The sequence below is a fragment of the Orussus abietinus genome, unplaced genomic scaffold (assembly GCF_000612105.2).
Source record: "Orussus abietinus isolate OABI.00-Male unplaced genomic scaffold, Oabi_2.0 scaffold312, whole genome shotgun sequence".
NCBI classification, from domain to species: Eukaryota; Metazoa; Arthropoda; class Insecta; order Hymenoptera; family Orussidae; genus Orussus; species Orussus abietinus.
Genome location: NW_019394471.1, coordinates 1 through 108,276, shown reverse-complemented (window position 1 = coordinate 108,276; position 108,276 = coordinate 1). Strand labels below are relative to the sequence as shown.

General features: G+C 37.3%; 12 protein-coding genes across 19 annotated transcripts; 5 read left to right on the top strand and 7 right to left on the bottom strand.

Annotated features, from left to right (window-relative positions):
- The first annotated feature begins 6,672 nt into the window (after positions 1-6,672).
- Positions 6,673-17,058, top strand: LOC105694727 (glutamate receptor-interacting protein 2). Of its 3 annotated transcripts, none has more exons than XM_012415654.1 (6): positions 6,673-6,992; positions 7,749-8,342; positions 13,106-13,626; positions 15,186-15,508; positions 15,626-15,838; positions 16,707-17,058. In XM_012415654.1, exons 2-6 carry the CDS (start codon positions 7,814-7,816, stop codon positions 17,023-17,025), a joined length of 1,905 nt encoding a protein of 634 aa, XP_012271077.1. In that variant the 5' UTR covers positions 6,673-6,992; positions 7,749-7,813; the 3' UTR covers positions 17,026-17,058. The 3 variants fall into 3 exon arrangements, with proteins under 3 accessions (XP_012271077.1, XP_012271079.1, XP_012271078.1); XM_012415656.1 differs by having other exon boundaries at positions 6,673-7,073; XM_012415655.1 differs by lacking the exon at positions 6,673-6,992 and adding an exon at positions 7,560-7,683.
- LOC105694729 (solute carrier family 35 member E1 homolog) lies at positions 17,028-19,639 on the bottom strand. The gene is made up of 3 exons (XM_012415658.2): positions 19,101-19,639; positions 18,706-18,914; positions 17,028-18,639 (listed from the first exon to the last, which is right to left on the bottom strand). The coding sequence occupies exons 1-3, from the start codon at positions 19,426-19,428 to the stop codon at positions 18,127-18,129; spliced, it is 1,050 nt and encodes a 349-aa protein (XP_012271081.1). The 5' UTR covers positions 19,429-19,639; the 3' UTR covers positions 17,028-18,126.
- A 2,407-nt stretch (positions 19,640-22,046) lies between these two features.
- On the bottom strand, positions 22,047-23,339 carry LOC105694658 (28S ribosomal protein S22, mitochondrial). Its single transcript, XM_012415530.1, has 3 exons — positions 23,194-23,339; positions 22,619-23,091; positions 22,047-22,549 (listed from the first exon to the last, which is right to left on the bottom strand). Exons 1-3 carry the CDS (start codon positions 23,330-23,332, stop codon positions 22,085-22,087), a joined length of 1,077 nt encoding a protein of 358 aa, XP_012270953.1. The 5' UTR covers positions 23,333-23,339; the 3' UTR covers positions 22,047-22,084.
- Positions 23,340-24,835: 1,496 nt separating this feature from the next.
- LOC105694649 (uncharacterized protein YJR142W) lies at positions 24,836-30,475 on the top strand. The gene is made up of 5 exons (XM_023432478.1): positions 24,836-24,964; positions 26,360-26,457; positions 26,619-26,823; positions 27,507-27,986; positions 28,074-30,475. The coding sequence occupies exons 1-5, from the start codon at positions 24,889-24,891 to the stop codon at positions 28,187-28,189; spliced, it is 975 nt and encodes a 324-aa protein (XP_023288246.1). The 5' UTR covers positions 24,836-24,888; the 3' UTR covers positions 28,190-30,475.
- Positions 30,476-31,773: 1,298 nt separating this feature from the next.
- Positions 31,774-34,484, top strand: LOC105694745 (RNA 3'-terminal phosphate cyclase). 2 transcript variants are annotated; one of them, XM_012415688.1, is made up of 7 exons: positions 31,774-32,049; positions 32,288-32,405; positions 32,769-33,090; positions 33,457-33,598; positions 33,685-33,824; positions 33,937-34,090; positions 34,214-34,484. In XM_012415688.1, exons 1-7 carry the CDS (start codon positions 32,008-32,010, stop codon positions 34,430-34,432), a joined length of 1,137 nt encoding a protein of 378 aa, XP_012271111.1. In that variant the 5' UTR covers positions 31,774-32,007; the 3' UTR covers positions 34,433-34,484. The 2 variants fall into 2 exon arrangements, with proteins under 2 accessions (XP_012271111.1, XP_023288248.1); XM_023432480.1 differs by having other exon boundaries at positions 32,284-32,405.
- A 131-nt stretch (positions 34,485-34,615) lies between these two features.
- Positions 34,616-37,628, bottom strand: LOC105694744 (GDP-Man:Man(3)GlcNAc(2)-PP-Dol alpha-1,2-mannosyltransferase). 2 transcript variants are annotated; one of them, XM_012415685.2, is made up of 9 exons: positions 37,578-37,628; positions 37,286-37,426; positions 36,863-37,093; positions 36,532-36,764; positions 36,126-36,343; positions 35,775-36,059; positions 35,411-35,670; positions 35,168-35,302; positions 34,985-35,072 (listed from the first exon to the last, which is right to left on the bottom strand). In XM_012415685.2, exons 2-9 carry the CDS (start codon positions 37,306-37,308, stop codon positions 34,985-34,987), a joined length of 1,473 nt encoding a protein of 490 aa, XP_012271108.1. In that variant the 5' UTR covers positions 37,309-37,426; positions 37,578-37,628. The 2 variants fall into 2 exon arrangements, with proteins under 2 accessions (XP_012271110.1, XP_012271108.1); XM_012415687.2 differs by lacking the exon at positions 37,578-37,628 and having other exon boundaries at positions 34,616-35,072; positions 37,286-37,576.
- Positions 37,629-45,713: 8,085 nt separating this feature from the next.
- Positions 45,714-50,114, top strand: LOC105694725 (protein RCC2 homolog). Its single transcript, XM_012415650.2, has 4 exons — positions 45,714-46,078; positions 46,475-46,715; positions 47,316-48,163; positions 48,496-50,114. The coding sequence occupies exons 1-4, from the start codon at positions 45,872-45,874 to the stop codon at positions 48,664-48,666; spliced, it is 1,467 nt and encodes a 488-aa protein (XP_012271073.1). The 5' UTR covers positions 45,714-45,871; the 3' UTR covers positions 48,667-50,114.
- A 23-nt stretch (positions 50,115-50,137) lies between these two features.
- LOC105694726 lies at positions 50,138-53,038 on the bottom strand. 3 transcript variants are annotated; one of them, XM_012415652.2, is made up of 6 exons: positions 52,986-53,038; positions 51,431-51,588; positions 51,097-51,353; positions 50,845-51,031; positions 50,410-50,765; positions 50,138-50,349 (listed from the first exon to the last, which is right to left on the bottom strand). In XM_012415652.2, exons 1-6 carry the CDS (start codon positions 52,990-52,992, stop codon positions 50,142-50,144), a joined length of 1,173 nt encoding a protein of 390 aa, XP_012271075.1. In that variant the 5' UTR covers positions 52,993-53,038; the 3' UTR covers positions 50,138-50,141. The 3 variants fall into 3 exon arrangements, with proteins under 3 accessions (XP_012271075.1, XP_012271076.1, XP_012271074.1); XM_012415653.2 differs by lacking the exon at positions 52,986-53,038 and adding an exon at positions 52,055-52,093 and having other exon boundaries at positions 51,431-51,560; XM_012415651.2 differs by lacking the exon at positions 52,986-53,038 and having other exon boundaries at positions 51,431-51,918.
- A 1,763-nt stretch (positions 53,039-54,801) lies between these two features.
- Positions 54,802-56,964, bottom strand: LOC105694709 (ras-related protein Rab-18-B). Of its 2 annotated transcripts, XM_012415629.2 has the most exons (5): positions 56,833-56,964; positions 56,488-56,708; positions 56,258-56,375; positions 55,676-55,993; positions 54,802-55,590 (listed from the first exon to the last, which is right to left on the bottom strand). In XM_012415629.2, exons 2-5 carry the CDS (start codon positions 56,553-56,555, stop codon positions 55,429-55,431), a joined length of 666 nt encoding a protein of 221 aa, XP_012271052.1. In that variant the 5' UTR covers positions 56,556-56,708; positions 56,833-56,964; the 3' UTR covers positions 54,802-55,428. The 2 variants fall into 2 exon arrangements, with proteins under 2 accessions (XP_012271052.1, XP_012271051.1); XM_012415628.2 differs by having other exon boundaries at positions 56,488-56,943.
- LOC105694708 lies at positions 56,959-66,072 on the top strand. The gene is made up of 11 exons (XM_012415627.2): positions 56,959-57,751; positions 59,465-59,569; positions 59,930-60,068; positions 60,988-61,155; positions 61,262-61,796; positions 62,099-62,656; positions 62,879-63,262; positions 63,356-63,544; positions 63,854-64,710; positions 64,815-65,258; positions 65,385-66,072. Exons 1-11 carry the CDS (start codon positions 57,738-57,740, stop codon positions 65,577-65,579), a joined length of 3,588 nt encoding a protein of 1,195 aa, XP_012271050.1. The 5' UTR covers positions 56,959-57,737; the 3' UTR covers positions 65,580-66,072.
- A 260-nt stretch (positions 66,073-66,332) lies between these two features.
- LOC105694648 (myosin-9-like) lies at positions 66,333-71,911 on the bottom strand. The gene is made up of 6 exons (XM_012415515.1): positions 71,766-71,911; positions 71,535-71,646; positions 70,897-71,051; positions 68,945-69,146; positions 68,648-68,730; positions 66,333-66,997 (listed from the first exon to the last, which is right to left on the bottom strand). Exons 1-6 carry the CDS (start codon positions 71,909-71,911, stop codon positions 66,754-66,756), a joined length of 942 nt encoding a protein of 313 aa, XP_012270938.1. The 3' UTR covers positions 66,333-66,753.
- Positions 71,912-80,702: 8,791 nt separating this feature from the next.
- LOC105694647 (cardioacceleratory peptide receptor) lies at positions 80,703-102,310 on the bottom strand (the record flags this gene model as incomplete). Its single annotated transcript, XM_023432479.1, has 6 exons — positions 80,703-80,898; positions 83,247-83,427; positions 87,079-87,334; positions 90,686-90,780; positions 93,484-93,681; positions 102,175-102,310. Coding segments are annotated over 6 exons (1,062 nt in total), but the record flags the coding sequence as incomplete, so codon positions are not given.
- Between the last annotated feature and the right edge of the window lie 5,966 nt (positions 102,311-108,276).

The window sequence follows — 108,276 nt, the reverse complement described above, 5'->3', positions numbered from 1 at the left end:
CTACACCAATAAATAATATTAAACTTGTATATTTAGATTTTTCAATTCCTTTTCCATTATCACTTTTCCTATTTTCAAATTCTTTTGAGAATATAGTATAACTTCGTCACTGAGGTTAAAATACACGGGCTTGGGAGGTCACGTGTACATATTCTACACCAATAAATAATATTAAACTTGTATATTTAGATTTTTCAATTCCTTTTCCAATATCACTTTCCCTATTTTCAAATTCTTTTGAGAATATAGTATAACTTCGTCACTGAGTTTAAAATACGCGGGCTTGGGAGGTCACGTGTACCGACGACTCACCCACACAGTTACACAGCCATTCTGCTTACAGAAAAACTGGGAGTGGGAGGTCCAATGCGAGGTCTACATATATACGGCCTAAGCTTCCAAGCGACTGACATCACAATATGGCGGACATGCGCAAAACACGCCAATGGATAATGGGTTATTAATTTTAAATATTCTTTCACCAAAAATATGTTTCGTTTTCCGTTATTCATCTTACGTCATAGTAATACAAAATATTCAGCGTTTAACGAGCTTCCAAAAATATGGCGCATCGGTAAATGATTTTAAACTCTGATAATAACAAAAATCGACTGGTCATTTTCGGTAAGAGACTTTGATAGTACATTATGGACAGAATTTACAAAGATTAAACGCGACAAATTTTGATCTGATGATTTTAGCGCTGCAAACATTTTAGATAGATGCAATATTAAAAGCCACGTTTCATAATATTTATATGCTAAAAGGTCCAAATCGGTGCGGCTGCAAATAACGTTCACATATACCGAGAAAAAAAGATTGGTGGTCTGAAATAAATAGATATCGTTGACATATATATTGTTGCCTCATATATAATTGCAAGAAACAATTATTTTTTTGAGAAGAAAAATTATATTGTTGATTTAAACGAATTTTATTTACTCTTCCTAACGTTTCTTTGGACGTATTAGTTCACAAGATTTTGGTGTGGTAATGTATATTTCTTTGAGTCAATCGACTTTTTTTCACAGGATAAAAAGGTATTATACTAGAACTGATTGAATTTTGTTCACGGCAGGGATTTTTAAATACTTTACGTACACCCGTCGATATATTAAGTTAATAATTTTTTGCTTGGTCTTGCATAAGGATAATTATGTTCCAGACGATAAAATCCATTTCAAAATTATATAAGAGCTTAAATAATAAAGAATCAGGCATCGATTTGATAAAAACAAAAATTCGATTTAAGTTTTGAGTGTTTGACGAATATTGTTAACGATCACACTTATATTTATCAGAATCGAGCCTAACGTTATATAATAATTTAAGGTAGGATTACGGGAGAAAGCTAAGAAACCGAAAACACGTATCTTAAATGATTGCCGAAAGCTGCAATTTGACAAAAGAATGTTCAAATTGCCTCATTGTGTGATGCGTTCGCTGTCCTTCAATCTTTCGATATTTATTATAAACGCGAGAGATTATTACCGCAATTTATTTAAATTCACAGTCATTTACAAGAAATTATCAGCAGACGTTCGGAAGGAAAACGTGTGCATTAAGGCGATATGAAATCATATCAGTCTATACACCAAAATGTCAAAATATTGATAAAACTTTTTTTCGAACTAGACAGCTTTTTCTTTAGAGTTTCTTCCAAACTCAGCATGTGATTATGGAGGCCTTAAGAAAGAACGTGATGCTCGTGAAATTTCATTATTAAAAAATAATCTTTTTTATNCGAAATGTTTTGTATATCTGGTAGAAAAATATTATGAAAACACATGGAGCTAATATTATATAAATATTATAGAGATAATATTCTAAAGTAAACGTTTTACATATATTTCAAATGTCTGCTAAATATTTACAAAATGTACGATATTCGTTAAATATATAGAAAATATAGGACAAATATTTTGTGCTACTAGGGTCCTTATACCTACCTTATACCTATTATAGGGAGGGAGGGAGGGGCCCATTTCATATACTTTAAGTGAATAAACGTCGTAGAAACGAAGGCGTTCTCGTGGATAAAAAATGACGAGCAGGATGTGTTCTCATAGGTTCCCTCGTGGCGCGAAGAGCGAAGGGGCAATTTCGAAATGGCGAGTCTATTTCCGGCGGCGCTCTCCCTCGCACCTTCTTCACCGCCGACGGAGATTCCCGCGCTTTAACGCTTCCTCTCTCGCTGTCTCGGAGAAATCTCGAGACGGTAAAGGGGAGAAGAGAAGCGAAGATGGTTCTAAAGAAAAACCCAGGGACCGAGAGCGAATTAAGGGCAAACGCGAGAGCGAGGGAGACGGCGCAGTCGGCAGTCGGTTCGGACCGTTCGGATCTCCGCTCTTTCCGTCTCTGACATTTGTCTCGATCCCGTAGCACGCCTCTCGGATCTTCTAATGACCGAGTTAATGGCCGTCGTTTTAACGTTCTTCGAACTTCCATAACGGCCGAGTCTGCGGTCGTTTTACTAAGATACATTTTCTACACTTCCTAGAGAGAAGCAGCGAAAAGCCTCGAAAACAACGTTGAAGCACCCCTTGTAGAACAAAATATTTGTCCTATATTTTCTATATATTTAACGAATATCGTACATTTTGTAAATATTTACCAGACATTTGAAATATTTACAAAACGTTTACTTAGGAATATTATCCCTATAATATTTATATAATATTAGCTCCATGTGTTTTCATAATATTTTCCTACCAGGTATACAAAACATTTCGTTTCATTTTAATACAAGTATTTTTTAAATATCTGCCGAATACATTATAAAAGTTTTAAAAATATTTAAAATCAAATTCGCACGTTTTGCACCCATAATGAAACAGCGGAACGAAAATATTAGAAAAATTTCTCGTGTTTTTTGATACCAAATGAAGTGTCCGATAATAGTCGTGAAGTAAAAAATGTATTTTTATTATGTTAATAAGTTAAAAAATATTTCTCTATATGTTTATAAATTATTGAAACTAAATATGTCATTGAGATTTTCAACAAATATTTCAAATATCTTCGAATGAAATCTGCAAGAAATCTTTAAAAATCTGTCGCTTGAGATATTTAGCAAAGATTACAAACAAATATTTAGGAATTGTTCTATGTTACTAGGGACCGAAATAAATGATCAGAATTCGAATGCAAAAGGTGGAAAAAAGGTAACGCAAAAACGAAACGATCATCGAAATCCTCTCGGTCATCCGTAACTCCACAACGACAATTACATTTTCACCGCATGAATGCGAATGTGTATGCTCCTCGCTTACAATGTACAATTCATTGACTTTTGTTGCTCCCGATACAACCACACGATTGCCCTTGATTCTCTCCCTCGCCGTTTATTCTCCAAGTATAATTCGTGTCCGTATTTAAGGTGAAGTGAAACAGGTCGAGGAACTTGATCCACGTCGATAAAGAAGATTTTTCTAAATGCCTCCCGTTCAAATGGGAGTTTCTCGATTACCAGAGTCTTCTAAATTGTCGTAAAATTGTCCTGACCCTTTCGTTTTTCATATCAGATTTCATATCAGCCTTCGATAATTGTATATTGATCGAAATATGAGAGCTCGACGTCATTTCGGTTCTGGTCTGGGCTAAGTTAAAAAATATTTTCCAAAAATCCAAATTTTGAATGTGTCAGTACAATTCTTAGATGATCAGGAGTGATGTGTCAAAGTTTCGGACAGTTTGCTGTAATACCCTTAAAAAAAGCGTTATATTCGAATTGACTGATTTGAAGAAGGTTTCACTTCACATTAAAGCAACCCAACGGAAGTGTTAACCTAACTCTACAACGACAATTACATTTTCACCGCATGAATGCGAATGTGTATGCTCCTCGCTTACAATGTACAATTCATTCACTCTTATTGCTCCCGATACAACCACACGATTGCCCTTGATTCTCTCCATCGCCGTTTATTCTCCAAATATAATTCGTGTCCGTATTTAAATCAACCCAACGGAAGTGCTAGCCCCTCAAGTGGCAAGTGTTCGTAAAAAAACGTGAACAAATGACTACCACGTTCCCTGACAGGAACCCCGCCCGAGGTCCTCTGCTGGGTCCACGACTCCGGTCTCCGCGGAACGTACCGAGGGCGAGGAAGAAGAAACCCCGAAAAAAGACAAATAAGCCCCCTCGAAAAGAGTACTCTTAAATGTGCCCGTCCGTCTGCGAGTTCCTTTCGTCGACTAGCGATGAGTAAAATCGGTCTTGGTCTTGCAAAAAATGTGAGACCAAGCCAACACCAAGGTTCGGCCGAGCAAAACCGAGCAAGACCAACACCAGGACTATCATAGTTTTGATTTTGATCGAGGATTTTCTCATGATTAAGGTGAAGAGAAACCCCCTTCAAATCAGTCAATTCGAATACAACACTTTTTTTTAAGGGTATTAGACCAAACTGTCCGAAACTTTGACACATCACTCCTGATCATCTAAGAATTGTCCTGACACATTCAAAATTTGGATTTTTCAAACAAATTTTTTAACTCAGTCCAGACCAGAACCAAAATGGCGTCGAGCCCTCATATTTCGATCAGTATACAATTATCGAAGGCTCTGATATGAGAAACGAAAGGGTCAGGACAATTTTACGACAATTTAGAACACTTTGATAGTCGATAAACTCACATTTGAACGGGATAAGGGCAAAAAAGTGTTGTACACGCTTCTATACTAAAACGATGGGAGTACGAGGTCTCGGAGTGAAAATTGAATTCACCTGGAAATCACAGGTGGCGCAGGGGGTCCCTCCGCAGTCAATTAGGGCCCCAGAAAGCATGAATCCAGAGGATTTCTGGAGTTTTATTTCGATTTCTTTATAATTATTGTACGAAAACGACAGGTGGAGTATGCCATTTGGTACAATATCCAATATAATTCGACACATCTGTCAATACAAAAACGAACGTCGGCAACGTAGGCATTTAGAAAAATCTTCTCTATCGACGTCGATCAAGTTCCTTGACGTGTTTCACTTCACCTTAAGAGATAGCGACTAGCAAATCGGTCTTGGTCTTGGTCATGCAATCAGTGCTAGTCCGACATCAATCCCAAAAATCGACCGAGAGAGACCAAGACGAGTATTTGAGATAATACGAAAGGCACTAAGAAATTTAATCGAGGTCGATAAATTAAAATACATCTATTTTGGTGGGAACATCATTTTGAATACTCAAGTCGTAACATAAGCTGACGCGACACGTTACCGACATTTATATTTATGTTGAAGTTTTTTACAGTCTACCTTGATAATTATACGAACCGAAGCGTTCCATATGTAATTTCAGGAAAGTAACGATGAAGAGATCTATGTAAAACTGTCGAAATCCTGTGAATTCATTATTCTAACGACTGTTTAGGACCAACGTCGCCATCTGTGACGTTTAGCTGCAACTAAATTTTTGCTCTAAAAACCCGCGTTAGCCTCGAGACAAGCCAGCATTCTCTTGCAATCGTTGGTGACAGTATTTTCCATATTTTCCCACCTGACTCTGTAATATTTAATTTCTACAGTGTTCTAAATTGTTCGATCTAGGTCCTAAAACTCTTCATTTTCGATTCTTAAGCCTCTAACAAGCGTAAAACATCGAAAACGTGCCCGGACCACGCCATGTTGATTCTAGTTCATGATAAATAAATACAATTTTGATGAAAAATTAAATTTCATGAGTTTCAGGACCTACTTTAGGCTCTCCATCTTCCTGTGGTAAAATTTGAAACGAATCGATACCCGCAATTCGGAGAATACTTTCCCCAACGATTTGACCTCTCAGATATATATAGGCTGACTCTTTCATATCACCTTAAGGGGATGTAAAAGTGGCATCCAAAAGCTCAATCGTTCATAAAACTTTTCTACGAACTGGGTGTCTCAAATCGTTTCATACTTTAAAACGTAAATTTGAAGACTAAGGTAGGTCCTGAAACTCGCGAAATTTCATTTCTTATAAACTATCTTTAAAATACCTATAAACAAATTTGAAAAGAATTGAAATTTCACGAGTTCAGGACCTTCTTTATAGCCTCCCAATTCACGTTGTAACGTTTCAAACTATACGGTAAGCCGAGTTGTGAGAAAAGTTTTACAAACAAAACCTCTTCGCCGCCACTTTCGCATCACCTTAAGACCAACATCGAAGTATTCACTCAAGATTTTCATTCTGGAAATCCGGGGGAAATGTTTGGAAATCACCAAAACATTGGCACAATTTCAAGACCGATCGTTGCTTATTCCCGAATTGTGGCGCATCATTTTCATCGATTTCGAAGTGAACAGTCCCTCGACCAAGACCAAGACCATCATAGTTTTGGTCTTGGTCCGCATCCGCTGGCCGCTACCATCGACCACGACCGAAGCTCGCGATTCCCGACTCGTTGGTTTTCTCTCGATCGTGCTCAATTAGAAACTGGACCGCGCACTCTTAACGAGAAGTGCAGACTTATTTGACACGCCGCTTTGACCGCAGGGCCGCGCCTGCGAGTCGAGGGTGTCCCGGGTGTCCCTGGTGTCCCGGGTGTCCCGCTGGCGTATAAATAGAGGCCCAAGTTTGCCGCGAACTGCGGCCCTACGGGCGGAGTTATTTTCGAGGCGCGCCTCGCCTTCCTCGCGCGGCGCACGCTCTGCCGCTTCTCGCTCAGTCCCGAGGAGTTTTGCCCCTCGGCCGGAGCGCGTTCCATGCCCGGAAAACGAAGCGCGATTAAACAAAGGTGGAGTGCGGCGGACCGCTCGCGGAAACGACCCGGCCCGGGCGCCGGCGACGGAATCGGAAGCCGACGGACCCTTTCGGTTTCTTCGGGTCTTGTCCCCTCTTCGACCTTAAGCGCATGCATGGATGTGACCTTTGTAGGAGTACGTGACTGCGGGGATGTAGCGGGGGGGTCGGGGCGAAGATATAGACTTCAAAGGTGCTCGATCCCAGGAGTGGAGGACGCGGAGTGGGAAGAGGCCGGTGACCCTCGCGGGTGGACGAAGCCATGAAGAGTGGGTACCTCCGTTGGCGAGGGTGGATTTCTTTGGAATGTTGGCAACGAAGCAGGCGCCACTAGACGGCGGGGGGCACCTGTAATAATCGGCTTTGGATTCGTTCTTCGAAGCTCCTAGACCTCGGACGCAAACAGCGGACCTTCGCGCGTATAGAAAATTAATCGGCACTTCGGGAGTAAATAATGAGAAAATCTTTATACGCGGAGAAACGTGACATTTCCCTCGTTGGATGATGAAGTTTAGTGGAGACGTTCGCCGGGACCTGTCGAAAATGCAACAACGATCGACGGGTCCTCGACACGGTGAAGTTAACCCTTTGCCATTCGCGTTGCCAGAGGTGATCGAGAGTCACCTCTCCAGGGCAAGGGGTTAATCTTTGTCCCCCAACCGTAAACGTTTACCCTTTCGCGAGACGTATTTTGCTCCATACCCTGCCGGAGAAGCAAGAATTTCTTGTACACCCGTCTCCCCGGACCCTCGTTTCGGGAATTTTATTCCTAAAATAAATTTATTCCATGTAGAAACAACTTAATGGTATACCATTAACTTATAAATCTAGGTAGGCGACATTACACAGTTGCGCAATATTTATATTAACGTATTACTGGAAAGAAAGAAACGGTAACGGTCTCTGTTATTTTCCTCGTGAAATCCGAAGCCGGGTCTCGTAAATCTCCCGTCGGAGAAGGTACGCGCCACTATATCCCCGAGAAAACTCGGAAACCATAGGAGACCGTTTTTCCTCTGTTCTAGCCAAGGAATGGGATCGGAGCGTGGCCTAGGTCCAGGTCCAGAACCTTCGAGACCAGTCGGCGAAGATGTTCAGTTCCCTGCGACTGGCGACTATGCGCTCGCACAAGAGTCGCGCCCGCCCCGGGAGCGTGGCCACTTCGGCGAGCTCGGACTCCACGGTCAGGTCGGACGACGCGTCCGGACAGCAGCAGCAGCTTCACCAACACAACTTCATCATCCTGGATGAGGTGGACGGCAGCGCGGCGTGTCCGCAAAGTGTATCCTCGAAGGTGGCCCAGGTCAGGGTCGAAAGGGAAGGTGGCAGCCTCGGGGTGACTCTGCGCGGGGGAGTCGCGAAGGCGCTGGTGGTCATCGGAGTCAAGGCGGACGGTCCGGCCGCCAGGGAGGGTCGGGTCAGACCCGGCGATAGACTTTTGGCGGTCGACGACACGGAACTCAGGGGTCTTACCCTGGCCGAAGCCCAGAGGGCTCTTAGGAGGACCTCCGACGCCCCGATCACGTCCTTGACCATTGAATACGACGTGGCGAACATGGAGGAGACGCGCGCCGCCACCTCGGGTCCGCTGTTGGTTCAGCTGGAGCGCGGCTTGTCGGGTACCCGTTCATGCCATCATTCGTTACCTTACGGTGAAGTGAAACCCCCTTCAAATCAGTCGATTCGAATACAACACTTTTTTTTAAGGGTGTTAGACCAAACTGTCCGAAACTTTGATACATCACTCCTGATCGTCTAAGAATTGTCCTGACACATTGAAAATTTGGATTTTTGGACAACATCTTTTTAACTTAGCCCACACCAGAACCAAAATGGCATCGAGCATATTTCGATCCATGTACAATTATCGAAGGCTCTGATATGAAAAACGAAAGGGTCAGGACAACTTTACGACAATTTAGAACACTCTGGTAATCGATAAACTCGCATTTGAACGAGATAAAGGTAATAATTTGAATTTTTGGACAACATTTTTTAACTTAGCCCACACCAGAACCAAAATGGCATCGAGCATATTTCGATCCATGTACAATTATCGAAGGCTCTGATATGAAAAACGAAAGGGTCAGGACAATTTTACGACAATTTAGAACACTCTGGTAATCGATAAACTCGCATTTAAACGAGATAAAGGTAAAAAAAGTGTTGTATGGGCTTCTATGCTAAAACGATGGGAATACGAGGTCTTGGCGTGAAAATTGAATTGACCTGGAAATCACAGATGGCGCAGGGTGTCCCTCTGCAGCCAATTAGGGCCCCAGAAAGCATGAATTCAGAGGATTTCTGGAGTTTTACTTCGATTTCGTGATGTTTATTGTACAAAAACGACAGGTGGGGTATGCCATTTGGTACAATATCCAATATAATTCGATACAGCTGTCAATATAAAAACGAACGTTGGCAACGTAGGCATTTAGAAAAATCTTCTTTATCGACGTTGATCAAGTTCCTCGACGTGTTTCACTTCATCTTAAGCCGAAGGAAAAATTTCCTTTCTACAAGATCGAAGAAGAAAAAAAAAAATTCATTCATTTAAGGTGACGTGAAAATGGCATCCAAGAGGTTTTGTTTATCAAATTCTTCGCCGAATTGGATTGGTCGAATTGTGTTAAACTTTGCAACGTGAATATGAAGACTATAAAGAAGGTCTTGATATTCATGAAATTTGAATTTTTTTTTTAGATTTGTTTATAGGTATTTTTTAGATTTTGTAGTAGAAATGAAATTTCATGGGCGTCAGGTTCTTTTTTATGGACTCCATATTCGCGTTGTAAAATTTGAAACGTTTCGGTACACCCAGTTCAGCGAAAAGTTCCATGAACGATCCCTCAAATGCTACTTTCACAGCCCCTTAAGGGGATGTGAAAACGACATCCGAGAGCTCAATTGTTCATAAAACTTTTCTACGAACTGGGTGTCTCAAATCGTTTCATACTTTAAAACGTGAATGTGAAGACCCTAAGGTAGGTCCTGAAACTCGTGAAGTTTCATTTTTTATAAACTATTTTTAAAATATCTATAATCAAATTTGAAAAGAATTGAAATTTCATGAGTTTCAGGACCTTCATTATAGTCTACCTATTCACGTTGTAAAGTTTCAAACTATTTGGTAAACCGAATTAGGAGAAATGTTTTATAAACAAAACCTCTTCGACGCCACTTTCACGTCACCTTAAGGTGATATGAAAGGGTCATTCAATATATATAAAAAAATATAAATATTGATAGAACTTTTCTGCAAACGGGTCACCGAATCATTTGAAAGTTCAGCACGTGATTTTTGAGGCCCTAAGGAAGAACGATATGCGATGTGCGTGAAATTTCATTTTCCCAAAAAGTATGTGTCCTTGGTTCTAGTCTAGGACGAATGAAAATTCTTTTTTTTTTTTTAAATTAAATTTCATGGGCATCGCCTTCTTCCTTAAAGCTTTCATGACAAGTGCTAAAGTTTCAAATTATTCGATGCACCCAGTTTGGAGAAAAGTTTTATAAATATTTTGACGTTTTGATATATTGAGGTAACCGAATTTTAATTCACACGAGCAAATTAGTTTGCTTCGGTTAACGAAAGTGTTTTGATTAAATCGTTTTGTCTATTTTAGCCCATTTTTAAGTCAATGAACTTAATATTTTAGTTAAATGTACCAAATTACTTTAATGTTTGGGGTAACCTACCACATTTAATTCGGTTGTCCGTATAATAACCATATTGCATGGTTTAATTCAGAAAAATTTCATTAATTCACCCAAATATTTTTTGCGTGTAGGCGAAATTAGTTACGTGTGGTAATCTCAATTGCTTTTTGCTCAAGAAATTTCATGACTCCAGTAAAACTGATTTTCTAAAAATCATCGGTGTTGCAGTCTAAACAATGGCAAGCTATTAAGTAGAAACGATTTTTCGAAAAGAATTTCATGTATAAAATTGCTCTCAAGTATTGAAAATATTAATGGAAATTCTGTTACATTTTGGATAGAATATTTTATTGAATTCAAACAATTTAATATTTGATACAAAAAATAATTAACGGCGAATAAATATTATTTGAAGTCGTTGCAAAACAGTACTCAATGGTAACTAACAGAGGTTTGAGAAAAAGCGTCAGATACACCGGTAATTTTATTAAGTTTTAGGTTATTACGAGAATATTATTCATTCTTTCAAAGTCATTCGCTCTTTGAAGTAAATTAACTTTTCGTTCCAACACGTTTATCAATAGAAAATGTAACGATAATCAGTCAAACAAACTTAGTGCAGCTGAGCTTAAGAAAATGGAGTATTGTTTGTAATTAGTCTTAATTACATTTGATCATACATTGTTGGGAATAGCCAGGAAAGATCTATCCGACACGTGAGTTTCAATTTTTCTAGAAACTACTTTTTACGCCCAGTTCAAAGATTAGTCAATTAAGGGATGAGTAGATTATGAAATACATTTCAATCAAAGTAAGTTTACAGAATGAAAAATAGAGGAGATATTTCCCTACAGGGCTGTCTTATTTAATGCTTTACGGAAACATTAACATAAAGAAAGTTTGAACATGTTTCAAAATGGCGGATTCATGAGGGCTGGAAATCTCTGATTCTTTTTCACGGAGTACACCGAGGGACATAAATGCTATTCGATCGTATATTGGCAGCACAACATCCGTAAAGAAAGGGATGTCATAATTCATCGTCAAATGTCATAAGATTATTATATGTTATATTTTGTTTACTACTCGTATGAAAAAATGTGACTTTAATTCATACGCGCATATACATTATCAGTCATTGTTTGCTAGTCGANATAAAATTGCGTGATTTTTTTTTATTAAATGTATGAAAAATTAACATTATTTTAAGGTAACTGAAATTATAACATTAATATAACATGGTACATAACATGTTACCTTACCGAGTGGGAAATAATAACAAACATCTAACTTCCATGTTACTTTTATGCTACATAATACGTTAGCCTCGAAAATGTAACATTTACCTAACAGTTATATAACAGTGTTCTGTAGGTACGTATTTGCATTGAAATCGTGTTCATCGTAAAACGGTCACCTCAGAATCCTAACCTCGTCGACGGGTCAATTTCCGGAGAGTGATATCCTGTTTCATAGTGCATCGGTCATAAATTCACCGGCTGACTCATTTCGTGAATACCTATTTTCTTTGTATCGTTGTTCTTGTTAGCAAATTTGACATGCTTCATAGAATATCGATTGGGAATTTTATACGATTTCCTCACCACTGACGTCAAAATTCAATATGGCGAACGTGGCATCAGTGGAACCTTAAACCGAATGTATGTAAACATTGATCGTCCGTAAATGGTTAAATTCTCTGTAAAACGTCTAATAAAATACCATATAAAGAAATATTTCCTGTACCTTTTCATTCTCTTGTAATGTCACCTCGATTACCCACTGAACACTGTTATGTAACTGTTAGGTAAATGTTACGTTTTCGAAGCTAACATGTTATGTAGCATAACAATAACAAGTAAGTTAGATGTTTGTGATTATTTCCCACTCAATAAAGTAACATGTTATGTAACATGTATTAATGTTATAAGTTCAGTTACCTTAAAATAATATTAATTTTTCAAACATTTAATAAAAAATAATGCAATATTATAAAAAAATATGCAATTTTTTATTTTGTATTATTTTGTGGCACTTCGCAATAGTTAGGTATTATATATTAAATCAGACTTTAAATGAAATTATGTGAATGATAAACTATCTGATTTTATGTAAACACTATGATTTAATTCGTCTAGCAAACAATTACTGATAATGCGTATGCGAGCACGAATTAAAATCACATTTCTTCATACGAGTAGTAAACAACATATGACATATAATAATCTTATGACATTTGACGATAAATTATGACAATGGCGATAACGATGATGCAGTAAAATGGATGACAGTTAGCACCAATGTAGTTCTCTTTTGTTACAAATATGTGCTGTATATACACAGTAATATCAGGACAGTAACACAATGTAAGATAAGAGTAACAAAGTTATGCTACATTTGTATGGATATGATAGTAACAAATGTTATGTAACCTGTTAATTCCATGTTACATAACTGTTAAGCCACTGAATTCTAACAAATGTCATGTAACTAGTTATCTCTATGTTACGTAACTGTTAGGTTAGTACATTGTAACAAACGTAATGTTATTTGTTAGTTTTAATTTACATAACTATTAGGTTTGGTGTTCAGTGAGTACAAGCAACACCTTCAAGACTCATTTCATGATTTTTTATGAGGCAAACTTAACGGAAATTTTGCATCGCTTAGTCTATCCGGATGCATGAATCGATGTATATACTTATTAACGCGTTAACATCTACAGGAGAACTCGGATTGACGGTGCGAGAAACCCCGAGCGGAGTTTACATCGAAAGTCTTCGTCCCGCAAGTACCGCGGATCGTTGCGGGGCCTTGCAACCAGGTGACCGACTCCTGGCAGTGGACGACACGGCGGTCCAGGACGCCATAGGAGCCGCAAAATTGCTCAGGAACACTTCGGAGAACTGCCGGATAGCAAAGCTGCAGATCTTGCCGAGACCCCCGAGCGCATCCACGAGAACGGTCAAAAGAAGGGCTCAACCGCAGGCTCAACAGAATTCCAACCAAACGTTGTACACGAAGGAGAGCCTCACCGTCATCCTGAGGCCCGATCACAGAGGGTTAGGCCTAGCTTTGAGACCGTCGGAGGACCGGATGAACTACGTCGTGGATTTGCTGGAGGCCGGCGGTCCCGCCGAGAGAAGCGGCGTTCTGCTTCCCGGCGACAAGGTGATTGCCGTCAACCGGAGAATACTTCGCGACCTGCAGCCTGCGGAGGTTGCCGCGATTTTGGACTCCTCCCAGGTATTGAAATGCCTAAGATTATTATTCAATATCGAATACCTTTGAGATGTCTATTAAAAATTCATCGTCCATCTAACCAGGACTGTTTCTGGTAAGGGTGCAAAAAGTGCCCCCGCATATAGACGGTCAAACCGAAGGGCGGCCGCAAACCGTTAATTATATGTCAAATTTTGGTTAATAAGAATAATAATCGAAACCTTTTGGCGATAAATAACCTTACGGATGAACAAAATTCAATCAGATTCATCTTATAAGTGATCGTTCTAACCCTACTCATGTAGAAGAATAAGCTATCTTTATATGTATTGATATAAAGGTAAACGCTGCATATGAAATTCTTAATTAAATAATATTAAATTAATAAGGGCGGAAATTTTGTTTTTGCACCTGAACTAATTCGGAAACGGCCTAACTTTTTATGTCCTGCGTCAGCTTTGATGAAGAATGGACATCAATGAGATTTCTCGATATTATCTTTTCGTGCACAACGGATGTTATTACTTTAGTTCCCAGTGAACACTGTTATATAACTGTTGGGTAAATGTTACGTTTTCGAAACTAACATGTTATGTAGCATAAAAGTAACATGGAAGTTAGATGTTAGTTATTATTTCCCACTCAGTAAGGTAAAATGTTATGCAACATGTTATATTAATGTTAGAATTTCAATTAATTTAAAATAATATTAATTTTTCATACATTTAATAAAAAAGATCATGCAATTTTATCCAAAATTATATAATTTTTTATTTTTAATTATTTTTTGGTACTTGACAATAGTTAGATATGAAATGACAAATCAGACTTTCAACGAAATTATGTAACGATAAAATATCTAATTTTACTTAAAGACAATTAGGATTTCATTCGACTAGCAAACAATGACTGATAATGTATATGCGCGTGTGAATTAAAGTCACATTTTTTCATACGAGTAGTAAACAAAATATGACATATATTAATCTTATGACATTTGACGATGAATTATGATAATGACGACGACGATGATGTAATAAAAGAAATGACAGCACCAATGTAGTTCTGTTTTGTTACAAATATGTGCTGCATATACACAGTAATATCAGGACAGTAACATAATGTAAGATGAGAGTAACAAAGTTATGCTACATTTATATGGATATGATAGTAACAAATATTATGTAACCTGTTAGCTCCATGTTACATAACTGTTAAGTTACTGAATTGTAACAAATGTCATGTAACTAGTAAGCTCTATGTTACGTAACTGTTAGGTTTGCTATTCAGTGGGTATGGATATAAAGGTAAATGCTGCATATGAAATTCTTAATTAAATAATATTAAATTAATAAGGGCGGCAATTTTGTTTTTGCACCTGAACTAATTCGGAAACGGCCCCACTTTTTATGTCCTGCGTCAGCTTTGACGAAGAATGGACATGAATGAGATTTCTCGATATTATCTTTTCGTGCACAACGGATGTTATTACTTTAGTTACTGCTTTACTTTTCAATGACTAAGTAGTTCGTACTACTTGAGTTACTCCTAGGAATAGAATAATAAGCATTGCTTTTCCACAGCAGGTAGAATTAGTGACGGAATACAAAGTGGGCGGTCCAGTTGTGCCCAGTTCGGGGGTATTCACGGTGCGAGTTGCGCGGCCTCTTGGAGGTCAGCCAGATTTGGGATTAACGGTGAACGAAGAGTTGGTGATCTCCGAAGTGCGACGCGGTTCCTTGTCGTACCGGACGGGGAGTTTGGCTCCTGGAGACAGACTTTTGGCCATCGATGGACAGAAACTGGATCCGGGCGATCTCAGGCAGGCTGCACAATTGTTGCACAGACCTGGAAGTTCGGTGGTTGCATTGACAGTAAGGAAACCGGACACCTCTTCGGATACAAGGTGAATCTAGATACTAAATTAAATCGTTTTAATCTATGGCTGTAACGTTAAAAATAAAGTTACGTTTACCGTTACAATAGAAGATACTTTCCGTCTAAAAGACGAATATTCTTGTAGAGAACCCAGCATAGGAAGCGACACCATACAGCCACAGTACCCTGCCGGCATTCTGCGTTCAGCTAGGGAGAGTCTTCCGAGTGTCGACAGCGCCGTAGACTCCTGGGGAGACATGGGCGAAGGCAATGGAACCGGTCCCGAAATCCTAAGGCTCTGGGATACGGCCTCTGTTGACAGCGGCCAGCCCGAATTACCTATACCTACGTATCCATGGTATGTATCGTTACATTTCTAATTGTTACAAGCTGGAACCCAACAGCAATATCCTCAGAAAAACCTGTTCTTAAGGTGAAGTGAAACCCCCTTCAAATCAGTCGATTCGAATACAACACTTTTTTTTAAGGGTATTAGACCAAACTGTCCGAAACTTTGACACATCACTCCTGATCATCTAAGAATTGTCCTGACACATTAAAAATGTGGATTTTTTGACAACATTTTTTAACTTAGCCCACACCAGAACCAAAATGGCGTCGAGCTCTCATATTTCCATCGATATACAATTATCGAAGGCTCTGATATGAGAAACGAAAGGGTCAGGACAATTTTACAACAAGTTAGAACATTCTGGTAATCGATAAACTCGCATTTGAACGAGATAAAGATAAAAAAAAGTGTTGTATGGGCTTCTATGCTAAAACGATGGGAATACGAGGTCTTGGCGTGAAGATTTAATTGACCTGGAAATCAGAGATGGCCCAGGGTGTCCCTCTGCAGTCAATTAGGGCCCCAGAAAGCATGAATTCAGAGGATTTCTGGAGTTTTACTTCGATTTCTTGATATTTATTGTACAAAAACGACAGGTGGAATATGCCATTTGGTACAATATCCAATATAATTCGACACAACTGCCAAAATAAAAACAAACGTCGGCAACGTAGGCATTTAGAAAAATCTTCTCTATCGACGTCGATCAAGTTCCTCGACGTGTTTCACTTCACCTTAACAGATATTGCTATCCAACGTATTTTCCAGAGGTGGAAGCTTTGTGAAAATATCTTTTTGTTTTATGAGTACATACAAGATTTGATTAGCGGTTTCTAAAGTCGATATTTACGGAGGTATAATTTCTACTTTTTAGTTCCCCCGGGCGTAGCGGATCCGATAGATCCCAACAAATTGTGCACGTCTCCTTGCACAAGGATCCAGTTTACGAAGACTTCGGTTTTTCCGTGTCCGATGGTTTGTACGAACGAGGAGTGTACATCAATCGTCTGAGGCCTGGTGGACCCTGTGACGGAGTATTACGGCCTTATGACAGAATTCTCAGAGTAAACGAGGCCAGTACAGAGGACTGCGACTGCTGCTTGGCGGTACCACTTATAGCGGCAGCAGGTCCCCGATTGGACCTGACCATAGTAAGACCACTCTCGCCTCAGAACATAACGAAAACTCTCTAAAGTCGCATACATACGTTATTTATTTATGCCGGCCGGTACATTCGAACAATCCCTATGCTGCTATTATATTTTTGTACGCATGCGTTTATTTATAAAAATAAATGTATTATAGATTGCTTCAGTTATGGAACGCCACACTCCACGCGCGGCACACATACAATACTTAAGCACTCCCTCACACACGCACACACACACGTCTGTACAAAGTGGAGTATTCTTTACTTTCTAGTAAAATGTGCCTTAATCGTAACATGTAAATTTAATTACTTCATTTCCCGTAATAATTACTTACGCATTCCCCCTCTGCATAAGAGAAACAATGACTTTTATGCGACAATTATTGCGATACAGAAAATTTTGCAATAGATGTTTACAGAACGTGTTGCAGGATGGAGAATAGCTATGAAATAGGGGCAGAATACTGCTTTCTGTCAACGTATTTTCTGAAGAACATAAACGCAAGATAGTGCTCATCTTACGAACACGTTCGACTAGCTCCGATCGATCCAGCAATCAGCAATTGTCGAATACTTCAAGAATAATTTCGTAATCATAAATGACACCTTACCAGCAGGTTTTGTCATAACCACAAATTGTATATAGGATAATGCTAACACGTTTCAGGATTGAAACTTATCCGACTGCGAATGTCGGTAACATTTCAGTTTCCAGATCGGTAAACATTAAGTCAATACCTTAAATGAGATTTCACATTTTTTAAATAATTGTCACTGGATACTAGACGACCTATAATTACACTCTGATGTTAAAGTAGCACCGTACAGGATCCTATTGCGTGTTAGAGGTGTCCAGTCTTCGATAGGTCTTACTTAAGCCATTGTAATAACATTGATACTTAAACAGAAATCACTCGTCATCGCAGTTTGTTCACCACAATGTATGATACTCGCCACCGTATCTTTGTGCCAAACCGATTATCAAAAAAACATTTCGTTCCCAATATGAGTCTTATCAATCAAAAGAAATTGAACGCCTTTACCTTTTCCAAAGGCACATAGCGTTTCTTGATCCTAATAACAAGTTTCGTGAATGAAACTCGTACTGGTTCTTCCTTGAAAGTAATTTACAACAAATTTGAGACTAGACAGCATACCATTGTGCCTTTTTACTGTTAGTCCAACCATTCACTTTATAGGAACTACCACCATTTTGGATATGCAACGCATTCGATGGAAGAAGAGGTTCTTGCAGCTTGACTTGTCGTTGATCATATTTAGCCTTATTATAAAACAATACACCCATAATGGCCATTGTCATTCCAAAAACATTCAATCCAGTCACTGGATTACCTAATATGAACAAAGTTACCGCAATAACAAATATTCGCTTACTTGCATTTGCTACGGCATAAGTAAGTGGCGTTACAATAGATAAAACGGAAAAGGCTACTATGTTCTGAATCCAATTGAGTACGCCATCTAGAACCAGCAATGCCACGACTTTGTGATTTAATCCCGTTGGACCATTAAGAACCGGATCATGTAATAAACTTCGCGCGTCATAAATCAACCAAATAGGCAAAAACATAATTAGGGCCAAACGTCCAAGGATGAACAGAAGCCTTAAGTGATGAACACCAGTTTCGTGAAGTACCTGCAACGATACAAGAAGTGAGTACAAAGGTTTACACATTATAATTATGGATACGATATTCGATACCTTCTTAGAATAAATATGTTGCAAGGAAAATCCCATAGTCGACACCAGAGCGCTGAGGAGTCCCGTCATATTAAAGCTAAGTTCAGTCAGGGTAGCAATGGCGACTCCACCGATGATGGGTACCAAGCTCATGTAGACTCTGTAGGTCTGCTTCTCCTTCAAGATCACTCTCGAAAGGATGACCGTGAAAAGAGGCATCGTAGCCTTCACTGGGACAGAGCCAAACCTTAGTTAACGCGCAGACTTCTCAAGGACCTAACAAGTAGAATCCGTATAACTAAGCCTTAAATAAAGCTGATACGAGTTTCGGGAGAAACTCAAAGAAGAACTCGAGAAACCTAAATCGAAGACTCAACGTGTTATCGTTAAAATACTGCCGATTATGAATCGCATACCGGTATGTGCATACGAGACAGGGACCTTCCATATGCTGACGTGGCTAAATACGTTGGACATAAATTTGCCAATGGCCAACGGCACTATCAACCGATAGTAATAGCCCCAGGTTATTTCGGACGTAGCCTTGCGAACGCCCCAGAGGTCGAAAAATGGTCCCGAATAAACGGTGATAGAGGTTAGTTGAACCATCGTAACTGTCATCGGGTACGGGAAGTCGGACAGCAACATCTTCCCGACCACGTTGCTGCTGCTCGATGTCAAATACCATAATATACACAGGAACAGTATCGTTAGCACTTCTCGATTAACCCGTCTATCTGCCATAATCGTACGAGTGGAAATACGACGTATCACTCGCGTCGGACGCGTTTGCTTTTCCGCACTACCAAACAATGCGTGCAATCACGCGATCTCGGTTAATGGCGCCTGAGTCGATTAGCCGCGATTAGTTGAGACCACGACCGCGGTTCGAACACATGCGCTTAAATCTCCGCAAATTTCACCTCCAGCTGTCGCTCGTTTCGTCCAACGTGGACTCGGCTTGCCGCCTCTGGTTCCCCTACCTTTCCTTCCTAGAGACTTATTCTATATTATAAAAATTACTAGAAAAATCAAAGTCGTCTTTATTCCCCAAAAAAATCGAAACTCGTAATTTACAATACGACACTTTCTTTTAAAAATACCACGTGAAGACCCGTGATATTCCTAAATAGTAATTTCGCTTCTTTGATTTACCAGAATGAAGATATCTTTGATATTGCTTTCAAAAGAGTAGAGAAATGCTTAGCGATTATTATGTAAATTGAGCGCGCTCAATATAAAAATAATGTAAATTAGCACATTGTAGAACATCGTCATCCGAAACATGTGGCATTGGTGTTGAAAATAGGATGTGAATAACCGGCAATAAAAACTTTTTAATGAAAAAACCGACTTCAAAAAGACACTATAAAGTAAAAAATGTACAAACTACTGTAGACCTCTAAGTATTTTTTCGCTTGGAAAGTTGTAGCCGGCACAAGAAAGAAACAAAGTGTATCGGTGTCTTCAATTTTATATTCCGTTACCTTTTATTTCTTTTTTCTTTTTGAGCCGACTTCAAATTTTCCAAGCAAAAAATACTTAGAAATCTACAGTAATTAGTAGACAAGTAGTCTGTAGATCATTATTTTACTTTCTAGTGAATTTTTTAAGTCGGTTTTTTATTAAAGTTTTTTTTTTTCATTTTCAATTGTTAACACCTTTCATAAAGGTTATAAAATTGCAACGATATAAGATAAACGGAAGTCAGTTATAAGAAAATATAACGCAATCACGGTGCGATTACTGTCAACCGTTGTCTATCTAGAAAAGTATTCCATTTACAATTTGCTACAATAGAATACTTAATTAATTATTTCAAATGCGGAAGACAATAAAGTATTAAATTAAACGTTTTTCGCATTTTTTAAAACCATTTACAGCTTAGTGAATGAATTTATTATGCAAATAGATACAGATATAGAATTCAACATAAGAAAAAGCACACATATACAAGTGCACCAGATTTAGACAGTATATAACAATGAGCTAAAAAGTGCGAAAGGTAGTCAATAGACTACTTAATTGTAGTAGAATGGTAATAAACTATTCAATTCATTGTTTATTACATTTTTCACCATTACTCAGTTATTTCAATATAATTATTCTCTCGTAAAAAATTCGAAATGGAATCCTTTCCTATTATAATTCAGCAATAATTAGTCTAATTAGTATTAAGTCTCTTTCTCTTTCTAAACGTTACAGAAAGTTCTTACTGCGCAAGTATATAACACTGTAGCATATGTTGTGGCTGCCCTGTTTCGTGAATACGAAAAAACTACAAAAAGAGTTCAGAAAAAAATGCACCAAATTAATATTCATTCAAAATGAATAAATTTCTCAGTGAAAAACAAGTTTCTGCATATGTTTTTTTAACATTCATCCTATAGCTTAAATTTCGTACATCAAGACCTCTATGCAGGTACAGCACACGAAGCAAGACATTTCGCCGTTGCCGTTTCGCCGCTGCTACGTATACAGGGTGTAACAGAACTCGTAGTCACGGTTTATACAGCGCTATCCTTCTTGACAAAGGAGTCGAAAAGTCCTGTATTATTTTTCCTACAGTGCTCAAATTTCCTGTAATACCTAACAATAAGTCAAGCACAGCCAATCAATCACGGCGGTAAGGCTGCTACGCCGCAGGCAGCCGAACGCAGTCCTACCGGCAAAGAATTCAGTTACCGGCGTCCTCTCCGCTGTGCCTTCCGTTCGGGAATGCAATTGATTAGCTCTGCTTGACTTAGTTATTACAGAAAATTTGTGCACTGTAGGGAAAAATAGTACAGGACTTTTAGACTACTTTTTTTTAACAAGGATAGCGCTGTATAAACCATGACTACCAGTTCTGTTACACCCTGTATGTGGTCTAAGATTGAGACGGGTCCGCGGTGACGTCAAGGGACCACCACTCCTTGTGGAGAAAATACGCGAATCGAGCAGTCCTCTGTGGTATAGAATCATTGAGTTGTGACAATGTATGATAAGAAAGCATTCATATCTATCATTATACATAAATGTACAAAATTACAGATGACTTTAAATGGATCTGAAAGTAAATATATTAATTGGTAGTAAAATATATCTTAAAAATGAAACATCTGAAAAAGAATATTGCATATTCTCACTAAATTTATATACGTTAAAAAATGTTAATTATGTAACACATACTTTACAATAACGAATAAAAACTTAAAAACCCTCGTCCACTTATAAATATATAAAATAGTTAAAAACAAAGAATTAAACAAATTAAAAAATGATAAAGTAAAACCACAATGAATAGAAACAAATTATATATGTTAATACACGACTGACAACCAGAGGTATCATTCCTTTTAACTTGAATGACTTGAACAGTGTTTCTTTTTATAGGAACCATTTATTTTCGTAAATACATCTACACTTTATTTTCAACCTGATTTTTTCTTACTTCCTGAAGAATTTTTTGTCTTTGGTTTTGAACTTCTTTAAATGTATTAATAGCTGCAACAAGTTTTCCTTGATTCGATGACACCAACTTTGTGTATTCTTCCAAATATTTTAAATCATTACCAGCATATTTTAATTTAGCAGTTTCCTCATTGGGATGAATTACATGATATAACTGAATTAACTTAACTGCATCCTGTATTCTCTCTGTAGTTATATTTTCAAGAAGTAATTCAGAGATTTTTTTGTTCCAGACTAGATAAAAGATCAAGGGTCCATAATGTCTTGTGGACCTTAAAAGGTCATAGTCCTTTTCATTGCTTATACGATCGTAAACTATAGTAGTGATCTTATGGTATTCAGGGTCATCTGGGTCAAGCTGCATGCAAGCTCGATCAAGGATAAACTCATAATCCTTACGAAGTAAAACAGGCTAAAATAAAGTAAGATAAATAAGTCATAATCAATTTTCCTTTAGCTTAGGGTAATTAGCATATAATACCTCCAAGTGTTCCTGTTGAAACATTTTTGGCATTCTAAATTCTTTTCCTTTTATAGGAAAGTACACTTGATTAACCCGACTTCGTTCATCCCATTTTGCATATCTTAAGGTACCGTCAGTTTCTCTGATCACAATTAGTCTATCAGAATTTTTTATTCCAAATGTAATATCTGTAAAAACATACTTTGCTGTATCATGTCCTTGCAATGCCACATCTTTACAAAGAATCTTATTAATTTCTTTTCTTTGTTTTACGACAGGAGGCATCTGTAACGAACGGGCTCCTCTACTTTCAGCATAAGCACGTGCTTCTGCTAGCTCATCATTTGTCATAAATTTAACATTAGGAGTTGTCAGTCTATCACCTAGTTTTCGATTTCGATAAACCTTCTCATGGTTTATTCCTGTCAACTCTTTAAGAAGTATTTGCACCTTTTCATTAAAAAATAAAGGGGCAGGATCAGCTTCAGTATCTATAACAAATATTTATTCTAAATCAAATTCAAACTCTTCAGAGTAAAAACATTAATTATACTGATATATAACCTATAAATATAAAACATTATAATACTTACGTGACTCAGAAGTACTAATATTATATTCTCGATATTTGGTGGTCAAATTATATCGCGGGTAACGTAAAACCGTATGTGAATTACGAGACAATACATTTTTCCCAAGAAATATCATAAACTGAGTTCCGGTACTTGCCATCTTGGCTTTTAACTTGTGGAACTGTAACATTAAACTAGAGAACCATAGAGATTTGTCTCGGACAAATCTGCGAGATCACAGTTTTGTGCTGCACCCATACGGATATTTAGTAACTAAATTCACTTTCTGCATTATCATCTAACATCAGTGAATCGAACATACATTTTAACGTAGATGCATAAAAACTGTTTTAATTTAACACATAAGGTGAAATGTAACACCAGAATTAAATAAAATTAATATATTTCAAGCCATTTGCAGATCGATCGTTCGAAATTTCCTCTGAACTAGGCATGAAATAACATCGTGCATACTCCCATTAGTTGAATTTTATATTTTATTATCCAATTCTTATTTATTATTTCATATTCCTTTATGTTCCACAATAGCCTTAATGCGTGCGATCAACATATCAGAATTTATGAAATCATTTTGGAAATGAACCCAAGATCCAATTCCACCATTTCGCTCAATAAGGGTGGTGGTTATTCTAACATGTTTTTAAACAAATATAGATTACCAGTGTATATTTATACGTCTTGTGTTAGTATCTCCTTTTCTGCGCATCGTGGCAGGGTTATAACTGGTTATAATAATTTCGTACGAGTGATCCTAAGCAGACGAACAAACCTGGGCGTCTATTACGCAAAGCAAATTGAGCGAAAATGTGAAAAATGAGTAGCTCGCGGTATTGCGGAACGTTTTTAGTGGTGAAAATGCGAGACCATTCATATGAATTGGCTCGACATAAATTTTTAAACGAAATGGTGAAGCATACAAGAAAAGATAGAAAAATAAACGCCGTGAACGCCATCTTCCACGGATTGTGACACCGAAATTCAAAACGGAAAACCTCTTGGGTGTTTTGATTTTTGGCAATAATCGTATTCGGAGACGTAATAATAACCTTATTAAAATAAAAAGGGAATTATATAATGCCTCAGACCCATTTTCGTTAGAAGAAAGAGAATTTACTAGGATGTACAGGTTAGTTTTTGTTATTGCGAGGTTATATTACATTATTAAACATTGAAAACTGTTAAATAATTCGTGCTTACATGACATGATAAGAAAATTATATTGTTGAACTTCTAATTATAGTACATGTAAATATGAATGTAACACATATTTAAGAAATATAGATAGACTCGAGTCCTCTTCTTTACTTTTAACGGCTTTCCATCTTCCCGCCTTTCCTATCTATAACCCAATACCTCTCAACAATTTTTGATTTACAAGGTATGTACCTTTATTTGCAATATTACTAGACCGAAAGTGCTAGCTGGTGCTAGCAGAGATGAGCTAGTGATCTCTTTCTTTTATATAGCTATATAGCGAATTCGTAATTCGGCGAATAAACCCACGTGAGATGAAAGTGCAATAAGTGAGCGCTCTCGTCAGAAATACGTAATAAACGCCCTATTTGCAAAACGTTGAATGCAGAAGATAATGCGCAGTACTGTTGCGCTGCAACTCTAAACGGACGAACCTTGCGCATCAATGCCGTGATTAGGTCAACAATTTTTCTTGTAATTGTCTGACGGCTACGAAACATCATGGCGTCCAAAGATACGGAACCGATGTCACGGTTACTGAAACTCGCTCGAAAATGCAATTGCTTTTATCTGTCAGGTAATGAAACTCGTTAGGGTAAGCTAATAATTCCTTTTTCCGATGGCTTCGAGCCATTCCATGTACCGTCATCGATAAAAATCTGCGTGTTCCCTTCTGTCTACCGGAATATTGATTTCGACTGTTGTTCGTGTCGCTTCGCTTTTCCAAACAGAAATAAAAAAGATTTCTTCTTGAAAGAATGCCTAATAAGTGATACATGAATCTTAGAGTGCCGTCGATTACGCATTTTTCCACTTATGCGCATAAACGGTTTCGTTTGCAAATTCGGAGCAATTTATATTCCATGTTTTTGGAGCTTATTTCACCGCCTATTCTGTTACGCTCAAAACAGACACCATTCAAGTTTAGCGCTTCTTTTGCGAGGTTATCCTGACGTTGACATGTGTACTTGTACACAATGATAAACAATTGTATTATCTTTTATCATTTAGTGGAATAACCAGGCTTATCAAGGCTTCTTCCTCTGGCAGTAGAAGTAGTATTCATTATGTCCGGTGTGTTCGTAATGTTGAAGCATACCAGGCGATTGGCCAAAATCCTAAAATAACATTCGATGTTCCTTTTATAATTTGTACCTGTTTTCTTGCGATCAAGGAAGTTGATTTTATTGACAAATAATGAAGTTTTCTTTAATGCTACATATGTATATATTATTATAACTAGGCTTAGATGTTTTAATTTTCGTTTGTATATCGTGTTCAGTGTTTAGAATAAATTATTATCATGTAGATTTATTTAATAATCAATATGGTTGTATTCAATTGAGCCACCTTTATTATTATATATACTGTTCTATTACCATCCATGAACAACTAAAACGAGTTTCAAGTCCCTTCTGTTATCTGTTATTGAACATTCTATTGCAATAATACTGGTTATCAAAAGCAAATAAGTAATAACGAGTATAAATATAGAATGCCTTCTAAAAGATTACAAAATGACGGCGTTGTTGAGATTGAGCTTATTAAATGTTATATTCCTAGAATAACGTTCAGATACATGACACGACTGATGACCAAAGAGACAAAAGGAAACCCAAACCTAATTGTATAGAAGTCTCGTGACTTTTGCATGATTTTGTTTCGATTTCATTTGAAGTTAAAAAGCAAGTCTTAAAATCTTTTAAAGTACAAATCACTCAATAAACAGGCAATCAACAAAAATGTCATTAATAATTGATAACTTATTAAGTGAGGTCATTAGACATTACTCATTTAATAGTCTTCTCGCTATTCTAATACACAGCTAGTAATTCGCGTTTATGCCGCAATATACATCGATTTGTTCACAGCAGGTATAATTTTTTTTATTCATATTCTGGATGTTCAATTTAGTTCATTTATACATATACAGTAGTTTAAATCGTTAACTACAATAAACTTTCATTTTCAGGTTTTCATTCTGGAGATTACAGAGCATTCGTAGTCGATGGACAACAAATTGGTCTTATAAGACCAGATGTTCTGAAAGAACTGTTAAATTATCCACAGGTAAGCCATCTTATCCATTATCTTAATGACTGTACATAATACATATGTTTATTTCAGTGTTACCGTATGGTAGATGATTCTTATATGTTAAATCTGGTATTCTACCTATATTATGAATTTTTGGCCATGTTTTGGTAGTTCAGAAATTATTTTACTTATAGGTTTTTCAAGTCCAACCAGAATATGTTCAACTGAACCCAGCTTTTAGGCATTATGCTGAAAGAAGTGCTAGGGTTGACGAAGTACTTAGGGAGTGGCGAGCTGGAGGGAAATTTATCACTCTACTAGGTTGGCGAGATGAATATTACGATGTTCGATCACAATTTAACACACCACCTCTATTTAAAATGGATCGGTCTGCAACATGTAAGTTATCATGATTATTACATATTTAGACTTTCTAATTTGATTGAATTCTGTGTTTGTATTGTCAGTAATAATAATTTATGTAAAAGAATTNAAAACAAAATACTTGATGTGCTAGTCACCACCACCACTTTGTTGTCTGTGAATTTGAAATTTACATTTATGGATTTACATAACTAAAAAGTGTATGCTTTGAAGCAATAATCTTAGTTTCATGAAAAGTAATAAATCTTTTTTAAATCGAATGATAAAATTATCCATGACACATGTCATCGCTTCTCCAATATCTTGATAGGCCATTGAAGTATTTATCCTTATGAGTATTTATTATATGGTTTGTCTGTTACTAATTAAAGAATTATTAAATACGTAAAATTTATATTAACATGTAATATTGATTCTGAATGAAATAAGTTTTAGTGATGTATTTCGTATTACGCACAACAATAGTGTTTAATTTGTTACAATATTTACAGTTTACTTACGAAGTTTTCTTCAGCCGTTTCTAATAACTGTTTCAGTTGTAACATGTGATAAAAATGTTAGAAGAAATATTAGACACCGGTTTCAGAATAATGTACATGTAATATTTCTTATTTAATAAGTTGAAAAATTGCATCATTGTATTCTAATTATAATGTATAATATTTATAAATTTGCTAAGGTAATTATTTTTTAATCAGGTTTATTTGGAATAAGAAAATATGGAGTGGATATAAATGGATATGTAATGGATCCTGTAAAAGGTCTATCGATCTGGTTACAAAAACGAAGCTCAAGTAAAGAGACATGGCCAGGATATTGGGATAATATGGTGAGCGGTGGATTGAGTGTGGGTTTTGGTATCCATGAAACAGGAATTAAAGAAGCTGGAGAAGAAGCCAGTATCCCCCAAAATCTTCTTGCAAAATTAAAAAGTGCAGGCTGTGTATCTTTATTTTTTGAGAGTGAAAAGGGTTTGTTCCCCAACACAGAATTCGTTTATGACCTTGAATTACCGCCAGAGTTTGTGCCCAGCAATAGTGATGGTGAAGTAGAAACGTTCGAATTACTTCCTGTGAAGGAATGTCTAGAAAGAGTGCTGTCTTCACATTTTAAGACCACATCTGTTCCAGTAGCTTTAGACTTTTTTATTAGACATGGTTACATAACGGCAGAAAATGGTAAGTTAGCATCAGTTAATGTTGTACCAATAATTACTTTTACATATTTTTAAAAAATATAACACGTGTTCTTGTACTTTGTTTCAGAGCCAAATTTTATTCAAATTGTGGAGTTACTGCATGTTCCATTGCAGACGATGTACAATCAGCCTCAAAGAAAATATAAAATAGCTGCCAATGGTGAAGCTACCGACGCTCTATAAAAAACTTAGTTTAAACCTAGGTACTAATTTCTAACGCGTTAAGGCTCCAAATCTGATAATATGAATATGCTCTTTTCCTACTCTGCCTACATTTTCAGGATCCAACGAGCATTTTTCCAGTTGATTTTATAAATAATGTACACTATTATATGAAGTATTTATTGTAGCAATAGATTACTTTGTAGATCGATTCACGGTTGAAAGCAGGTTTCTAACAGCCGACGATATAGGTTGAATTCTGAAATGTATTTGGAAACAAAATTTGTAATAGATCAATCGGAGATGCTGTTCATTATTTAGGACTTGATGCCTTAACGCGGCGTTCATCCAACGACCATAAACGTTGGGACGGAGAATGGACTTTCGTGTGATATCTACGGGAAAGTATAAAACTGAATGCAGTTCTTTAAAAGTATTTCTCCAAAGTAAGAGTATAACTATGTTTCCGATTGGGATTTAAATCTTGTTTTTTCCTACGTTACTCAAATCATAGTTACTGCTCAAGCTCTGACAAAATACAATCTGTTCTTTAATTCACATTATAATAATTTAGCGATGTACATACCCTTACGCGTTACTCCGTTTTAAAACGGGAATATCGATTAAGAACTGAATCGTACAAAAATCGTTGTTTTTATATTAGTTGCTGGACGTACAAGAAAATAATTTATTATGATGTGAATTAATCAATATATACATGTTGGAGGCCAAAGTATTAAGACTGCATTCCGAGTAGTAAGTTTAAATGGGGAAATTCTGTTTTAAGGAACGGCAAATGGAAATGCTCTTTCTTGGACTTGAAATTGCACTTTTTTACTAAGATCATGTAAGGTCGCGATAAACATAAGTCCATTCGCAATTATACACTACCGAATGACCTATAAGCTGTTTTGATATATTAGAAAATTAGCAGTTAAATCCTGAATGGGGTTTATTTGTTTGATAATGCAATTTTACTGTTAACAAAGAGGAATCGAACGTAGCATTTTTTTATTTACAATGAATAGCTTTCGTGAGAGGGAACAAAAGTATTTGTGTTATTTATCGTAGATTATATTAGATAGGTTTTTGAATTGAAAATGTGAAATCGAAGACAGAGGTTTTAATGAAAGTTGCAAGACGTTATGGAAATTGATAAATACGGAAAAGACGCATAAGTATTGATATTATGCAATTATGTTTTTCTTTCTGACAATAATGAAGGTACTGCCGAATGAATGGATTGAATGCCCCCCCCCCCATATCATTTTAAAGATATTTGAGAGTAACAGAGCTGGGCAGTATTTGAAATAAAACTGTGTCAAATATCAATTAACATACAATAATCAGATAAAAATTTGCTAATATTTAAGATTCTTATGTTTGGAGATAACAACAGAATCTATAAATATACAATTCATATATTCACAATAATTATTTGAAAAAGCTAAATTTAAATAATCCTTGGAAAATTTTGCTCAAAAATACGGTACAGTAGAATAATAACTAAAGGAACATGAAATATGGAAATCAATCAGTCAAAAAGTATATGACGTGTGATTTATTGTTTCCCCAACAAAAAGTAAGTAATGTCGATTCAGAGCACCATATAAGGTAGGAACTGACTGTAGTTAAATATTTCATTTTTCCATGACAGAACATTTTTAAAATCTACCTTATATTGTCCAAATATAAATATGATCCATGAAAAGTGTCCTATTCTTATTTCAAATAGTGTTTTGCACAGCTCTGATGGTAGAGTTCAGATTTTCAGTACCTTCTGGCTCACGATCTTCCCATTGAAGTGTAGGAACCAATTTAAAATGTTATTGCATTAATGTTTTTACTCTTAACTCTTTTTTCGCCATACCGATATGATAGAATGTGATGGTTAACGAGTTAAGAAAGCAAGCAAACAAAAATGCCTTCCCTTAAGAAATTGATATGCTCTTGCGTCATTATTCTTTTTCAGTATTCCGAAAATGACTTGAGATTTTTCTACCATCATTAAAAAGGGTAACAGATGCATTTATACTGCATGTGTTATCCAAAAATCAAGACTTTAGATGATATAAAGATATATCTGGCCGATTGACAAATCCATTGCAAAGTTGTATCTCAAGACCTCTGGATAGACTTCGGATAGTATTTAAGTACGACGCATTAGCTATTATCCTAGAGTAGATCATGTAACTTTAATACTTTTTTAACAAAACAAAATACTTGATGTGCTAGTCACCACCACCACTTTGTTGTCTGTGAATTTGAAATTTACATTTATGGATTTACATAACTAAAAAGTGTATGCTTTGANTAATTAGTATAATTATACAAAATGACGAGTCAATAATGTTTCCATAAATTAACTTAATGAATCTGTATAGGGCACTCAGAAATGTAAAAATATTTTTACATGACCAGCATTAAATATTCCAGAAGCGTAAAACTATGGAAGAGTATCTAAGATGCATTGAACCAGTTATTCTCTGATTAATCTTCCTACACTCGTGCTGATATTTTAATAAGGTAATTTATGGAAATAAACAAATTTCATTTGCTGTCGTAACAGGTATTCATAATTGAAATATTTCTCGTTATCGACAGTTACCAACAGAAATTTAATAGTTTACTTACTAAAAGCGATTGAATTATGTTTCAATATTCTACACGTAAACAAAATCATGATTTGCGTAGATTTGCAGGCGGTATAAAGTTTTTGTATATTTTAGTAAGATAGTGCACAAATATCTTGTACCGTAACCATGTTATTACTTCCAATTTCATTATTTCAAACGGAAGAAATTCCATGTGCAATAGAATAAAACATGTACTTCTCTTTTACATATAGGCATATATTGTACGTAAAATTTCTGTTCTAAAGTAATGATTGTGGCAAGATATGCAGGAAATTGTACATAAAATGAGCAATGAATTATAACTAATCTTAAATGGTTTTGGTTTTTAATATTGGTTTGCCTCGAACTCGCGTACAACGAAATAAACAAATGTTTTTGTAATTCAAGTGTTTCCTTATGTTTACAAGATGTAATGTAAAATGCAATTCAAGTGTTTCCTTATGTTTACAAGAATGTGAAACATTGACATTACGTTCATCGAGTCCTTAATTAGTATAGCCAGAAATAAATGAGTTGTTCAAATCCCGGGTATAAAGTTAATACAACTCTTGATTTAATTTACTAGGGTTAATGGCATGCAAATTTATCGTTTTAACAAACGATGTATTCATACGTATCAAGAAATAAAGATCAATTTACACGTGTCCTATTCGGCTCCAATTTCTACAGGGACGAACATGAATGCCTCCCATGGGGATATGGTACCGCCAATTTAAAAGGCGAATGTATCTATGTCCGACTCTGTACAAACCGGAGAAAGATCGTGTGTAAATGGACCTTGAGCAGTCTCCAATACCCTTTTAATCGTTTATTTTATTTTCATCTTTGAAACACTAGCAAAAGTCAGTCTCATGAGGAATAACGCCGCTTTCAGATTCTCGTATTTCTCAGTATTTCTTAGTAGGCTCTCATGGGGAGGTTATGTATGTGTACATATGTACATGCATATGTATACAGGTTCAAGCAGATTCCACGAATCCTGCATTGAGGCAAAGGCATGCACCAATCATGCTGACCTCTTCTTGCAGAATTAAACGTTGGGTAAAAGAGGTTGCTGACTTGGAAACGCTCCAATGTCGTTAAAACCAAGTTAAGAGAGTTTAGTGCACCGGCTTGTAATTGAAGTTATTGCGATCAGTTGCAATTCATTACGGCTTGACAATTACATTTATTAAAATCACAGGAATTAAATTTCGATCGATCATGTCAACTTTAGTGACTATTGATGGAAGCATGGGAGAGGGTGTAAGTCATCTTAAGAGAAAAATTAGAAATAATACGAAATTAGTATAAAATTGTATGTCACTTGGAGGTTCTATTACTTTTGACAAAAATATTACTGATTTCATTTTATTATGAAAGGGTATTAAATATACATTTTTTTAAATCTATGTGCATGGCGTTAAACTAAACTGTTTTAAAAGCGAACCAATTTATCTTTGAAAATATTTAAAGTGGTAATAAGGCTTTGTTTCATAGATAGGGTGGTCAAATTTTGAGAGTGGCATTGAGCTTGAGCGTTCTGTACGGAATACCTGTCGAGATAAACAATATTCGAGCTGACCGACCTAAACCTGGCTTGGCTGCTCAGCATCTCAAAGGTTGGTTAATTTTATTTCTTTTAATTGATAGACTGTTTGTTATATGACAAAAATGCTCAATTTGATCAAGTACGATTACTGATTTAAATGTGCTTAAAGTCCTCTGGTATCCGTAATGCATGATTTATAGAAATTAACAAAGTTGAAGTTCGAAATGGTTAAAAGATCGATTGATCTTAAATCATCAAAACCTGGGTTCGTTTACCAGAATTCTTTAAACATTTGTTCGGTTTTAGATTAATTTTTCACTGTCTTTTTTCCAACTAAACCAACAAACTGTGCATTTAATCGAAAGTAAAAGGCATAAATTTACTTATCAATTTAAGATACGATCGTTATTATATGTACTATTTTAATTTCTAGGGGTAGAACTCGTTAAACAGATGTGTAGCGCCCAAGTGTCAGGTGCATACATAGGCTCCACTAAGCTGGAATTTCGACCAGGACCTTTGCAAAATTTTCGGCGAGAGTTAATTGCGGATATCCAAACTGCTGGTTGTATTTGTTTATTGGCACAAGTAGCTATACCATGTGCCTTGTTTTCTCCTAGCACTGATCCAGTTACCCTTATTCTGAAGGGAGGCACAAACGTACCAATGGGACCACCGATAGAATATCTGACGGAAGTATTGAAACCAATACTTAACAAATTTGGTGCTGATTTTAATTTCACGGTGGTCAGAAGGTAACTATTTCCTTCCACTGATTAAGATATATTTTTAGTAAAAGACTTGTAGAGCTGAATGCGTATATCTGTGTTTCGTGGGCCTATGAAATAAATACCCTGCAATTTCATTTAAAGGTAATTCTATGCATCCGCTTATTTTCTGCATGTCGTTATTGCAAATCATGGTTTATTTTACAGAATTTTGTTAATATGTTTATCATAAATATTGGATTTGTGGATGTTATGTAGAATTCTTGATGTTTTATAGAAACATGTCCTGTTACATAACGACATTACCAGTTTCCTTTGAATTTTATGTTGCTTGTTTACTTTGATCCAAATGTGATACATATATGTCAATACTAAAATTATTAATCAATGGAGGGGATACTATCCAAAAGGAGGAGGAGAAGTGCACTTGTATATTAAACCTGTAAGAAGCTTAAACTCAGTAAATTTACTAGACCCTGGTGAGCCAGTTAATGTGTCTGGTTGGTCTTATGTTGCTGGATCAGTCAACATTGCTGTATGTATCATATATATTTACTCTTAAAAAACTATTTAAATATGACAGTAATACCTAATTTAGAGAAACAATGCGTTGCTTTTCAGGAAGCAAATAAAATGGCCTCTGATGCTAAACGAACTCTAATTGATGGGTTTGTTAAAAATAATATTCCAGTGCCATCAATTAATATTGAGTCGTATAGAGAAGACAGAAATATGGCTATTGGCAATGGATCTGGTATTAAGTAAGCTCTTTTTATTACAGAATAAATATCTTAAATAGATATTGTGTATATTGCAACAAGTAATTACAACATGCTCTTAGAATAATAATTTCTAACAATGAAGTATTTTTAGTATCGTTTGCAACACAAGTAATGACCATGTATTTGGTGGATCTGGTTTGGGTTCGGGTCGTCGAGAAGACATAGCACCAGGAATTATCGCAGCTACGCAAGTGTTAAATCCTATTCTGAAAGGTTCTTGCGTTGATGAACATTCTCAAGATCAAGTAAGATTAACGTGACAAAATGATCAGTTTTCATGTAAAATTCATTTATGTATATTCGACGTGTACAATAATTTAACTGTCATAAAACCTATAACACTAAAAACAATTGAAAACATTTTACAGATCATCATTTTCATGGCACTGGCGCAAGGAATCTCACGAGTACAAATTGGAGAAAAGAACCTCACTTGTCATACAGAAACAGCAATTCAAGTCGCAGAACTAATGTTAGGTAGCAGGGGACTTAAATTTTCTGTAACTAAAGGAGGAAATGAAGGAGAATTTGCTCCTTATATTTTAGAGTGTCATGGATGTGGATTAGTCAATAATTCTTTACTGTAAAGACTACATACATTGCTGTGGACTTTACATCAAAATGTACCCTTTTTCAAATTTGTACATCCTTTTACATTATGTATATCAATAGATATTGTTTCATACCAAGTTTGAAATGTTATGTACTATTTATATTACTTAAATATAAAACCGAAAATGTTACTCAGATTTTTTATTTATAAAACAGTATTTTATATTAGCTTTTATCTTATATATTGTGCTTACAGTTCATTATGTACATTAGATTTTTAACAATTTTCTCTTTCAAGAATACAATGCTTTTTCATATGCTGTAAAATACATTAAAATATACCGGTACTGTTCGATCTATTCTATAGTAATCTCACACACTGTAACATGTGAGTAAATAGTTTTCGCAACAATTCCTTAATGCGCCAATAATTTATAATTCAAGTGATTTTATAGTTTTTCTTCCGTATTATAATATCAAATTGATGTGCCGAATTTTCGCGTTAAGTATTCGGTGCCGTTCGCGTAGGCTTTTAAATGTATTTGGCGCGAAACGCTACCGAGTTTCCTGATGCAAACCACTTAGTTTTATTCTTGTTTTGTTCTGAAAAAAGGCTCAATTGCTCGTAGGAATTCTTTTTCAAATTGTCCACAAGAGAAACGTGTAACCGATGCTCTGAAAGTAACGTACCAAGTGAAAATGTTTCTTTACAGATTTCTACACTCGAAGGTGTGAAGGAATATGCGTTTTAAGAAAATGAAAGTCGTTACCTGGCTGCATTTCTAATAGCATCTTTTTCGTGAGGCTGCATATTTATAATATGTGCCATTATTTTGGCATATTCTTCAGCATCTTCTGCTAAAAATCCATTTTGACTACTAGGTTGAGTTTCAATAATATCAGCTCTGGAATTAAGGGAAATTGAAAACATTGTTTACAAATAAGTTCACATCTTCCCCATATAATAACAATCTAGAACTAATGTAGAACATTAATTATAATTAACATTTTACCTGGGGCCTCCTGAAGCATGAGCAACCATGATGAGACCAGCAGCCATGCATTCAACAATGCTTATTCCAAAATGTTCATTCCACATTGCATGAAGACCTATAGTTCCTTGTTGTAATTCTGTCACTAATTCTGAGTAAGGTATATTTAATTTAAATTCAACATTTTCATCCAATGCCAAGTGTTTTGCTAGGTCTTGCATATCTTTCACACGAACTTCATCTTCAGTATTGCGGCATGAACCAACAAAAATCAAGCGAATCTAAAAAATAATTCAGTAATTTTAGAGTAACATGCTTTTATTTATAAGAATTGCATTTGCAATATATATGAATTTTTTAATGTTAGAAAGTGAAGTAAATATACCTTATCCCAAGTGGACTCGCTCACTATTGACCTTAATTCATACATAGCTCGTAACATTAGTGGATGCCCCTTTTCAGGTCTAAATTGAGCCACTGAAACTATTTGTATAAAACCCTTTTTATCTTGATCACTTAAGAGTGGTAGTTTTAACAGATGTTCTACGTCACAAGGAGGATAAATTCGATGTGTTCTCAATGGACATTTCCATATTGAATTAATATGTTCTTCGGTCCATGATGAATTAACCATAACACTTTCCGCACATCTCCCTGTCCATCCGTATAACTGAAACATTCAATGCATGCTACATGATATTAAATGATGACTTTAAAAAATATTATAAGTACTTACAAGGGCAAATAGTTTGTAGTACACAATCTTTCCAGCAGAAAGGAATGGATTTCTAGCAATGATGCGACGATTATTATGCGATACCTGACGTCGGTATACATGTTTTAACATATCTGTTGAAATTGTTGGATAATGGGTGTATGATCCAACACGACATCCACCAATATATTTAAATAAAGGATATGTGAATGCATAACCCATCGTGTCAATGTAAATATCTAGAAGCATGTGATAATTATTTAATACACAAGAACAATTTTATTTCCTACAGTTAATTGTAACTATTAGTTATTTTGTCTCATTTCTTGAAAATCAAATTAACTTATATATAGCATTGCGATACAAGAAATAAAATATATTTTAATTCTGGAAATTTCTTATAAATAATGGATTTTTCCATTCGCACCTGGCTGTAGATAAGTTAATGCTTCAAAACCTAAAAATACGGATCCACAGCTTTGCCCCAATAATGTAAAGTATGAATACATTGAAGCTTCAACCCATTTTCGACGTTGTAAATAAATAAATTTAATATTTGGTTTCAGCTGTATATTAAATGCATTTTCTGCTTTTTTAAGAATTTGTTCAGGATCTGCATCCAAATCTCCAGTATATACGGCAATATGGACATTGGGATAGCTTAAAAAAAAGATTAAATTTACTCAATGATACATATACACTACATGTATTTTTAATGAACCACTATTAAAATCGTTTGTTATTATATATTATCATACTTTGTTTGAATAGTTTTAATAGCTGCCCAAAGAACTCTTTCACCGCCACCACTTGCGTTACAATATGGATGAAAGAAAGCAATTACGGTTTCTTTTTGACATCTCTCTGCACGTTTTTTCTCATAAAGTTTCCTCCAGTATATAATTGAGAATGGTAGAAAAATTGAAAGGAACAAAACTACCGAAGCAACTAGATACAACAATATATTCAGGAACGAGATGATTGTTGCCCTAAAAATACAAGAGCATTAACCTTAAATGGAAAAACTTAAAATTTTATTTTTCTTGTAACAATATAAATGACCGGTTCTTTGTAAAGAATAAGTACAAATTTGATCGTTTAATGTGTATATTTTCCAGAATAGGATCAGACAGATTAATTAATTGACTGTAATTTAATAAATAATATAACATGTATCTTACGTCATGCAGAAAAAGGTTATCATTTTGCGAAGTATGTTAGATCATTTACACTAGTCACGTGTATTCACCGCACAAAATTTCAATACACGTATGCAAGCTTCTTCCTCGTGCGTGTCTGACACATTTCATTCAAATCCTAACCTTAAAAAAGAATGCATGTAGCGTTTATTTTCTTAGCAGAGAAATCATGACATTAGATACAAGTACATGTTTTATACTGCTCTCTACGCTAACTTGATTCAGGCGAAAAATTAACATTTTTTATATAACCTATTAACATTACATGCCTAACAATTGTAACAAATGTAGCAAATAATCTCTTGATCTTTGCGGTTAAATAAGGCCGGTCGCGTACGTCAGAGTTCCGGATCCGGTAACCTGATCAGGTTACCGGATCAGGCTGCCTGAAGATTGATCGCACAGTTTCGCGTGAAAGCATTTCGTTCTTGCATGATTGACAATTCTGCGGTGTCTTCGGTTCAAACTCATTGCAGAGTGCATTATATGTAATAAATGCACAGAATAAAATGGACAACGAGGACCTATTAGCAATTGTTCTTTTACAGCCGGTTTATACACACAGACTATCCTCTGTGCGATTTGTACACTAACGGACATGAATGCTTTCCCTGTAGGTATAGAACCACCAGTATATGATGAGAAGACATTTGTGTTTGTCACTGTACATACAAAAGTTTGTGCAGCACCATTCTTTTTCTTCTTCTACGTTGCATTTCGGCCCTTTTTTATTGACCAGTGTGTCGCGTAAAGCAATTCCTAGCATCTACTTCTTCATAAACCCAGTGAACACTGTTATATAGCTGTTGGGTAAATGTTACGTTTTCGAAACTAACATGTTATGTAGCATAAAAATAACATGGAAGTTGAATGTTAGTTATTATTTCCCACTCGGTAAAGTAACATGTTATGTAACATATTATATTAATGTTATAAGTTCAGTTACCTTAAAATAATATTAATTTTTCATACATTTAATAAAAAAAAAATAGCGCTATTTTATATTTTTTGGTACATGACAATGGTTAGATATTAAATGACAAATCAGACTTTTGATGAAATTATGTGAACGATAAACTATCTGATTTTATTTAAAGACTGATTTCATTCGACTAGCAAATAATTACTGACAATGTGTATGCGAGTACGAATTAAAATCACATTTTTTTCACACGAGTAGTAAACAAAATATGACATATAATAATCTTATGACATTTGACGATGAATTAGGGCAATGACGATGACGATGATGCAGTAAAATGGATGACAGTTAGCACCAATGTAGTTCTTTTTTGTTACAAATATATGCTGCATATACACAGTAATATCAGGACAGTAATATAATGTGAGATAAGAGTAACAAAGTTACGCTACATTTATATAGATATCATAGTAACAAATGTTATATAACCTGTTAGCTCCATGTTACATAACTGTTAAGTTACTGCATTGTAACAAATGTCACGTAACTAGTTATCTCTATGTTACGTAACTGTTAGGTTATTACATTGTAACAAACGTTATGTTATTTGTTAGTTTTAAGTTACGTAAATGTTTGGTTTTTACATTGTAACAAACGTTATGTTATTTGTTAGTTTTAAGTTACGTAACTGTTAGGTTTGGTGTTCAGTGGGTCAATTGTTTAATAACTCCGCAAATATTCAAGTCCGACCCTTAAATATATATATGAAAATATTCAAAACGACGTCCATTTCAATACATCAAAGTAATACGAAAAACCGGGTGGATCACCCTTTTATGCCTAATTACCGAAATTATAATTTTTTTAGGGACCATTCATTTCTAGATCAGAATTTGCTCAGGTAAGTATATTTTTCTTTTGTCATTATTACATATAAAATACAATCTGCAACATTTACGCTACTTATAATATTTATTGATCATTTTCGAGCAATCATCGATGTCTAACTTACAATGATGTCAGTATTTGCGGTTCACTCTTTGAAAATGATTACATTATTTTTGGGATTTATATTTGTGACTCTCCATGTAAAAGTTATACATTATATTCGTTACACTATTAGTATAAAGATTTGGATTTTTTATAGTATATCTATAGTAACTGTTTTTTCGAAAACTTATAAAATAATATGTTGGTAACTAGTATTTGTGATCTATAAGAAAAGCGTAAACTCCAAAACCAACATAAACCAGTTGCCAAAGTTCTTCCTTAACAGTTTTAAAAATTGAAGACTGTTCTATTGTCATCCTTAGGTTCCTGGATATTATTTTATGGTAGTGATAGATATGCTGGTATAAAACTAATCATATTTATCATTAAAGTATCTTTTGACTTGCGGCATCGCCGTTAAATTGCATGCAGCAAGATTTTTGAATTGGTTGAAAATAAGCAGACAGCCATCAAGTACATACTTTGTTGCATTGCTGCAAAATTGAATGCGACAAAACACCCCATTTCGTTCGAAATTCTTTCTGTATCAACCATGATGGCTAACTGCCAATTTTCAATTAACTGGGCAACTGCAGTAATGTAGGAAGTGAAAAGTAACACTTATACTTAATGTATCCGAGTTTGAAATATGTATGTACATCCTATCCATGTACATATGTATGTATGTACATAGAGCTCGGTGAATACACAAATTGAGAGCTTGAAGTACTACCGTACCCAAAGATGGATAAATGGGATTACTGGTCAATTTTTTTTACAAGTTCTAACATACCAATCTTGAAATCTAATTTTTGAGATTTGGTCATAGCTCTCATATCCGAGCGAAAACTCAACAAAAACATTGAGTCATCGTCATCATTTTCTATAAGTTGCTCCCTTCTATGCTGTATTAAATTAAGTATTTGGTTAGGAACATCTTTTTTCCTATCTCTACCACTATCATTATCCTCTGTTGCTTTATTACAGTTAAATATGGCATTTGCAGTGACACACGTTTCTTCTTCTTCTTGTGTTTCTTCGGTGCTTTTTTCTTCCTCTTCTTCATAATTTCCTTCATGGCTGATAAAAGTACACTTGTAAGTAGATTACTAAGCAATAATTCTCCTTATTTAAATTGATTACTGCTGAGTACATTTACACGTCCGGCAGTTATAACATGAATAATTATAAAACCGGTGTAATGCAGAACGTGTAAATGTACTCTCCATGTTGCTACTTGTATATTAAAAGTTAGTAGCATACATTAAATTCATTGTGATTAGTTTTGCTTACCTTTTATTTTTAAAGATGGGCGCCAGAAAAGATAAAACATCTGCATAAATATATCTTTTTTGTTTTTTGGCGCTAGATCCCGTACGAGTATTTTTCACTCTATTAATGTCTTTCCGGTAGCTGTCTCGTACATTATTCCATTTCTTTTTCAAGTCACTACCTTCAAAATTAAATATACAATTTTATAATGGCAAATACTTTTCTTTTCAAATATTTATTCAAGTAGGAAAGATGTCAAAAAGGCGGCTTAATGACGTTGTTTGAAAGATAACTTCTAGACTACTTTTAAGGCTGGCATAAAGATATCAGAAGTGTACCTAAAATAACGGCATGCATAAAACGTTATCAAAAAGACAACCCTTTTGAAATAACTAAATCATCTATTCAGAAAATTAACGAGCTGTCTTTTTTTTAATATAAAAAGATCAATTTACGATTTTCAATAAGATACCTGTATTTAGCAATCATTTTATGCTGTAAAGACTGATATCTAATAGTTGGCACATTTGTGGTATCTTAAGAGGGGAGATACATTTCATCCGATGAAAAAATCGATTTTCGGTTTTTTGCACGTCCATATAGCCTATATAGTCTTGAAAATATTCCCTCTAAATATTATTAAGAAAATCGCAAAATTGGTGGAGTTATAGAGGTTTGAATGGACGGGTGGGCGGTAGGTATAATGTCACTAGAACTACCGGCGGATTTTTTTTTTTTTGTATAGATTGGGCCATTTGAAACCAGTCATTTTAACTGGTCTTGACAGTTCTAATGATGTTATAACCCGAGCGCAGCGATTCATCCCGAAACTTTAAACGCGTTTTTATCATAACCACATTTTTCAAACTTGTACCCACGATATCTCAGGAACTACCGAACCGATTCACCTACAATTTTTGCGAGTTTGTTCAGAATATATTTCGCTATAGCCCCTACCGCGGAGAATAGTCTACATAACTAATTACGATCTGTACAACCTTAAGGTGAAGTGAAACACGTCGAGGAACTTGATCGACGTCGATAAAGAAGATTTTTCTAAATACCTACGTTGCCGACGTTCGTTTTTATATCGACAGTTTTTATATTGACTGTGTCGAATTATATTGGATATTGTACCAAATGGCATACACCTGTCGTTTTCGTACAATGAATATCAAGAAATCAAAGTAAAACTCCAGAAATCCTCTGAATTCATGCTTTGTGGGGCCCTAATTGACTACAGAAGGACACCCTGCGCCATCTGTGATTTCCAGGTCAATTAAATTTTCACGCCAAAACCACATATTCCCATCGTTTTAGCATAGAAGCGCATATGACATTTTTTTACCTTTATCTCGTTCAAATGCGAGTTTATCGATTACCAGAGTGTTCTAAATTGTCGTAAAATTGTCCTGACCCTTTCGTTTCTCATATTCAGAGCCTTCGATAATTGTATATTTATCGAAGTATGAGAGCTCGACGCCATTTTGTTTCTGATGTAAGCTAAGTTAAAAAATATTGTCCAAAAATCCAAATTTTGAATGTGTCAGGACAATTCGTAGATGTTCAGGAGTGATGTGTCAAAGTTTCGGACAGTTTGGTCTAATACCCTTAAAAAAAAAGTGTGGTATTCGAATTGAGTGATTTGAAGGGGGTTTCACTTCACCTTAAGCGGAGTTCTTTAGCGTCGCGTCGTCGCGGGCCACTGTCGGATCTCTGGCGACAGTGACCACCTACGGTGAGGCCATCTGCACTCCACCTTTTTGGGTCTTTCCGGGGAAAAAATAATCGAAGTGATCCGTGGCTTTTCGGGCCGTCCCTTGACTCCAGCGCGTATTTCGACAATCAATGAGCGTTCCAATTTTGGAATCTAGGCGTCCGCATGCAGAGGACCACGAACTAATCAAATTTCTTTAGAAAATAAGCGACGCTCCTCCGCAACAGCGCTAAAGTCTCTTGTTCAAAAGAGACAACTCAGAACCAAAAAATCAATCGAACGGTTAACATCGAAACCGAACGAAGATCGAACCTAACGTGCAAGGTCGAATTCGTTAAGGTGAAGTGAAACCCCCTTCAAACCAGTCAATTCGAATACAACACTTTTTTTTAAGGGTATTAGACCAAACTGTCCGAAACTTTGACACATCACTCCTGAACATCTACGAATTGTCCTGACACATTCAAAATTTGGATTTTTGGACAATATTTTTTAACTTAGCTTACATCAGAAACAAAATGGCGTCGAGCTCTCATACTTCGATAAATATACAATTATCGAAGGCTCTGAATATGAGAAACGAAAGGGTCAGGACAATTTTACGACAATTTAGAACACTCTGGTAATCCATAAACTTTATTTGAACGGGATAAAGGCAAAAAAAGTGTTGTATGCGTTTCTATGCTAAAACGATGGGAATACGAGATCTCGGAGTGAAAATTTAATTGACCTGGAAATCACAGATGGCGCAGGGGGTCCCTCTGCAGTCAATTAGGGCCCCAGAAAGCACGAATCCAGAGGATTTCTGGAGTTTGACTTCGATTTCTTGATATTTATTGTACGAAAACGACAGGTGAAGTATGCCATTTGGTACAATATCCAATATAATTCGACACAGCTGTCAATATAAAAACGAACGCCGGCAACGTAGGCATTTATAAAAATCTTGTTTATCGACGTCTATCAAGTTCCTCGACGTGTTTCACTTCACCTTAATCATCCTATCTCAATCACCGTAAAAACTCCCGCGAACCGTGAGGACATTTTCACAAACTTGTGCCAAGGTGCGCGATCTCTCCATGGTTCTCGTTCGTTCAAATTAAAACAGTTGTGGTTCTGCATACTCTCGTGTGCATCGCCACGACACCGATAACAAAAAAAAAGTCGACCAAATAGCCGACTTTTTTGCCGGCCTGAATGTTAACCATATCTTTTTTCCGGTACCAATGCGACATCTATCGGATAACGATGTGCTATTCGGGTAGACGCCGGGAAAAATTTTCAAATACTTTTGATTATTTGGTAGGTGGTAGAACAGAGTCTGCTACAGTTCGAGAAATGTGTAAAATAATATGGGAAGTTCTTTAATTATTAGAAATGAAACTACCTTCAAAAGAGAGATGGATGGGGATTACAAAAAAAAGTCAACAAAGAAACTAATTTCCCGCAATGCGCCCCGCAAGATGCGACACATGGGAAGTACGGTTGTAATAGGGGTGACTTTTCCATAGACGATCGAAACAGAGATTTACTGCAGAAGCAGAAGCGAAAGCGGCAGCGATAGAGAGCATTAACAAAATTAAGATTAAGAAAATCCGCACAAACTTATGCCTCAACCTAATACAATAGTGTTCAATTACTTCATTTGAACGTTACATACACATGCATTTCGTTATCATTTTGTGAGTATATAAAAACAATGTAACACAGTAGCTTACATTTCTTTCGTTTCTCTGCATCATTCATAGTTTCCCAGTCGCTGAATATTTCCTTACAAACGTCTTCCCATGCGAGGTCCTTCAATTCCCGGATATGGTAACTTTCCTCTTGAAGATCCCACAAGCATGGGTATTTTTCTACAGCTAATATTAAAAATTCCGTGTCGAAATCGCACATTTTTGTTTACCGATATGAGCGATGAAAATAATACAAGTCCAGCCACGCGTCGAATTGAACGAAAATACTCAGGTGTGTATGATACTTTATAGCGAAACAACGTAAAGCGCGTGTTCAAGACGCCTGATCAGGTTTTTTTGCCGGCCCGGTTGCCTGAAGCGCTGCCTTTGCATCCGGACCGGACATCAGGCTTTCGGACCGGACCAGGGGCCAGAGGGGTGACATTTCCACGTATTGGGCTGTAACCACTGAAATATATAGCAGAGAAGAGCGGGGAGATGCTTCACGCCATTGTTTGCAAGTGAGGCACGACCCATTGGCGCCCTCTATGCCCTTTATCCCCTTGTAAAAAGTGGAACTGCTTTCAAAGGGGCGAAATCTTCGTGATCGGTAAAACAGTGTACGCGTGTAAGCCGCGCTGTAATCTCTATACTCACGCATACAACTTTATTTGGTATTCGTAGTCTTTTTTCCCAACTTATATTGACCTTGATACTTAAAACGAAAAGGCGATAGCTTCATCTTATCAGTACTGTGCTGTATTTGAAATATACAGACGCTTTTTTCTTTACCGATAGAGAACATTCTCCCCTTCGAAAGTAGTTCCACGGCGCTAGTGAGCCGCGTCTCACTTTCGACAATGGCGTGAAACATCTCTCCCAGGATTGGGTAAGTATAATACGTCAAGTAATATCAGAGATGAGCAGGGAGATGTTCCAAGCCTTTGTTAGAAACTGAGGCACGGCTCACTGGCGCCCTCTTCGCCCTTGTAAGAGTTGGATCTCTGGTAATATACGTGTTTTCTACACGTATATTACAACGTATAATACGTCCCTAGTTTTCTACGCAGGCACGAAGTATATTACTCCAAACTAAACGTGCAAAGCACATGGGCAATATTGTCAACACCCAATGGGTGCATTCAGACAACTGATTGGAGACAACTGTTGAGTGATTGGTTAACGCTCATCTGCTGAATGGGTACGTTTACTCAACATGTTTCCTGATCAAACCATTCTGATCGCCATTTTCAGCAGAAAATCGCTACATGTTCCCAACTCATCAGTAACCGCTTTTCCCTCTGAATGCACCCAATGAGAGTCCACCCATTTACCTCTAAGAGAGATTCTCATTGGCTATTAAGGGGATTGCGCTTTACGCCTCCACAAACCCGCGCACATTCGAAATCAGCCTCGGAAATTTGAAATGTATGCATATACGTATGTGCATATGTACCCTCGGTGTAGATGCACTCGCAAAATGAACAGCGACGTGTGCCACTTCCGTCAAAACGAACGACAAAGTATACACTTTTCGTACAAGTGTAGAAAGTGTAGGCAAAACGAACAAACCTCATGGAACATTCCAATATGGCCGACTACTCCCCCCTCGGCTTCAATCGCGCAGGCTAATGCTCATCCCCTATACTTTAAGGTCCACGGTAAAATGTATAAAGTCGTGCCTATGTTATACATAGTCCATGCCTTTAGGAGCGCGCCACTGCGCACCACTGCGCGTCGGACGTCGCAAGGAATATTCAATGATACTCTGGTTTATGGTTATCGTTTATCCTGGGAGCGTGGTTTTATTATGATTTTTGAGCGCCAGGTGGCCAGGTTTTTGTTGTCCCTTCGCGGCGTACGATGAGTTGAACCGCCATTACTGGTCATTACACCGTTAAATGTCACTGGAGTTGCGTCCCTCGATTAGGAATTGTTTGTCGTTGCTCGTTTTTCGATTTTGTCCGGATTAAGCCATTAAAAAAAAGGATATGTCCACTAAGCGAAAAGGTGTGCCCATGAAGAAAAGCCGCGGAAAGTCGCGGAAAGTAGAGTACGACGATGAAGATATCTCCAGCGAGCACGAGTCGGATGTCGAAGACGCCGAAGCCGACGCCGGCTCCAATGCCGACGGCGAGGACGCTGCCGACGAAGACTTAACCGACCTATCCAGTATCCCCGAGTTGCCGGCTCCAGAGGTGACGCTTTCCCGTCTTGGCACGGTTCCCTTATTTATTTACCGTTCTCAACTGAGGTGCTGTAATTAAACATTATATTTTTCACACATTTTAAGGGCTCCAATGCTAATTCACCTGCTCCACAGTATGTTAATTCCGAGATAGCCGTCTCGGAAGATTGAGCAGTTACCAAAAGTATTCGATTTGACAAAAGGATATCAAATTATAGGACAGCTTATTGTCATCATAGTCTTCAAAGTACTCTTCATTGTGATCTATTAACTTAAAGATTTATGTCATGAATTTTATTCCACCGTGGTTTTGTTCTTTTTAATTTTGTGGTATAGACAGGGTTAGCTTGTGACCCAATGATTTGTAATTTTAAACAATTTTATTAATGATAAATTGTTGTTTCAGGGAGGTTGGGGTAAACCGGGGACCCTATTGTTATGTGGTTTAACAAACTGGGAAATGGCAGGACGTAAGGCTCCTCCGAAAGGAGTAAAGGCCAATGTGGGCCGTAGTTTATGGACACCACATACTTTTAAAAATATTAATGGAAGTCGAGTTCGTTTGGTTGCCTCAGGCCCTGCAGCCTCGCATAGTGTCGTAGTCACTGAGGATAATAGATGCCTGGTTTTCGGTAGAAATGATAAAGGTAAATAAAAAAAAGGTAAACGAGATTATGATATTCTACGGTATACTTCTGTTTTTTAAATTAATTTGAATGGATACAGGTATTTATTAAATGGCGTTTTAATTATTTCCATTAATTTGTATAAATATTTTTGGTACAAATCATATGGAACGTTAGTGCAGAAATAATTTATGTATTACATATGTATATACCAACGATTTTTTTTATTATTTTTGTGTAACTTACGAGTTTTATATTTTCTATTAAGACATTTTCATGAAAAGAGTACTATAAGTAGGTATTGTAACTTGGAGAGTAATGTACGGAATATTTTTCTCACAGACTTTCTATTTTTATTCATGAAAACAAATTTCTTCTTACATCATGTCCAAACAAATGCAAACATTTGCTTGGATATGATGTAAAAGTATTACAAAAAGTCGTTGATTATTAACCATAAAGAAAAGGAAACCTAGGTTCCTGGTGGAAAGTAATTGAATAATAGTTATTTGTAGTTTAAATAATATACACATAGTTTTTTAATTGTGTTTAACATAAATGTAATGTGATTTCAGAGTATATTTTTATCATTACATAGAATGTTTTATCTCATAATTGTAGGACAATTAGGCATTGGTGATACTAAGCGACGAGACGAACCTACTGAAGTGGAGGCTTTAAAAGGACACACAGTGATAGGAGCAGCTTGTGGTCGTAATCATACTTTGTTTCTAACAAGTCGTGGAATTGTTTTTGGAGCTGGAGATAATAAACTCGGCCAATGCGGCGTGGGAAAATCCATTGCTTGCGTCGTTACAGCCACAAAAGTGAAGTACTCTGGCCCTCCTATTGTCAAAGTTGGATGCGGTGCCGAATTTTCAATGATCTTGGATATTAAGGGTGGATTACATTCTTTTGGAAGTCCTGAGTATGGAGCATTAGGCCATAACACCGATGGAAAATACTTTGTAACTAATACAAGAATGGCCTTTCATTTTGAGAAAGTACCTAAACGAATCGTCTTATACGTTGAAAGAGAGAAGGATGGACACGTTATCCCTCTAGACCGTGTTGAGATAACTGATTTCAGTTGTGGTCATCATCATATTGTTGCTATTGATAGTAAAAGTCGTGCGTTTTCCTGGGGTTTTGGTGGAGTTGGACGCTTAGGACATAATGAACAACGAGATGAATTAGTGCCACGCTTAATAAAATTCTTAGAACCCCCAAATCGTGGTGTTAGAGCTGCGTATTGTGGAAGTACATACAGCATTGTCATAAACGTCCATGGAACAGCATTAATGTTTGGACAAACAAAACGTACAGGAGAGGCAAATATGTATCCAAAGCCAATACAAGACTTGTCAGGATGGGATATAAGATGTGTTGCTTGTTCCCAAACCAGTGTAGTGGTTGCAGCTGATGACTCTGTTATCGCATGGGGTGCCAGTCCTACTTTTGGAGAACTGGTAAGTTTAACAAATCAATAAGATACGTGTTAATGCCGATAAGTGTCAAACAATATCGTTTTATGGTCTATACCTCCAGAACAATTTGTTTGATTTATGCAGCAATGATGCAGTTTGCAGAACTAAGGATCAACGTAATGATCAAGATTTAACAAAATGTCTACTGGTACTGGAAATACTTGTAGTAGTGAAATTTTGTTGTTGAATTTAAATATCAGAAATGTATTGAAATTTCATAACTATGTACCAGTAGGCACTATGTTTAAACAGCACATTTTATATAGAATTATATTGTGAATTTAAGTTAAAACATGTTTTTATTTCACTTTTAGGGTTTTGGAGAGATGCGCAAGTCTTCGACAACACCCATGGAAGTAAAAGCTTTAGAAGGCTTGTACATTACGGCTGTAACATGCGGTCTTTCTCATACGCTTATGATATGCCGGGATGAATCTGAAGAGGAAAAAGCTAAGATTAACAAGCTCCAAGTGTATGCAGTTTAAAGTAATAAGGATCCCTTAGCTCGTATAATAATAAATCCATGTTAATATGGAGAGAAGTTCTTGAGAAAGGGTGATCACCTTGTTCAACAACTTCGGTAACCTCAAGCTACATGCAAGAATGATCTACGGCGTAAAATTAAATAACTATAAGCAATGAATTCTTCAGTTAAAGAATTGTTCTTAAAAATAAGAGAACAGGGATCCGTGGAAGTCTTGATAGATTCTACAAAACGTCCATAAAAGTCATAGACTTAGCTAATTAATGTACTTCCGATTTTTTACTTAACGCGCTAATGAACGTGAGATCCATAATAGAAAGCCCGTTCTGTTAGTAGCTCAGGATATAGACCAAACAGATAGATGCAAAAGAATATATTTTGATACGTTGCTATTTTATTCACGTTCGCTGTAATTAGTACTTGGCCCAAGACTGGATCGATTCTCGCGATCATTGAAAATATTAATCGGTATGGAGAAGGGTGCTGGAAACTAGAATGTTTACTCGTATGATTTTATATGGTTCTCAAAGTATAAATAGATTTGATTACCAATATTATTGCTTTGTTATATGAGTACCTGAAAGTAATACATTTGCAAAAATGATTTTCACATATCTCGAGTGCAGGAATATTTCAAAGTTCATGCTGGAACAGCCATTGTTCAGTGAAATACTTAGCATAATATTAATATAAATAGTACGTGTACACTGATTTAACGCTGGACATGAAATTTCTCCATCAGTTAATATATAAATTTAGTTTCTTATTCTAATTTTATAAATATAGTAACCTGTATATTTTTTTTTTATATGCCTACATTTGTATTTTTTATTTTATATGACACACTGTACATAAGTAGAAATTTCTAGGAGCCAGCATTGTTTTATCATACTCGTACAATGGAACTGTTGCCGCAGAACGTTTAATTGTATAACTAATGAATGTTTCAATGAAGTTTATATTGTTAAATTATTAAACAGGAGCAAATCAGGTTTTTAAACTTGGATAGTAAAGTCCAGGTACCAGGTTGATATTGTTTCAAATTTTCTGAATTATCAGAAATGACTAATACGTACAGTATTTAATGAAATACCTTTCCATTTTATTGTAAATTTAGTTCACCAATAATTTTTAAATTCGTAGTTACATTAATGACATCTTGAACACATTAGTTATGTGAGAAATCTTGATTGAAAACGTGAAACATTTTTCACTACTGCCTTTTAGGTATTTCATTTTGTTTACAATTTCTCTAGGGTTATTGTGGCCATTTATGAGGTCACAATTATTCATACACTGCCAGATTAATACTTTTATGCAAACTTGTATTTGTACATTCAGATTCTTTCAAAAGAACTTATAACGGTTCACCCGTTATGTGAAAATAAATTAAGGAACATCTGACAAATGTATGAATCTGATTACCAAATAAACGAATTTTGTACGAAATATCGATTTTTAATAATTATTGACTTCTTATTGATTATTGTCATGGTCAGAGTTTTCATTAAAGGAATGTTTGGAAGAATTCAAGTCTTCAAGTTGAACTGGTATCATTGTAGAAGTGAATTTTAGCAGTGACTTCTTTATGTTAGGTATATTACATGGTAAAGGGCAACATGGGTTGTCCGTAGCCCTATGTTTTTCTTTATCAACTTGATTTTTTTCTGCATATCTAGGTTTTCTGTAAAATGTATTATCTTGATTAGAACTGAATGTGAATGCAATTCAGTTTTTGAATTACCTCAATTCTTCCATGACTTCATTGTTCTCATAACTGTACATTGAATCATTCACGCTCTTGTTTTCCTGAACCTTGGACTTCTTCTTTAATGAAACGTGCTTTTGATTTATTTCACGATCATCGAAAGTCGATGTATCCGATTCGTAAATATCTAACAAACTAAGTCCATGGAAACCACTGCTCTCAGAGAGTTCATAAGGTTCATATTTTGTACCCCATTTCTTGATACATTTCCAGCAATGCTTTTTATTCCGAACCAATTGTTGATTTTCTATGCATATTTTGCAAGGAATATCTTTCATTGCTTCCTCATTCAATTTATCTAAGAGATCTTTTTCTTGTTCGCATATTTTTTCCTGAAACGAATGTACACACAAACTGCTTTAGTTTAGCTTAATGATCAAACAAATCGATAACCGTGTATGTTATAATCACCCTATATTTTTGATCCTTTTTGAACGTAGAACCAACAATGATCTTACGTATTTCATTCATCTCACATTCAGGGATGTTACCATATTTCCATCGAAGTAACTGGCAAGCAATGTAGTGTTTTGGATCAGAAGGTTTATATCGCAGTGCTCTACCCATTGCCCAAGCCAAGGGAATCATTACTGTTTGCCTAAAAAAGAGTTCATGTAAACTAGTCGGGGTTGATATCTTCAACTTCATCTTACTCCGTTAAACCTTAAATAATCATTTCTTTGGACAACCGGTTGGGATGGCAATGTCATGTCCTGAGGTAGATGTGGATAACAGCTACAAGTTAATTGTTCCGATATAGATCCCACATTTACTTGTGAATATTTTGTATTTGTTAATTTCAGTTTACTTAATGACTGTACACAAACACTTTGCAAAGTAGAATCACAGGTTGATGTACAACTGAAGTCTTTTAATGCATTCGGCTCCAAAATGGTTAAACTACGTTGACACATCATGGCCTAAATTAATCATATTTCCAGTTATTTGAAAATCGTTATTTATTAAGTGAATTATAACAATAGTTTCATGTCAATACTTCTTTCATTCCTGGATGTTCAACTTCTTCAGTTTCTTTATACTCTAGATCTTTTAACATCTCTTGGGTTTTGTCACCTATTCCATTTTGCACAACCAGTTGTAGTATATCCTCATTTATTCCAAGTTTTCTTAGAAATTGAATCATCCTAATAGGAACTGAAATAATATCCCCTGTCCAGTTTGAAATTCCTGCAATATCGGTGTCTCCTAACACCAGCCAAACCATAGAGTAATCATTTTGAGACACTATATTTTGAGCTTCAATGGAACTTAGACCAATACTTTCAAGATTTACAAGTATTTCATCATCTAAGAACTGAGTATTTAATTTTCGATGCATGTGGAAATTTTCAGTTGCCCCGAAAATTTGGAAGTGGGCAAGTTCTGTAGGTATTAATCTACAGAGACCAAATTTCATAGCTCTGATGCGAGGGGTGTCTCAAAAGTAAATTCTACTATTTTTTTAAACCCGTTTGGTTGGCGGGAAACGTTTGAAATTTGGAGAGAATATTTGTCTATACGTAGTGCAAGCCCTGTGAAATCCCTACGCGCGTGCATTCATCGGTAGGTCAGTCATGTCTGGTCATGTCCATGTCGCCATCACGGATTTCAGATTCCGTACCAAATGAAACCATTCCGCGAGAATCCATCGATATTCCTGCAAATATCTGGCTCGAATAACCATATGTTCCGTGCACTACAGTGCGACGGATCTCGCGTTAACTATTACACGAAAATACTCGCTTGAGTTTCTATTTAACCGTTTGAGTGCTACGTGTCTTTGCTGTTTTCCCGTCCAAAAGTGCTAAGGAGCGATTTTCGCTTGTCTTTTTCCCTCTCCAAAAGTGCCAAGCGGTGCGATAGCGCTTGTCTTATTCTCCGATTAAAAATGCCAAGGAGCGCTATTGCGCTGTTTTCTGCTGTATACGGTAAGCGGTAATGTTTGACTGAAATTAAAATTCGTTCTTTTACCAGCTGTCTCATTCTTTTACATTTACCTTACTTGAGCGCTGGCGCTATTCGAGCGACACAGAAGAAGAGCAAAATCGCTCCTTGGCACTTGTTGCACTCAAACGGTTAAGTTAGCGCGAGATCCGTCGCACTGCAGTGTACGGAACATATGAGTTTTTCCTCTAGATTTTGCACGACGATTTCCTCTGTCACATTGATCCCGAGCAACGAGAGCGATAAGAGATGCTGTTGCGTCTCGTCCACGAGTTTGACCAAACCGTCGGCAGTTTCCTTCGTTTGCACCGGTAACCTCAAAAGCAAACTAAGATGCCGCGAAGTAATAAGCCGCCTATCCTTGTCGCCATGGAGACTCCACTCGCTCCTACCGCCGATTGTGAAGTGCGCGGTGTTATTCGTTTTTTAACCGGAAAAAATAAAAATGCGACTGAAATTCATCGCGAATTGTGTAGCGTGTACGGTGAAGATGTTATGTCAAGGTCAATGGTTGCTCGTTGGCGCCAATTATTCATTGATGGGAGAAAAACATTGCACGATGAACAACGAAGCGGCCGGCCCTCGACTTCACGCACTCCGAGTGTTACCGAGCATGTTCGAAGGATCTTGGATTCCGATTGGCGCCTTACGCTTGATGAAATTCTTTATCAACTGCCTCCGAATATTGAGATAAGCCGTGCAACACTTCACAGAATCATTTCTGATGACCTGGGTCTATCGAAAGTGTGTACAAGATGGGTTCCTCGTCTGCTTTCAGAACAACACAAAGAGCAGAGAATTGACGCTGCGTTGCAGTTTCAGCAATTTTTCGACGACGAGGGAGATGGTTTATTCGACCGAATAGTGACTGGGGACGAGACATGGATCCATCACTATACACCCGAATCCAAAATTCAGAGTAAAGCGTGGAAAGACAAAAATGAACCACCTCCAAAAAAGGCGAAAGTTGTAGCATCCGTTGGAAAAGTTATGGCAACAGTCTTTTGGGATTCCAAGGGGGTTTTGTTGATCGACTACCTGCCCCATAATACCACGATAACATCTGCACACTATTGCGAGGTGTTAAACCGACTCAGAAGGGCGATTCAGAACAAAAGGAGGGGAAAATTGAAAAAAACAGTGTTTTTGTTCCACGACAACGTTCATCCACATTCCGCTCACCAGACTCAAAAGCTGCTTGAGAAGTTTCGATGGGATGTTTTCGGACATCCACCTTACTCCCCTGACCTTGCACCAAGTGACTTTCACCTGTTTCCGCAGCTGAAGCAACATCTTGCCGGAAGACGCTTTGCAAATGAGGATGAACTGAATGAAGAAGTGGAAAGATGGTTGAACAGTTTGCCGGAAGAGTGGTTTGACACGGGTCTAAAAAAACTGTTTTCAAGGTACCAAAAATGTATCGAAGTTCAAGGCGATTATGTAGAAAGATAAGTTACATATGTACCTTTCAAAATATACCAGTATACAAAATTTTGAACGTTTTTTCATTTAAAAAAAAAAGTAGTGGAACTTACTTTTGAGACACCCCTCGTAATATCATTTTCAGACATTCCTGTAATCACGATATAAATGAAAATCACTTTTCCCGTTGATTATAATTTACAACTTATTAAAATTTATTTTAAGAACCTGGATATAGTACCCGTATAATGTAACTTTGTTAAAACCTTTTCACCATAATGCTCACGGTGAATAATTGGATTTAAAAGAATCACTACTTTAAGTTTTGGTTGCATAGCAGGGAATTTTTCATAAATGAGAGAAGGTTTGGCTCTAGATCTTTTGAGAAGGTGGTCAGTTAATAAGGTGAGTAACTTTTCGTTAGACCATTTACCATAAACCTTCATTCTTTTATTAGTTATGACAACACGTTTATACTTTAATATTTCAGTTCCGTGTTTTTGGCTGGCAACTAATACACATTTCAATGATTCAGTCATTTCTTTCCTTTAATTCTTTTAGTATTTTATCTTAGTTTTATGCGCGTATTTAGAATTGTTATAATATTAACTGTATGATTTTGTAATCTTACCTTCACACCTAATTCTTTAAACTTTTAGCTCGAGAAACATGAAGCACAAGATTTGCAGTTGCTTGATATATCTAAGTTATAGTTGTTGAATTGATCGACAATAGATTTGCATATTTCTTGAATCTGGAATCTGACTGTACGTTAGTATTAAATGGCATTGCCGGTATCACAATATTAAGATAATGAATAAAGATTTGTTCCAATGGTGTTTACTCATGACACTTCTCCTAGAAATAAATGAAAAATTATTCTTTTGTTAAAGTGTTAGGTTCGATTAATCTAACCAAAAATAGTAGCTGTTAGCTCAACATTGCCTAGGCTTGTTTCGCATTTTAAAAATAATTTTGATTGGTCAGGTACTAAACAATACATTACAATAATATTTTGTTTATTCCATCCCCATTTCCATTAAGCGTGTTCCTTCGTGCTAAGACAACTGAAAATAAAGCCTATGTCCTTCGCAAGATTACAAGGAACATAATTGTAACTATCCGATAAAAATTGGTCCAGTAGATTTTGAGACTACTACAATTTTTTGTTTTTATATAACGAAAGAAAAGAAGATGAAGAGATAGACTTATAACAAGTACACATACATATGTATATTTCTGAAAATGTATAGTTTTGAAAGAAAGCAAATGATTTTTCTATTACTATTTTTTTGCTATATTATATTTTATATTAAGAATTATTAAAGTGCTATTTTTATATACATATACAAAGTATTTACACGACTTAAATCGACTTGTTTGATAAGACTTCAAACTGCATCACAGATGACTTGCGCGCAATAATTGTGAAATAGAATTTTGGATTGTTACACTTTTAAGCAGTTGTGACAAAAGGTTCAAAGATACACGTATTTGTCAGAAATATACCATTGAGTTATCACAACGTTGAATTTTTCAAGTTTCTTCCATGACTCCATTCATGTTGCTGTTAGATATATCTTTATAGTGACCATTTGGTCTCAGTGTTACAGTAGAACTTATAATACACTAAACTAAGCTACAATAGCAGGTTGAATATGCATCTTGTGTCTGGTAATCATCCGTTAACTGTACTCCCCTTTTACCCATTCGATGTCGTGCTCCACTCACATTTCCATTACCATATGCCTGCAAGGAATGAGGTTCCCAAAGACCAGGAGTCTGTATTATCTGTGAATTGTTAATTACGGAACAATGAATGATGATAACTCAATATCAGCGTAAGTATAAATTTTAATTGAACTTTGGTACCAACCTTTTGAACCAATTCTTCAAAACAACATTGTATACCATCTGCCGTTTTAGCACTGCTTTCAATATACAAGGTCTGATGTTTCCTAGCAAATTGTAGGCCTTCTGCTGTGGTAACCTCCCTATTAGGCAAATCTATTTTGTTCCCGACAATCATCTTAATTATGTCTGCTTTATTACAGTAGGTATTTAATTCATTTAACCACATTTCCAGTTTAACGAATGTGTTCTTGTCTGTAACATCATATACCAAAACAGCTCCCTGCCCATCTCTATAGTAACTAGGTGTTAGAGTACGAAAACGCTCTTGACCAGCTGTATCCTATAAAAGTAAAGGAACCTCCATAAATAAATGGCTTTATTATATTACCCCTTTGCGATCGGTACCACCACAGTGGCGGCATTTTCAGAGTGTCGTAGAAGTCGGCATCGCTAGCCTGGCGGCATGATCTTATTCAATCACTTAGGGGAAAATAACTCCGAAAAGCTAAATTTACTCCGACTATCTGGTATTCCCATTAGAGAAATTTGCCGTTCGCAAAGGGTTAAAAGCAATGCACAATTATATTCATAAATATCTACAAACCCAAATAGCTAATTTCACGGTATTACCATCAATCGTTATTTGTTTAGTCTTATAGTCGATGCCAACGGTACTTTGCATGTTCTCCCAGAATTCATCTTCGGTGAATCTCAGCAAGATACTGAAAACAGATACATGCCATACCGTTTTATCCATACTCTTATAGCATTTGTAGTACGTCTAAAAATACTACTCAGAGTTCATGGCGTGCTAAAAAAAATAGAGAGGTGTACCTAGACTTTCCCGCATTAGATTCTCCTATCATGAGAATCTTCAGAGTAGTTAAAACTTCGTCATCCATGACTGGAAAATCGCACTTTAATGTCCAATGGTAATTTTCACTTCTGGTCTTCAAAAATCGCACGAGACTTCACTGAGAGAGTTTTAGGTTTTTATCCAAAGACGGTACAACAAAGGTCTTCTTGCGTCGTCATAGATGATGTGCTGATACGGTCTGGTAGTCAATGAACAACGTGAATATCAACAATGTAATCGCGTCAAAAAGTCTAACGCATGACACATCGGATTACGGAAGCTCTTTAAAGCGTGAGTTAATCGCCGATGAGCTTATGACTTACAGGCTGCCTAATCTGCTCTCTCTCTCTTTTACCTGGGAGACCGTCCTATCGTTCGCAAAGTGCGTGCAACAAAGACAGTTAATAGCAATAATGTGCACAGACATCCGACTCCAACCTACCGGCTCCTCGTAGTAGGGAGTTGTCAATCTGGCGCACGTTCGCCTACAACTCTCATTGGTCCAGAATCTAGTAGATTACCCTCGGATCCTCAATTGCGATTGGATGCAGAGTGACGTCATTCTGGAGAGCACACGAGGAAATGCAAAGGTGCAGATGGCGCTACACTCATAACCTAACAAAAGCCCCCGTCGAGGCGTCCAATGTCAAATGACACTATTTTTATTATCCAGTTACTAAAGGAGTTGTAACATTCTGTGACATTCCGCTAAAGTTCGCCAACGGTTGCGAGGTAAAACGGGTGTACGCTCCCCGACGCGTCGACTGTCGCGGTTAAACAGCGCGCCTTGATAAGCTATATCCGTGAGTCGGAGAATGCGCTTTATCGGGCAAAACTGGGTCACCGATCGGTTGACAGGAGACGGTAATTAGAAGCGAATCCGCGTCGCCGTCGCCGAGCGGCGCAACCGTCGGTAGCTTGTGTCGGGCAAATCGAAGAACGACTCGTCGTAAGTCGATCGGACATCGGTGAGATATCGAAGTCAATCGAAATCTCTCGCAATATCGAGTCGGTCTTAACCTCTCGGATCGGTCCGAGGCAAGATGGCCGCCGGCAGTTCCCACTCGGGGCTGCCATGAGCGATCCATCGTTCGCGGCGCTCGCGGAAATGGATGCTCGCGACGTCGCATCGGCGATATCAGTAGCGTGAGGTGCCGGCAAAAGTTCCGCAAAGTGTCGTTCAGTGACAGCGAGGCCAAGTCTCGAGCCAACGAGGGAGAGCATCGAGATGGCATCCGACAGGTACGGCGGATTCGCGAGTTCCCGAGAAGGGCGGCACGAAGGGACACGGCCTGACGGGTTCACTCTGGGGCACGGTGCCGTTGCCGAAGTCGGATCGATACTGGATTTCTCTCCTTGACCTCGTCCTGCCCGCTGCATGGATTTCCTAGGAACATCTATTTCACCGAACCGACCTTTCTACGACGCTGACAACTCTTTCGGGCTTGGGTGGGACGGCGCACGCTTACCCCCTACTTTGCGATTTCTCTGCCGCGAGTTTCTCTCCGTGTTTAATCGAGTTTCCTCGCGGTGTCCTCGGCTTATGAGCGTTAGGCCGACGCGATTAGAATCGGGCATCAGGCTGACTTGCGTGCCCTGTTTCACTCAATTAATTCGCCTGTGACGTCACCTCGTTCCCATCCTGCAGCCAGCATTCCTATCAATTACCGACACCAGGGTGGGGGTGGACACCCTCGCTTTGGGCCTTGTCTTTTAGTTTTCTTAGTTACCAATTTTCTGTCAATGCGAACCCTTTCACTAATCAGCACCGATTCAATTTTCTCATAGAAAAATCTTGAGGTTTCCAACATTTTTTTAAAAAATTAATTCGCTTCAAAGGACCAACAATTTTGATATCATCTGTATATCCTTTTTTCAGTAATTATTTACGGTTGACGGTTTTTTACTTGTTAACTATATATATTACGGCTCTTCCTGTTCATTTTCTTTGATGTTGGTATGAGCAATTGTTAACAAAAATATGAATGAGCATGTAAATTTTAGGGAAGTAAAATGTACAGACATTAGATTGAAGGGATTCTATTAATATATATATTACGGAATGAATATGTTTTATTTATAACTATAATAAAATTGGAACGAAGGAACCATTGTTTCAGGCATAACCTTCTAGATTGGCATTCACTTTAACCTTTTTACTAAATTACAGCATGTAATAAAGTGATAGCGTTAAGAATTTTCAGGAAAATTCTTTTTGAGAAGAATTTTACACCTTATCAAAACGATTGTTTTATAATTTGCAAATTTAAATAACTTTTAAGAATGTTTGGAAATTTAATTTATTTATAACTTGGTATTAATTTTAGTTTCAGTTTGTAGTTCTTGATCAGGTATGATGCAATAGAAGGAACAGTACATTTTTTATTATCTTATTGGCTTGTACTTTCACAGATTATCTTCAGAATGAAAGTTTGTAATAAATATTGAAATTTTAGAATGAAAAGGGTACAAAGTCCCAATGCTAACGATAAAATTACTATGTGTATGTTTAGATGTTAAATTACTAAAGTTATTACTGGACAAAAACCCATGTTCCTGTATTATACATATTTTTACAAAGATGTGATACACTCCTTTGTCTCATTAGCTGTTGAACTTGTCAATGAAGTTTTTAATGAAAATTACATTAGAAATAAAAATGTTAATTTAGAAATGTCATTTACATACAGTTTAGTAATGGCCGCTGCTAAAATGCAATTATGGAGTCTGGAGTATGTGTAGCTCTGCGATTCTTAGTAAGATACAGTAGAGTCTTGACGATACTGGATACTTTGATAACATGTAATCTATTGCATATGTTGACCGATGTACTTTAAAATGTGTAAGAAATTGCATTGGTGTTGGGGTTTAACAAGTGTAGAGCATATGTAAAAGAATATAATGCTAAGGGGTATACCTATTTTAATAATATATCTAGTTTAATATCAATTGCAGCAAAATGGAATGGGTGGAGATCATCGAACCAAGGACGAAGGAACATATGTATGCTAATCTTACGACGGGAGAATGTGTATGGGATCCACCACCCGGTGTACCTGTGTAAGTTCCAATCTTGTCTTCTGTCTAAATTTACTTACATTTCATTCTATGGAGGTATGAAGTGTAATGTTCATTTGATCTTGTACAAATTTTTTCGCTCAAAGCAGAGAGTAACTTTCTTCTCTTGGTAGAGAGAGTCCGGGACTATGCCAAAGCCTGTAATCGATTACTGTGTAATTACTTCAGAGAAAGCTGTTCCATCTTAAGCTTTACCTTGATCAGCCAGTTTGTCCTCTTTTTATTAAGTCTGAGTTAATTTTGTTAATTTATATTCTGAATAAAAAAATTGAATGAATCGAAAATTGAAGATTAATTGTGTGTGATAATAAGTTCTGTATATATATTTTTTTAATATTTTAGAAAAAAAACGGACGACAATCAATGGTGGGAATTATTTGACCAGAAAACATCAAGGTTCTATTATTATAATGCAACATCTCAGACAACAGTGTGGCATCGTCCTACGGATTGCGATATTATTCCCTTGGCTAAATTGCAAGTAAGTGCAGAAGTTGGTTTTGTAAGTTATTCAGAAATAAAAAGAGCAGTTTTCAAATATTCAGTAGCCCACTTCGTGATAACGCTTATTTCTCAATTATTTTAAAGAATAAATGTGAGTAAAGATAGACATTCCACTGCCAAAAAAAATCATACAATTCTGATTATTGGAAACTGAGTCAGATTCCTTTTTTCTTCCGATTACGCCTCACTGCTAAAAGTGAGTCAAATATCATCAATAACCTTTAGATATCTTATCAAAGGCTTTTCACTTTCGTGCGCATGTGCGCCTTTGATTCGTCACTTAAAAGTTTCAATGTTGTGATGTAAGAGCAAGCGAGATTTACCCACATTTTGTGATTTGTGGGCGCACTAAACCATACATACCAACTCTTTTGTGAGATGGTATTATATTGGTGAGAAGCTTTTCTCCTCTCAGCTATAAATAGGTATTTGTAGCTGGGAGAAAAAACTCTGGTTTATATTATACTGTATAGCTCCCGCTGTAAAAATATTCAGGAGCATGACCTATACTCAAACTCGGAAGGAAAGTGAAGTAAAATATCAAGTGTCGCATATATTAAGTATGATACATATAGTTTTTATAATGTCTACAGATTTATATGTAGAATTTCTGTAGTCTTTTGTTAAGCTCTTTGCTGTTATCATCAAATGTGTAAACTTGTTGCAAATTTTTTATGAGTAATGCGACTTTCGGAATTATAAATGAACTTCTAGATAAAAATGCAGTCAATACTTAATTTAATGTTTCACAATTTAACCGAGTCTTTACAATTTTTGTTATAGATTGCACAATTTTGCTTAGTGCAATATTTCTCTCTTATAATAATTGAGGTTCCAGTACTATAAGAGGTTGAGTTAAAATAATGTATTAATGAGTTTATTATTTCGACGTGTAGACGTTGAAACAAAATACAGAACCGGCAGCTGGTGGCTTTGGTGGAGAGGCTCAGATAGCGCCTGAGCCTAAGAAGAAAGAGTCTGTTTCAACACAGACTCAAGCACCAACCGTTGGACGATCTACACGTTTTAATCATCAAGAAAATCCTAGCTTAGCTTCTCCTCTGGTGAATATGCAACGGATTAATACTTTAACAATGTCTTATAATTAAAATGTTTGACTAATTTAACTTAACCGAGATGGTTTAGAAGAAGAATTAATTTTGTTTGCAGCAAAGTGACGGTGCATGCAAACCTCGCAGTTCCGGATTGGGTGCAGACCTGCAGACATCGCCACCCTCTCCATCACCATCATCGAGACGTCATCATCACCACCACCATCACCATCATAACAATAGGCATCATCACAGACATCATGAGCAGCCAGCGCCTAGACGGCACCATAATCACTCTCAAGATTCAGGAAGATCCAGCGATAGTTCGGTCTCTCACAGTCGTACATCCTTGGAGTCAACGGGTTATCGATTACTGGATTCGCCACATCGACATCATCATCGGTCCGTTGTACAACCACCAACACTTCCACCGCAATCTTCGCACAGACAACACAGTGGCACCCTGGAAGGGAGGGGTCATAAAAGCGGAACCTTAGAGAGTGTGAAAAATCAAAAGTCTTTGCCAATTGGTGATCCACCTCCTTTGGGCTTATCTCTCTCCACTAGTACTCCTCTCTTCAAGAAGAAGACTTTTGTTGAACCCCAGAGAGATGGCAGGGCTGGCAACCTAGACTTGGATCGAAGTAAAAATGGTAAAAAAGTAGAAACTTGAAAGTTGCACGTTATATTAAAAACTAGCGCAGTAAATATGTCATATATTTTTAAACTAGTCGTTTAAGTTGCGTAAGAAAAAGTTAAGCTATAGCTTTGACAAGCATGGTTAGGGTTGATCGTGGCATTGGAATTAAAAAACAAAATAATAACCGATCGAGTTTATTGTCAAGATAAGTTTGACTAGGCACTTTGTATTTTATACGAAACCTTGTACTCTAAGCGACATTTTCATCGAGTAGATTAGTTGAGTATTTTAATAATTATAGAATTTTTATTATAGGTCGGGACCATGGGTCAACCAGTAGCAGAGGATCCTACGGGCCGGAGCCAAGCACATCGCCATATCGGGAATCTGTAATGGAATCTAAAGTCTTCAGGCAAGAGATGCCACCCTATCGTCCACCGGACGTTCAGCTGAGCCACAGCTATAAGGTTCAGGGTGATAAGTACGGTTCTCTTGTGGAATCTGCCAATCGTTATCACCGTGAGAGAGAGCTACATAGAGAAAGAGTGAACAGCTTGGACAAGGCAAATTCACCGTCCTTCTATCCGGGCTCGGTGCATTCTAGAAACGCGAATAAGCAAGACGGCATAAGTAGCATCGGTAGACGGCACCACGGATGTTCGGCGTCGCTTTCAGAGGCAAACGTCAGGGATATGTATGGCGCTATGTTGGCTGAAAGAAATGAACCGTCTAAAAGTCTTATAAGAGGTGCAGCTATACTTGGAAATACACCCAAACAAAGGAGCGTCGATGTCTCGGAGCGAGAGCGAGAAAGGGAGAGGGATAGAGAGAAGGAGTTTCGGAGACCCACAGCGTGCAATAATTCCTTGGACTGTAAGAATATTTCTTAGATAAGCATTCAAACCTTAATGGACAGTTTTGACTGAGTTTTCAGTTTACATTTAGTAGGAACACACTTTCTAGCGTAGTTTTTTTAAGTTCCCAACTGTATTACCGTCAAATTGGGTGTGATATTAGGGTGATTCAGCCTAATTTTTCCATCAAGGGATACATAGTTCCATGTAATTGTAGTTAAAGGTTGCATCATTTTTTCAGGTGCTTCGCAGCCCTTGGCCCGTAGCTACAGCTTCGTGCAGCAGCAAAAGATGCAGCAGTTGCAGCAGCAGCATCTGCAGCAGAATAGGAGACGCGATAGGGATGATGATTCGATGCACGAACGTTACTTGGTGAGCCAGAGTCACGACCAATCTAGGCAGCGGTTGAGTAGCAACACCAGCAGTAGCGGCAGCAGCAACAGTAGCAGCAACAGTGCTATCGGCGAGGAAATCGAGGTCCACGCTGAAGCCGACAATGGGAAGAAAAAACGTAGCAATGGAAACCCTAGTCCACCTCCGTCGCCCTTCTACGGAAACCTCCTGGTCGATGCGGACCACCTTCTGCCGCTGCAGCATTATATTTTGCAGCAGGCAAAGCTTTCTGGTAATTTGCATGACAAAGGCCCCTCGAGAAGGGCGATATCTTCTCTAATGATCTGTTTGCATATCGGTAAAACTTGCTTTGATATTTATATAGGCTGCTACAAATTCGGAGATCCATTGTTAACTGAAGAAGGTGACGATTCTTTGGATGAGGAAGGTGGTCGAGGTGGTGGGATAGGAGGAAGGGCCGATGATGATTCTGACGATCAATTCGCCGATGATGAAGCTGCCAGTAATCAAGGCGATTCGTCCAGTCAAGAGTATTTAGAAGATCCTTATGCAGGTGCGAACAATTATTCATTGTTAGTATTTTATACGCTCATTGATGTGAAGCGGGTCCTTGATGACCTTTTTAATTACATTCTTTAATTTGTACGTAAATGTATGGTGTAATAGTTACTGAAATCATCCAGAGAGGGTTCCGTAAAGCTTTGCAAATTGAGCTATTTCATTGTGTTTAGCAAGCAATCTATAGTGTTAGAAAACGTTTCATTTAAACATAAATGATAAATTGAACCATATTGTACATGTATAATGTAGATGAGCAATAATCCACGGATGATCATTCTCATGATTTACTTTTTTATTTCAGATCTGGGCAACTACGACACTGCGGCATTGGCAACATATTACGATACGGCAGACACTCTAACGAGGCCACAAGTGACACCGCCGCCACCGCCAACGATAGTTACTCAAACGGAGCCAAGGGAAAATATAGTTACCACAAGACCAGTTTCACTCCCTGCACCTACTGTAGGTCCAGCCTTACGATGTGTTACCAGTACTGACACGGTAGATCTAGACGAAGCTAGAAGAGACGACAGTACTACGGGAGGTGACATCGAAAAATATGCCCAGGATAATCTCAATCTCAACTGTGGAAGGCCCAAAGGATTGAGACTCTTGTTCAGGAAGAAATTCAGCGTTCGCGATATTCTTAGCTGGTCCAAAGATCCGATACCGCAACCTATGCTCGTTGTCGTCGACGGAGAAAAACTCTTGAAACGAGAAGCCTGCAATCTTTTCCGCCTCGTCCAGGTCTATATGGGTGATCGTAAAGCCACCGTTGGCATGACTCTGGATGGAGTCGCTATGGAAATTGTTAACACCGTCTATGCTAAAGCACCATTGAGGGACGAATTGTACGTGCAGATTTGTCGACAAACGACTGAGAATCCAAGGAAGGAGAGTCTTCGGAGAGGCTGGGAGCTCATGGCCGTGTGTTTGGCTTTTGTTCCTCCTAGTGCTACCTTTGAGCCCTACCTCGAAGGGTATATGAATAAACACAGAGATCCTAACTTCCAGTTCCCTGAGGTTGCAAAATGGCCAATTCATGTTCAAGTCAGTCATTACGCTACCGTTGCCTGCCGTCGTTTACAGAGGATCGGGGCTCATGGCAAAAGACAACCACGTAAAGCTACTCTCGAGGACATCGACCAAGCGAGGGTATGTCAAACTTGATGTACAATTAAATAGGATACAAGATGAAAAGAATACTTGTTTTTATGTTTCTCCATTGAATGTCTAATAATGTCGAATACTTTTTACAGTCCCAAATATTCCGTGCGTCCATGTTCGGAGCAACGCTGTCCGAAGTGATGGCTTTGCAGCGTGACCGTTTTCCTCAACGCGAGTTACCCTGGGTGCAAACTACCTTGACAAGACAAGTACTCGTTCGAGGTGGAACCCTGACGGAGGGTATTTTCCGAGTGTCAGCTGACGCGGATGAAGTCAGCGCTCTTAAGGCCTGTTTGGATAGGTTCGAAGATGCTGCCATTCTAGCAGCGTCCCAGGATGCTCACGCACCAGCTTCTCTTTTAAAATTGTGGGTGCGTGAGCTTTACGAGCCTCTTATTCCGGATTCGTTTTACACCGAGTGCGTTTCCATGAGACACGACGATCCTGAGGCATCGGCCGCAAATGTAGCTGCATTAGTCGATCGACTTCCTGACTTAAATCGGCGTGTACTCTGTCATCTCATCAACTTCTTGCAGGTTTGTGATCCTACATTTTGTCAAAAATAAATGTTTAAACATCAAGTGACCGCACACTACGCATGGCTCTATAATAATGCAGAAATATCCTTATTATTGTTGATATAAAACATCTACTTTGTACAGATCTTCGCCAGACCCGAAGTGGTTGCCAGAACGAAGATGGATGCGAACAACTTAGCCATGGTGATGGCACCGAATATCTTGCGATGTACTTCCCAAGATCCCCGAGTAATTTTGGAGAATGCTAGAAAGGAAATGGCCTTCGTTCGCACTTTAATCGAATCGTTAGAGACCTCTTGGGTCGACGATCTTCACTGACCATCGCGTCGACGCTAGAACGCTCTAGACTACTATGCCAAATCAACCAGCTGTATATTCACTATAATTACCATTACTACTCTAGACCGTCTTTTAATGTTTCGTTCGTTCGTTGTCACACTTGGATATAGTATCCGTTTTTTTGCACGGACCGTAACCTTAAGCTGCAACTCTTCCCAGCTGATGTTCACTCTTATCTGTCTTCTCCGTCAGTTTCCTCTATCCTATTTATTATTTATATGAAAGATTATACGTTATGATGTAGAGATTATTAGATTATATTATTATGGATATCGCTATATCATATATATTTTACCGATCCTTGTTACCGCGCGAATAGCGATGGCTTTTTTACTCGATCATTGTTGAATCTCGTGTAAGATAAATGATGCGTTACCGTGTATAGCCGCGCACCGTGAGGTCTTTTTGTATAAGTGAAGGAACGTGTACCACGTTTATGATGAAGTAAACACTGCGAAGGATTAGCAAGCTATATTCGCACGAGCATATCTGCCATTATTTTTTGGAAAACCTGTACGATATTTCGTTATTCCTTCGACGCCGCCAAGAGAGTTCGAAAACTTATTTTTTTCTAACGCTAAAACATAAATTACTCCCGTGGACTCAGTGTTTCAGTGGATAGAGCATTTTGTCGTATCTTGAAATTATATTCAATTGTTACTAAAAGTGTCTTTAAGGAAAGTGGGACATTTCTATAGCAATTATGTAATTTCTTGAAACAATGAAATGCAGTTTTGAGACCAAAAATTAAGCATTTATTTGATATAATAAGTACCGCTCTTTTTGCAGGGCGAAAGTAGATTTTTGTGGAGTCCTGATTTAATTGTATACGCAAAAAGTAAAGTTCTCATTATGTTGTGCAGATAGGAAATGACAGACGGCTTGATTCGTACATTTATAACTTCCATGTTACCATATAATTCTTTACATGTATTCGCGGATACCTACAAATAATTTTCAACGTTCTTCACGAAGTACTTCTTTGACATAAAACGCAAAACGGATCTTCGCATATGAGAAGATTTTTCTGTTTTTTTCATTGGACGCAGTAATCTTGAAATTATTTTAAATCACTCTTTAGACACGTAAGGATGCATTCCTCTAACTTGGGCGTCCTTTTTAGTTGCGCAAGATATACAATTGTTTTTTTTTTTTAATGGAGACCTTTTGCCACGCTTAAGGTCTCTCTTTCAGAAACTAGAAGTTTTGTTACACGAGGACTGTTTTGTGTGTTAAAGGTCTCCACAATCGAAGGACATTCTCCATTATGGGCTCTGGTCTTTAATTTTGGCTTCTTCTGCGCTAAGTGATTGTGTACGATATCTTCAATTACTTTTTGATCCTTTTCACTTAAATTGTTGCTCACGTGGCTTACGTCGAAATTCTCTTCAATATCCCTAGAAATAATCTCTTATTAGATGCTTGAAATCAATTTAGGTTCCAGAAAAATAAAATTTGATCTCTAATGCATTTAATTAATGATGGAGGTCGACTTTAAAACTGAAGCGGCAGACATTGCATTAAATATAAGCATTCTACGCTTGCAAGATTCTTTATTGTAGTCGCTTCTAGTTTCAAAGATGCACGAATGAATCTATTTCAATGACCTGCATAAAAAGCAATTAAATGCGATGGAGTGCAGCTGAGCTTGCTAAAGAAGTTAAAACATTATTTAAGAAATAAAATATCCTCTCTTTAGTGGTGATGCGACGAGTCGAGTATTTTAACTCGTTAAATTTGAGCCAACTCGAGTCATTTTTATTGTAACTCGAGTTTTTAGTACGAACAAATGCGACTTACGAGTGTAACGGCCAGACCGAATTACTCGCATCGATCGCGCTTTATTTGTTTATTTTAGTAATCGTTATTCAAATTGTTTTACTCGCCAACTTGCCATAGGTTCTACTCGCCGTACAATGGCGAAAATAACGAAAAAGCTGGTCATAACTATTTGTCTGCCTGAATGTCAAATTTTAGTATTTTAATATTATATTTCATCAGTTTTATCTGAAATTTTTTCATCATTCAGGGGGAAAAATTAACAAATGAAAAATTAGCCAAAGAAGAACACCTTAACCCGCTATGGGTCGAATTTTTCATTAAATAAAAAAAAATTGGGGGAACGAAAAATCAGCAATTAGGAACCTATATATGCAAATGAAAAAAAAATTTTTCATTTAAAATGTGACCTGAAAGTTACACGGGCCCATACAGGGTTAACGAAATGTATCTATATTTGAAATCCTTCTCACTTTTATTCATTTCATACCTTATCGTTGTTTGGCACATTATTGAGTTCTAAAACTACATTGCTAAATGTAAAACTGTACGCACATAAAACGTAAGAAGCGGGAAATCATGGGACCAACAATTGTGCATTAGGAAGATATCTTACTTCATTCTACCCGTACAATATCGACAGCATATATCAGCAGCTAATTCTTTTTAATTTCAATAAACAATAGTATGAGCTAAAGATTTTCGTTTGAAACCCTGCGGAATAATACGGGATTTGTGACTTTTTCAGCAATTGAAAATAAAATGCAAGAATTACCTGATAGGAATGGAGGAATAATTTGATGCGATATTTAAAATTTGTTAATTAATATAAAATAAATTATAAAAGGCATGAAATATTCTACGATTCTCCCGCAATATCCTACAATTTACGGAATTGGGACGAAACACTCTAAACAAACAAAAAATAAATGATGCTTACGCAAACTCCCCTAGTAGCACAAAATATTTGTCCTATATTTTCTATATATTTAACGAACAATTGACAATGCTTTCGAATTCAAGTAACTCAAGTTGGTAAAGTCAACTCGTCGCATCCCTACTCTTTAGTATGGTTTCATTGCGTTACTTTAATTAATGATGCTTATTACGATTTCATTACAAGAATCAGGGAGAAATTCAATTCTGCAAGTATGGTCGTTTTGAGGTGAAATTATTCCTGTCCTACAGGATTGAAGATTTGTGCTGACTTATATTTAATTGAATACGAATGATATCGTTATCATTGCAGCGCAAATAATCGCGTTTACCTGTGCCGATTGTCCAGCTTAATGATTATTTTCTTTAGTATAGTCATCTCCTTTTGAATGGTCCTTAGGTCCGCTTCTTTCGACTGCGAAACAATGGGTTAAGATTCTAATTCCAGCGATTTATTGTCATTGAAAGCAGAAAAGTGCGTTAACTTCGAAGAGAAAAATGTTTGCTGAGCTTGGACGAAGTATCCGTATTATCATCGGCATTATCTTTCCCTCGAGTAAATGTGGGAACGGCAAATGATAAAATCGCGGCTTTGTAGGAAGAGGAATGTGAAATATCTCAGGATTTACTTTGAGATCCAATGTCACACTTTTGAGCTCGTTTATACGAGATTCCAGAAGATGTCGACTGGTAATTGCTTCTGCCGAGAGACGAGCCAGATGGTGACGATAATTCTGTTCCCTTTCCATGGCTTTCTCCCAAGCTTCTTCTCTCGACACCATAGCGTCTCTTAGAGTCTGCATGTCTTTTTCCAGATTTTCTAGTTCGGACCTAATTGCAAAAGTCAGGTATCATGATAAAAGCGGGGCGAATGTTTCCTTAAAAGAATTCTCGAATTGTGCCCATAATTATGAAAGTGGTCTAAGTCATATATTTTTTGTTTCGAAATTACATTGAATTAATTTAGTTTGAAATAATGTGGCGTGAAATAACTGATAAACTCATTTTTTTTTTTTCAATTTTGACTTAGACCACTTTCATAATTATGGGCACAATTAAGTTTGTCAATCACTCGAAACGATTTTTCTCATTATACCCGAAAGATAACCATTTGAGTTCTCCACTTAGGGCATAACTAAAGGCAAGGGGCTTTGCAAAGAGTGGCGTAATTGGACGGGAGAAAAAAAGATTACGGTGATGATTTCTCGAAGTTAAAAATTTCTCTACACTCTTCGTATCGATGTCAACGTCTCGATTAACCCTTTCGTTACCTTGGACGAGATATCTCGCGACCCAATACTGGCCGATTAACGCTTTTGACGAGATATCTCGCGACCCGATACAAGCCAATCAACGCTTTTGACGAGATATCTCGCGACCCAATACTGGCCGATTAACGCTTTTGACGAGATATCTCGTCAAAACATAACATAATGCTCAAGACATACCATAAGCGACATAAAAACTCAAAGGCAGAACACAAAATAATTTGTCTAGAATGTCAAAATATCAGTGCTAGGAAGCTAGATTATCGTCAAAAGCGTTAAGGTGAAGTGAAACACGTCGAGGAACTTGATCGACGTCGATAAAGAAGATTTTTCTAAATGCCTACGTTGCCGATGTTCGTTTTTATATTGACAGCTGTGTCGAATTATATTCGATATTATACCAAATATCATACTCCATCCATCGTTTTCATACAATAATTATAAAGAAATCGAAGTAAAACTCCAAAAAACTTCTGGATTCATGCTTTCTGGGGCCCTAATTTACTGCAGAGAGGGACCCCCTGCGCCATCTGTGATTTCCAGGTCAATTAAATTTTCACTCCGAGACCTCGTATTCCCATCCTCTTAGCATAGAAGCGCATACAACACTTTTTTCGCCTTTATCCCGTTCAAATGCCAGTTTATCGACTACCAGAGTGTTCTAAATTGTCGTAAAATTGTTCTGACCCTTTCGTTTCTCATATCAGAGCCTTCAATATTTGTATATTGATCGAAATATGACCGCTCGACGACATTTTGGTTCTGGTCTGGGCTAAGTTAAAAAGTTTCTTCCAAAAATCCAAATTTTGAATATGTCAGGACAATTCTTAGACGATCAGGAGTGATGTGTCAAAGTTTCGGACAGTTTGGTCTAATACCCTTAAAAAAAAGTGTATTCGAATCGACTGATTTGAAGGGGGTTTCACTTCATCTTAATCGGCTACTACCGGGTCGCGAGATATCTCGTCAAAAGCGTTGATCGGCCAGTATTGGGTCGCGAGATATCTCGTCAAAAGCGTTGATCGGCCAGTATCGGATCGCGAGATATCTCGTCAAAAGCGTCAATCGGCCAGTATTGGGTCGCGAGATATCTCGTCCAAGGTAACGAAAGGGTTAAAAGAACGTATGCGAAGATGGTAAAATCTGCTGTGTATCTGGATTCGCAGTATATCCTTTTTACCGATGTCGCTGAACAGGTGTCTATCTCATCGTTTTCGTATCATAAATTCCCACGTTACAAGAAGTGCAAGTGGAAAATTTAAAATAGCCGGATTCGCGCGGTTGACAAGGTTTATGTTTAGGCTCATATTTACTTCGTGATAGTGACAGTCGGCTCCTGTTTGCCAAGTCCTTCCAATATCTTTTGGCAAGCGTTGCAGACCGCCCATTCTTGAATTCCGCGATCTCGAGTATGGTTGAGACCTTCCGTGGTTGTTTCCGTATCTTTCCAGATTTTTGGCTCTTCTTTCTATAACCGAAAGTACACGGGGTAATACCCATCGACTTATCAAGAAACTCGGTAGAGTTTCGCGCCAAATATATATATAGAGGCGCGAAACTCAGACCTAGTCATTATCTGCGATGTTCAGCCTGGCGTGTCAAATTGGACAATGAATGTTGTTTTTTGAACCTCTTGAATGAGTAAAGTCAACTTTAACGAGGCCATCGAGAGTGGACGATTTTTCTGCATTTTTTAAGCTATGAACGAAACCGATTGGTTCATTTAATACAGAGATGTGCATTTTTTAATATTTCACTTCGCTTGGGTCGCTTGAATTTTTCCGTCGATCAAGATATCTAGGAATATGTTACTAGAATGTCTCCGAAGAATTGCAAAGCATTGTGCATTTCACCCAGAGGTAGTACAGGGGGTATTGGGATTTCCCGCGTGTTGCATGCTATTTCGATGATAATATTATACATTCTTGATAAGGATAATAAGAATTTTTACCGTGTTTCGGTTCCTCTCTCCCTCGAGCTTTTTCTGGGCTTCGGAGAAACCTTTTTGGAGGATCGCCAGTTTCTCCTCGAGTTCCTTCCTCTTCGCCATTTCTCCTTGAAGCCTGTGCAATAATTGATCAATCGGATTAATAACTCTTAAAGGTTCTCTCGTGCGCTTACTCGAATCGATAACGCGAATAAATAATCAGGCATTTTGCGAAAACTTTCAACGGGTACTCACTGCTCGTTGAGTGCATTATTTTCCGTAATTAGATTCGCATTGCGAGCTTGCACGACCGTGTTCCTATCTTCGAAGTACTTTAATTTAAGCAGGGTTACTTCCGCAGGGGACGATTCCAAAATCTTGGCGGAATCTATCGCATTCATGCCAAAAATCATCCCGAGGTGCATGTCGAGGTCGGGAAACGCAGGATCGCCTCTTTCTGCTAAGGAAATAGATTTTTTTTCCCTTTTAAGTGATTTTTACTCCTTTATCGGGATCATTCCTTATATTCTGAATGAATATTCTAATCGAAAAAGTTATGTGAATAATTGTCCTCGATCTTTTCCCGACTACTGTTTACGCAAATGGTTGATCAAATAATGGAAACAAGACGTTTTTTCTAAATACATTTTCTTCTCTCTTTCATACGCAAATGCCCTTCTTAAGGTGAAGTGAAACACGTCGAGGAACTTGATCGACGTCGATAAAGAAGATTTTTCTAAATGCCTACGTTGCCGATGTTCGTTTTTATATTGACAGCTGTGTCGAATTATATTGGATATTGTACCAAATTGCATCCTCCACCTGTCGTTTTCGTACAATAATATCAAAAAATCGAAGTAAAACTCCAGAAATCCTCTGGATTCATGCTTTCTGGGGCCCTAATTGACTGCAGAAAGACCCTCTGCGCCATCTGTGATTTCCAGGTCGATTAAATTTTCACTCCGGGGCCTCGTATTCTCATCGTTTTAGCATAGAAGCGCATACAACACTTTTTTTGCCTTTATCCCGTTCAAATGCGAATTTATCGATTACCAGAGTGTTCTAAATTGTCGTAAAATTGTCCTGACCCTTTCGTTTCTGATATCAGAGCCTTCGATAATAGTATATTGATCGAAATATGAGAGGTCGACGCCATTTTGGTTCTGGTCTGGGGTAAGTTAAACAATTTTGTCCAAAAATCCAAATTTTGAATGTGTCAGGACAATTCTTAGATGATCAGGAGCGATGTGTCAAGGTTTCGGACAGTTTGGTCTAATACCCTTAAAAAAAAATGTTGTATTCGAATTGATTGATTTGAAGGGGGTTTCACTTCACCTTAACACATTCGCGACCGGCAAATTTTTTCCTTTTCAAATACTGAGTACCGGGGAAAATAATGAAATTCTGAAACTGGTTGCCGCAAACTTGTATCGTGTTTCGTTATGGACGTGATTCTCGTCAGCAGCAATCAGGAATAGAATTTAAAATGACGTGAATTCACGTCAGCGGCAACCAGGAATAGAACTTGAAAAGACGTGAATTCACGTCAGCGGTCGCGAATGTGTTAACAATCATCGGTTTACTGGACATGCAATTAACATTAGACGATATTGTAATGAAATATACATATTATTCCCGTGAAATTGGAGGAACATTTGGATGTTATAAATTCAATTATCGGAATCGTGATCATAATTCGATGACAGTTTTCCAGTATGGCCGATTTATCAGTACCTAAGTACGGTTTTGCAGCTGTCGTCTATCGTTTTCAACGTTGACTTTCAATTATTGACGTTAATTTTATATATTGACGTTAAATGTTCATGTTACCTGAGCCCTTTACCTTGTCTCCAAGTTAAGTCCTGAGCGGAGTTAACATTTGGCGTACTCCAACCGGATCGATGATCTGAAAGACGATATTTAATTCAGATTCTCGAAACGAATGACTCGATATTTGCTTTAATGTAAGCGAAATTCATTTCTGTACGGTTTGTAATCAAGAGTATCCTGCTGAGGAAGGAAAAGATTTTTTCTTCAATCAACCGACTCGCTCTATTTTCAGTTTCCTACAAGAAAAATAAACGCGCAAGCTGAAAGGGGAACCACGCTACAAAGAAATGAATTTCGTCTTTTTGCCGAAGTTTCCATCTGGGCTCTGAGTTTAATCATTCTTTAAAAGATTTTTCATTCCAATGGACTTTTATATAAAGCTCCCCCTATTCTTTACAGCTTTCCAGATAATTAAGCGGCCACTTGTTCGGCGAGTTTATTTAAATCCTGTTGCGTAATTCCACAAAGTTCGGGGCGGAAAAATGTTAAAAAATGTCCGGAGGAACGGTCTTTTCCCTTTCTAGAAGACGGGGGAGCGGTTTGATATAAAAGTTTTAATGGTTTTCGAAGAAATTCGCCCGCTAATGGCGGTATCTTGTAACTCGCTGACGACATTTATCGGCGTCGTTAAGCCATTGACGGTCCCCTCGTTGATGAATCTCTCTGCACCAAGACAGAATTGGCCAGGACATCGATAAGTGTCGCCATTGAATCCGCCGGAAATATCTAAAAACCCAGAAGAAAGCGGAATCATTGAAAGCATCTGAAATTGACTCATCCCTTCATCTAACAAAGTCTCTGTAAATAATAAAGTCGATTATATTCGTTCTCTGCCGACTAATTTCTGGATGGAAGATAATGGAGAGCGAGTAACGAGGATGAATTGCATTACCTGTACTTGTCGATCGCCCAGAGGGAGGAGTTTGCAAGTTAGGGGTGCCCAAGTTCGGGATATGTAATCGATGTCGATCGGAATGTGCCAGGTCTACTGGAGAATGCATCTTTGAATGAGTTTGACAGTTGCAAGACATGGCCGACGTTTTGACGCGAATCAGCTGATCGGCCGACGGGTGAACTCTGGTCCACGTGTCGCAGCATCCGCCTTGTGTTCTCTGACCTTTGGGCACAAGTTTTCTGGGGAGGTTCTCACATATTATCGGGCCTTTACCTACTTTTTCCTGCCCTAGGTCGATCCCTTGTCCTGAGATTTCGTCACTTGTTTTCCCGAAGCCATTGGAGACGAGCTTCTTTCGTTCTTCGTCCGTAACTGCGTGCCCGGGCGGGAACCGAGCCAAGAATTCTCGCTCCAAGTACTTTCCTCGAACTTTCTCGCGGGTAGTTTTCGCCACATCTTCCCCACCGGATGAAGTCTTTTTCGCGCTCCATTTCGCCGCCAAGGGAAAAATTCCCTTCTTTTTTGGCCTGTCACTTCGACCAACAGTCGAAAATGAATTCATTCCACTTGTTTCGACCCGATAATCCTCAAGTTTTTGGATTAACGTTTTATCTACTACTCGCAGATTAAATGAATATATCGTAAAGGTCGATTAATTTAAGAGCATGTTTTTCGGTAACGTTGGCTTCATTCTATTTTTAGCTACTTTAGGAAAAAGTCGATTAACCCTTTCGATATGGCTACGTCTTTCGCTAAGGACCCGATTCTTTGGTTCATACGATTAACTTTCGCGTGCAAAATTGACAGTTTCGTATACGGCTTTCAAACGTTGACTTGAATTCGCAACAATGCAACATTTTTTATACGAATCTGTTGGTATGCGAAAAAAATCCCCATGGACTTGAAAATCGACCCCTTGTATGCTCCCTAGTAGCACAAAATATTTGTTCTATATTTTCTATATATTTAACGAATATCGNTTATTTCTATATATGCTTATAAATTATTGAAACTAAATATGTCATTGAGATTTTCAAGAAATATTTCAAATATCTTCGAATGAAATCTTCAAGAAGTCTTATAAAATCTGTCACTTGAGACACTTAGCAAAAATTACAAAGAAATATTTCGAAATTATTCTATGCTACTAGGGCTTCCGCTATATGGATGCTCAAATAGCAAATACAGCGCTACAGCATGGGTCAGTTATGACTAAAATTTATTACTCGAAAAGTTAAAATGTCTAAGAAAGGACAAAAGCAAAAACTTCAACTGAAGTTGGGATCTAATATAGAATTTTAACAGGCGATTATAGTCACCCGTAGTATCGAAAGGGTTAAGGTGAAGTGAAACACGTCGAGGAACTTGATCGACGTCGATGATGGAGATTTTTCTAAATGCCTACGTTGCCGACGTTCGTTTTCATATTGACAGCTGTGTCGAATTATATTGGATATTGTACCAAATGGTATTCTCCACCTGCCGTTTTTGTGCAATAAATATCAAGAAATCCAAGTAAAACTCCAGAAATCCTCTGAATTCATGCTTTCTGGGGCCCTAATTGACTGCAGAGGGACCCCCTGCGCCATCTGTGATTTCCAGGTCAATTAAATTTTCACTCCGAGACCTTGTATTCCCATCGCTTTAGCATAGAAGCGCATACAACTTTCTTTTGCCTTTATCCCGTTCAAATGCGAGTTCATCGATTACCAGAGTGTTCTAAATTGTCGTAAAATTGTCCTGACCCTTTCGTTTCTCATATCAGAGCCTTCGATAATTGAATATTGATCGAAATATGAGAGCTCGACGCCATTTTGGTTCTGGTCTGGGGTAAGTTAAACAATTTTGTCCAAAAATCCAAATTTTGAATGTGTTAGGACAATTCTTACATGATCAGGAGTGACGTGTCAAAGTTTCGGACAGTTTAGTTTAATACCCTTAAAAAAAAGTGTTGTATTCGAATTGACTGATTTGAAGGGGGTTTCACTTCACCTTAATTAGTGTATATATTATCGTACAGTTATGCTGTCCAGTTAGTTTGAATATATTAAACTGTATTCGCGTTTTAGTAAGCGTGCTTAATGAAATTAAAAATACTTTTTCATTGAGATACGTTGGCGGGTAATTTCGGCTGCACGGTTGGGATTTCTCGCAAATTGCCCTAAGAGAAGAGAATCGTAATAGTTGCCATTCTAGGAGTTCTAATTATTATTAAAACCACAGTGACCATTACTATTCTCTTCGTATACGTTGTGATGTCAGAATCTCTAGTCGTATCCTCTATGATAGCCTTTTGTAATAATAGATGCCGAAAAATTAACGATTAATCAAGGAACGAACAAACTGTGGTATAGGTACCGTGTGCGGATTATAGGCCCATCAGGAATGTACAGGATGGGACACACCAGGTGGACGTGTCCGAAAAATTGCTTGGAATTCCGCTGGCCGGTATTGTTCTCATCGTGGCCGGCATTGGCAGCATTTGCCGGACACATCAACATGCCGGTAAAACATTTCTTTTTTTTTAATTACCAAAATCCATAAAAACGAATTTATCAACGTGATTGTTTCGTTTTGAGTCATAAAGAGTAATAGTTTGTTTATTATTTGATTGAAAATAATAAAGCTGTCATTGATATTTTTTATTTTATTGTCTTAAAGGATTAAGTGGTCAGTATTAGCAACATTTGTCGGCAACATCGGTCAAACTTTTTTTTTTTTCAATTACCGAAATCTGTCAAAATGAATTTATCAAAGTAATTGTTTCGTTTTGAGTCATAAAGAGTAATAATTTAAGTGTGTTATTTGATTGAAAATAATAAAGCTGTCATTGATATTTTTTTCTTTATTGTCTTAAAAGTTTAAGTGGTCAGTACTGGCAACATCGGTCAAACCTTTCTTTTTTTCAATTACCGAAATCCGTCAAAATGAATTTATCAAAGTAATTGTTTCGTTTCGAGTCATAAAGAGCACCAGTTAAAGTTTGTTATTTGATTGAAAATGATAAAGCTGTCATTGATATTTTTAATTTCATTGTCTTGTAGGCTTAAGTGGTCAGTACTTGTAACATTCGTCGGCAACATCGGTCAAACCTTTTTTTTTTCAATTATTGAAATCCGTCGAAACGAATTTATCAATGTAATTGTTTCGTCTTGAGTCATAAAGAGTAATAATTTAAGTTTGTTATTTGACTGAAAATGATAAAGCTGTCATTGATATTTTTTATATTATTGTGTTAAAGTCTTAAGTGGTTGGCATTACCCTCAATTACCCTCAATTACCCTCCCACTGTGCCATAAGAAGTTTCACTTCAAAAAGCCGATTTACAGCCTGCCGATCGATAAATGATGGTCGGTATAAAGCTTATCCATCGACTCCTGGTAGATAATGTATTCAATTGTGAAAGAGAGTCGGATAAGGTGTTCTTATCGCCTATTAATTTTGATGTCTTAAACTTAGGTGCCATCCAAAGCTCTGGACGATGACTAAAGTTCCTCACAATGAGGGAAAATTGACCGGAGCGATCATTGCACGGGGTCGTGGCATTCGATCCGTTTCTCCTTTAGCACCGTTTTATTACCCGTACAGGATGTGACGGTAAATAGAGCGGAGGAAAAAATTTTATCGCCCACTTTCTGAGGATCCTGCCAAGATGCATCGCGCCCGAAGCGCCCTTCGGCCCTCGTAAATAATTTATGAGTCCTTGCCTAAGATACGTACAGAGTAACGCTTCAAACCTGAAAAACCGCGTCTCCTGCGAAAGCTTCGCGTCGTCATGACAGACGCTTCGGGCCAAGATAGAGTGGATAAAATATTTATGCAAATTACTTTCAACATCGAATCTCAATTTGCCAAGTTTGTCCCATGGAAGTGAGACAAATGACGGTCGAGATTTCATGTACAAATTAACGTGAATTCGACAGTAAGTAATACTTTGTTTTATTACAAGACGCGCCAAGCCGAGACAAATTGGGAGAGATGAAGTGAATAAAATTAAACGATACACTCCCGAGACTAATTGCTAGCCATAACTTATCCCGACACCCCAGTGCTCGTCAATGGCTTTATTCGACAAGTATTTACAAGTCTCGCACTTGGAAGCGCATTTATAAATAATTTATAAATCGCCTATAGCAATTTCGCGTGTTACGTATATATATATACAAAATGGTAATTGCGGAAGGTATACGTGGTCACATACAGCACACAGCACGTGGGTCCGATAAACCGAACGTAAAAAGAAATAAGATTTTCTTGGACGGAAAACATGCGACTGGAAATCAAATTAAAAAGTCACATCCAAACGTAAAAAAAACCGTAATAAAATAATAAACACCACACCGAGGAAAAAGTTCATTGAACCGAACAAAATATTTCCTTGAATACTACCAAAGAAATATTTTCTTAATTCAAGGTATAATTATTTGATTCAAATGAACTGAAATAAATTATCATAATTATGAAGAAATGTACCGTTCAATTAACTCGAGCTTACTTTTGTCAAATAATAATTCTTTGAATTAACGATAAATTTCTTTGAGACTATTCAAAGAAATATTTCTTTGGTTCAATGAAATATTTTTCTCATGGAATAAGGACACAACCCAAAATTCCAAAAATTGAAAAACAAACCGTAGCCATTAAAATGATTTTACGTGAATTCGTCGAGGTATAGAAAAAGTTTAGGGGGAAATTTCCTAGCTCCGGACAGCACATAATACCGGACACTATCAATATTTGCTATATCAGAAATGCGACAAAGCAATGTAAGTGCAAAAAGAGAAAAGAGACCGAATAAAGTATGTGCCCGATTGACGCGCTAGTTTAAGCAAAAGAATTCCTTTTTTTTTATTTATCCAATGAAAACCTTAGGTGTCCGGTACCAGGAGACTTTCCCCTACTGGAAGGATGTGAAAAGAAAGAAAAACAAAGGAAAGGCCCTCACAGTCATCCCGTGGATTCTTTTTGTACATATATCGAGTATAGTGCGCACTGCTCGTAATGCTATACTTATATTTACACCTACGACATATTAATTGTTTGAGCGTATCGTTTTTCCATGTATGCTTCTAGACTCGCGAGGAAACCCGAGGGTCCCGAGTGCGACCGACGAAGCTTTAGAATACTGACAACTTATCTATTATATTAATAATATAAGATTAGAGAAAAATATGGATTCGTCGTTTGGTACGAGCCTGTGGATTCTGTCCGGAGTAGAGAGACGTTAGGTTTGTTCGTTTTGCCTACACTTTCTACACTTTTACGAAAAGTGTACCTTTTGGGGTTCGTTTCGACGGAAGGGACGCAGACGTCGCTGTTCGTTTTACGAGGGCATCTACCCCGAGTGTACACTTTCTCTACACTTTCTACCCTCGATCCCGAGCGAGGGCAAGAAGGGTAGCCCGCGAATTTGGCGGCAAATTTCAAAATTGAGAAGACCAACAAACAGGAAAATATAAAATATATGCCAACATCTCAACGTAATATAAATAGAAGTAATTATTAATGCATCCTCTTCGTGTATAGAACGATTTTGCGTTTTAGTTTTGTACGTAATGTTTGAAACAATTTACAATAATTATGTATTACTACCTAACCGCTGTTGGAATGAACTAAACTATAATTTTTCCCTGTTGCAGTTAAATTGTTTTCCATTCTCCTGCAATAATATTCTGACCCTTATCGACCCTGGATACCTGAAATTCGTGAAAGGAATTTTCATCTTCTACAATCACAAGGTAATAGAACGAATTGTAGGATTTGAAGAAAACGAAGACCGCCCAGAAGGAAGGCTGGAGGAAGCATTACATTTTCGTATTCATCATCGCCCGATACGGATAACCGCAAAATCGCGTACCGCTCTACTAAATCGGTCATCTTGGACTTTCGTGGGGTTGCTGGTGTTCGGGACGTCGACGAAAGTGTATCTTCTGCACTTTTTAAGAAAAGTGTAGTACCCTCGTTACCCTCGAGGGTAGAAAGTGCAGTCAACGCGAACAACCCTGTTGTCGCGTCGAGGATCTCGTGGGTCTTCGGCCTTTGGGCTCCATCTTGCAGTTAAATTGTTTTTCATTCTATTGCAATAATATTCTGACCCTTATTGATCCTCAATACCTGAAATTCGTGAAAGGAATTTTTATCTTCTACAATCACAAGGTAATAGAACGAATTGTAGGATTTGAAGAAAACGAAGACAGCTCAAGAAGGAAGGCTGGAGGAAGCATTACATTTTCGTATTCATCATCGTCCGATACGGATAACCTCAAAATCGCGTACCGCTCTACTAAATCGGTCATCTTGGACTTTCGTGGGGTTGCTGGTGTTCGGGACGTCGACGAAAGTGTATCTACTCTTCTGCACTTTTTAAGAAAAGTGTAGTACCCTCGTTACCCTCGAGGGTAGAAAGTGCAGTCAACGCGAACAAACCTGTTGTCGCGTCGTGGGTCTTCGGCCTTTTGGCTCGATCTTTACACTAGGGACACCATCACTCTTTTCCGGGAGGATGGCTGGTGGACGGTGACGTTTCCGCTTCTTCTGGAAGAATGTGCCGTCAAAGATGTCGTCACTGTGGTCCTCGTGCTGCTGCGAGGACCACTGGTGCCAAAGCAGTGATGTGGATTCGCAGGGCACCATCCCGAAAACCAGGAGATCGCCTGCATGTTCCTACCGAGCAGTTTCAAAAGAAGATACGAGTCCTCGTTAGTAATCCCTAGTAGCACAACAAACGCTTATATTTTATATACATTTAACAAATGTCCTCCATTTTGTCAATATTTCCCAGGCACTTGAAATATTTGCGAAACATTTATCTTAGAATATTGTTTTTATAATATCGCCTGCATGTTCCTATCGAGCAGTTTCAAAAGAAGATACGATTCCTCGTTAGTAATCCTTAGTAGCACAACAAACTCTTATATTTTATATACATTTAACAGATGTCCTCCATTTTGTCAATATTTCCCAGGCACTTGAAATATTTGCGAAACATTTATTTTAGAATATTGTTTTTATAATATTTGTATAATATCGCCTGCATGTTCCTACCGAGCAGTTTCAAAAGAAGATACGATTCCTCGTTAGTAATCCCTAGTAGCACAACAAACTCTTATATTTTATGTACATTTAACAAATGTCGTCCATTTTGTCAATATTTCCCAGGCACTTGAAATATTTGCGAAACATTTATTTTAGAATATTGTTTTTATAATATTTGTATAATATCGGCGCCACGTGTTTTCGGAATATTTTTCTTATAGAGGTACAAAACTTTTCGTTTTATTTTAATGGATGTATTCTGTTGCTTCGCGAAGAGTATTCGGCGAAGCAATGTGATTAAGAAAATTTATTATCCCCAAAATCATTCTCCGGGAAACCCTTCTCCAGTTTCAGACCGTATTTTCTACCCATCGAATTCTCTTCATTCTCCGAACCCTTAAGGTGAAGTGAAACACGTCGAGGAACTTGATCGACGTCGATGAAGAAGATTTTCCTAAATGCCTACGTTGCCGACGTTCGTTTTCATATCGACAGCTGTGTCGAATTATATTGGATATTGTACCAAATAGCATACTCCACCTGTCGTTTTCGGACAATAAATATCAAGAAATCGAAGTAAAACTCCAGAAATCCTCTGAATACATGCTTCCTGAGGCCCTAATTGACTGCAGAGGGACCCCCTGCGCCATCTGTGATTTCCAGGTCAATTAAATTTTCACGCCAAAACCACATATTCCCATCGTTTTAGCATAGAGGCGCATAAAACACTTTTTTGCCTTTATCCCGTTCAAATGCGAGTTTATCGACTACCAGAGTGTTCTAAATTGTCGAAAAATTGTCCCGACCCTTTCGTTTCTCATATCAGAGCCTTCGATAATTATATATTGATCGAAATATGAGAGCTCAACGCCATTTTGGTTCTAGTCTGGGCTAAGTTAAAAAATTGTTTCCAAAAATCCAAATTTTGAATGTGTCAGGACAATTCTTAGATGATCAAAGTTTCGGACAGTTTGGTCTAATATCCTTAAAAAAAAAGTGTTGTATTCGAATCGATTGATTTGAAGGGGGTATCACTTCACCTTAAGAGGTTCCTATCGAAAAATTCGATTCTCGGGGCAAGAATCTGCCAGAAAGTATATCTTAAGGCCGCAAGAAGAATCATGGAATTCGACGTTAAGGTTTAAGAAACGGCGAGGCACATTTCTCGGGAAGAACTGGATTCTTAACACTTGTGGACCGTTCCGGACAGCTCGTGCCGTAGCTGTCGGTGACAGATATCTTGGGCCGAGAGGAGAAGAGTTTGTGCATCCGGAGCAGATGCTGGGATGGCTTTTTGTCTCCATAACTCGTGACCGTGTCCTTTCAAGGAGCCCAAGGAAGAACCGGCCTCTCGGCGTTCCGTCGATCGTGATAAATCGTTATCGATCCTAGGAAAAATCTCGAGCCGCGCCTCGCGGTTTTGTCAATCCCCTTGACATCGATCCCCTCCTTGACAAAACGATTCTCGCACCGGTAGACTGGATACGGAGCTTTTTCCGAGTTCCTCACTTATCCACTTATTTCCCCTGTCTAAAAGCACAGTCGACGGAGAAAGATGCCAGACCCTCCATCACTTTCGCGAGAATTTTCTTTCGTTCCCGAAAAATCAAAGAAACTTTTCATATGACGTTCTCTCTTTGTCGACAAGGTGGCTCGAAATGAACGCACTTCCTTCGCCGTGGGCTAAATCGAAAATCGAACCTCCGGATATCTCGAGGACACTCGGGCTAAATTTTCTTTCAAATTCAGAAAAGAGGTTTGAAATTGGATTTTTCACGGGGAAGACGCGAAGGGGCAGTCCAGATATTTGATATCAGCTCTCGAAGGGAATTTATATTGGAAGAAGGAATTTCAGGATAAATTTTAATTAAGGGAAGGGACTGCATCACACCCCAGTATTTTCTGTACCTGGTAACGGGAATGAAATCTGATGAAGTTGGAAAAAATAAAATAAGAAGAGACAGGTTGGCACTCACCGTATTGTTTTACAGAAAGGCGTGCTGAAGAGGCAGTAGATGATGGGATTCGCAGCCGAATTTAATGGTGCCAGACTTTGGATGAAGGTGGCCACGGCGATGTTGGTCTGCGTCTTGGGAACGTGTCCGTACACCTGCAGGAGGTCGAAGACGATGTAGGGGCTCCAACAGAGGACAAATACTATAACAAAATAACGCAACACTTATCAAAGTGAACGAGAGGACTCGATTAGTATATCCAACAAGTTCTAATGGTACGTCTTTAAAATTACGAACGAACTTCTAAAATTCTATTTCTATTATCCACCACGTGACTTTTTAAAGTATCTTAATTTCCCATTCTTTTTTCTAATAATCTGTGCACGGAACAAGATCTAATGGTACGTTTTTAAAGTAACGAACGAACTTCTAAAATTCTATTTCTATTATCTACCACGTGACGTTTTAAAGTATCTTAATTTCCCATTCTTTTTTCTAATAATCTGTGCACGGAACAAGTTCTAATGGTACGTTTTTAAAATTACGAACGAACTTCTAGAATTCTATTTCTATTATATACCACGTGACTTTTTAAAGTATTTTAATTTCCGATTCTTTTTCCTAATAATCTGTGCACGGAACAAGTTCTAATGGTACGTTTTTAAAATTACGAACGAACTTCTAAAATTCTACTTCTATTATCTACCACGTGATTTTTTAAAGTATCTTAATTTCCCATTCTTTTTTCTAATAATCTGTGCACGGAACAAGTTCTAATGGTACGTCTTTAAAATTACGAACGAACTTCTAAAATTCTATTTCTATTATATACCACGTGACTTTTTAAAGTATCTTCATTTCCCATTCTTTTTTCTAATAATCTGTACACGGAACAAGTTCTAATGGTACGTTTTTAAAATTACGAACGAATTTCTAAAATTCTATTTCTACTATCCACCACGTGACTTTTTAAAGTATTTTAATTTCTTATTCTTTTTTCTAATAATCTGTGCAAGGAACTGTTGGAAACATTCATTAGTCGGTAGACTGCCTTCGACCGATATCTAATTAGAAATAGTTTGAATACCTTCCTATTTACTATTTATTGAAAAGAACAATTAATGTTACGCTGGAAACCATAGAATACGTTATACCTGTTCTATTTTTGTAAAATTACTCAATTCTCGTACTTATGAACGTCCAAAAGATTAGGGAGAAATTCAGATGTAATTGAATCCCTCCGATAACGAAGAAACTTTAATTCCTCTTAAAAGGGTTAAGAGGTTGAGAAATGCATTTTAATCAAAGGGAGTTTAAAAGATAATGAAAAAATATATGAAATATTTGCTTATGGAGTATTTTATTTGATATTTTACGGCGAAATTAAGATAATATAATTTTACCACATTCCAAATGACGAACTGGGAGAGGTTGGAAATTTTTGATTATGTTTTCACGGTGTATATAAATCTAGGAGAACGGCAAGTTTGAAACAAAAAGCTCAGATGGTTTTAAAATTTTGAAAAAAAAAATATTTGGGCATTGCCGGTAATGTTTTTTTATGAAGAAGATATTCAGATTCTATTAAAAAAAAAAAACATAGAAATCATGTTTTCAATTCTTCTTACATTTTAATTGTCGATTCTACAAACCACTTTTTATTTTAGACTTGTTATTTTGGAATCAGGTACACAACAAAGAAAATATGAAAAATTGCCAGCCCCTCAAGTCCGCCACTTTGAAATGTTTAACAATGTTTTTAACTTTAATTCGCGGTAAAATACTAAAAATACTAAAAACTTCTGTCTGCATTTCCTATATATTTTCATTCTCTTTTAATCTCATTTTGATTGAAATGCATTTCATGACCTTTAGTAACCCCTTTAAGGGGACGTAAAAGTGGCATCTGAGAGGTCGATCGTTCATGAAACTTTTCTCTGAACTGGAAGTACCGAATAGTTTGTTCAAACTTTGCAACGTGAATATGGAGGCAATAAGGAAGATCCTGACACCCATTAAAATTTCACTTTATAAGCAATTTTTAAAACGTCTATTAAGAAATCTTTTAAAAATTAAAATTTTTTGGGTGTCCGGATTTTCTTTACAGTCTCCATGTTCACACCGTAAAGTTTGAAACGATTTAGTACCCCCAGTTCGGTGAAAAGTTTCATAAACGAAGCCTCTTCGACATCACTTTCACGTCACCTTAAGCTTATTGCATGCGTGAGCAAGTGTTCCCCGCGATTAAAAGCTCCGAAGATCAAACTCGGAACATTCGGGCAAACATGTCTCCAGAAGACAAATAGCGGGATAAAGCGATTTACTAAACACGTGTCCAGTCTTGAAGAGTAAAACTCCGGGAGTCACCGTTTCGCAGTTTTTTCCAAGTCTTCTCGCTCGGCCCCCCTGGTCGGATCGTTACGGAAACCGGATTACGGGAAGGATAACGTTTGATGGTTAACTTTTTCTTAACTATCTTTGAGGTCGATGGATTTTCGAGAATGTTGCAGGGAAACTGGCGAGGATCTTCACCGCACCCTACAATTCGCGCCCTATCGTTTCTTATTTTTCTACTCACGTTCTCCTGAAAGTTCGATTCTTTGACCTCCTTCAATTCTTGTTACAATATTCAGGTTAAATATATTGACATTTTTTTCCCACGTATTTTCGCTCACTTTATTTTCACAATCTGCTTTGCTTCCATTTTTAACTAAACTGGACTGACATGATAATAAAAGGCAATCGTTGGAATTTCTTTTGAATTCATTTTTACTTCCGGAAATAGAGACAATTGTTCTTGATGATTTTATTATGTCTGGGGATTTTGCATGATTGACGATTTCTCGTTGTTGATACCGTTGTTAGTACTTAAAAAGAAGGAAATGTAAGAAAACCGATTGCGCCTGAAGGCAGACCGGAGGCTTTTAGCACTCGAATTACTGCTCGAGTAATGGATGCGATGTATATGCCGAGTACTATTGACAAGATAGACGTGGTCCGGTAACCGGAATCTTGGAGAAAATACTCTGAGAAAACTTCCGAATGCTTTCTACCGAATTGCGGCCGTTCCGGGATCTAAAATGTACTAAAGTATACCGCATAGCAGAGAAAAACACTTACCTGATGATTCAGGTGATTCGAGAGTTTACTTTTAAGTGTCTCTATTTACTTTTCAATTTCTTTAACTTCACAAGAAACTGGCAATGATAAAGTTCATTTAAAAATGAAGTAAATCATTTTCAACAACGATTAACCGTCATGAAACGTTATAATTAGCACCTTCTAGATAGGTAAACAAAATGCGGTACAATTTTATATGAACTACTGCCAATTATTCCTTATCCTACATAAGTACCCACAGTCTTATTTTACAATGTATACCAGTACCGAAGTATAACACAAAAACCGAGTAACCATTTTCAGATTATCTTTTTTTCAGAAATGCAAAATTGTTCTATTTTAAATTATCGTTTCGTATTCGGAGCCTATGTAATACCCATTTTAAGGCTCCCAAAAGAGAATATCTCGTCAAACAACAAATTAAACGTTACTTCGTCGTCTAATTCATTCATAATTGAAAAAGTTCTATAAACCTTTCCTTCATATTCCCGTCTCGAATAAAGCATTTCGCTTTTGCGAGAGGCGCGCTCTGAAAAGAAGTTCTGATAAGACCAGAACGATAGCCTGTTTTCCCGCGGGACAAGCACGATCGTTTCCGCGACATCGGCATTTTTATTCGAGGCATAAAAATTCTTTTACTCTTCCCCGGGCCATTACACGGGGTCGACGATACGTCCGACCAGGGCTCCGCAATTCCGACTTGACATTTCCCCGCGTGGGTGTCATCGCTCACCGAAAACTATGACAAACGTCATCTTGACGGTCTTGATCTTCGCCCTGGGTATCAGGCCCCTCGAGGACGCTCTTCTCGTGTCCTTAACCGGGCCCTGTCGCAAGGCTCCACTTTGCGACCAAATTGTCGTCACGATGACCATGTAACAGCCGCCGATTATTAACGTCGGTGCTATGAACAACGTGACGCTGACCAGACTCATGTAAACCCTCCATTGAACCGGAGAACCTAGGTCTATCCAACACTGCGTCGTGCCCTAAAGACAATCCACAAGATTAGTGCTTAGCCGTGCTTCTCCATCGAACTGGGATAGATCGGGATTGCTTTGGATAATTAAAGGTCAATTGTCAGACTGTCTAAAAATTAAAAACAGTCTCAGGGAAGGTTTAACACTAGAACTACCGGCGGGTTTTTTTTGTATAGGATGGGCCATTTGAAACCAGTCATTTTGACTGGTCTCGGTAGTTCTAGTGTTAAAGGTACTTAAGGTAGAGTGAAACCCGCTTAAATCAGTTGATTAGAATAAGACACTTTTTTGATCAGACTCATGTTAATCTTCTATTGAACCGGAGAACCTAGGTCTATCCAACATTGCGTCGTGCCCTAAAGATAATCCTCAAGATTAGTGCTTAGACGTGCTTTTCCATCGATCTGGGATAGATCGGGATTGCTCTGGATAATTAAAGATAAATTTTCAGACTGTCTAAAAATTAAAAACAGTCTAGGGGAAGGTTTAAAGGTACTTAAAGTAGAGTGAAACCCGCTCAAATCAGTGGATTCGAATAAGACACTTTTTTGACCAGACTCATGTTAATCCTTTACTAAACCGGAGAACCTAGGTCTATCCAACACTGCATCGTGCCCTGAAGACAATCCTCAAGATTAGTGCTTAGCCGTGCTTTTCCATCGATCTGGGATAGATGAGGATTGCTCTGGATGATTAAAGGTGAATTTTCAGACTGTCTAAAAATTAAAAACAGTCTACAGGAAGGTTTAAAGGTACTTAAGGTAGATTGAAACCCGCTCAAATCAGTCGATTCGAATAAGACACTTTTTTGACCAGACTCATGTTAATCCTCTAATAAACCGGCGAACCTAGATCTATGCAACACTGCGTCGTGCCTTGAAGACAATCCTCAAGATTAGTGCTTAGCCGTGCTTCTCCATCGATCTGGGATAGATGAGGATTGCTCTGGATGATTAAAGGTCAATTTTCAGACTGTCTAAAAATTGATAACAGTCTTGGGGATGGTTTAAAGGTAATTAAGGTAAAGTGAAACCCCCTTCAAATCAGTCAATTCCAATATAACGCTTTTTTTAAGGGTACTAGACCAAACTGTGCGAAACCTTGACATATCATTCCTGATCATCTAAGAATTGTCCTGACACATTCAAAATTTGGATTTTTGGAAATAATTTTTTAACTTTGTCCAGATCAGAATCAAAATGGCGTCGAGCTCTCATATTTCGATCAATATAAATTTATCGAAGGCTCCGATATGAGAAACGAAAGGGTCAGGACAATTTTACGGCAATTTAGAACACTCTAGTAATCGAGAAACTCGCATTTGAACGAGATATAGGCAAAAAAGGATCTTACGCGTTTCTGTGCTAAAGCGAAGGTAACACGAGATCTCGGAGAGAAAATCTAGTTGACATTAAAATCACAGATGGCGCAGGGAGGCAGTTTGCAGTCAATTAGGGTATAAGAAACCATGAATTTAGGAGATTTCTGGAATTTTACTTCGATTTCTTTATAATTATTGTACGGAAACGACATATGGTGTACGCTATTTAGTACGATACTCAATATAATTCGACACGGTTGTCGATATAAATACGAACGACGGTAACGTAGATATTTAGAAGAATCTTTTTTATTGACGTCGATGAAATTTCTCGATGTGTTTCACTTCATTTTAAGTCAAAAGTGTACACCACCGATAGGTGAAGTCTCGGCAGGAATGAGAGTGTGATCTATTAACACAGAGAAGGATTATTTAAACATATGGTTACCGTCTTCAAAGGTGAACATGTTAGAGAACAGTGTAAGATGGGTAATTAAACATTTTTTTGGCAATTGTCGAGGTACTTAATGATCATGTTCTATTCCAATGTTGTTTCGTTTATTCTACATCGTTACGAGTGTCGTTAAGTCAATTTGGCCATTCAACATCTTGGAAATGTTGTAGAAACTAAAAATTCATCAATTTAACGAATTTTTAGTTTCTACAGAGAGGTGTGACTCGAAACTTTTGAAAGTCGATGTATAATGATTACATGACGATAATTCTTTATAGAAATTTTCTTTATCGGAGATGAGATGCGAAATTCCAGGGTTAGTCTTCGATTGCGAAGGGGATCTTACATGGTGCGGGATGGAACAGTGGAAAGGAAAATTGCGGTGTTTCAAGGGTAAACGATCCAAGGCAATTTGGAGGACAATAATCTCGACTACTTTCGACAGAATCTCGTTTGTCTCGGGTCTTTGGATGATGGAACCTTGGGCGCCGCACAAGACATTCAATTGCGCAATACGTATAAAAGCGTCAATTGTTACGAGCATCTCTTGGGGTCGTCTTTCGTGGAAAGTCGTTGACACCGCCCAAGAATGCGAAGGAATGCTGTCCTTGAATGTTCATGACGTTCGGAACACATCAAGACTTTTTATCGGACCGTTTCTTATTAAGGTGAAGTGAAACCTCCTTCAAATCAGTCGATTCGGATAAAACACTTTTTTTTAAGGGTATTAGACCAAACTGTCCGAAACCTTGACACATCACTCCTGATCGTCTAAGAATTGTCCTGACATATTAAAAATTTGGACTTTTTTAACAACATTTTTTAACTCAGCCCAGACCAGAGCAAAAATGGCGTTGAGCTCTCATATTATTATTATCGAAGGCTCTAATATGAGAATCGAAAGATTCAGGACAATTTTACGGCAATTTAGAACACTCTGGTAGTCGATAAACTGGCATTTGAACGGGATAAAGGCGAAAAAAGTGTTGTATGCGCTTCTATGCTAAGAGGATGGGAATACGAGGTCTCGGAGTGAAAACTTAATTGACCTGGAAATCACAGATGGCGCAGGGGGTCCCTCTGCAGTCAATTAGGGCTCCGGAAAGCATGAATCCAGAAGATTTCTGGAGTTTTACTTCGATTTCTTTATAATTATTGTACGAAAACGACAGGTGGAGTATGCCATTTGGGACAATATCCAATATAATTCGACACAGCTGTCAATATAAAATCGAACATCGGCAACGTAGGCATTTAGAAAAATCTTCTTTATCGACGTCGATCAAGTTCCTCGACGTGTTTCACTTCACCTTAAAATTGAAATTAAAAATCAGTCTGTACCGCGACTGAAAGAATCTATATAACTACTCCCTGGAGATTTTAAAAGATTAAAAAATTCCGAGTATGTCTCGGAATAAGTTCATAAATAAAAATTGTATTTCTTGAGATCTTTTCATGTTAATTGTTTCTTTACATATTTGCTCGCAAGCATGTTGTTGTGAATTAGTAATTTGTATACTACTGTGGATACCTCGTGTTTAATTGTGGATTTAATTGTAAATCGTGAATTTAATTTTTCTAGTACCTGAATTAATTTCTCTTCGTAAAGGAAGATGATGGGCACGCTGAATAGGAAGGACAGACCCCAAGCTGCAGATATTAAAAATCGAGCTCGCCTCCCTGAAAGAAAAAGGAAACCCGATCAGTTTTTTTTTTTCAAATTTCATTCGAAGACACAATAGCCTCGTCATAATTGAAGTCTACTTTCGAGTAGTCCGACCGAATTTGCATTTACTCGACGTGTCCATACCCTGGAGACGAATTGAATTTGCATTTTATCGAGCCACCGGAGCTGTTCCTTTTTCGTCGAAGAAAAGATTCTTTCTCGGAAACTTCGGACGTCCAAAAAGTGCGCGGTGGAGACGGCTGCTTGTGTCGTAAATTTTCGGAAAATTTGACAAGGAGTGCTCCAAGTTATTACCCGATTTTTCGGTTTATCTCGCTGGAAGAATCCTTGGATATATTTGAGATGAAAACTGGAAGGAAATCGACTGATTACCATCGGTCCCTTTTAGAAAAATTGGCTTCCCTCGAAACGAAGTGCTTTATCGATGAAACTTCTCAAGAGATGGAAGTACAGTCAAATCCCTAAGTAAAAAAATGTTAACTCTGTGCTTTAAAAAAAAACACTCTCAGTATTAAAAGATATAGATCCCCAAGAAAAACCCTAAATTTGATACAAAGGTATTTCTAAAAAGCATCTCGAGAAAACTCAACTTGTAATGTCACTCAAAATGTTATAAATGTGTTATATATCAAAAAGTGAAAATATTTATAAAACTTTTCTCTAAATGGGGTGCACCAAATATTTGGAAACTTTAACGCGTGATTATGAAGGTCTTAGTGAAGATCTTAAAACTCCCAAAATTTCATTTTTCGAACAAAATTGTTTATTTATTTAGGATAGGAACCAAACAAAATTTTAGTTCGAAAAATGAATTTTTCCGAGTTTCAAGACCTTTGTTAGGATCTCTATAATCACGTGTTAAAGCTTCAAATGATTCGGTGCACTCAGTTTGAAGAAAAGTTTTCTAAATATTTCGGCGTTTTGCTGTATATGGAAGAACCCTTTCATATACCTTAAGTATTTCATAGTTTGAATTTCTATTATTTATCCCTTTAGTAACAGGATTGATAAATAGTATACGTGTCTTTCTAATATTTTAAGGAAGATTGCGGAGAGCTTTTGAGACCATTAGGTCTGATATCAGAGATATTAATGGAGAGGGAGACAATCGATATAGGGGTTGTTCTTTGGATTGATATCTCCATCGCTTTAGTCGAATGTGTGATTTATCGACGAGTACAGGCGAGGATTTAAACGCGCTTTCGTAGCAAATCCCAAAAATGGTGGTCCTTCGGAAAGACCAGGAAGGGCGGGTTAGAGAAATCGCGAGTAATCCGATGGGATTATTCCTCGGCCCAAAGGGGAACCCTCGAGTGTCGAGATTATGTCCGAAGGATGCGATTATTCTCTCCAGGAGCAAATTTAGTTAAACAAACCTCCGCAGGTGCGTTATTGATAAGTAGACGAATTAGAAAATCCTAGAAAATTCCAGATTGCACTTCAATCGTCCGCTAAAGCGTTGCAACTTTTACCTTTTTCATTTTCTCAAGACATCCAATCCAGAATGTGATTTTTCGTTTGCAAGATTTTCTTATAAACAACGTGTCGCATTAATAAACTTGACAGAGGTCTTTGCAACCCGCTCTCGTCACCTTTTATAAATTTGGTTAAATCATAGTCGAGTTGGGAGCCCTAGTAGCACAAAATATTTGTTCTATATTTTCTATATATTTAACGAATATCGTACATTTTGTTAATATTTAGCAGACATTTGAAATATTTGCCAAACGTTTACTNTATTTCAAATATCTTCGAATGAAATCTACAAGAAATCTTAAAAAATCAGTCGCTTGAGATATTTAGCAAAGATTACAAAGAAATATTTCGAAATTATTCTATGCTACTAGGGGAGTGTTTCAATTTGTAGATAGTTCTTTTCATGCAGTTTCTACCTACGGGAGACTTGATGTTTATTTTTCTCTTCGTCGAAATTTTGTTGGAGTGGAGAAGAATTCATTGTTTTACGTAAATCAAGAGGGGAGGGAAGAGGAGAGGAAGTATACAAGACATGACAAAGTGGTTCCTCCCGATTTTTTAAATATTATGTGCCGAATACATTGTAAACGTTTTAAAAATATTTAAAATCAAAATCTCACGTTTTGCTCCCATAATGAAATAGCGGAACGAAAATTTTTCAGACAAAATTTCTTGTGTTTTTTAACACCAAATGAAGTGTCCGATAATAGTCGTGAAGTAAAAAATGTATTTTTATTATGTTCATAAGTTAAAAATATAATTTCTCTATATGTTTATAAATTATTGAAACTAAATATATCATTGAGATTTTCAAGAAATATTTCAAATATCTTCGAATGAAATCTACAAGAAATCTTAAAAAATCAGTCGCTTGAGATATTTAGCAAAGATTACAAAGAAATATTTCGAAATTATTCCATGCTACTAGGGGAGTGTTTCAATCTGTAGATAGTTCTTTTCATGCAGTTTCTACCTACGGGAGACTTGATGTTATTTTTCTCTTCGTCGAAATTTTGTTGGAGTGGAGAAGAATTCATTGTTTTACGTAAATCAAGAGGGGAGGGAAGAGGAGAGGAAGTATACAAGACATGACAAAGTGGTTCCTCCCGAGACAAGAGAATGTTCCCGCTCGTTAAGCCGGCGCGGCGGCGCGAAATAGAAGGCACTTCGTGGTAACTCGAGATGGTTTTTCTTTTCTGGAGTATAATTTCCATACTTACAGCTCCCCGAGAAGTTCATGGGTCGAGTAATGGCATCGTATCTGTCGATGGACAGAGCCACTAAGACGTAGGTCGAACTATACGTCACTACTGCTTGCATGAACCTTATCAACTTGCAGGCGACGTTACCGGCGTGCCATGCTACGGTGGTCCTCCAAACGATATCTGTCAAGACCGATATCAGTCCCACCAGTAAATCTGAAAAAGGAAGTACAAGTCTTTGGGCATTGTTTCACTGCACGCAGAAAAATAATATTGTAATCATTACATATGCTAGCGGGTCAAAGTATCGTTGTAACCTTAACAACAATTATTGTAGACGTAATTACAATTTTTTGCCCTTTTAACCATTGCGGCTGTAGGACCAACCGTAGAATTCTTTTAAAGAAATTGTGGTTATATTTGCATCTGACAGGGTTACATGTATAACATTGGAAAGTAAAAATTACACGTATGAAGGCACGGGTAAAAATGACCATCACAGTTGTAAAATTTAGAAGCAAGAACTCTATTGAAAACCGTATAATATACCGTAGCACTAGAATTTTTTACATTCGTGAACTGTTACTGTTCCTAGAAGCATTCGAGTCGCGACATGCATTAGTTGCGCAGTCCTGCGAACTGTTAGATTCATTGCGACTTCGGTAGCCGCATCATTTGGTCCTCTTCGAAATTCGGTTTTCGATCTAATTCAAGATCGAATTTTAGTTTTTCAATTCATTGTAGATAGAAGAATAATATTGTAATCATTACATATTCTCGCGGGTCAAAGTATCGTTGTAACCTTAACAACAATTATTGTAGATGTAATTACAATTTTTTGCCCTTTTAACGATTGTGGCTATAGGACCAACTGCAGAATTCTTGTAAATAAATTGTTGTTATATTTGCACCTGACAGCGTTACATGTATAACATTGGAAAGTAAAAATTACACGTATAAAGGCACGTGTAAAATTTAAAAACAAGAATTCTATTGAAAACCGTATAATATACCGTAGCACTAGTAATTTTTACAAGCGTGAACTGTTGCTGTTCCTATTGTGCGTTTAAGACACAGCGCGAGAAGCATTCGGGTCGTGACATGCATTAGTTGCACAGTCCTGCGAATTGTTAGACTCATTGTGACTTCGGTAGCCGCATCATTCGGTTCTCTTCGAAATTCGGTTTTCGATCTAATCTAAGATCAAGTTATACTTTTTCAATTCATTGTAATAGTTTGATTAAGGGACTACATGGATGACGTTGTAAAAGATGAACTTCAGGAATAGAGGTTAGAAAACCTACAACAATCGTTCCAAGGTAAGCTTTACATAAAACAAATATTTACCGTTTTCAATATATTATATCTGTAGTGATTTCCCGAGTTCCCGACAGGAAAGGATACCGTTTACAATGATACTTTTTACATGCAACAACGACAACATACATATATGTTGACGTTTGTCAATGGTAGTTTTTACACGAGCTGACTGTAATATACACATGTCGCTATTGTATTTTCTAGCCACCCCAACGGTAATAAATGCGTTGCTGCATGTTACTTTCTACATGTATCAACAGTAAAGGGTATACTAGCGAACGTTATCATATACACACGTTATGTGATAACTATTGCTTCGGTTGACGAGTTTATACTGTCACGATTGTAAATATAACTGTCGTATCGTTGTAACCGTAATCATTCTTTGTAATAATGTGTACGACAATGAAATTGTACATTTGACATTTTTAGCAGAGTAATCATTACTTTGTAGAACTCCTGTCCTTATATTTACCAGCGATTGCTGTTATATCTATCCCAATTGTAGTAATTATAACAACTTTTTTCTCTCCGTGTGGAAAGTAGGTAATGGAGTTACAGAGAGAAACTAAGGAGGGCAACGGCACCGAAGAGAAGGCTTCCTTTCAATATTTTTTTCATTTTTCTACCCATTTTAATTGAAACTCTGAATTACAATTACAACTCTTAAGAAAGTTATAATTTCCTGTTAATAACAATACAGTTAAGGCAACCATTGGATCAAAATAAAATCTGCTGAAACATTCGTTAATATTATTCTGCCCTGTTCTGTCTATCTTTGTAAATTTCTTACGATCTGATAGTACAAAGTTGCAGAAAATTACAAATTTGATTTACGATTGATTACCATTTGATGACCATGATTTAACTTTGGGTACAATGATTGTAAATGTACGAAAAAGTTTTGAAGTTTATGACGTTTTATCGAAAATTATTTAAACTAGTTTGTAAAATTAAAAAGTACATGTATTGAATCCATCTGCGAGTCTATTATAAATTAAGTAAATCCTATTTAAATAAAACTTTGACGATGTGTTTCATGAATTAATAACAATTGTTTTTCTTCTCAGGGCATTTGATTGAAACGTACGAAAAAATCGTCAGAAATTCTCGAATATGTTTCCGATTTGTTCACTTTTAATTAGTTTAAACTCGAGTACTTTTGGAATTACGTTGAATCGTTTTACAAGCCCGAAGTGTTAATACATGAAAACCTGTAGTACTCCGAGAAACGTCTTCTTTCTAAAATGCGTGAGAGGAACTTTTGTTCTTACGGCTAATGAACAAGATAGGTTTTGCTAATTACTGAAAAAGTAAAGAGGTGGTCAAGGGGCGTTTTTAATTAGCATGTCTTTCGGAGCGTGGATATATCTGCTCTTGCAGCCGGAAAGAATGGGACGGAGAGTAACCGAAGGGAAATAAAAAGGCGCGAGACAATGGTGCGCGTCTTTCCGAAGTTTCATGGGAGTTGGTAAGAATTTCGTAAGCACGATATATCGACGGCCCCCGATAATAACACAGGCCAGAAGCTGTACGGAAAGTAATCACGGTACGTCGCCATGCAAGTCGCCCCGACAAGCTTGTAATCAAACTGTCAGGCACTTGCGACAAAAGGGACCAGCACGAAATAAAAGGCTCGCTTTAGATCAAAATAATTATTGCACGAAATCATATTTATAGAGGCGGCTAAGTACTTGGCGCAAGACCGTCTTTGAAAGGATCCGCCGCAATTGACTCGCGCGTACGTCTCCGGGAATAATGCACGCCGGGGCTCGAATTAAGCTTGTCATGTGCTAGAACACACGTGTTTGTAAATCTCCGTGCGTGTATATGTCTAGGCATACATAAATAAGTAGCATACAAGGAACACGAGCGGCGCGTACCAGAGGCATTGCGGCCAAGCTGCCGTTCCACTCAAAGAGGTAATTAAAACCAAGAGGGGCTAAATTCCCTTCCTCCATTTTTAATTCACCCTACTTGAATTTTACACACTTTTTGCGGTTCATTTTGTCAGGATTATTTTATGAGGACCTCGAGCAATTTATGGCCACCAAGGGCTGTATTACTTAAAGTGATATGAGTTAAGCGGGGCTTGAGGGGTCTCGTTTAAGAAACTTTTTTCCTAACTAGCTGCACCGAATCGTTTGAAATGTTACCTCGTGATTGTGGAAGTTCTAAGTAAAGTCCCGACATTCATGAAATTTCTTTTCTTATAAATATTTTTCAAAAAGTCTATAAAACAAATTTAAAAGATTAAATTTCACAGGTGTCAGGGTATTTCTCAAGACCTCTATATTCACGTGATAGAAGTTCAAACGATTCGGTATACCCAGTTTAAAAAAAAAGTTCCATAAACGAAACCCTTTCAGACGCCACTTTCCTTAAGCGATGCGTTTGCGTACTTCGAATGAAGGAGATTAATTTAGATGGGGGATCAGGTGAACAATTTTCTCATTACTTGCAAGTAAAACAAAGTCGGTTTAAATTCCTTCCACGCTTTAATCTCCCCCCAATTAAATTTTATAATGATTTTACAGATTTTCGAAAGTTATTATGTGAGTATGCTGAGCAAACCGTGCGCATTATTGGTGACGCGCAAAGAGGGCTAACTTAAATGGAAGATCAAGTAGCAGTTCTCTCATTCCTTGGAATTAGGATACAATATATTAAATTCTTCAGTTTTAATTTTCACTTAATTTAATGTTGCTGCGATTTTGCTGTGGCTTTTGTAAAGAATGTTATACGAGTATGTAGAGCAATCCGTGCGTTTTGAAAGTTATCATATGAGTATGCTGAGCAAACCGTGCGCATTATCGGTGAAGTGCAAAGAGGAACTTCTCTCATTCCTTGGAATTAGGATACAATATATTAAATTCTTCAGTTTTAATTTTCATTTAATTTAATGTTGCCGTGATTTTGCAGTGATTTTTGTAAAGAATGTTATACGAGTATGTAGAGCAATCCGTGCGCACCGAGGATGACGAGATCCGAGCATACGCGGTGTATTACGACAGGTACCTCGAGCACAGGGAACCAACTTAAATGGGAGATCAAGTGGCAATTCTCTCATCGCTTCAAATTACCGTGCTTCTCAGCGAGGTGTTATTTAGTACCGGGGACGATAAACTTTTAATGGTCACGACTGTTACGCGACCGGGCGATCTTTATGCCCTGTCACTGATAATTGTACCTTGCCTTTCTATCGGCGCAAATATACGACTGGTCGAAACAATACGGGATATAATACGAAAACAACCCCCAGGTTATCTTATTTCTACAAGACTCCGATACCTTCGAGAACCTTTCGACGAAAAATATTATCAAAGAGAAGAGAACCCTTATTTCAACTACCGCAGAATATAAAAACCCGTTTACCTCTTCTATTTGAAGGAAAAATAATTCGCCCGCTGGAAAGGAAAGAGAAATTACTTTGAATATCTTAAGCCGTCAAATTATTGTAAAAAATGGTGATAAACCAAGATGAAAATTTTACAAGAAAAATGTGCATCCTGGGAGGTACCGAAGAGAAAATAAAATTAACACAATGAGACTGTCAGGTTTACCTAAATTGGATTTATATGGACATAATATAGTAAATAATATACAGGGACAGAAATTGTATGGCATCTGGTAATATCTCGACAATGAACGTGCCCATGCGTTCTTGTAAACTGCATTACATTATGCAATGTCTCCCAATTATCGCGAAATTCTTCAAACGAGGTTTTTAGTCGAGTCCTTCGTGGGGATTACTTGGAAGCATGTCAACATGTTTCAGCAAGGAAATCATTTGAGTACCTTCTTTCATGGCGTTCGATGTCGATAACGTTCGTACAGGGAAATTCTTTTGAATCCTTCTTAGAGGGAGGCGATAACTAACCCGAGAACGAGGAGGGATTCTTAGATTCGTTCGGCCAATGACCGAGACAATGTGGGCGACCGGAGAAATAAACGATCCCGGTTCTTGTCGGTCTCATAGAAGTACACGGCCGAAGGACAATGGGGAAATGGCGCTTAAGGTGAAGTGAAACCCCCTCCAAATCAATCGATTCGAATACAACACTTTTTTTTAAGGGTATTAGACCAAACTGCCCGAAACATTGACACATCACTCCTGATCATCTAAGAATTGTCCTGACACGTTCAAAATTTGAATTTTTTAACAACATTTTTCAACTCAGCCCAGACCAGAACCAAAATGGCGTCGAGCTCTGATATTTCGATCAATGTACAATTACAACACCTTATATACAACACCTTAAGGTGAAGTGAGACACGTCGAGGAACTTGATCGACGTCGATGAAGATTTTTCTAAATGCCTACGTTGCCGACGTTCGTTTTTATATCGCCAGCTGTGTCGAATTATATTGGATATTGTACCAAATGGCATACTCCGACAATAAATATCAAGAAATCGAAGTAAAACTCCAGAAATCCTCTGGATTCATGCTTTCTGGGGCCCTAATTGACTGCAGAGGTACACCCTGCGCCATCTGTGATTTCCAGGTTAATTAAATTTTCACTCCGAGACTTCGTATTCCCATCGTTTTAGCATAGAAGCGCATACAACACTTTTTTTGCCTTCATTCCGTTCAAATGCGAGTTTATCGATTACCAGAGTGTTATAAATTGTCGTAAAATTGTTCTGACCCTTTAGTTTCTCATATCAGAGCCATCGATAATTGTATATTGATCGAAATATGAGAGCTCGACGCCATTTTCGTTTGGTCTGGGCTAAGTTAAAAAATGTTGTCCAAAAATCCAAATTTTAAATGCGTCAGGATAATTTTTAGATGATGAGGAGTGATGTGTCAAAGTTTCGAACAGTTTGGTCGAATACCCTTAGAAAAAAGTGTTGTATTCGAATCGACTGATTTGAAGAGGGTTTAACTTCACCTTAAGTCGGCGAGTCTCTTCGCTATGGCGGGAAATAAGTCTGAATTACCGATGGGGTCGAGTCTTGCTTCTCGGTGGATTTCGCGGAAGAATCTACGAGAGGTCGGAGGTGCGTCTCTTCGCGGGAAAAGGGACAATGCAGGAAAGCTGGTCCGAGTAGAAGTAATGGTCAAGCCAGGCTTCACCAGGGAGGAACGTCCGGATGGACAATGCTGGACAATGCGGGACCTCTTCTTCGAGGCCGCGACTTGACAATGAGAAGTTGGCAGCGTTTTACGTCAAATGGGAAAGAAAATGCTCGTAAAGTAATTTCCCTCTAGAGATCTCACTTGAAATGGAACTAATTTTTCGAGGCTCTTTTTTTAACAAAAATTTATTTATAGATACTCAGGGAGAAAGCGCGAGAACTCGGGAATGGGTATTGAAATTCCTGTGAGCATTTCTGTTTTATTCATGTATAATATATATGCAGGTTTTGGGAACGTTTTGATTTTTAAGCGTATGAAAGGTCGGGAAATCTTTGCGGCTGATATTAATAAGCTTGGCTGTTAGATATCAATGTTTCTTTTGTGGCCTTTGCATACACTGATAAAATAAATTTCATTGAATCAATGGAACTACCAGTCCGATGTATTTGAAATTTTGTAAAAATCTTCTTAATATGTTGATATAAAACAATACTTACGAATTTTACGATACATTGAAAAATGTTGTTTTCATAGTTATCTTTATTAAAAATGTCGGAGCCGGAAATGAAATGTTTTATTCACATGTTCACTATTTCTTTAAAAATGCATATTTTACAATTTCCGTATGTACTTTTACGGTTTTCAGTACGTACGAAATGTGGAATTTCGGTTTTTGCTCTAGGTCACCCGGTGTTTGAGAAACCCGCAACGCTGATTAATGATCCAATAAAAGAGGTGCTCCAGCAGAACGATCACGAGTCCACAATTTTGCGAACAAATTACGAATAAAAAGTTGCTTTTTGCTCGTCAAACGTTGTACAGTACTTTCACTGGATTTACTGTTTACTAGAAAGAAATTTACAAACTTACGCATGATTTTCGGCGATCCAAATGGCCTACCCCCTTATAACTGATTACTGGAGAGAACATTTATTTTGTTATGGAAACTTTTTCAGTAGAATTTTGCTTATTATAATCTTTTCTTGTATATACCAGCTTATTAACTATGCATATAACGTATTAAATAATTATTAGAAACACCAGGTATTTTTTTTTTGTACAGAAATAAAAATCGTACCGAGCACGGGCGGTACCCCTGATTACATTTTTTGCGAGCACTGTATAAGATTTCCTTACTCGGTCTAACTTCGAGGGACACTAACCCAGGAACAGTCGAAAAAGAAGGTTTCTGGGTGGACCGTAAATGTAAACGAGCAGTGCCCTAATGTCATTTTCAGCTAAATGGCCGGCGAGGTGTGATGGGTAAATCTAGAGCGAGCTTCTGACGATCAGAGCGGGACAGAGAAACCCCGACTAAACGTAAAGGAAATTGGCTTTTGGCAATTGCGGGGTTACCTCGCTTCTGCAAATTATTGCCGTTTCTGAGCTTAATAAGCTGAAAAAGCGATGGAAGGGCTCCCTTTGATGTTTTGGAACGAAAATCCGTGTGAGCGTACTTAAAGTGAAGTGAAACCCCCTTCAAATCAGTCAATTCGAATACACATTTTTTTTAAGGGTATTAGACCAAACTGTCCGTAACTTTGACACATCACTCCCGATCATCTAAGAATTGTCCTGACACATTCAAAGTTTGGATTTTCGGAAAAAATATTTTAACTTAGCCCAGACCAGAACCGAAACAGCGTCGAGCTCTCATATTTCGATCAATATACAATTATCGAAGGCTCTACGAAGGCTCAATTCTCGAATGGCATTAGCTCGGCTTTGATGGACGCCTTTTTAAATACCATTAATATTTGGAAAAATATGAACAAGTAAATGACAATTTTTTATCAGAAACAGTAACTAATTATGAAATTTTTTGATGTTCTGTCAAATATTTAGAAATTATTCTATGCTACTAGGGAATGTCACGAATTTCTTGAAATTCGAGGGATTCAAATGAAAAATCAATTGATCAACATTTTGAACTTTACCGCGGAAGGGATATTTTAAATTATAAAAACTGGCTTCAATCGTGAAATGTCTTGACGTAGTTCTTCGCGTTTCTGGTAAACTTGGGTATTTTTGTTAACGAATTGGTCAAATGTTCAAAAATGTCTGCTATATTTACGACCACCTTCAACAATGGCTTCCCTCGAGATTCTCGTACCGTCGCTTCGCATAGAAACAATGAGGTGGAAAATCAACGTTGTTCTCGAAGGAGAACCTCTTTACCTCCTTGTAAATTATGCCGGTGGGTGGTCGCTTATATGAGTTTCGTGAGATACTTCAACGGGTGAATACAGCCGTGTTATTACAATTTACATCCACTTCTTCGTTGTTATTTATGCAGCGACGTACCTGCAAAAGCAAGCTGCTTGATGAAGAAATCCATGCGAGACTTTCGCCTTTTGCCCAGGAGAAGACCCGCCAGGACAGCCGAGTTTCCCGCCACGATTACGGCGAATAACAGCCACAGGACTGTAAACTGTTCCATCTGTAACAATTAATTCCCGTAAATTAAGCATTAATTAAAAAATAATCGACCGCGGATAAAGAACCAGAAACGTACAACAAAATGAATTCCATCTGTAACAATGAATTCCCGTAAATTAAGCATTAATTAAAAAATAATCGACCGCGGATAAAGAACCAGAAACGTACAACAAAATGAAGTAATACTCACACCGAATAGATCGATGCCTATTATTGAACAAATGAACAACTCTTAAATCTTTTCTAATAATATTTTCAAAACATTTACCAAATTTTTTCTAATCAGGCAAGTAATGCTAAAGAATTTTAACTTTGATATGCAAAGTGTTAATCTTACAGATCGACTATTTAATAATGACTCATTTAAAATATAAATGGAGCCCTAGTAGAACAAAATATTTGTCCTATATTTTCTATATATTTAACGAATATCGTACATTTTNTAAAACATTTATTTTCTACAAGTTAGGTTTTGAATTATGATATTCTGGGAGGAAATAATCATTATTGTGCCTAATGTTGATATTTTCAGAGCAATTTCATATCTCATAACTGAGATCGCTGCTCTTGATGTACTATTTAATTATGTGTAACTTGGGGCAAGTCACAGAAGAAGAAGCAGTAATATGTCGTCTCAGGTGGTATTAACGTGGGACATATTAATCTTACAGATCGACTATTTAATAATGACTCATTTAATATATAAATGCAGTAATATGTTAACATTTCAGAAATGAGATACTTTAGTTCAGAAGATTTTTCAGATACCTAAGACATTTATTTTCTACATCTTAGGTTTTGAAGTATGATATTCTGGGAGCAATTAATAATTATTGTGCTGAATGTTAATATTTTCAGACCAATTTTATATCTTATAGTTGGGACCACTGCTCTTCATGTACTATTTAATTATGTGCAAGTTGGGGGAAGTCACAGAAGAAGAAGCAGTAATATGTCGTCTCAGGTGGGATTAACGTGAGACTAACGTGGGACTTGTTAATCTTTCAGATCGACTATTTAATAATGACTCATTTAATATATAAATGCAGTAATATCTTAACATTTCAGAAATGAGACACTTTAGTTCAGAAGATTTTTCAGATACCTAAGACATTTATTTTCTACAACTTAGGTTTCAAAGTATGATATTCTGGGAGGAAATAATCATTATTGCGCCGAATGTTAATATTTTCAGAGCAATTTCATATCTCATAACTGGGATCGCTGCTCTTGATGTACTATTTAATTATGTGTAACTTGGGGGAAGGCACAAAAGTAGAAGCAGTAATATGTCGTCTCAGGTGGGATTAATGTGGGACTAACGTGGGCCGTGGTCGCGATATTTACGACGTGCGATTTACGTCCACGGGCTCACGAGGACGTCGTTAGGACGTCAATAATGGAAACGAGCTACCATTCCAGAATGGACCATTATATCGCTCCATATTTCGTACACGCACAGAGGGTGCAGACCGGAGATATATTTAATGCCGTGTATAATTTGCCGCATAAGAGAGTAACTTATCGAGGGATAAGCTATTGCTCTTGGAGGTGTGTACAAGAGGGTGGATTTTAAATCACCGTTCTCGTCGCACACCCAAGTAAGAAATCACCCGTCTTAATTACAGGATACAAGTTGTAAATCAACCTCCTCCGTATTTATTACGTGTAATGGTCGATCCTCGGATTACGCAGCCATATCAGTGATCGGCAATAACTCTCGATAATTCATTATTCCCCAGAAAGAATTCATTATTAATCTGCACTTTTGTCTTAAATTAACACTAAAAAATGTTTGCTTAGGATTATTTGTTCTTTTGTAGTATGTACATTTTCGAACATCGAGGGATAATACATCATGACGTGGAAATTAGTTTCTTGCGAATATATCAAGTTAAATGAAAAGAGGCCATTCACACATTTCATGCAGGTTATAAGCTGTTTATTAACCTGTACTATTGTTTATATTAATGGGGGAAAATGCTTGATTAATAGTAGATTATCTGTACATCTTTAGTGGAGTTATATTTTTGAATGTCGAGCGATGATATATCATGGCGATGAACTTCGATTCTTGCGAAAGCATTAATCTAAGTACAAAGAGGCTATTCATATATTGTATGTATACTTTGTGTGTTATTTGCAAGACTTTTATTTGAAAGTGAAAAATTGCTTAGATTATGTACCACCAGAGTGTGTATGATCGATGTTGATCTTCTTTCACTTAGGATTACAATTCAATCGGAAACTCTATGAAAAATGAAGTCAAATCCTTATGAATCTTTTAATCCTGTCTTCGGGAATTAATAAAGACATTTTTCATATTTTTACAGGTCTGCAAGAACCTCTTTATTAATCCACCACCTTTAACAATGTTAACGATGAGTTATGACCATCGGGATTGGCACCGCGTAGTAAAAACCGTAACTAATCCTTGTCGATGATTGATGGATCCCGATAATCGATTCATCTTCGATGGGAAGACCATCTTCGATGGACGTTTAAGCCTTTACTTCCGGGTTCGAGAATAGGTTACTATTAGTTATCTCTCTACAGATGTACTTCGATTCAGGTTTTCGTAGATTGGAACTATTATCGTCAATGGTTACTTCATTGCAGTATTACTGATAACCCTCGTCAGCAACAACCTGCACCGAATTATGTCCATTTGAATGAATTCATTAATTAACATTTATAATTTTCTTTATAACTTACTTGCAGCTTTCATCGATCCACACGCAGAAGAATAATAGCGTAATCATTACATATGCTAGCGGGTCAAAGTATCGGTGTAATCTTAACAACAATTATTGTAGATATAATTACAATTTTTTGTCCTTTTAACCATTGCGGCTGTAGCAGCAACTGCAGAATTCTTGTAAATAAATTGTAGCTATATTTGCATCTGACAGTGTTACGTGTATAACATTGGAAAGTAAAAATTACACGTATAAAGGCACGTGTAAAATTTAAAAACAAGAACTCTATTGAAAACCGTATAATATACCGTAGTACTAGTAATTTTTACAAGCGTGAACTGTTATTGTTCCTATTGTGCGTTTAAGACACAGCGCGAGAAGCATTCGGGTCGTGACATGCATTAGTTGTGCAGTCCTGCGAACTGTTAGATTCATTGTGACTTCGGTAGCCGAATCATTCGGTCCTCTTAGAAATTCGGTTTTCGATCTAATTTAAGATAGAGTTTTACTTTTTCAATTCATTGTAATAGTTTGATTAAGTGATTACACGGATGACTTTGTAAAAAATGAACTTCAGGAGTAGAGGTTAGAAAACCTACAACAATCGTTCCAAGGTAAGCTTTACACAAAACAAATATTTACCGTTTTCAATGTATTATATCTGTAGTGATTTCCCGAGTTCCCGACAGGAAAGGATACCGTTTACAATGATACTTTTTATATGCAGCAACGACAACATATATGTACGTTTGTCAATGGTAGTTTTTACATGAGCTGTCTGTAATATACACATGTCGCTATTGTATTTTCTAGCCACCCCAATGGTAGTAAATGCGTTGCTGCATGTTACTTTCTACATGTATCAACAGTAAGGGGTACACTAGCGAACGTTATCATATACATACGTTATGTGATAACCATTGCTTCAGTTGACGAGTTTATGCTGTCACGATTGTAAATATAACTGTCGTATCGTTGTAACTGTAATCATTCTTTGTAATAATGTGTACTACAATGAAATTGTACATTTGACATTTTTAGCAGAGTAATCATTACTTTGTAGAACACCTATCCTTATATTTCCCAGCGATTGCTGTTATATCTATCCCAATTGTAGTAATTATAACAACTTTTTTCTCTCCGTGTGGAAAGTAGGTAATGGAGTTACAGAGAGAAACTAAGGAGGGCAACGGCACCGAAGAGAAGGCTTCCTTTCAATATTTTTTTCATTTTTCTACCCATTTTAATTGAAACTCTGAATTACAATTACAACTCTTAAGAAAGTTATAATTTCCTGTTAATAACAATACAGTTAAGGCAACCATTGGATCAAAATAAAATCTGCTGAAACATTCGTTAATATTATTCTGCCCTGTTCTGTCTATCTTTGTAAATTTCTTACGATCTGATAGTACAAAGTTGCAGAAAATTACAAATTTGATTTACGATTGATTACCATTTGATGACCATGATTTAACTTTGGGTACAATGATTGTAAATGTACGAAAAAGTTTTGAAGTTTATGACGTTTTATCGAAAATTATTTAAACTAGTTTGTAAAATTAAAAAGTACATGTATTGAATCCATCTGCGAGTCTATTATAAATTAAGTAAATCCTATTTAAATAAAACTTTGACGATGTGTTTCATGAATTAATAACAATTGTTTTTCTTCTCAGGGCATTTGATTGAAACGTACGAAAAAATCGTCAGAAATTCTCGAATATGTTTCCGATTTGTTCACTTTTAATTAGTTTAAACTCGAGTACTTTTGGAATTACGTTGAATCGTTTTACAAGCCCGAAGTGTTAATACATGAAAACCTGTAGTACTCCGAGAAACGTCTTCTTTCTAAAATGCGTGAGAGGAACTTTTGTTCTTACGGCTAATGAACAAGATAGGTTTTGCTAATTACTGAAAAAGTAAAGAGGTGGTCAAGGGGCGTTTTTAATTAGCATGTCTTTCGGAGCGTGGATATATCTGCTCTTGCAGCCGGAAAGAATGGGACGGAGAGTAACCGAAGGGAAATAAAAAGGCGCGAGACAATGGTGCGCGTCTTTCCGAAGTTTCATGGGAGTTGGTAAGAATTTCGTAAGCACGATATATCGACGGCCCCCGATAATAACACAGGCCAGAAGCTGTACGGAAAGTAATCACGGTACGTCGCCATGCAAGTCGCCCCGACAAGCTTGTAATCAAACTGTCAGGCACTTGCGACAAAAGGGACCAGCACGAAATAAAAGGCTCGCTTTAGATCAAAATAATTATTGCACGAAATCATATTTATAGAGGCGGCTAAGTACTTGGCGCAAGACCGTCTTTGAAAGGATCCGCCGCAATTGACTCGCGCGTACGTCTCCGGGAATAATGCACGCCGGGGCTCGAATTAAGCTTGTCATGTGCTAGAACACACGTGTTTGTAAATCTCCGTGCGTGTATATGTCTAGGCATACATAAATAAGTAGCATACAAGGAACACGAGCGGCGCGTACCAGAGGCATTGCGGCCAAGCTGCCGTTCCACTCAAAGAGGTAATTAAAACCAAGAGGGGCTAAATTCCCTTCCTCCATTTTTAATTCACCCTACTTGAATTTTACACACTTTTTGCGGTTCATTTTGTCAGGATTATTTTATGAGGACCTCGAGCAATTTATGGCCACCAAGGGCTGTATTACTTAAAGTGATATGAGTTAAGCGGGGCTTGAGGGGTCTCGTTTAAGAAACTTTTTTCCTAACTAGCTGCACCGAATCGTTTGAAATGTTACCTCGTGATTGTGGAAGTTCTAAGTAAAGTCCCGACATTCATGAAATTTCTTTTCTTATAAATATTTTTCAAAAAGTCTATAAAACAAATTTAAAAGATTAAATTTCACAGGTGTCAGGGTATTTCTCAAGACCTCTATATTCACGTGATAGAAGTTCAAACGATTCGGTATACCCAGTTTAAAAAAAAAGTTCCATAAACGAAACCCTTTCAGACGCCACTTTCCTTAAGCGATGCGTTTGCGTACTTCGAATGAAGGAGATTAATTTAGATGGGGGATCAGGTGAACAATTTTCTCATTACTTGCAAGTAAAACAAAGTCGGTTTAAATTCCTTCCACGCTTTAATCTCCCCCCAATTAAATTTTATAATGATTTTACAGATTTTCGAAAGTTATTATGTGAGTATGCTGAGCAAACCGTGCGCATTATTGGTGACGCGCAAAGAGGGCTAACTTAAATGGAAGATCAAGTAGCAGTTCTCTCATTCCTTGGAATTAGGATA

What these genes read in the sequence shown, in the direction of transcription:
- LOC105694727 (XM_012415654.1), top strand. Translation starts at nt 7,814, where the DNA reads ATGTTCAGTTCCCTGCGACTGGCGACTATGCGCTCGCACAAGAGTCGC. An exon ending in CGATTTTGGACTCCTCCCAG is followed by an intron (nt 13,627 to 15,185) that starts GTATTGAAATGC and finishes GCTTTTCCACAG; the next exon opens with CAGGTAGAATTAGTGACGGA. An exon ending in CCTATACCTACGTATCCATG is followed by an intron (nt 15,839 to 16,706) that starts GTATGTATCGTT and finishes TCTACTTTTTAG; the next exon opens with TTCCCCCGGGCGTAGCGGAT.
- LOC105694729 (XM_012415658.2), bottom strand. Translation starts at nt 19,428, where the DNA reads ATGGCAGATAGACGGGTTAATCGAGAAGTGCTAACGATACTGTTCCTG. An exon ending in TGTCTCGTATGCACATACCG is followed by an intron (nt 18,915 to 19,100) that starts GTATGCGATTCA and finishes GCTCTGTCCCAG; the next exon opens with TGAAGGCTACGATGCCTCTT. An exon ending in AACATATTTATTCTAAGAAG is followed by an intron (nt 18,640 to 18,705) that starts GTATCGAATATC and finishes GTATCGTTGCAG; the next exon opens with GTACTTCACGAAACTGGTGT.
- LOC105694658 (XM_012415530.1), bottom strand. Translation starts at nt 23,332, where the DNA reads ATGGCAAGTACCGGAACTCAGTTTATGATATTTCTTGGGAAAAATGTA. An exon ending in TATTAGTACTTCTGAGTCAC is followed by an intron (nt 23,092 to 23,193) that starts GTAAGTATTATA and finishes TATTTGTTATAG; the next exon opens with ATACTGAAGCTGATCCTGCC. An exon ending in TTCAACAGGAACACTTGGAG is followed by an intron (nt 22,550 to 22,618) that starts GTATTATATGCT and finishes ACTTTATTTTAG; the next exon opens with CCTGTTTTACTTCGTAAGGA.
- LOC105694649 (XM_023432478.1), top strand. Translation starts at nt 24,889, where the DNA reads ATGGCGTCCAAAGATACGGAACCGATGTCACGGTTACTGAAACTCGCT. An exon ending in AATGGATCGGTCTGCAACAT is followed by an intron (nt 26,824 to 27,506) that starts GTAAGTTATCAT and finishes TTTTTTAATCAG; the next exon opens with GTTTATTTGGAATAAGAAAA. An exon ending in TTACATAACGGCAGAAAATG is followed by an intron (nt 27,987 to 28,073) that starts GTAAGTTAGCAT and finishes ACTTTGTTTCAG; the next exon opens with AGCCAAATTTTATTCAAATT.
- LOC105694745 (XM_012415688.1), top strand. Translation starts at nt 32,008, where the DNA reads ATGTCAACTTTAGTGACTATTGATGGAAGCATGGGAGAGGGT. An exon ending in ATGGAAGCATGGGAGAGGGT is followed by an intron (nt 32,050 to 32,287) that starts GTAAGTCATCTT and finishes TTTCATAGATAG; the next exon opens with GGTGGTCAAATTTTGAGAGT. An exon ending in ATGAACATTCTCAAGATCAA is followed by an intron (nt 34,091 to 34,213) that starts GTAAGATTAACG and finishes AACATTTTACAG; the next exon opens with ATCATCATTTTCATGGCACT.
- LOC105694744 (XM_012415685.2), bottom strand. Translation starts at nt 37,308, where the DNA reads ATGATAACCTTTTTCTGCATGAC. An exon ending in ATTAAAACTATTCAAACAAA is followed by an intron (nt 36,765 to 36,862) that starts GTATGATAATAT and finishes CTTTTTTTTAAG; the next exon opens with CTATCCCAATGTCCATATTG. An exon ending in GCTATTAGAAATGCAGCCAG is followed by an intron (nt 35,073 to 35,167) that starts GTAACGACTTTC and finishes CGTTACTTTCAG; the next exon opens with AGCATCGGTTACACGTTTCT.
- LOC105694725 (XM_012415650.2), top strand. Translation starts at nt 45,872, where the DNA reads ATGTCCACTAAGCGAAAAGGTGTGCCCATGAAGAAAAGCCGCGGAAAG. An exon ending in CCGAGTTGCCGGCTCCAGAG is followed by an intron (nt 46,079 to 46,474) that starts GTGACGCTTTCC and finishes TTGTTGTTTCAG; the next exon opens with GGAGGTTGGGGTAAACCGGG. An exon ending in GTCCTACTTTTGGAGAACTG is followed by an intron (nt 48,164 to 48,495) that starts GTAAGTTTAACA and finishes TTTCACTTTTAG; the next exon opens with GGTTTTGGAGAGATGCGCAA.
- LOC105694726 (XM_012415651.2), bottom strand. Translation starts at nt 51,850, where the DNA reads ATGAAATTTGGTCTCTGTAGATTAATACCTACAGAACTTGCCCACTTC. An exon ending in AACATCCAGGAATGAAAGAA is followed by an intron (nt 51,354 to 51,430) that starts GTATTGACATGA and finishes TGATTAATTTAG; the next exon opens with GCCATGATGTGTCAACGTAG. An exon ending in AAAAGGATCAAAAATATAGG is followed by an intron (nt 50,766 to 50,844) that starts GTGATTATAACA and finishes CATTCGTTTCAG; the next exon opens with GAAAAAATATGCGAACAAGA.
- LOC105694709 (XM_012415629.2), bottom strand. Translation starts at nt 56,555, where the DNA reads ATGGATGACGAAGTTTTAACTACTCTGAAGATTCTCATGATAGGAGAA. An exon ending in TCTAATGCGGGAAAGTCTAG is followed by an intron (nt 56,376 to 56,487) that starts GTACACCTCTCT and finishes ATCTGTTTTCAG; the next exon opens with TATCTTGCTGAGATTCACCG. An exon ending in CCGTGAAATTAGCTATTTGG is followed by an intron (nt 55,994 to 56,257) that starts GTTTGTAGATAT and finishes TTACTTTTATAG; the next exon opens with GATACAGCTGGTCAAGAGCG.
- LOC105694708 (XM_012415627.2), top strand. An exon ending in CTTGGATCGAAGTAAAAATG is followed by an intron (nt 61,797 to 62,098) that starts GTAAAAAAGTAG and finishes TTTTTATTATAG; the next exon opens with GTCGGGACCATGGGTCAACC. An exon ending in GCAGCAGGCAAAGCTTTCTG is followed by an intron (nt 63,263 to 63,355) that starts GTAATTTGCATG and finishes ATATTTATATAG; the next exon opens with GCTGCTACAAATTCGGAGAT.
- LOC105694648 (XM_012415515.1), bottom strand. Translation starts at nt 71,911, where the DNA reads ATGAATGCGATAGATTCCGCCAAGATTTTGGAATCGTCCCCTGCGGAA. An exon ending in GAGAGAGGAACCGAAACACG is followed by an intron (nt 71,052 to 71,534) that starts GTAAAAATTCTT and finishes TTTCGGTTATAG; the next exon opens with AAAGAAGAGCCAAAAATCTG. An exon ending in AAGCTGGACAATCGGCACAG is followed by an intron (nt 66,998 to 68,647) that starts GTAAACGCGATT and finishes GATTATTTCTAG; the next exon opens with GGATATTGAAGAGAATTTCG.